Source organism: Lutjanus erythropterus, chromosome 12 (genome assembly GCF_056507025.1).
Source record: "Lutjanus erythropterus isolate fLutEry1 chromosome 12, fLutEry1.hap2, whole genome shotgun sequence".
Classification (NCBI taxonomy): Eukaryota; Metazoa; Chordata; class Actinopteri; order Lutjaniformes; family Lutjanidae; genus Lutjanus; species Lutjanus erythropterus.
The window spans coordinates 28,662,011-28,770,341 of NC_139328.1; the positions used below are offsets into that span (position 1 = coordinate 28,662,011).

The following is a 108,331-nucleotide window of genomic DNA, read 5'->3' on the forward strand; positions in this document are numbered from 1 at the left end:
GTCACTTGGGCAGCTAGAAGATTTGGGAGTCCCCGTCCCATTGCCTTTGGCCATTATAATCAATGATGCTGCATTGAGGCACTGCACAATGAACAAGAGTCTGTACAATCTGACACAGCCACTTTGGTTCCCAAGGAAGACCTGCTATTTTTGTTTGTTTCAGTTGAGAACCAATTTTCAGGGGCTAGACCAGCGCTGGGTTCCATGTTGGTGAAAAAGGCCTGTCAGAAGGCCCTTTACCACCAAATTAGCTTTGGTTCTTGAACAACAGAGATCAATGAACAAGAACCTGTAGCATGTGACACTCCCACTTTGGTTCCCAAGGAAAACCTGAATTTTGTTTGGTTCCAGTTGGGAACCAATCATTGGGTTCTGAATGGACTTACTTTTGGTGGAAATTATCCGAATATATATATATTTTTTTTTTTAAAAAAAGGATTCTTGAATCAGAATGGGGACAGTTCCTTGTTGGTGGAAAAGGTCTATAAGGGCCCTTTTACACCAAATAAGCTCTGGTTCTTGAACTTGTTCTATTCAAACAGTTGCCTATTTTCATATCCAACCGACATGCTGCAACATTAGCATTCATTAGGGTTGTTTCTGACTGCCTGAATGTTCTGTATTCACAGTCACTCTCCTTTTAACTCTGTTAAGTCAACTCCTGAGTCCAACATCTGGTTCTTCAGTTGCTAAATGTTTAACTGTTTGTTACCTTTGTCATTCTGCTGTTTGGTGCTGATTAGGGAGCACACAGCAGCTTTTTGTTAACCTGGAGATACGGTTGATGACAGCAGTCAGAGTAAACAAAGACAGCACAGTTCTAGGCAGTAAAACCAAAACAACAAGATAAAAGACACTAAAAGACTTCGTAGAGCTGAGAGGAGAGCTGCTTTTTAATTCTTGGTGGGTTTGTCACTACGAGCAACATCTCACAAAGTCAACTAACTCTGCAACTTACTCTGTTCAGCAGAAGTTACGATGTCTTTCCATTTAGTCCACTGCAGTGGAAAGTAACAGCATGAAAAGCAAGTATTATCAATAATCCTCAATCCGGATCTACTACATTATGAAAAAAAAAATGCAGGTTCAAGGGGAAAAAAAATTTAATTCTTTAGGATATTTAAGGATACATTTATTTTCTCCAGTACATATCTTGCTAGATGTTTGGCTTTTTGGATAGGCCTGGAGTTTGTGAACCTGCAAAACACACACACACACTCACAGACACGAGTGCCAAACTATCCAAACAAGAAGAGATATATGTCCTTCCACTGTGTTTTTTACAGGTCTCCTGGCTGCCGAATGTAGGTGTGTTCCCAGCTAATATCAACAGTTGAGCCGGTGAACACATCACAGAGGAACAGGAGTAAATGGTGTGTGATAGCATGTAGCATTCTCCGACCGCTGCTGAGGAATGTGAGTGAGGAATTTACTGCACCTAACGGGGATGCTTCTGGTCCATGTGTTTTTCAGCTTTGAAACTGTTGAAACTCAACCGCCCCGCTGATACTGCTGACTTATGAACAGAGATGAGAGTTATGGAGTCCTTTAACATGTTTAATGGTTGAACAAGTGTTGCTCAGATGTTAGCCATGACCTTCAAAAGATTCATCAGCAAGGCAAGAAAAATGCATTTTATCACGGATGTTTGCTTAAAGATTATTACGTTTGGATTGTGCATGGCGAAGTCGTTACTAGTGGTCCAAACAGTTTTATAAAAGAGTGCTTGGATGCCAAGAGGAAACACATAGGTGGATGCTAATTAGATGAACCACCGAGTCTTCAGATACATTGGCCCAGTCCCTGCATGTTGTCATATAGTTACACTGTAAAAAAATATCTAAAAAGTTGAAAACATTCATAATTTCAAGGTAGATGTTTTCTCTAGATTTTTTAGTTTTGAATCAGACTGAAACTCTTAAGTTTTTAATTAAATTAAATAAAATGTTGCGGACCTATAATCTTTTGTTGAGATAATCTACTTTTCTCATAACGAAAAATAAACTTGAATCCTTGAATTTTAGAAACCCCTGCAAAAAATGGATTTAAAAAATTGTTCAGAGTGAGCTGCGAATCTGATTTGTCATTATTTAGTGCTTGAAAGTTAATCATTTGCAATTGAAATTGAATTATTAACCACTACTCACTTTTACTTCAGTGAATTTACTCAACATTTTTTGAAATACACTGTAAAAAAAAGAAGTTGAAACAACTCAAAATTTCACTGCAGCATATTGCAATAGATTTTTCAGTTTTAAGTCTTGGTCAAGCTTTTAGTTTTTAAATAAACTAACACAAAAAAGGCTTTGCCAACCTTTAATCTTTAGCTGAAATAATTTACTTTTGGGTGCCTGAAAATTAAATGTTTTTATTTGAAAATATTAAATAATTAACTATTATTCATTTTCACTTCCAGGAGTTTACTCAATGATTTTTGAAATACAATTATTTGGTTTTCTAAAACTTAAACATTCAAATTTATCTAAGGAGGAAAAGTAAATTATGTCAACAGAACATTATCAGTTGGTAAACCTTCTGTCTGAGGTGGGCTCATGACGAAAAAAAATCTTTTGAAATCTATTGCCTTGAAATTTTGAGTTTCCTCAACTTTTTAATTTTTAGAGTGTAATGTCAGACCCAGTTTTTATAATTATTCACAGTCCCAGTTGCTCCAAAACGCAGACAGACAGACAAATATGAGCATTATGCTTGGATTGTTCCTGCTCACTCTGCAGACGGTGCAAAAGATGCACAATTGTGATACTTGGATGCACACGCCAACACACTTTCTGACTTAAAAATCTGTCAGCTACATGTTCAGCACTGGCTGAGTGAGGATTATATATGCGAGGATCAGTTTCATTTTCCAGTGTTTTTGTTGACTTCATTATGAGCCAATTTGTACTGAAATCCTTTTCAACTCAGCAGGATTCACCGCCTAACACGAGGCACAGTTTGGTGGTTTTGCTGGTTATTATCAACCGTGTAATTACACCCATAAATTTCCCCTGGTAAAACATGTATTATTTGCTGACACGATTTTTGGTGAAACCACAACAGATTCGTGTGCCTCATGTAGAAAATATGAGAGCGTGTCGAACTGCTTAGCACAGGCTGACAAAATCTCACTTGTAAATCTAGTGACCGCATTTGCTGATATTCTTACATGTGCAATATTATTCATGTGTTGTGGTGCTACCAGGGCTGCTGCTGCTGCTGCTCTGCAAGCTTTTACTCACAAAGCTCTCCAAAGAAGTGATTGGACGGTGCGCGAGCCAATGGGCGGTGGAGCAGCAGGTTATTTGAACTCTCCTCACACAGCTCAACTAAACCAGACAACATCCTCTCTGACTTTTCAAACATTATTCTCTCACAGGAGTCTGTCATCCTCAGGCCGGCCCAGTCACTGCTGCAGAAAGGAACGCTTTTTAACCCTTTTTTAAAATCGCCTGTATCCAGGATGGGAACCTGCTGCTTCTGTTTACATATGGAAGTCTGCTGATGCACCTGTTGATTGAGGGAAAACTCTCTGCTTTTTACGATGGACAAAGTTGCAGTGATGAAGTCTGACACGCTGCTTCATTTGGAGGAGAACAGGAGAGCAGAGGAGAGGAGGAGGTTGGACTGTGCAGACTTACCTCAGAGTGCTTTAACAGACGGGCAGAACACAGACCTGCTACGATGCCAGGACGCCACTGAAAACAGCTCCTCTATCAAGTACAGGAGATATGGGTACGCCCTTTTTGTCTGAGCTGGAAGTATTGTTTTTATGGCATGATGAACAGTTAAACAGGTTGTCCTAATGTGATTCTTAATGCAGTTAGACTTAAAAAGCAGTGTTTCAAAGCCCAATAAAGTCTAAATCGGCATCATATTATGCTAAAATGTTTTTGTTCTGCTTTTACATATATACAGTTCTAGAAATAAAGATGCTTACTAGAATCCTAAAGGGTTCTTCAGATTGTTCCTGTAGGAAAATCCTTTTATAAAAGGTTATACCGAAGATCATCTGTCAAAGGTCAGACCTACCTATGAGAGGTTCTACAGAGAACCCTTTTATGGTGTGATGGTTCCAGCCTTAACTTTTCCACCTTCTGGGTGCCAAAACAAAAACCCACCTAGGGGGTTTTACCAAGAACTTTTTTTATGTCTCAAGGTTTTTATCAAAACCAATTCAGGGGGTTCTACAGCAAACCTTTTAATATTCCAAAAGATTTACCCTTTTTATAATTAATGTAATGTAAAAGGAACCCTTGACAAAAGAGTTCTTCGAGGAATTCAACAATCATTGAGGAACTCTTTCTTTCAAAAGAGGTTCTTTGGATGAAAGGGGTTCTTAAATTGAAACCTCACTCTTACAAAGAGTCCTTCACTAACCATTTCTTTAAAAACAGGTTTGTCTGAAACAAATTGTTTGGCGTATAACTTAGTTTAAATGAATAAAGAACCTTTTTTGAACCCTTATTTATAAGAGTGTTGAATATTACTTTTCAGTTCTTTAAACGTGGAAGTTACAGATAGAAATAATTCAGCATCATGTTTCGTGTGTAAAAGTTCTACAGGGGATTGTAGGTCGTTCTTTGTGAGATTTATTTGGCACCCTCTGATTCCTCCAGGTCTCGTCTGGGTGGGGTCAAAGTTCGCCACAAGAGACAGGTGCTGCAGGACATGGCCCGACCACTCAAACATTGGCTGTACAAACACCGGGACAACCCCTACCCCACCAAAACAGAGAAGGTCCTGCTGGCCCTGGGCTCACACATGACACTAGTGCAGGTGAGAGACGAGCAGCGATGGTGGACTGAAGAGAAACAGGCTGCAGGGATGTTGTGGATGTTGAGTTTTGTGAGTTAAAATGAAGCCAGTGGTTTGTCCTATAACAAGGTGCGTCTCTGCAGGTTTCAAACTGGTTTGCGAATGCTCGGCGGAGGCTGAAGAACACCGTGAGACAGCCTGACCTGAGCTGGGCGCTGAGGATCAAACTGTACAATAAATATATCCAGGGGAACGCCGAGCGACTGAGCGTGTGCAGTGATGACACTGACTCAGATGGTACGGGCTGCAAGATTTGTGTTTATTACTCTGTTTATAGATAGAATTGTAAAAAAAAAAAAAAAAAAGACTGGATTTAGATCTAAAACTACTTTCATTATCAAATATTGTGCTGATCATTTTCTCAATTAATTGATTAACTTTAAATGATGTTGCACCAAACTAACTTAAATTTAAGTAAGATTAAATTCTAGGGTTTTTTTTAAACCTCACTTTAGTTTTTAATCTAAACCTAGATTTAATTTATTTGTGTTGCCCCCAAACTTTAAAGCTTTTAAAATGTGATCCAGGATTAAATGGCAAAATAATCAAGTTCCTTAATTTAAAAGCCTTAATTTAAAACTTTTTACCTAGCCAGCAAACAATGCAACATTTTGATAAGGAATACAGGCCAAGTGGAATATTAATGGTTCCCGTCTCGTTTATACTTACAAGGTTCTGGCAGCACACAAATTTATTATTAATTTTTTAATTTGGGTAAACAAGCATATTGATTAAACTCTATGTAATTTACACAATTAATTACATTGTAATTACATACCTAAACCCAAACAGAGATTTGTTTTTAATTGTGCAACAGAGCTCTGCTTAATTTTAAATCTAAATTTAGTCATTTTCAATCTAGACTCTGATTAAAACTTATTTTAGATTAAATTGATCTTTGTTGGTGCAATTTAGGCTTAGTCTGTGAAATGTGAAAAAGTGAAAAATGCTCAGCATAACTTCCCAGAGAGAGAAAAGTGGCATCTTCAAATTGCTTCTTTTGTCCAACCAACAGTCCAAAACCCAAAAGAAAAACAGCAAATCCTCACATTTAAGAAGCTGGATCCAACAAATGTTTTCTATTTTTGCCTGAAAATTTATTGAAATGATTAATCGTTTATGAAAATAGTTGGCAACTAATTTTCTTTTGATGGACCAATCAATTAATCAAGTAATCATTGCAGCTCTAGTTGTATTCATCATAGATGGAAACATCTATGAATCATATGAATCAGATCAACATGAAATAAGTCCCCGTTTTGTTTCCTTTGCCACAGATGAAGAGTGTCCTTCACAAACTCCCATCAGCCAATCAGACTTTGGCAGGTCATCTTCCCACAAGAGTGTGCTCCAGAAACAGGGCAGCGTCCTCGCCATGGCAGACTGCGCCAACAGTGACGACAGCGTGTCGCCTCCATCCAAGTACAAGAGCAGTTTGCTGAATCGGTACCTGAACGACACCCTGCGGCACATGATGGTGGCGAAGGCCGATGGCGTCACCTCGGCCCGCAAGAGGAGGAGCCACTCTGAGTCATTCAGCTCCAACGAATGTGACCGTGATGTCGTCTCCCCGGCGTCGTCCTACGAAACTGAGGCCAATTTTGTCTACCACATGGGTGAGAGACATCAGTTTTTTGTCAGTGTGCATGACGGTGTCACAATTTAGAGCAAGAAGATGAGTGGAAAAATGTGCTTTAAAGGGACAATTCACCTCAAAAAAAAGAAAAAAATCCTTTTATGTGTAATGCTATTTATCCATCTAGATAATTTTGGTGGGACTCACTGAGTTCTGGAGATATGAGCCGTATCTGCACTGTAAAAACAAAAAAGTTGAGAAAACTCAAAATTACATCTTATAGCAATAGACTTTTTAGTTTTGAGTCCAAGTCAAACTTTTTAAGTTTTGAAAAAGTTTTATCAACTATCTTTTGAAATAACTTACTTTTATGTTTCAGATAAGATAAAGAGATAAGAATTTTTTACGTTTAGAAATCCTCAAAAAACTTGTATTTCAAAAATGATTGAGTGAACTGGTTGAAATTAAAGTGAATAACAGTTAATATTTTAATATTTTCAATTAAAGCCATTTAATTTTCATGCACCAAAATAATGACAAATCAGGTTCACAGTTCAGTGTGATCAACTTAAAACAATACATTTTTTGAGTTTCTAAAACTCTAAGATTCGAATTTATCTAAAGAAGAAAAGTAAAGTATCTCAACCAAAGATAATAGGTTTGCAAAACTTTTTTAAGTTCAATTTGCAACATAAAAGTTTGAGTTAGGCTCAAAATAAAAAATTGCAGTTAGTTGCCTTAAAGTTGTTTAGAGTTGTTTTAACTTTATTTATTTGTCTTACAGTGTGTCTTCTTTCTAATATAATGGGACTAGATGGCACTCAGCTAATCCATAAACCTTGTTGTGAGCAGTTTTGTGCTTCTTTCTATTAGAAAGAAAGTAGTTCTGCTAAAAACTACTGCAGAAAGAAAGTAGTTCCAGTAGATTCCACCATAGAAAGAGAGTAGCTTGTATATTGCAGAGAAGGCAAACATGTCTAAAGCTGATGCGTCCAAAACTCTGCAGCTCACACCAAAACTGTCTAACTGAACAAATATCACTTCAGGTATAAGGAAAAGTATCTGATTTTGATTTTGGGGTGAAGTGTCCCTTTGCTGTCAATGTGTGTGAATATAATCAGGAAGAGTGCAACAATGGAAACCCTCTTATTGTACACAAAATCATGACAAGTTAAGCAATCAAAAACAGCACAGAGGGCAGACTGGGAGGAAAACAGATGACAGCACCCCCTGTCCACAGAAATCATTAAAGCATCTTCCTTGTTAATTGTAGATTTATGTTGAATGTGAGGTGAAATGACACTTTAACTACCCTGCTTCCCCTCGGTTCATTTTTAACACACCACAGTGTACAGTAAAATGAGAACAGACCGAACAGAAACTTCCACATGGCTCCTCAGAGCTCCCTGACATTAATAAATCTCTGGCATTCCACTGAAAGTCAGAAGCTCTGCGAGATTCAATTATAAAGTTACAGCAAAACTGAGAGGGAGTTTGACACCTGGGTGCCCTTTCAGGACCTATAGGGAGCACAGCACACTGACAACCCTCAAATCCGCTAAGGTACAGGAGCCAAAGCCTTTACAAACATTACTAATAAAGACTCATGCAGACGTTGAAATCCCTCATTTTAAAATTGGATGGAGCTCGCGCTGGCTGCCGCTGCGCACCGCAAATATCATTTCCATATACGAGAATGTGCCATTTGTTCCGCTTCAGCTTCTTGCCATGGTGGAAATGTCCAGTCCAGTCTCAAGGACAATTACAGAATGTCTGAGACTTTATTCTTCCCAGGGTGAGAAGTGGAAACCTCAGCCAAATGCAGAAATGGAGCAGTCTGTCAGTAAAGCACCAAAGACGTCTCGTGGAGCGGCTGTCAGAGCTGCCACTCAGCTGTGAGACAACGCAGAGCGATATCTCTAATATCCATTTGGCTTTTCCCATCAGTGTTTGAGGGTGCAGCTTTGCTTCCTTTGACTCATGTGTGCTTTGGCAGTCTGCTTCTCCCAAGTGTTACTTTCCTACTCAAAATCAAACTAAATTGACATTATATCATAAGAGGTGTGAAAAGATTTTTGTAACCAATTCTACCTTTTTTATTTAGCATATTTGACAAGTTTCACCCTAAAATGAAACAAGACATGCCTGAAGTTCCTTTTGTATTATTTTAGAACCACTTTCCTGGCAAACATTATATCCTTGTCCCAGTCTAAAGGTTATTTAATGGATATTTTTATAGTCTGTGACAAAGCTTGATCTGTATCCGGGAAACTCAGTTAACCTCAAATTTGACTACAGATTGGTAATTTATAATAATTAGGATAATTAATTATTTTGACAAGCTTGTACTATATACAGTGTTTAAGAAATAGTGAACCAATGAAATGGCATGTTGTATAAAATATACCGTCTTGCTTAAACTGTTAAACAAATAGCCTATGGTAAAGTTTTACAAACATTAGTCTTTATGTGAATTAAACAATAATACAAATATTCTCATTCAACTCATTTATTTTAGGGAATAGTTTTACATTTATACACATATTCGCCTCCTTGTCGAGAATTAGCTGAAAAGACAGATACCGCTATGAAGCTACAACTTGACATATGCATACAACTTTACTATTACCTCATCCATGAAGGTGATTTCTGCCTGAGACGTTAGATTATCATTAGCTATGGTGCATGTTTTAAAGTTAAGTTTAACTCCTGTGGTCCTATGCTACTTCACAATGTCATCAAACTTTTGTTTTTGTTTCAACATGAGAGAGACTCCTGGTGGTAGAATTGACATATTCTATGTTTAAGAACAAGAAAATATATTTTCACAGTTACAAGTCACAGTAGTAGTAGTAGCAGTACTAGCTAAGATGTAACTGAACATTTTTTTCAACATAATATTTGATCAACTGTTCTCTGTGATTTTAGTTTGTATGTAACACTGGCTAATGTTAACTAGCTAAATAATCTAACTTGTGAGAATATTGTTCTTTACAAAATAAGTTTCTAAACCATTTCAAATTAATGTTAATGTGCTAAAATTACAAAAAATTACTAGTTTTGTGCCATGTTTGTTTGGACATGGCATCAGTACTTTCTGGACTATTTCTCAGCTGGGTGCAGTAACTTGCCTCTTTCCGATTTTGTTACGTTTGGCCAGAGCCAGACTGCCTCCTGTTTTCAGTCTTTATGCCAAGCTAAGCTAACAGTCATTTAGTGTACAGACATAAGATATCAATCTTCTCATCCAGCTCAGGGACAGAAAGCAAATAAGCATATTTCCCAAAATGTTTAACTATTCCTTCAGACATGTTATTACTCTCTAACTTCAAATGATATTTCTTTTGGAGTATTTGGGGGGTTCTTGATGTCATCACACTCTATGTGGGCAGCACTGTTGAAATGTTTGTGCAAACTTTTAATGTATCCCTGCTGGTCATATTAAGGGCGTTTGCAACCCAGTACTGCTCCACTGTGGAGGTGAAGTGGAAAGTCAAGCTGCCAGATTCATGACAGGCACTAACACCATTAACACATTTAAATACTCCGCCCGGGAGACGGCTAAAACAGTCACTAAAGCTCATGTGATGGACTAATAATTGATGCCACTATACAGTGTCTTAAAAGACACTTTAGACGTATCAGATTGAATCCCACAGGTAGTAAAAGTCTAATAGAATCGTATATGTTAGTGATGTTACTATTTACTGCACAGAAATGTGAGGATTGGTTACACTATAGTGTATGGCACTCAAATCAACTTCTATATTTCCCTTTAAAAGGCTGGAGAGCCATAAATGTGACCAGCATCATGCTTTATTGCACACAGAGCGGCGAAAACATATCTGGACAAATGCCTTGCTGTGTTTTCCACCCATTTTTTTTGTTTCAAATAAAAACATGCATGCTGAGAGGGGAGTCTCCTGTTCGCAAATACATATATCCACATTGAGGAAATAAGGTGTTGCAATATTTTCTCAGTACACAGTCGTTTTTACGGCGTGGATCCCAATAACACACCTGTGAGATGACTGAAAATCACTGACCATGGCTCAGCTTGTTAGGGGGTTTAAACTGGGAGAACATCCAAGACTTAAATCAGCTCATGCAGACATTATTTCCTTTTGAGCGGGTTACATGACACTGGATTTATAGTAGTAATAGAAAAATAAAAAACATAATGTACACAACATTGGCTAAGATTCATACACAATCAAATATATTTATTCACGTTTTGGCCAAGAGTTAGATGAGAAGATCAATACATCTTTCATGTATGTCCATTAATATGGAGGTCGAGTCAGGAGATGTTAGCTTAGCTTAGCATAAAGAGAGGAAGCAAGGGGACACAGCTAGCCTGACCCAGTCCAAAGGTGTCAAATAGCATCATACTTGCACAGATTAAAATAAAAATAGATATAGTAAAAGGTTTAGTGAGCTTCAGAGGTGCTGGTATGTGAATATTGTTTAAACAGAGACAAGCTTTCTGTGTTTATGCTGAGCTAAGCTAGCTGGATGCTTGCCATAGCTTCATAATTAGCCATAAAGCCATGAAAGCGGTTTCAATGTTGTCATTTAACTCTCAGCAAGAAAGTTAACATGCATATTTCTCAAAATATTGTCCTGTTGGTCTTTTTATAAATAAGTAAGTTTAGACGTAAGCTGTAACAGTTGTTTTTACACAGTTTGTACAGATTTTTAGAAAATGAGAAATAAAATTTAGTGAGTTTTAGAGGTGCTGGAAAGTGAATATTGTTCAAACAGAGATGAGCTGACTGTTTCCATTTGTTTTCCATGTTAATGCTAAGTTAAGCTAACCGGTCTTTTGCTATAGCCTGATAGTTTGCAGACATAGTAGTATTGATTTTCTCATCTGACACTTCACAAGAAAGTTAACATGTGCATTTCTCAAAATGTTGAACTGCTGCTTATTTGGGAATAAATATGGTTAGAGGTAAGCTCTAACATGAAATTATAACTTTACTGCACCACTGTAGCTACAAAGTCATATCAAAAAAGCAGTCAGCAGCTTCATTTTCCTATTAAAACTTTGTTGTAACTGACCCCTGCTGTAAATTTGAGACTCACCAGAGGTAGAACAATGTTTTTTCTTGGTAATAAATACAACAGAGGTACTGAAGTACTTTCTTGGCAAAGCAGGTTATGGCTAAAGAGAGAAATGCTCAGGGACGTTCAGTAGCAAAAAAGCATAAAACGGGAAAAAATGATTTACTATCAATAAGTAGTTGCTCTTGGCTCCAGCCTGGCTAAAGAAATCAGAGACGGGGATGTTTCGGGCTGTTAGCATTGAAAGACTGTGTTTCACAGTGGGTCTGTAATTTCCCTGTCTTGCTCTCTGAAGAAGAATTTTGACCAGCTTCTATCTGGTCCAACGAACAAAGGCAATATTCCAAAACTGAAATGGAAAATATGTTCTACATATAATGCACGCTTACGCACAGACCACAGACATAAAATGCACAAGCAATTTAATATTTCTCCAAAGTCCTCCTGCCTCTGAAATAGCCAGAGATACTGTAGTTTAATTTAAGGACATTGTGAGATAAAGTCTGACCTTTGCTTCTTCCACAGATGTAGCAAGGTTCTTATGTATTTATACATAAGATACTCCTATAATCCTATGCATTGGTAAAATTTAATCAAGTGGTAAGGCTTTAGTCAAAAAAGATGGAGATGTGCAGGGATGTTTTTTGGAAAAGGAATGACACACAACTTTACAGGTGCTAGCAGAACTAAAAATCTAAAAACACAGCTTCAGTCCTCATGACACGGCGCAGATATCAGATTTTTCCCTCTCAAAAGCTCAAGAGAAACTGCGTTGCATTTGTTTTGGCCGGAGTGGCTGAGCAGAGGCAGACTGGTGCACTTCACCGAGTCAAACCTTTCTGGCACTGTAAAACACTTCCACAGAGACGTACTGGACAAGTACTAATTGTATACACAAATGCACTAATATTCAGAGATGCACTCACTTGCATTTGGAAGCATTTTCACATGTACAAACACACACTCACACACACCCATGAATACACACATAAATACTGATACATATGCTGCAAATTATGAGGGGCCGTACACGCCATAATTCATTCTGGCTCTCTCAGATACATACATTCTGCTTTGACATGCATATATTGTCAAACTCACATGCATTCTCACTCCTTTTACATGCATATATTTTTAGTTTGACATATAAACATTTTCCTTGCATATGCATACAATTATTTTCACTCACACATATACATGCTCCTTTCATACATATACATATATACATACATACAGATGAATTTTCACACTCACTACATTTTATTCCCCACATGTATAAACATATGCTATATTCTCTCATGCATATGTTATATACCTGACATTTAAATATAAATATACTCATGTACATATCATATGTCAGTGAAAGTATTGGATGGCAAAAAAGATGAGACCTCATACTTGCATGTGAGTGTCAAGTATATACATATGTGACAATATATATGTGAATAGATTTATTTTAAATGTACCATAAGGAGAATAAGGTATATGTTTATACATGTGAGAATGAAAATATATGTAACATATGGAAGGGAGTAGAATGTATGTGAGAATAAAGAAGACGTGTGTGGAGGTGTAAATATACGTAAGTGAGACTGAAAATACATGTATTTGTTGAAAAGTAAAGCGTTTGTGTGTAGAAATACCTGCACGTGAAAGGAGAAAGGGGGGCCAGAATAAATTGTGGCCTGTATGGCCCCTTACAGCAAATTAAAAACTCCCATATATTAATACTATGCATCACTAACATGCTGTCATAAAGCCTAATGCAACAATGATTGTGCCGTGAATATTTTCTGTTTGCAATTTCACTGCTTTCAAGTAAACTGATTGTTTATGTGAGTCTTTTTCTTCTCTCTTGCAGATACAATGGACTATTCTTCAACTAAATGTGACAGGTAAGTGTAATGATTCATTACTTGACCTGAAATCAAATCAGCTGTTTGCACTTTTCAACTTTCATCAGCCTGAAAAGTAATACCATTTATAATCCTTCTTGGAAGCTGTCCTTGAAATGGAACCATCACCTCTAATTTATCCATATTATTCTTGCTGCATATCAAGACAAGATGTCCAAACAAAAGCACAATTTCTGTTTTGAATTTCTAAAATTGCTCTTCAGTTGTTTTTTTAAGAAAGAGGTGAGATGGTATTTAATAATCCACTTCATATACAACTGTTTTTATGAATGTATTCTCAGGGACCAGCAGCAGGGCAGAGGCCAGCAGAGACGAGTTGATCAGGGCTGGAGGGAGATCCACGCCGCCGTGGCTCTGACCAACTTGGCGCAAGGACAGAGCTGCACAGCGGGCCAGAGTGGTGCAACCGTGCCCAGCGCTGGCACGGGGCAGAGCTGCACTCGAGAGCCCTTCTCGGTTACGAGGACCACTATCATAGACAGGTTGTGTGTGACAGGACCCACCTCTGCTCTGAGGCAGAGCTGCACCGCAGGGCCCACTCTCACCAGCCGCATCATCCAGAAGTCCTCTCATATCTCTGAGGTCCAGACTGTTAACGTCGCTCTGGCAAACAGTGTGTAGGCATTTAATTTGAGCATCTGGTCTCAGCACATCATTCCATATGGGAAAACCAGATGCTTAAGTGCCTTGCAATATATGTACAGCCTCTGTTATTTTGTAATGCTGATAAACTTTGACGTTTTCAATCACTTTTACATTGTAAAATGGAAAAACTGACGTTACGCAGTTTAATATTTTCTACTGTTTTTGCCATGTTTCTAATGTCTTCCTATTGCCATCTGTTGCAGTAAGTTATATTAACTTCCATGAGACTGGATTATTATCCAATGCTAAAGTTTGACAGCAGCTATTTGAATAAACCCAATGTGAAATCTTTTGACCAGTCGTTTCCTTTAAATCACAGCTCTGCAGTGGCTGAAGATGCATAGCTATGTTTTTACTGAACTGTATTTAGTGGTAGTTTTCATGTGTGCAGTTGTGGGTCTCACAGTTTCATTATATCCTTTCAAATTGCTTTTTAAAAGGTTGTAATATGGGCAGGAGGGTGGCATCCTGGGGAGACAGTTCTTCAAGCAGAGGACTGTGGTTAAAGTTCTTCTGAAGGGCATCCATCAGGCTAAAGGATTCACAGTGATAGACATGGGCAAGCTTGCTTATGCATTACGTTGGTATCCATGCCAGTAGATGTCCATGAAATACGACGTACGAGGCTGAGAACTCACAGAGAACACATTGCCATTTCCTAATGCAAAGATAAATTGGCTATAATCAATAATCAGATCGAAAAGTGTGTATGACAAAGGAGTGACCCCTTGTGATAAACCACAGAGAATTATTGCTGTCTTCAAATGGAACTCATGAGCTTGTGGTTATGACATGGGAACATCATGAGATATGCTTGGCGTTCAAGTGATTAAGTCACGTGCTAGGCAACAGCACCATAGACGCTACAATTGAAAATGTCTACAGCCACTGAGGCGAACAATTTAACAAGCTAGCAAGCGATATATCAACCTACCATCCACAACATGCTTTTTAGCATTTTTTTTAAATGTAGGCCAATTGCTTTGGTTGTTTGGGTATTGTTTGGTTCACCCTTACCTCTGTTACAGTGTCATTGTTGGTCCCAAGTGTTTTCACAGAAAAAAAATGGTCTAGAAATTACCGTGGGCTAACGTGTGTGTACATACGTGTAGAAAGGCTAACAAAGATTTACAGGGATCTGTTGGCAGAATATGGCAGAAATCTAATTTAATACTCATTAGCAGTTTTCATCAGTGTCTTATGACATGAAAATAAGAATAGTTGTCTTTATCGTTACCTTAGAATGAGCCATTTCATGACTGGCTCTGCATGTGGCCTTGCATATTTTTTGCAAGTTTTGTGGCCACTGTAGTTACTCCTCCGTGCCTGGAAGGGGAGGGTGAGGTCAGGGGTATTCAATTGGTAGCAAACTACATGCTGTAGTATATATATGTATATATATATATATATATATATATATATATATATATATATATATATATATATATATATATATATATATGTATATATATATATATATATATACCACTAACTCCTACACTTTGGACCATCAAAAAAATTATTTGGAGTGGCCGAAAAGTCAGCAGGTACATCTCTTTGGAAGAGTTCTTGATTGAATCATGAACATATTGTAAAGAAACGTTGCTGACAAATTCTATGCATTGTCTGTCTGAGGGGCAAAATCTTCTTTTTTTTTTGCACATCTTCATAAGTGAGACGCACAACTGTCATCTGTTTTTGATGTTAAAACATAACATAAATGCCAAATGAGATCTCCGGAATTTCCTGACCTCAATATGGGGTCAACTGCCAAAAACGTTATGTTATTGGAAATACAGAGAACACGATAAGCCTCGAGCAGGGGAATGTCTGGTACTCTGCCTCGTAGGAGAGACTTGTGGGGAGCGTCCTGTTCCATCTGGGGACGTCCTGACACCAAACATAAGCTTGTAATCACACTCTGTCCTCTGGGACCATTTTCACAAAACATGATTAACAGGATTTTTCCACTTGTGTCCTGGTTTTGGTCTGGGTTTTTTTTTTGCCATTTTGTGCAAAGAATGTTTTCAGTCTTGCATGTATGACAGGCTAGTCATCAACAAAGTATTATGGAAAGAGCACCTCACTCCTGTTTCCACTGTAAACCTGTTTTTGATTAGGCCGACTTCCACACAACATGCAAACTAAATGGCAGCTCTCAAATGGCAATTAAACAATAATTAGTCTTGAGTGACAGCATCTTCGGGTTGTCATTTATTTCAGTTTGAAACAATACAAACGTTACTGGACCATAACCCTCGCAAATGCCATTTAATGTTAAGGCAGATATTAGTTTAACATATTGCTGAATATGATTCAAATAGGTGCACAGCAAAAGCAACAGGAAAAAGTACAGGGATACAGGGGAGAGATGATTATAAACAAGAAAAAGAAATTCAAACAAACAGCAACAATACATCAAACAGCAGTCTTAGGAATGCTCTCATACTGCAATGTGTGAGAAATGCCTTCAATAAGTCAGTGGGACATATGACACCACACAGAAACTGCAAAATAAATGGGGAGAAAACAAGCGTACAGGGTCAAGCTGAGGCTACATGACATGTTGCCAGAGCAGACAGAGAAAAAAAAAGCCTGAACTCAGGAGCATATTTTATCGCAGGAGCTCTTAATACTGTAAACCTTAGTCTTGTAGCCGTGGAAGTTATGGTCCAAACAAGACAGACATGCAAAGAAAAAAAAAAAGACAGGTTTGGTTGCAGAAAATCCAAAAAGACAAAGCTGATTATTTGTCTCGGATTTTTCCATTACAAGTTCACTTGACAGCCTCTATACATACATACACAGAATCTGATGATAACAATAGGAGAAATTAACCGGTGTCAGTAACAGGGGTCTGTTGTGAAATGTCTTGCTTGGCTTTCACAGTGTTCTGGTGCATAATGAGGCCAACACACACGCCACATAACACAACTCAGTCGCACTTTATTTTAAAGTACACTAATAAGACGTAACAAGCTGTACTTTGTATCACATTGGACGAAAACTAAAATTAATTTATCCTTCATCAGACAGTCTGAGAGCCTCGTTAGACTTAGAGAGTAATCAGGGACACAACAGGACTGCACTGTGAACTAAAGTGTATTATTTCCCAGGTAATTAGGTAATTACAACAGAACTGCACTGCAAACTAAAGGTTACAAAATATAAAAATAAAAACTAAAATAATGCACTTTCATTTACAGTACAGTTCTAGCCAAATGTTGTTCTGGAAATAAAACTTTGATTGGGGTGGGCGGGGCACATTTGGTATTGTTTAGCATAAGTAAAATTTTAATAATGATTAATCAATTGATTGATCATTAATGTCAAGTGCTTACAATTTGCAACCATAGTTTACAGTGCAGTCCTGTTGTAATGTGTCAATAATTACTCTCTAATAAAGTCTAATAGGGGTCTAATAAAGAAACTTTGTAGTTTTTGTCAGATGTAAAACAAAGTGGGGCTTGTTACATCTTATTAGTGAGTTGTAAAATAAAGTGCGACCCACACGTCTTCCACCTCTACCCTCAATCCAAGTGATGTGTTATGTATGAAATAAAGCTCACAAATATACGCCTTGTGGAACATCTTGTACTTTAACTTCGCAGCTACATAGAAGTCGACATTTACAGCTCACAAAGCAGAAGCAGGGAAGTATTTTTATTTTCCTGGAAGTGCATAATTGAGGAGACATCTGTATCGATTATAATGAATCACTTGGAGTAAAATTTGACAAGCTATGTACTGTAACCTACAAATTTCTTCATGTTATAGGCACTACGCTATTAACCTGATGCCTTAATGTACAACAGAATCACTGTTGCCAATAAGATAAATTCAAACCAGACGTGTACTCCTATGACGTACACTTGGCATGGTTATGTCAATTTAAAACACTATATACTGCCTTCGACAAGAGGCTATTTTTGCATGATCCTTTCATTCATGTTTCTTAACAGAAAGAAGTGACAGATGATGGTTGAAAAGGAAGTGTGCAAACAGCAAAGTCCTTTTGACCGACAGAACTACTCCAACAAAGTTTTTTTTTTAAAAGTACTCATCCAGTTTCACCTCTCCCTTCTCTTTCTCTCTTTTCCTCTCTGTTTCTGGTCCGTAGTCTTTCCTATCAGGTTGGTGCATTTTTTCTTTTTGGTTCTGTCCAGTTTCAGGGTATGGAACAGTATCCTCCACACGCCCCCCTGCCACCGCCCTGCTCCTGCTCCCCGAGACGGAGCTTCTGGCCCTGGTTTTCACTCTCCCAGAGCCCCGGAGTCTGGAGGATCTTCTCCACAAGCTCCTCAAAGGCACACTGGACGCCATCTTTGGTCTTTGCACTGGCCTCTGTACAAAGGAAAGAGGGTTACTAAGTTTTATGAGATTAAAAAAAAAATGGTGGAGCACTTTCCAAACTGTGAGGGAAAAAAACCTACACGTCAGCTTTAAATCCAAGACAGAGCAAAACATCTTTCTTTTTTATAATACAGTAAAACTCATGACAGACATTTAAAAATATCCATGTGTTGACAAACATGACATATAAAGTATGAAATGACTTCATTTAAGAAGCAGAAGACATCCAGCGGGATGAAGACATCCTCACGATGGATTAAATCCACGACATCTTCTTGCCCAACCCTTTTCAAAACCCCTTAATTTAGCCGTTCTAAAATGGAAACTCCACAGAAAAGTTAACCTAATTTCCCTGAGACGGGCAGATTGGAGATGAGAATCAAGAACACGTGCAGACATGGATGCGATAAAATGAAAGCCCGCTAGATTTTAATCATAATGCAGTTCTTCTGGAGCGGCTGCATCTTTCAGTGCAGCTCTGACAGAAATCTGCCAAAGCAGTATAAACAACCCAACAAACCCAAACTGAATGCATGACTTAGTAAGTCATGTCTTGACTTGTTCCAAATACGCAATTACAATTCTGACTTTTCAATACAGTATGGTACATTTTAAAGGCTCTAAGTTACAATTTATGGCTCCATTAGTTTAAATGACCATGTCTGACCACGTCTGATTTGACTCGAACATGGATACTCACCAATAAAAAGCATAGAGTGTTTCCTCGCAAATTTCAGACCCTCATTTCTATCCACTTCATGGTCGTCCTGAAAACCAAACAGACATCCTATGTAATTTTCTCTATGTGTGATACACATGTTAAAGGATTAAGTGTTTTGACATGTTGAACTACACAAGTGTAACAACATCAATGGCTAGAAAACACTTTTGAATACATCTCGTGTTTTTGATTAAAGCTACTCCAAGGAACTTTCATATTGTGTTGGTTTTGGAGGCTCCTGTGGACAAAAGTCTTTCCACCAATAATAACCACATAAAATAACATCAAAAATTAAATTATCTAAATGAAAATCTCCCCCTGCTTCTTTTAACAGCTTATCTTATCTCATGACTCACTGTAAAGGTGGCTGAGAAAATATTAAAACAAGCTTGTTTCATCTGATTTCACCAAGAATTTGACCTGGTGGCAGCCATTAAGAACAACCAGACACACATAGCTGATCCTCTCGTGGATGGTCTTTACTTATACAGGTCATACGAGCGATGGCACTTGGCACACCTCCAGTTTGGAGAAATAGTGGCGTACCAGTGTAGGAAGCTAAGCAATGTACTAAAAGTTTTTTTAGCCACAAGTTCCACCTAAAAAAACAATATGTGTAAGGTATATTTAGAATATTTTAACCGCTTTACCTTGCCATCAGCAGCCTTTTCCAACAGAAAACTACTGTTATATGAGCCAAATATCATTTCCATGAATCCAAACGAGTCACACAATAACACAAACAAACTAACACATCAGACCAGCAACTCCCATGTTCTGCAAGGTAAAATTCTTTAATTTATAAATGGAGTCTGGTGGCCTTGGAGAGAGCAATATTTGGCTCATACAACAGCAATTTCCTGTCAAAAAAGGCTGCATGATGGCACATTAAAGACAAGAAAATATTCTAAATATAGCGCGCACACTTAAACCGATATTGATTCTTTTTAGGTGCCTAAAATACATTTTGCTTCTGACCCTGGTCACAGCAGTACGTTGCATGGATTCCCACACAAGTTCTGCTGTTGCTTCTCAAAACTGGGGGTGTGGCGAGCGACATCTACTGGTACAAACTGTCAGAACTGTAACAAGCTACAGACTTACCTTATCAATTTTGTTCCCAACAAGCATTTTTACAATGTCATTGCGAGTTGTGTAGGTTTCCAGTTCATTCAGCCAGTTTTCAAGCTTCGTGAAAGTGTCACGCTTTGTGACATCATAAACTGTCAAAACCATGCAAACAGACAAAGTTTTAAGAGTAGATATGTTATAAGTATAATAACATATATTTGATTGCTGTTTATTTGATTCTGAAAGAACCGTGTGTAAATAAAGTGCTAAAAAAGCAGAGAGCTGATGGGATATTTTTTCCAAGAAAGTGAAAATGATCTTTGGGTCTGTTATTGAATGTGTCATGTGGCCTTATAAGCATCGCTATTTACCCAGTATGACTCCCTGTGCACCTCGGTAGTAACTAGGCGTCAGAGTGCGAAACCTTTCCTGTCCAGCTGTGTCCTGCAAAAGTAAAGACATGTAAGATCAATGGCAGCAAAAGACTCCATGATACCACAACTTTTACAACCAACAAGAACACTCACCGAGTCCCAGCATCCACACTCACTGATTCTGACTTTGACATGTGTTCCAGATAAGTCTGTAAGGTCACAGGTCCAAGGACTGTCCTACTGTGAAATACTTACAGACTTAATTTGCATTTTCTGCTTTTAAATAATTGATTCTATTGTTATTATCAGTTTGTTATATTATCACTTGTAATATTTTATGTATGTTATTTTTGTGTTGTCAATAAGTTTGTGAAATTTTAACCTTATTTAAGTGGAAGCTTCAAATAAGCCCTCTGTTTTTTAGCCTCTCACTGTACTGTATATCATTTGTTATTTTTCCAGTGTTTTCCCTACATACTAACTTTTTGCATCCTTATCCTTCTATTGTTAAAATAATGATCAGGGAAGTCATTAAAAAAATAACCACAGAAACAGAACACTGAAAGAGCTAGCAAAGGTTTACAAGTATTTGCATACTTCTTACTTTTTATACTGTACATGCGATATTATTCTATTTTATTATTCTTTTTTCATTAATTAGATAGAAGAGCATTATAACATACATGCAGTTATTTTATTTAAAACATAAGGTACACTCAGTAGTGTTCAACTACATGCATTATGAGCCTTGAACCTGCCTCAGATATTACATGTGACTTCACAATGCTGTATTTTGAGTATTTAAGCCCTTGCATCCTCCCAAACAAACACTTATTTGTTCAGAAGACAAAGAATTAAGTCTATGAGGGTTCAGCGTTCAGGGCTTAGGTCATGGCCTCACTGTGTATGGTGCGTTTTCATTGGGCAGTGGGACTTTAATCTGTTGTTCAGTTTTTCTTTCTGTGATTCTGGCTGTGCAATGTTGCCATCTTGTGGAGGAACCCTGTAGTTTATCCTGTTTTTCATGACAACACAAATAAACTGCAGACAATGGCTTCATGACTTCAGTCTTACCCATATGGCGAGCTTTGCTCTGTTCCCATCTATTGCGAGTGTCTTTACTTTGAAATCCACACCTGGTCAGTCATGAGAGGGACAGAAAGAGAGGAAAGAGAAAGTGCTTTAAAATGTTTATTTTAAATAAATTAAGTTTCCATAGGTACGTGTGTATATGTATATTTGAATGTGTTTGTATGTGTAAAACCTATTGTTGCTGACTGCTCTGGATCAAATGTATCGTCTGTGAACCTCAGGAGGAGACTGTTAGGAGGAAATAAAGATAATATGCAAATAAGCAGGACACACAGGACAATAGGCTTTTGTGAGTTGAGTAAAGGCTCTGAGAGCCTTTCCCTCTGTCAGTTAGACAAACATTACAACAACTTCACAGTTTTATGTTGAAAACTGACTGAGGCTGAGCAACATCATCTCTTATTAGCAAACAAAACACCAGTAAAAAGTTTGACGGCAGCCTGTATAACTTTGACGTTATTTGTCATCCAGCTGTCATCTTGTTAACAGTAAGTATCTGCCCGGAACTGGTAAAGAAAGGGGACAACAACATCACTGGCTAGCTGTAGCAACAGCTGCTAATAAACTTACATAACAAGAGGAATATCAACATTCACAACAGGCTAGCTAATGAGCTCGCTACAGACAGGAGACAGACCTGGACTTCCCGACTCCACTTTCTCCAATTATCAACAGTTTCAGAGTCGTCAGCACGTCTTCATCCATATTCCTCTGGGAGTAGCTTTCACCTCCACTTAACGACGCTTTTAGCGAAAATTTCACTTGTTTTTAGGGCAGCAGGAGGCTAGCTGCGGCTCCGATGACAGACAGCCTGCTGAACGTAACTTCCGCCCAACATGCGACGCATGACGTCACCGAGTTTCACGAGGTTCAAGAAAATAAAATAGAAATAAAATAAAATCTTACTTTACTTAAAAGTGATATTAACCTATATTACAACTCCCTTGTCAAATGAAAAATAAAAAACAACAAAGGACCCCAACACTATTTAAAGCATAAAATGTTCGACTAATGTTACTCCTTATTTATCTTTATTTATTTATTTTATCTATTTATTTTTTCCTCATCCTATGCATTTTTTGGCTTTGACTGAATGCCAATGCCATTCATCGAATGTCATTTGTTTATTCACCTTTTTATTTCAGAACTGAATTCCCTGGGATCTTTCCTCTTTGGTCCTCTTTTTATTCCTGAAAATGTATTCCTGAAAAAGATTTTTTTTTTTTTTTTTTTTTTTTTTTTTTTATTAAAAACATTTTTTGTTTGTCCTTTTATTTGCCTATTTGTATATTTATTTGGTTGTATCATTGTTTTATTGTAGTTAAGAGATTTGGAAAAAAAATAAAAATAAAATATAGATATAAATAGATATTATTAGATATAAAATTCATTATATATTAATTTATTATGGTGGACTTTTTGCACCTCTCTCCCCCTTTTTGTACCTGGGGTTTTAATGTGTGTGCATTAACGTGACTGACTGTCTTTAAATAAAATTAAACTAAATGCAAAATTAGCAAAATAATACAAACAGTGATTCAGCAGTTCAGAGTTTAAAGAATTGAGTGTAAAAGTGTTGAGTGATGAAACTCTTAAAGTTTTACAGTATGAAAAACTGTGTTTGTCAGGTGGTTACATTGAATTTGTAAACAGTAAGTTCTGTGGCCTTTTGCAAAAATGCAGATTTTTCATATGTCTGCTATCTTGCCAACTGACATTTCAATACTTTATTATGTCAAAAAATTGGCCTGACTTTCATGATACATATCTTTTTAAACAAAGTTACAAGAGCAGTTTTCACACATTCTCACGTATTCTTCATAGTGGGAATGATTCCACATTGGTTATTCTGTATTTTTCATATTCCATCCTCTTCCTTTTAAACATTGTACACCTCTTTTCATGTGAAAACACATAAACACATTTTTTTTTATTGCAAATTTCTTTTTGTAATACTTGTTTTTATATTTTTCCTTACTAAAAAATGTGAATTGTGACTGCACTAAAATACCAAGGCAAATTTCTTGCATGAGGAAATTTACTTGGCAATAAACTAATTTCTGATCCTTAGTCCTGTGCTAATGTTGGCCCAATGTTTTATGTTTACCTGGAAGCACAAGTGTAGGGAGGAGAAGTCTGTCATAGACAATCGGTGTGAATTGAAAGGCAGAAAACCTTTGCACGGTCTAAATAAAGATCCCCATTATAATACGTCTTTGTTCCGAGCCTTTGCAACATTTCATCAATCTTCAAGGACCCCAAATTTTAATGTTACTTCAACCATGAGGAGGAATCACCTGGGGGCAAGTCAGTGACAGGAAGTATTGAAATGGAAGCAGTGAGCCATACTACACCTACTGTTCTTCAATAGGCTCTTTGACTGAGGCTTTCCTCAAACCTCATCTGCTTCTCTTCATTACAGAGAGGGACAACCCTGTTATTATGCAAATCTCATCTAATAAAGGAGCTGAAAAGAGGCTGCAGCACAATAAATACAGCTGGTCATGAATACTCACAGCTCGCTCTAACGTCAGTCTGAAATTTCTGATAAAAGGAGCTGCTCTTTTATATTCCCCAAAGTCGTTTTTGTACAAAATGCCAGCCAGGATGGCCAGATTCCGCACAGATTGTATAGAGAGACCCCTGCGCGCCTGTTTTCAGATGATGGGTCATTTTATTGGAGCTCATCCCTGGTGGTTCTTGATTGGCCCCCTTGTTCTCTCTGCAAGTCTGGGGAGCGGATTTTATCTTCTCAACGACAGAATGTCAAACAGCATCGAAGAGCAGTTCACACCTGTCGACGGACAAGCCAAGATGGAGAGGAGATACATCCAAGAAACTTTTCCAGGAAACAATTCCATGTTTTCCCGGTTAAGACTGAGCACAGATGGAAATTATGCAACTCTCATAGCTGCAAGTGACAGGAATATTCTGAATGTGGAGGCACTTCAGGATATCATAGAATTAGACTTAAAAGTGAGGAGTATGGTAGTGCACTTTGAAAACCAGACGTTTGAATATGTGGATGTTTGCGCTGAGGTGATGGGATCCTGCACCTCTAATGATATTTTAGATATAATTGAATACAACGGCAAAAATATAGACATGGTCAATTTGACATTTCCGTGGTATTACTCTGATTCTAGGAGCTTTTCTTTATATTTAAGTCTGGGGAGTGTGGAATTGCATGAGGAGAGCTCGGCTGTTGAAAGTGCTAAAGCCATACAGCTCCATTACTATTTACGTGAGGACAACAAAACGAAAACTGATCTTTGGTTGGAAAGCTTCATTCATTTGGTGGCAAATGTATCATCAGCTTCCATTCAGGTGAGCAGAACTTTAACACAATCCACCAGGGGTGGATCTAGACATCCTGGGACCTGAGGCAAACACAGGCCTGCTTATTATATTGGTTACTTAACAAAATAAATGAGTAATTTGACACAAAACGATACTTTAAAATGGTTGCTTTTCTAGAGTCTATGATCAGACCTACATCCATAGCAACAGTCTGTTCTCCATGGTCTGCTATTCAGACATAACAGGCCTTAGAATGCTATAAATGACAAATCAGAATTAAGTATTTAACAAAGCTGTGTAATAAAAAGAACCTTATTTATGGTGGAGTGCAGAGGATAAAATGGTCTGGTGGTAGCCCAGTGGATACTTCTGTATCTCTTGCCAGACAGCAGCAGCAGGGTGAACAGGCTGTGGCTGTGGTGGGTATACTTCCTCCTTTTTTCAGCACTGATGGGGTAGCTTTGCTTCATTTTCCAAAAGTCTGTACACAACGCAAAGCTGTTAGTTTACTGTATTTCTGAATAATTTGCGCAAATGTTCAGTGAGATCACAGAATAGTCCATAGTTAGTAGGGAGGCTCTGAAACACTCATGAATTAAGTATTCTGATGCCATTTTAGCATTTGGATTTCTATAAAGCTGTAATTAATTAGTGAAAAGTAAAAAAAAAAAAAAAAAGCCCTTTAGGCTCTTGGTAGTTTGGGGCCCAAAGCAATTGCCGACCTTTGCCTCATGGTAATCCCTCTCAGCAAACCACTGTTTTAATTGATCAGCTTTCATTCGTTTAGTGGCTTCTGTTCATCTTTCCAGGTGTCATACTCCACCTCCATGTCAATGCAGTGGGAGTTTCAGAAATCTCCAGCTTCTGTCATCCATTTATTCTCCATCACCTACACCATTGCCATCGCATTTTCCATCATATCATGTTGGAGGTTGGTGAAACATGCTGCTGATCATGTTATGGGATGGATTTTGGTTGTGTTGGTCTGATTCTGATTTCTGATCTTCTTTTCAGGTTGGATAATGTGAGGACAAAGGTGTGGGTGGCGTCCTGTGGGGTGCTCTCCACAGGTCTAGCAGTGCTGAGTGCCTTTGGTGTGCTGCTGTTGCTGGATCAACCTTTTGTCATGACGGTTGCCTCCTGTCCTTTCATGATCTTAGGTAGGTTCTGTTGAGCAAGTCCACAACTTCTCACTGCCCAATCAAGATCTGAAGTTAGAAAGTAATCAAAATGTTACTGTTAACCAAAAAAGTAACAAGCATTGGCATAACATGGCCCTGACTGCAGTTTTGACAAAAATTACATATTTATATATCGATTTTCCAACAATAGGTTAATATGTCATATAATATTCTTTTAGTATTTTTTAGAAGAGATGTTACAGAATTCTATTGCTGTTGTGCCTGGCAAGACACACGAATCAGTACTAAAGTATAACATGAAAAGTTTATTGTTATAGCAAGATATTTTCACATTATTACTTTGTACAAACTTATCACATACCAAGAAACTTTTGGTGTTATAAAAACATACCTTTTTTCTTGTTATAATGTGAAATGTTTCTTGTTTTAACGAGACGACTTACTGATATAAAATATTTCACATTATTATGCAATAACTTTTATTATTGTATAACACATTGTTACAGTAAGATGTCACATTATAACATGAAAGCTTTTACATTATAACAATAAGTTATCTTGTTATAACATGACACGTTTCCTGCAGGGCCTTTTGGGAATTCTGATCCTAATTTTTCTATTTCTAACTAGGTTAACTTACTTTATGGATCATTTTAAAACACAGAAACACAATGAAAAAACATACACAAATCTGTACAACATAGTTACAGCAAATGGGTGAATAAATAATAAATCAGATTTTTTTTTTATTAAAAATGGTAAATTTACGCGATTTTAAGAGAATTTTCTTGTTATCATGTTATATACTTTGTCATGTTATATCATGTGGCAAATCAACAAGAAGTTATTACATGACGACATGTAATGTTTGTCGTTATAACAAGATATGTAGTATATTGGTATGACAAGAAAGGTTTCTTGTTATAACGCAATAAGTTGTAATAATGTGTAAATACCTTGTTAGAACATGAATAACATCTTATTATAACAATACAAATTACCTGTTGTAACATTATTCTTATCCGTCTTTCTTTTTTTTCTGGTGTGGGACCAAAAAGAGAAAATTGTTGTAAGATGAGTCCATGTTTCGCAATCATGATACACAATATTTTTCTATTCATGGCACATACCTGTTGCTGGCTTAAACAGTCAGGGGACAAGAGATTTGCTGGTGCAGTTAATGAACTTTTTATTCAGCTTTGCACACAAAACAGGTAGTCACATTAACCGCTCTTTTACAATCTGTCCGACTATCTAACAGGTATTGGACTGGATGATATGTTCATCATGATCTCTTGCTGGCAGAGGACACGTGTTCTGGACAGCATCCCTGACCGGCTGGCTGACACCTACAAGGACGCTGCCGTGTCCATCTCCATCACCACCCTGACCGACGCTCTGGCTCTCTTCCTGGGCTACAACTCGCCCTTTGGTTCAGTCCAGTCCTTCTGCCTGTATGCTGGGATTTCTATTTGCTTCTGCTACTTGTACAGCATCACTTTCCTGGGAGCGTGCATGGCTTTGAACGGACAGAGGGAAGCAGAGAACAAGCACTGGTTCACCTGTGCCAAAATCCCAGAAGACTTACCAACCAGGAATTCAAAAGCCTTCAATATCTGCTGTGTTGGAGGGAGCTACGATCGAATCACTGAGCAGGAGGAAACTGAGCCCATGAGTCACTTTTTTGAGCGGTTTTATGGTCCATTTATGACCCACAAATTGATGAAAGCATATGTGTTTGTCATTTACGCAGGCTATCTGGTTGTAAGTATCTATGGTTGCTTTATTTTAAAAGAGGGACTCGATATCAAAAACCTGGCTTTGGATGATTCCTACATCATCGATTACCACAACGATCAAAGACAGCACTTCTCTGAATATAGCTGTAATGTGATGGTAGCGGTGAAGCAGCCTTTGATGTACTGGGATGAGAGTGAACAGAACCATCTGCAGTCATGCATTTCAAATTTTGAAACCTTGAACTTTGTCAATAGCACTTTTGCTTGGTTTGTTTCCTTTCAAAAGTACGCAAATGCAACCAGTCTCAACGTAAGTTCTCAAGAGGCTTTCCAAACACAATTGATCAGTTTCTTACAACTCAACTCCGTGTTCAAACAAGACATAAACTTGACTGCAGACAATGAGATTCAGGCCTCTCGATTTTTCATTCAGACGCTCAACAAAACCACAACGAAGGACATGATGACCAGACTCAGGAGAACAGCAGAGGACTGCCCAGTAGAGCTCCTGGTGTACCACCCTGCCTTTATCTACTTCGACCAGTATACAGTCATTATGAACAATACCATTGAAACCATCCTGGTGGCTGTGATCGTGATGCTAGTTGTCTCACTCATCCTGATACCCCATCCTCTTTGCTCTGTATGGGTAGCTTTTGCAATTTGTTCAGTTATTGTCGGTGTGACAGGCTTCATGGCGCTGTGGGGCGTAAACCTGGACTCCATTTCCATGATCAACCTGGTCATGTGCATCGGTTTTTCCGTAGATTTCTCAGCGCATATTTCTTACGCTTTTGTCTCCAGCCCCAAGAGTGACGCAAACGCGAAAGCTATGGATGCCTTGGCCCGTTTAGGCTATCCAATACTACAAGGAGCACTGTCCACTATTTTAGGAGTGGTGATGCTGTCCATGTCTGGGAGTTATATCTTCAGGACGTTCTTCAAGATCGTGTTTCTTGTGATTACAATTGGGTTGCTACATAGTTTAGTGTTTATTCCAGTGCTTCTGACACTGTTTGGGGTCTGTGGGAAGTGGTGTTAAAGTGGATATGTCCCTTTTGTGCATTTAACAGAAATTTGAATGGTTCACTCTTTTTGTTTAAAGAGACATAATCTAATCTTGCATTCATGAAGTGCAGAATAATAAGAAAAATCGGAAGATTCACATGAACAGATTAGCTTGCTATAATCATCTTAAAAGCAGCGGGGGAGAAATGACGTGCACAGCCAGAATATTTTCACATCTAACTCTGTGAATTAAGGGTTTATTTAAACAAAACAAGAGTTGGTAACTGTTGGAACAGTGGAAAGACGAGCTAAGATAGTTTTGAAGCATTTAAATTTGTTAAGCTTGAATCAGAACAATCCTAGCTAGCTAGCTAACATTGCTAATGGTCATCTAAGATACTGAGGTGATAATCAAAATGCTCAAAAACCCTCAAAGGCAAATACTATTATATTTACCAATCTAACCTTAAAAAGTGAAGTAACTAAAGGACGAGAAATCATTAAAAGGCCAAAGGACCTTCACTATTGCATCAACAAGAAGTATACAGACACGCAGCTCGTAACACAGATACGTCACACTACTTTGTGGAAATAGAAAACTACTGACTAACTTAAAAGGATATATGCTGATTTCTACATTTTCTTTTTAAAATTTCAGTTTGACCTTAATACTTACTTTGTAATTTTTGGTGTATGTCAGTGTCATAATAAAGAACAGAGAGAATGATGCTAAAACTGATCTGTTTTAACATGTCGAAATGTAAATCTTGTGTTTTCGTTGAGTTAAAAAATCTAAATCTTCAGTGCACTCATACTCATGTGCCCACACACCAAAAACATGAGTTATTTTTTTATTTTTTTTTATTTGGGCTTATTTTTATTTATTTCAGCTGCACAGACATTCATTAACCATTGCCATCACATTGTTGAAAGATTTTATCAGTCAACAGCAGAGAGCCATTCAATGTGTTCACAGCATAAAAGCATTACTATACATCTATATACAGTGTTCCCATTCCCAATCATATATACAGCTAAATATGGATAAAAGACAATAAACAGAAGAAAGAGTGTAAAACTGAAGGAAAAAACTGGAGAAAAAAAGGTTAACACTATTAAGTATAACATATGCTGGTGCTAATCTTGACAGGAGTCATACCTTCAATAAAATCAGTGTTTCAAAATGCTAAAATATGGATTACATACACTATTGCTGCTGTAACTATTACTTGAAAACTGAGACATTCAACATTTATCAGAGGCATGACTGCAAGTATCTACCCTCAGTCTGTGTTGAAGAAATGTCATAGAATAAAAGATGCCACTTCACAATTAGACTTGTTACAGCTTAACTTGCCTGTAAGCAATGAAGACTGGCATCTTTCTTCAACTGGACTGTGTTGCAACAGAAAGGTATACAAATACTAGATGTGAGAAATTTCTCTGCTTTGACGTAATAATGAAAAGAGACGGCATAACTGGCCTTGTTGTTTGTCTGAATAATGCAAAGATTAAGAGTCTTTAATCCACTCATTTGCAAGAATTTACAAGAAACTCATATTTAGCAGTTTTTCAGAAGCTGAACTCAGACTTTAAAAATAAATTAGGCCAATTTTACAACTTCAAAATCCTAAAATTTCAAAGCTCTACCACTACATAAACACATCTTACATTTGTCGCATGCTTTTTGAGGCTGAGCAGCAGTTACTGATCCGTCTGTACAAGCAGAATAAATCAAATAAATTACACGAAGAGTGCACAAGTGCATTTTCTATTTGTACACTTTCCCAAAGTGCTGACGTTGTAGCTTAACTTTATACACTTCCTTCTTTAAAAGGAAAAATTCACACTTACAGTACATTCCCCAAAAGGCCTCCGTTAAAAAAATAAGTAACAGGGACAGACACAGAGGGGTACAGCAGGAACAGAATTTGAAAGTTTTGTCTATTTTTCTTCACATTAAAAACAAGAAATCCCATCCAGATGCTGTTTTTATGTTTGAGGTGCATGAATACATTCATGTATGATTTCCTCTTGCAAACTGATAAAGTGACCTGAGCAACACCCTTAACACGTCATTTAACCCTTTAACCTTTCTCACATACAATGAACCTCTGAACTCATGAAAGTTGTGTTTAAGTTTTATAAAACAGAACTACTTATCTGGGAATACTGATGTGATTACACACAGGTGACAGCGTGGAGATATGACACAGTACTTTGTGAATGCAGGCCTCCACTGATTCACTGCTCATGAACTGAATCCACCCCTCCTTCCGTGACCCCTGAGCTCTTAAAAAGAAAAAAAAAATATCAGACTACCCTCCCACGTTGCTACCCACTGATTGTCGCTGTCCTCGCTGGTTTTCATCTGGTCTCAAGGGTCTTGCCTTCCAGGACCAGCTGGATCTCTTTGGCATCCAGCGTCTCGTACATGAGCAGAGCGTCTGCCAGGTTTTTGTGCTCTTTGGCGTGAGACTTCAGCAGGGCTTTGGCACGCTCGTAAGACTCCTGGAGACAACAATAGAAAAGACAGTAAAGAGGGTTTTTGGGGGTTGCTGAAAGAGATGCACTGATTGCAAATTTGTTAGCTGATTTCAATTACTGATTTTTTTTTTTTTTAAGTGTGGCCTGCTGATTTTGATTATAACTGCCAGAATACACAAACATTTTTCTAACTTTTCTTTAATGGAAAATTAAATCGCAAATTCATGATAAACCACTGCCAATTAAACAAAGTTTACATTTTCTCCAAAAGTGCTCCAGGTCCCTGGCAGGCCTTATTCTCTTTTCTTTCCACAGTAAATCGATCAGCTGTTAGTAACTGTCATTATCCTGCAAACAAAAGCCTACTTCTCTAAAAATACACACTCTGGACTTTGAGTTCAGTGACTGCCTGCCAGACTCCATTAACATATTGCTCAATATAACTGTTAACTGATGTTACTGCCTGGTGCACATGACGTAAAATCTGACTGGCACAGAATTGGATTTCTGTTTTCAACTGTTTTCAGCTTGACCAGCCATGATCAGTACATCTATAGTAGCTCAGTTGTTTTATATACAGATGTTATATCTTAAAAAAAGATAACACTGACCTTCAGTAACACCCTGACTTCATGTTCCACAGCTGCTTGTGTCTCTGGGCTCTGGGCCGTCATGTCAGTATAGGTCATCACACCCAACTGAGAGAGAGGAAGGGGAGACAAATACACAAAATATGCATAAATGTACATAAAATTATAGCAAAACTGTATGCATGTTCATTATAAATACTATTGATAGCTTTCCCTTTTTACCTTTTCACACATTCCAAATCTGGTCACCATCATCTTAGCGATCTTTGTGGCGCTATCAAAGTCACTTGATGCACCTGGAGAAGAAGGGACAACAAATACAATAAAACACTTCTTCTCGTGGGAGAGAATCAAGATTTTTCTACTGACCTACAGGGCCTGTCAGGAATTCTTTCTTACCGGTTGTGATGTACTCATGTCCGAATATGATCTCCTCCGCTACACGGCCGCCCATGCTGACGTCCATCTGGGCCAGAAGCTGTGAGCGAGTCTCACTCCAGCGATCGTTCTCTGGGAGCATGGACACCTGAGAAGAGACAATGAAGAATATGGAGAGGAGGGATGAGAAGATGATCACAGTTTAAAGTAATGACAGTTTGGACCAGACCTAGTGTCAAAGCTTAGTTTACAAGCTCTAGGGTTTCTTACATGTCCCAGACTGGGGCCTCGGGGCATGATAGTGGCCTTGTTGATTGGCATGGCGTCTTTGGTGTAGTAAGCCACTATTGCATGGCCTGATTCATGGTACGCTGTGATGAGCTTGTTCTTCTTGTCTATTTCTGCACTCCTTCTCTCAGGGCCTTGAAAACAAGAGAAGAGGGGATCAATTCAGTGATTTCATCAAGAACGGGGGCTGAAAGTTCAACAAAAACAATAAAAAAAGATGAGATGATGAGAGTGATCCTCATCATAATAAGTAAGTTTTGCTGTACCAGATGAAAACACACAACCAGGAAGAGGTTTCATACACAGATTCACTAACCAGTAAAGCTTCCTTGTTACTCACCCATGAGGATTTTGTCTTTAGCAAACTCCAGCTCCTTCAGGGTCACCATGTCTTTGCCATCAACTGCTGCCTTAAGGGCAGCCTGGTTCACCAGATTTTCCAGGTCAGCGCCAGAGAAGCCAACTGTGCCCCGGGCAATAATATTGGCCTCAATAGCTGGAGACATAACACACAACATCAACGGTCAGTCTGAGCCTCAGAGCTACTGTTAAAACTAAGTAAAGAGCAGACATTCAGCCTACGATGGCAGCTTAAAAAATACAGAGGCATACAAACACATTTGGACTAGAATATATAATATAGAAAATATATAAAAACCACAAAATTACACTTGAGAAAAAATACTGGTCAAATTCATTTGATCTCACACCTGGATCAACTTTAATCTTCTTCAGATACCAGTTGAGGATCTCTGTGCGTCCTTTCACGTCTGGTTTGGGGACAGTCACCTGCATGTCAAAACGTCCTGGGCGGATCAGGGCGCTGAAAGTGAGGATCAGTTGGTCAGTAAAATACTGATACTGTATCAGCATACAACTCTGTGTCACAGCATCAAAAAGACTTTGGTGCCATTTTGTTGTTACTGCAAAGGGAAGCTATGACTCTGAGGGTTATAAAGCTTGACATTTGTAAGTGCACACTGTGAGCTCAGATATTTACACAGCTTCAAGCATGAGACACAGAGGTAAACGTACTTATCCAAAGCCTCCGGGAAATTGGTGGCTCCGATGATGATCACGCCTTCATTTGGTTTAAACCTACAAAAACATCACATGATACATGCAAGTAAGTGTCTGCAATGCAGTGACTCATGTTTTCTCTTCAGCTCTTCTTCAGCTCAGTTCTTCAGCTGCAACAATTTATCAATTAATTTATTGGTCAATAGAAAGAAAATTAGTTTCCATCTATTTCGATAATCAATTCATTGTTTTGGCATTTTTCAAGCCAAAATGCTAAAAACATTTGCTGGTTCCAGCTTTTAAATGTTTGGATTTATAGCTCATTTGTTCATTCATTGTCATTTATGACAATAAATTAAGAGTCTTTGAGCTCTGGACTGTTGGTTGGACCTCTGGTTCTCTTCACAGCACTCTTCAGCACTCTAGTTCATACTTTGACTCACTTCATTTATTCTTGTAATAAAAACACCGTACAGTGTATGTATGTACATTGATTTGACATATATTAACAACACATTCCAATATGCTTCGACTTTTTAATAACATCTATTACAAATGCAATATAAACTTATATATATTATGACTGAAGATTTTTTTTTAATCCATATCATCTACTCCAACTGCACAGACAAGCATTACAGACTATTTCCAGGATGACAAACCAAACTTGCTTTGATCTGAATTAAAAAAAACTCCTCACTCACTGCATTCCTAAAAACGTAAAAAAAATGCAACAGATAAGTTGAGAGATTACCCGTCCATCTCAGCAAGTAGTTGGTTGATAGTCTGTCTGGAGTAAGGATGCATGGGAGACTCAATCCTTTTCCCACCAACACTGTCCAGTTCATCAATGAAGATCACACAGGGAGCGTTGGCTTTAGCCTCCCCTACAAATACAAAAATAAACATATGTACAATAATATGCAACACAATAATTATAATCCACCACAGACATGCATCAGTTGTGTTACTTGAAGGCGTCTTTACACACACATGTGGCTTGTGAGGAATGAAACGGGAAAGAAAAGGTAAATTTGTGACGCTGATATTTTCTTAATCATGAAAGATATCCCACTGAAAAGGTTCCTGATGCGGCTGGCTCCCACTCCAACAAACATCTCGTCAAACTCAGACCCAGAGGCGTAGTAGAACGGCACATCTGCCTCTCCTGCCACTGCTCTGGCCAGTAGAGTCTTTCCAGTCCCTGGAGGGCCGACCAGTAGAACACCTGAAGCACGGAGTGGTGAGAAGGAGGAGAGTGAAACAAAACCAGAATACTCATAAGTCAACACACTGCAATGTGAATGATGGCCCCACCTTTTGGCAGCTTTCCTCCCAAAGCTGTGAACTTCTGTGGGTTTTTCAGGAACTCCACCACTTCCTGCAGCTCGTTCTTTGCTTCCTCTACTCCCTTGACGTGCTCAAATGTCACGTTTTTCATCTGGACGGGGTCCACTGCCGAGTCCAGGCCTGATGTGGTTCGGAACCGCACTATCAAAAATGGTTAGATTAAAGTTCGAAATCACACTGCATGGCACGGTTAATGAACCCACACACACACACAAACACACACACACTGCATGTTATTATTAAATATCCACATCTGAATGCATGTTAGCGTTTCAATACAGCAAGTTAGAATTAGTTGTCGGTGTCTGCATCATATCAAGTTATATCAAGCTTAGTTCTTCTCTTTGAACACATGTTCAATATGCATGGATTAGTTAAGCAGGCAAATCCTGAGCCACGTTATTAACATTCATAATTTAATATAGCAAAGTGTAAAAATATTGGAGGTGATTTCATGTATGCCATGAAATTAAAGAGGAGAAAAGGACCCTTTACCCGATATGAAGGGGGTCTTGGAAATACCATAGAGGCCAACAAGAAGCAGCACAAGCAGGATGAGGCGCGTCCTCCTGAGAGAGTCTGAACAGTTGGAGCAGGAAAACTATATATCAGTACCTTTTAATGCCTATTAATGGATTAATTTAGAACATGTATGTATGAAAACATGCCTTGTGTGCGCTGTGTCAATGCTTGGGCTTTCAGGAAACCCTCAGCAAAGCCCCTCTTGAAAGCATCCTGCTGTCCATCAGGGATGTTCTTATTCTTCAACAGGCTGTCCAGACTTTCAACTTCAAACCCCTTGTCACGTGTCAGGAAACCCTGCAGGACAAGGTAAGACTGGTCAGCAGTATTCACACAGCCAGAATTATACTTCACTTTTATCACACTTTTACTCTTACAAGTGTGATTTTAAAAAAAAACTCTAGCAGTGTGTGTGTTTTTTTTTTTAACCTTGGCCTAGCTTTACATATTTTAGGGTCTTAATGACTAATGAGATCAAAAAGGTTCAGTAGATTGCCTCAGCTGGCAGCCACTAAATGAATGGCAATTCTAACCCTAACCCTAACCCTTTTGCTAAAGAGTAAGGTCTTTATTTCTCTCTTTAAAGTAACCAGACTCCATTAACAAAAACAGTAATTTTACATTACAGAACATGTGAGCTGAGAAATTACTATTTTTGTCAATGGAATCTGGAGTCTCTCTGTCTGTACAGATTCTTTTCAGAATGTTATCACACCCACAGAATAGCAATCTGATCCCATAAATGGCAAAAACTTTTGTGTGTGTGCAGAATATCCAATGGGAGAAAAGGCCAACTCAGTTCTAAAGAAAACTGCACTGATGATGTGGTGCACTATGATCTTTAGGGTGAATAATCTGAAAGCTCAACAGGCCCTGCAATTTCCTCAAGAAACTGCAACTCTGGTCAGGTGAAAGTGTTGTTTCTGCTGAGGCTACACTTCCAGCTAAACAGTTTAAAACTGTATCTTAAACATGCTTATCACATAAAGTATGTCAAGGATATACTTAATGTAATAAGCACATTTGACGTTAAGCATTTGAACATCTCTAAAAACATACCTTCATAAAAGATGGTGTGAACCCTTCAGGTTCCACAGAACGCTCGGAGGCTGACTGCAGTCGTCTGGTTTTGCTCCTTAAGGTTTTAAAGCCTCTGCTCTGGACCCAAACTTGAAATATACAGAAAGCATATGAATGTTAAAGCAGATTTCAAAAGCAGCCATGTTTCCACGGGATATAACTTTATCAGATTTGCATTAGTACAGGTAAATGTACAATGCATATGTAAAATTAGGAAACCATAGATAATATTGACAATTAACTGCAATATCTGTCAGTAATGTTCATCTATACTGTTTCTAAATAATATACAATCCAACTCCATCATTTAGTAGTGACACCTGGATACAAGGCTTTGGATCACTAGTAAACTATAACACCACCTGTGCTTCTAATGCATAGTCACCTGGCCAGTATTGTAGTTCTGTGCTGATAGTCTGAAGAGGTGAAGGGTGCTGCCTGGAAAAAACCTGGGCTGACATGGGCGTCGCACCACATAAGAAGCCTGGGAACACAGGACAAGGTATAACTATTAATGCTGAGATACCTTGAGGAAAAAGTAGTAGCAAAGGCTCTAAATGCTCGTAAAGACCTAGAAGCAAGCTGGACAATAAGATGAGAAGCATCAGAATCTCATCACAAAATTCTGCTATTCTGTGCAGTTAAGTGAAACACCATGTTTAAAATTCCTTGCAGATTGTGACGTCCTGATGTGATGTATTCATTCATGAGTGATAATGAGGAGTCAAGGGGGTTCTGAGGTTCCAATCATTTGGAATCAACATTAGAGACGTCAAAGGCCATAACAACGTCGAGTCATTCACCCAAATCTGATGACAAAGATGCACATTCTCACCATGCTTATTGTAGAAAAAGGAGTGTGTAGAAAGATGCGAGGTCCTCCAAGCTGTCTGTCCACCCAATGGAAGTGGCGCCTCCTGTGGACTCAGGCGTGGTAACACATGGCTCACCAGCTCGTCCAGCTGCTGTGCTCCCAGGTCTGATAAGCCAAGCTCACGCAGGTTCCACATAGGCTGCATGCAAAACATTATACTGTTATTTATATTCTTTACAAGGTGACTCTGGAATATGTTTTTGTTAAAGAGGAAAAAGACAACTTTTCAGCCCCCAAGTGTTTCCAAGTGGTATTATTGTTTTGCCACCACGCCAAAGACAACATGTAGTAATCATTACAAATAATAAGATGGAGAACACGTTTTTCTTTTTTTCCCCTACTTTTTATTCTCATTTTAAGAGCTCCCTCATTCAATAATTGGTTCTGCCAGAAAAAACAAACAATATCAAATGAGCCGCATTAGCTTCCATTTCATTTTCAATTAATTATCAGTTGGTGCCTTAGTTAAATTCTTAATAGCGCTTAATCAAGTAATGATTATCATTAACATTCTTACCCCTTACCTCACTCTGCTACTGCTAAGCATGAGCTACAACTCAACCACAGAGGACAAAAACATTTGATGAAGAAATGATCAACACCAGTTTGGAAATAAGAGAGAAAGAGGCATGTTCACTGAAGAAGGGGAGAGTAACATTAGAAGAAAGAGTGTGAATTTGTTCATTAATTTAGTCAATAATGGAGAGATATTTTTCCACTGAAAGATCATGCCTGGTAGCAGATAGGTTTGCATAGTGAAAGCAAGGCTTCTGGGAAAAAGATTTACTTCATAATGACATATCAAAGCAAAAAAAAAAAAAAGTTGTCTATTTCCACATTAAAAACATGGAGCAGGGTTAGGAAGAATGAAGAGTAAGTGCAGCATCACAATGTCTCCGACCTGATGCAGCAATTACAGATTATGTCCCACCAATATATACCTCTGTGCAGTGTAATTCTGAGTCTGAGGCATGCTCTTTGTGTTTTCTCGATGTGCAGGTGACACTGCTGCTGCTTCCCACAGAGGACTTCATAGAGTGGAGGACATTGATGAGGTGGCTCAGAGGTACAGTCACCTGTGATCACATGTAATCACACAAACAGAGGGTAAGAGGCATGTTTTGAACATTAAATAATTACCACTATTATACATATTGCAATTATGGCTTGTTGTTGACAAATGGGCTAGCTAGTACATTAGCTAGCTGGTGTTACAAAGTCAACATGATCTCAATCATACTTACAATCGCTAATTCTAAATTAGAAAGTAGCCACATACAGATGATTAACACTTGTCAGTGGAAAAATTGGTTTGTGAACTGCTGATTTATGACTATATCTAAATCATCAGTCGTCAAACATGTCGCTGACTGACGCAGTTTCCCATCAGTCAGCTAAAAGGACACAGTGAACCTAAGCAGAGCAGCTAGCCAACAGTTAGCTTAGCTCAAACTTCTCTCACAACTCCGCACAGTCTTCCTTTCAGTTTCGTTATAGGTAAACATAAAGATAACAACATAGGCACGATATAGACTAAAGGGAATTTAATGTAATATTTCATTGAAATCATCAAACTACTACGAAAGGTCGTCAGGCTCAGAAGAGAACAAGCTATGGTCAACTTTGCTTGCTAACAGGCTCAGCTGAACCAAAACAACAACAATGCTAATGTTAGCTTGGCCTACCGCTGCTTGCTCTCTTACCTGTGGTTGGACGGTCAACGAAAACATGTTTAATCCTCACTGGCACAAAATAGCCGTTAAGATACTAAAGTTACACCAGTGTTCCTCTGAGTTAAAGGGCCGTGTTACTTTCACTTTATCTCTCTGTGGCAGGCATAGCAAATCAGACTGCGAACTTAAGCGGTGACAGCTGGGAACAAACCGGATATGACCTCTGCGGTGTTGTGACAAATTTTGTATCCCTGCCGAAATTCTTTTCCTGCCTCAGTTCCCTCTTGCTAGCTTCAGTTAATGTAAAATTGAATATAATTCTGCTAAGTTACAGTCATGACACCAGCGTGCTTAAAGTCTTTTCTTATAAAACAGATCCATTGCCAGACTTATATATTAATATTGTTTTATTATGTGACTTGAAGTACAACAACTATTACTCGTCTATAAGAAAAATACACACAGAACTATTAGTTACTTAGCTATTTAAAGGCCAACTAATTTTCTGGCATGTAGAGCTGCAATGATTAATCAATTATTTTGATGTTTCCCTAATTTTTTTATTGGTTTGAACTGACTGCACTTTGTTACCAACTTGATATTGTATTGGACAGACACTGTGTATATAGTAAAATATATAGCAAACAGTCAACATCCCACTTTCCTAAGCAGTCACAGCTGTCCAGTCATTCATCTCTACTTTGAGCATTAAAATCAAAGATTCAATACAATGTGTATTTGCTCCAAGAATGAGTTTATTGCATGTCAAAATATGCTCCATAGATGTATGTTTTACAACAGTATATTTGAAAACATTTCTATTCATCAGTTTTTAAATTTTCACGGCACAGCTGACAAGACACAAGAATAAATATATGGATTGTCCTTAATTTTTTTTTCTTTTTGCAAAAGTGCAATCTTTGACATATTGAAGCCATACAATAATGACACATAAATAACCATATTTGTCATCATGTCTATTTGGTCTACAAAGAACAGCCCCTAAAATACTTCTATGTTTCTTACAATAAATATAAAAGGCTGATGTTCATTGATTTCAGAAAAAAAAGATGTTTAACAAAAAAATGTAAAGAATTCTAAATAAACAGCGAAATATACAATAAATAAAATAATGAAATGAAAATGGGGAAAGTCATCGCTTATGATCCACAGCTACTACAGTTAAAAGTTGTGTATATTGAGTTCTTGGTGATCTGTGCTACATTTCATAAATAAGATTGCTAGCAAATGCTAAGCTAACTGTAACAAACAAAATGTGCCAGCATTTATGATGTATACATCTTCCCTCTCATAAACACCTAAATAGTACCCATGAAGTCAAAATGCTACACTATATTGCAGAATCTCCCTTTAAACACCCTTCTGACCATTCATTTATCTAAGGTAGTCTTTCATTGCTGCTGGGACTTCATTACACTCAGGCTGTGGCGGTGGCTTTAAAACGCCACAAAGCAACAGAAGTGCGACAGTTTCATCCCATGTTCATGTTCTTTGATTGATAGTGACAGTTTTCAGACAATTCAAGGAATTTTCCTGTGAGGGGAAAAGGTGGAACAGAGTTTTAGTCGTCTGCAGTAGGACTTCAAAACAAAAAAAGAGGAATTTGTGACATTTTTTTGCTCAGTATATTTCTCACCTTCTCTTCCGTTGTAAGTAAACCTGGACTAGCCAATGGGCAATCAGAGGCCAGAGTGCAGTCAACACCACTGTGAGTGGACAAAAGTCAAAAGGCCACCAGGACGGTCTCAGGAACTAGAAAAACAGAAACTTGCATTTAAGTGACATTTTCCTGATTGGATGCTTCTTAGTCATATAATTGCATAACAAAAAAACCCAAACCTGTTTCAATTTAAAATAAAAATCAAACAAACATGAGAAAATATTTTTATGAGGACCTTTTGTGCTAAGGGTAGGGAGTCCTCCTGCCTTGGGGAAGATGATCTTGACTGAAAGCATTAACAGAAAGAATGTATAGAAATGTATCAATAAACATGTCAAATTTTAATGGAGACTTGCAAGGTTACATTTCAGTAAACAAGTAAAGGGCAAAAAATCAGCAGCTTGTGTGATGTAAAAAAGAAATGACAACGTCTTGATCACTGAAGGTTATATAATGGTGCTAACAGTCTTTCACCTGTGACAGTGTAAGCGCCTCCAGAGTGTGCAGCCTGTGCAACACAGTGTCCATGTCGTGCTGCAGCCTCAGCAGAGCTGTGGCTATTTGCTCATTGATGTTTCCCCTGGCAGCACTGATGGCACGGCCGCTCTGTGACACACAACAGCAGGGAGCTTCTACACCGGCACACCGCTGAGAGCTGCAGGTCGCCCTTGGAGACTGAGAACCTGAAACGGGCGCCAGAATGTGACAGCTTACACTTTGTGGCAAACTGTGTTTAGATTATCTGCCTTTAAATGCTTTGGAGGATAAAGTTCACATGTTAGGAGGAAGGTAACTCAGGGACAGTTGACTACTACAGTCTCACCTCTCCCTCTTCTTGACAATGAGCTGTTGTGCTGGCTTGTACTAATCCCTTCTTTAAGGTAGGAATCTCCCATGAGTGCTTGATCCTCTCCTCCATTCAGGGTAGTGTTGCTCTCAAACCAAAGATCCTTTTGCCTCACTGAGGCAGCTCCTGATCCAGGTGACCGAACTTTTGATGTAGGCTGCCCCTTGGAAGTTCAAAGAAGAGAGACAAATTAACCATAATTCAGCCAGAGCACTTTCTATTTGTGTTAATTTGTTACTCTTTATAACTCTTTTTACCAAGACATGGCCAGTTTTGTATAGCACATTTCAACAACAACGCAATTTGCATTCTTGACATAAAAAGCCTCAATACAATAAGCAACACAAAAAGATATTTAAAGAGATTTGAAAGGTGTTCACATTATTAAAGGAATAGTTCCAATCTCATATCTGTCCATTAAATATAAAGTTAACTGAACAGACATGAGGGTCAACATTGTCATCGAGCTGTATTTTTTAAAACGTCTCAACTAATCCCTTCATGTGGTGTGTACTTTGAAGGAGGGACGCCACACCTCTTCCATGGCCAGATGCTCCATTGAGTCACAGAATTCCTCATTATCTGAGTCTGTAGATCGATGGTTCTTCTCAGGAACTGAAGAGTGAAAAACACAGCACAACAGCATCAATAAACATGGTTAAAATAGTAAATAATATCATTTTTTAATTTAATTTATTTAATTGTTAGCCTTTGTGTTACATTTATACATACAGTATATATACTAGAATTTGATATCAATATTTTTTTGTCACACAAAAAATTAAATGTATTTGAAAAGGGTTGCTCTAAATCACAAACCCCTGACTCTGCGGTTCCCCTCAGCTACACAGAGTGTTTTAGCATCTTTCAGCTCATTGTTTCGGTTTTCTTACGCACAATTTTTTCTGCTATCTTAACATAAACAGCTCACTACATTCCCAGCACCAAATAGCAGAAGGAAAAACAAAGTTAGTGGCTAGCTAACATAGTGAAGCATACAACTATGAATGAGCCAAATATTTCCCTTGGGAGTTGGTGGAGACCAAAACAGAGCTAAAAGGAGAGTGAATGCTTTTATTTTTGCTGCTGCAACAATAAAATTTTCCTGCAGAGCTAATTTATGTTGCTTGATCTGGAAGAGCATAGTCATTTTCAGAAATAATTTTGACGTATGCCTTTTTGTGTATACTGTTAAACAATAATTTATACACTTTTTGCATTAAAGTGTGATCTTACCATTCAGGTGTCCATTAAAGTGCATATAGGGGTTATACTGCACACTGGGCTCTACTGAACAGGCCAGTTCCTCCTCCTCCATTTCACTATTGAGGGAGCTGTGTGTCCCGTTGGTGAAGGAGGACATGCTGGGCTCCACGCTGCTGCTGGACCCTCTGGTGTCAGACCTCCACCTCGTGTCCTCCGCCATCAGCAGCCTCGGGTCAGGACTCCAGCCTGAGACAATACAAAGGAGACAGAATGAACGAGCATGACAAAAACGTGCAGTTCACTTTTTTCATGTGGCCTTTGTCTGGCCGTATCTCACTCTGGATGTACTTAGTGCAAATTGCTTTTTCTTTATCTCCTTGAAATACTGTTCTCATTTATATGAGTATATTCAGAGGGGAAACATGTCTCATTCAACTGCTTAAAATGGAAACGATGTATGTCTTGCAGCCATAAAATGAACTCAAAGGTGTCACATTATGATGAACATTTTATACCTAAAGAAAAAATGAATGTGTGTTAGTCACTTGTCTCATGCTCTGTGAGTTTATGACCAACTAAAGACCACTGCACAAATACATGAAGGAGCTCTCTTTCATCTTTAAACTAAGGATAGAGAGGCAAGAATTAAGGACAATTAAAAGACACGCACACACATGCACACACACAAGATGCATAGAATGAGAATGTGTACATACTGTAAATAATTAATCTGAACAAAGCATTCTTTGGAACGCATTTTAGGTTAAAAACAGGTCAAGAATATAGAGATTTGTTTTTTCAAAAGGTCTACCTTGGGCACGTACACCTGGGCATTGTAGTTTTTAACAGTTACTCAGGCAAGAGTCAATTGTATATTTGTCAGGGATTGTGTGAATGTGAGTATTTAGCAGCAATAACAATTGACCCTTCTTAAAGCCCGCCCCTTTTTGTTCTGTGGTCCAATAACTAGCTGATGTTAGCAAAGCACAAACTAACTAGCTAGCTAATCATGATCTGATGTAGATTAGCTAGCACGTTAGCTTGTGTTTTGTTAACAAAAGAATCAATTTGACTTTGGGCTCTGGGAAATTATGACCTATTAATCATAAATGAAAACCAGCAGATGAATGGATAATGAAAATGATCATTAGTTACAACCCAAGAGGTGTTGATGTGTTTTTAGACGGTTCAATGAATCTCTGTGGCACAGAGGGACAAGATATATCAGGAACTGATTTGGTCTTTTAATGAGGTTTGTTGAAGTAAAATAAATCATGTACATTATGGCGTAGTGTGTAACCTACAACACAGCAAACTTCACAGCACAAAACAGCTCACAACTACAACTATAGATGGTACCTTTTTCCTCCTCCTCTTCCATCTCCTCGTCTTCATCGTCTGCATTGTCTTCTTCAACCTCATTCTCCTCCTCCTCACTTTTCCAATCAATACTTCCCTCTTTTCTCTCCATTTCACTACTGTCCTTGCTTCCCTCTGCCTCCTCGCTACTGACACTTATGCCATGAACACTGCTGTCTTTGTTTTTCTCCTCGAGGTTTTGTATATCATCCCACAGATCCCCATAGCCTGAACAGTGAGGGAAACACTCTTGATTAACCCTTTATCAAAGTACATGTTGCACAGCGTGAAGCTATATAAAGCAAAGACATATACATAGTCGCAGTTCACAGCTTCTACACACTACATCTATACCACAAAACCAACAACCAGCACACTAACTACAGCACACACACGACAGGTTACACAAGACACATCAAACAATCTAATTTCTTGCAGTATAAGCCAAGGATAATGTACACTAGTCATATTGTAATCCAAAGGAAACAGCAAGGAAAGCAACTTAATTGGGTCACGATAAACTTATACACTGTGGAACCAGTCCATCAACTCTACAACTACTATGACAGAGACTTGCCTTCCAATGTTGGTCTCTGAAATGGTTTGACCAGCTCATCTAGTGATAAAAACACATGTAAGACAGGCTCAGTATTTGGAACAATGTCCTATGTGTGACAAAGAGTTATTAGCAGTACTACATCCCACTTGAGCAGCAGTGGGATGTATTTTTTCTCTTTATGCGTGTCTTCCAGCGTTGAGTTTTTAATGGCACTGCTGATTCTGTACAGTACCTGTATGTTGTGCAAAAGGCCTGGTGAAGGGTCTCCTGTCCACCTCATTTTCTTCAGCTTCTTCTCCTTCTCCATCAACCTCAGTGTAGAAGCTGCCAAGCTTCTGCACCAGGTCGGACACTTCATCTGAGATTGGGATGGTCTCCAAAATCTATACAATACACACAAATAATAAAATCTATGGCCAGATGGATCAGGAGAATATGCACCATTTATAATTGTCTGAATACAAACATTTCTGTAGAAACAGGTGTTGTGAGGCTGTCAACAAGTCACCAGATAAGAAAGTTAAAAGACTTTTTTCACAGCAGCAATATTACTGAAATGAAATGTAGGCTACACACAGGTGTCACCAACGGGGTTGGAAGGGTTACTTAAAAATATATATATACCGATACAATTACTAATTACCTGTTAAAATATATAGTCAGTAACATAATTCAAGTATCACATTATTAAATTAGCTAAAGTTAGCATCTGGTCTGTGTAGCTAAAGTTGCCAGTTGGTCTGTGCACCTACCAGTTTGTCTCTCTTTGTCTACACAGACCAAGGAAATATGTTTTTGTTTTGGACACAACCCCTCTGGTGTTGTAATGCTTCTTAAAAACTGTAGTTTCTGAACTCTCTTTACTACCACTGGATGCTGTTGTTACTGATGTTGGTCAGTTTTGTTTCTCCTCTCAGAGGAACCATGATATTGATGTTTTATATCAATTGTCTCTGTTCCAAATGTAATTTCTTAACCCATTGTCACTGAAGGAAATTTTGTGCTGACCAAACAAAATGTCTTTCCACTCAGACATCATTAGGCTATTAGACAATCTGCATTAGAAACAAATCTACAAATATGTGATGTTTTATAAATATACATACATTTACTGCATGTAGGCACAAACATTTTTCTTATCATTCCAAAACATTAATGTAAATATCTGTGTATTCCAAGTTTATTATTCTGTATGCTGCTTCTATTCAGCTTTAGTTTTCCTTGAAAGGACTTACCAGCTGGATGTCCTCAATATAATTCTTCATGGCTTCCTCTTTTGTCATATTTCCCAAAGAGCTCCATGCATCCCTGGCAACACACAGTCTTAGTTCAGCACTTGAGCACTGAGAGGAAAGTGAACACTGAACAACTGCAGAGTTACAGTGGCATTAAGTGGTGTAGAAATCTCACCAAACTTAATCTATTCTGTATTACTGCAGGATTATCCACAGGATTTACCTGCAGTATTGTTCAGTGATATTGCAAGTCGTGGATTTGGAAGAATGGTATTGCATGACTGTGCCTTTATAGGCCCTGAATGGACAGGGGGTAAGACTTTTATGGAAAGTGTATTCTATCAAGTTAATTTGAAACATACAAATGCACCACCTTTCTGTCTCCTGTGCTGCTATTAGCCATCACTCTGAATTTAATTGAGTAATACAACTATTTTATGTACAGTAAGACAACATATTACAAATATTTCCTTGAGTATATCTTTTAAACTAAAAAGATAAGAAGTGGGTGTGGTTTAAGTCACGTTAAATTGCATTATAATATTTCTACCTTAATTTTCATTGGCAGCACTCGTTCTGCCTACAAACCATGGAAATGATCCTCATACTCTTTATTTCTTACTAAATTAAGTTTTATGAGTTGTCTGAAGCCCACTACCACCTTCCCTTTAACTGCGAGGCTTTGAAAGATCAATGATTGATTAAGGTAGATGCAACATTTTTAACTATGTCGAGGCTATCATGGTTGTGTTTTCCCAAATATGGGATTTGGGTGCCTTGTACTTACCATTTAGCTTTGCCACGAGTGTCCCAGAAGCCTGTTGGTCTGGGGATGTTGCAGGGCCCCAGGGTGGCCTGCTTGTAGTAACTGTAGAACATCAGCATCATGTCATCGGATGGCTGGAAAGGACCTGAGAAATAAAGGGAAAAATAATACAAAGAGAGGAATATATATGCGCAGCACAGCTTAAAAAGCATGAAATGTAATGCAGAGATGCATGTGAGCTACAGGGATGTTATTACACTTGAGAAAAGACTGAATCAGTTTATCAGCTCTTATCCTGACAGCAGCTTTATCAATAGAGGGCTAGCCAAGAGTGACAGCTCTTAAATGCTCTGCATGTAGGTCAGTCACCTAGACTGTTTACACACCAGCAGGCACAGACTTCATACTATAATGCACATGGCTTAACTCCAGTCATTTTCAATCACAGACTGGGATGGAGCAGAATCAGAATAAGTTCCCACCTTCTTCGGGCAAACCCCGGATCACTTTAACTGCAGCAGCAAATTTCGCCTCCAGGCTGTGTTTGTCCTGCTCCTGCGCCATGCTGCTGACTCCCAACAAGGATGACAGCAATGAGTCCTCACATCTTCAACAAGAATATTAAACAGTTAGTGGAAAAATCGAGGCTGTTCAGAAAGTGTTCAACGAGGGAATACATTTTTTTTTCACCACTGCAGCTAATTGTCACCTGTCTCATCTGAGGATGCAGACTGTTTTCTCTGTATTCTAGGATATTTTTTTTGGCTAGAATTGATCTATTTTAATAAGCTCTTGTCGCTTTAGTGCCGACAGATTATATTCTTTAACAAAACTGGTCTGTTCTATGACTCATATTTTAAAAACTCACCGTAAATTCACATTCGCCGGTGCAATAATTATTTCATTAGCCCGGTGTCTGTGTGCAATATGCAGCAGAAAACCAATCTCGACTCCGGTCAAGGATGAGCCAAACAGTCAACGTTCGATGATTAGATATATGTGGGAAATGTAGTTTTTGCTGAATAAAACCGCGGTAGATAGTGGCTTACGACTCAACCTTTCCTCCTTCATATCCCACAAGCCCATCTCAGCGGGTATTTAAACCGCGGTGATGTATGGGAAATGTAGTGTGGTTAGTGAGCGTTCCTTCTTAAAGTATTTCTGTAGGTAACTAACTTTCTGTTGTTATCATTAACAGGACTTGTACCTTTGTGCCTTCTGCTTGCGATTTGTGTCTTTTTTTATGATATGATTTTTCAATCGAAGCATTTTTTGTGTATTTTTGTGTAGTAGGAGGAAAAAGGTTTGAAAAGGAGGAAGAAATATGATGCATAATATGTATGAGATTCCCACATGGATATACAAGATAAAGCTAATAATAATAATAATAATAATAATAATAATAATAATAATAATAATAGAAACCCTATTTTTTAGCATCTTATAAATGCTATTTTATTTTATTCTACTATTACAATCAACTTACATTTATATTACGGATTAACACGTCATCACGGTAAAACATCATTGGTCTAGTGCCCTTCTCCCTCGGCCTGTCAGCCAATCACCGGCCACCGCTTATTACGTAGCTGCCATTTGTCACGGGCTGTTGTGAATCGGAGGCCAGCGGCCCCACAATGCCAGGCGGGGGAGCCCCTCTCTCAGTAACACAGCACAGCATCACCGCCTCGCCTCACTGAAAAGGACAGAGAGGAGAGAAATGCAAAGGGATGTAAGATGGCAGAGCTACAAATGCTATTAGAGGAGGAAATCCCTGCCGGCAAAAGAGCTCTTGTGGAAAGCTACCAGAATCTGTCCCGAGTCGCGGAGTACTGTGAAAACAATTATGTTCAGGTAAGAGATGGCGTGAAACGGCCGTTAAATTCGGTTAATTTATCGGTTATCTCCGTCGTGTCTGCGGTGCTGTAGTAGAAGTAAGTGAAACCACAGGGACAGGAAATGCTGGTCGCAACGAAAGGGATCCTCAAACCGCGAGCTACCCGGAGTGGCCTTTTTTTTCCCCCGGCCGGTACAATGATTCAGCCGCGGCTCGCTGCCGTGTATTTCGTTATTTTCCGGCTTTGGCCGGTCGGCCCGGTTCACCGGAGCTGTGTTCACATTAAAAGGCTATTCTCGATGTGTTGAAAGCTGCTGGGGGCTTTTAGAGGGTGTGTCGTTGTTATGACCAAGTGGTTTGTCACTGACTGCATTCTCTGATAGGTACCTGTGACAGAATATAATCATGGCCCTCATCTTTCACACGTTTATACATTAGTGTTAATTATTATCCTGTTTAAACTTAGACTTAAACCAAACGGCACCATACGTTTGGGCCACATAATAGTATTATAAAGGGAAAAAATCTATAAAGAACAATGTTCCTCGTGCAAAATATAAAACCTGACATTACTAAGTGCTTAGGAATATTTTGTGAATGTTATTAAACCAGAAAAATAATCATGTTAGTGAAATGCAATTAAACGCTTAGTCACTATAAACTCAACTGTAGTATATTGAGTAAAGACACCCACAAGGACTGTTGTAATGATTTCATCAGATATTTACTGAGGATGCACAGTATGGATTTTTTTTCATCTGAAGCTTATTACCAATAATTACTTGATACTCATGTATGATACCAATAAGATGACCTATAATTTGACATTTTTGTGTTTTAGATTCATATAACCCATAGATTATGCACACCTGAGGGTAAACAAGGGTCACATGTAGTGAGCAAAGATGAATAATTTAATAGTTCATAGCGCTGACTGAACCAAACCTGACATCACTATTTCAACAAAAACAAACAGCTTTGACTCTTCAAATGTTTTTTAATTTTCTAGTTAAGTTAATCAAAAAGTTAACAAATATAGTTAAGTGATTAACATGATTAAATGATTGACATCATCCATCAAATCAGATATTTTTATAGCAGATTTTTTTCAGTTAATATACACTGATACTGATATAGACCAGTATAGCTGTGATAAGCCATTATTGACCAGCAATTTATCAGCACCAGTGTTTATTATGCATCCCCAAGTTAACTAAACAGGTGCCATACTTTTGGGCCACAAATGAAATATATGTATTTATATATATATATATATATATACATATATATATATATATATATACACACATATATGTAAAGCAATTTTACTCCAAAATGTAAAATGTCAAATGTAAAAACTATAAGTGCTTTGGAATACTTTATGGATGTTATGTTTAAACCATGATTTGCCATCAGATGCTTAGTCACTATAAAATCACTATGACTGTAGCATTTTAAGTAAAGACTGCCTACTCACTAAGACTGTTATAACGATGCCAATACCACTACTAGGGAGTAAAAACAATCAATATCGATATATCAACTAGTATTACAATAATCTATCAACGAAGATATATAATGGAGGCAGGTTTTTTATCACAATTTAACAATAAACTGCCATCAGGTCTCTGAAACGGCAAACTTTTACTAGTATTTCAACAACTATAAATAACTATTAATTACTACAAAGCATGAGTAGAATTCTAGAAGTATATATGAATAGAATTATATATGTGTGTGTGTGCATATGTGTATATATATGAATGAAAAGAAACACATAACGTGCTGCTTATGAAATTAAAAAGTAAAAAAACAAAATCTAAATCTAATAAAAAAGTTTTCATTGGCACAACATATATGCTGATACAGATAAAGACCGATGTGGTTGTGATAGGCCAATATCAGATCAATAATACTGGTCTTTCCTATTAGCCATTAGTATAGACATCTTTGAGGTTGCTTATTAGTGGATATCATTATGTAGGCCAGGTCCTTAAAGAGAAAAAACACAAGTCATGTAAGACTCTGGATGTTTAGTCATGATGCAGTACCATGAGTGTGCTAACACTGCTGCACAGAGCTTATCCATGGATCATTTGCTTGTAATCAAATGCATGGTGCAGGTTATTGATAGGTGTGGCTCTTAGATTTTGCATATACAGATTGAATGTTAAATCAGTGTCAGGAGTACGAATCAGTAGTCAGAAGCAGTGGTTCACAAACTGGGGAGCTTCAGGTTTTACTTAGCATTTCATTCATTCATTGATGGAAGTGATTGAATTTCTTTTCACCTACAAAATAATGTGAAGTGTGATTCAGTTCTGTGCATGTGTTAAACAGCAACATTTTCCTCCTTCAGATTTGATCCATGGCCCCATTTGTATAAAATATTAAAACAGTTTGTGGGATTTCTAGCCTGAAGAGTTACTCACAATAAACCTCATCAGCCTGTTAGTTTGCAACTGTGAGGGTGCACTCAGCAAATGTATGTGAGAGTGTGAGCTGATATCACTAGGTTGAATGGTCTGGTGTGAACAGCAGTGTGCCTTGACAGACCAGCACACACACCAGAACCCCCGCTGTGCTCCAGCATGGTAATTTTTTGACTGCGGTGCTGAGAAAGCCCACAGTTACGCCGTAATAACACGTCAGATCACTTTGCCCTGCTTGTCACCAGAAATGCAATGTAGGTTACACTGCTTGAATACATGCTTGGATACTGAAAAGCATACACAGCTCTGTGTTGGAATCTGCTCACACCAATGTCATTATGCAGAAAGATATCTGAGGATTTTGTTGGGAGATGTTTTATTGGTATTATTGTCATTAAATGATGAGTTTGGCAGACTGCATCATGTTAAGAGCACCAGATTGATAGTTTGACCCTTCTGTGTCGCTGCTAGGCCAATATTTATGGGATTTAATTCATACACTTGCGCATAAAACCTAGCAAGGATAGGAATTATGGCTCCTGCACCCCATCTGCAAATATTGTTAATATTTTTGCCCATTAATAATTCTTATCAGTCATCATCATCATATCACAACATAACACATCAAGTCACAGTTAGAGGAAATGAAAACCACACGTGAGTTGTTGACAACAGACATTCTCAAATCTGATTTTGATGTTTTATTGGTGCCCTTCACATATCAGCTGATTAAGATTTTGCTGTGCCATACTGCATAAAGTGAGGTTGGAAATGAGCAAAAACAGACAAAGCAGGTATGTACTTGTCTTGGACAATAACCAAAAAAGAAGTGTGGTGAAATTTGCTGCTAGATGGCTTTCAAACACAGCTTCTTAAAACAATATCCATTCTCATTGCCACATCATGTTTACATCATGTTAACTATTTCTACAACTCAACAAGTTATGAGACCATTAATTGTCATACTGTGTCATATTTTTGTATTTTTTAAATTAAATGATGTGACTAATGCCCAAAGATGCTCTCTTGGCACCGTATGATTCAATTCAGTTCCCATTTAGAGTGCTATAATGCAGTTATAAAATGATTATCTTGATGTATCAAAATGTTTGATTTTTATACACAATTTATGTTTTTCTCACTGTGTGATTACTTGCTACTTTTAAAATATAGTGTGTTTGTAATGATCTATAATTAGCTTAGTTAGACACAGTTTACTTTTCCTTTCAACTTCTCAGGAGCCAAATTGTTAAAGGCAATCATAAATTCAAGAATTGGGTTTTGAATTTCCGATTAATGACCTCTCTGAATAGATTCATAATTTTCCAAGGGAGAATCACAACACATCTAAGAATCGATTTTTCCCCACATCCCTAAGAAGGGGTGTAATGATACATCGATCTGGATCGATATATATTGATTCAGTGTTCAACAAGCCAGTATTATCTATACAAAGTGAAAATATCGATCTGTATGTCTGTGCCACAAATGTCTGAAAGAGTTCAATCATAAAATTGTGGAATCATAATCTAGTTACTTTTTGTGAGTTAACATTAATATAAGTGATTGTGTTAACATATAACATATAATATCATCTAATATCAGTCGCAGACTCCTGATTTGAATCGTATTGAAATCATATCATGGCAGACTTTGTGATATTGGCGAATATCATATCATTGTCCAGTGTATCGACATAATATTGTATTGTTGAAACTTGTGATTTACACCCTTATCCCTTAGCCCTATAGCTGGCATCATTCAAATAAGCTTTATCCCATTATCTTCATTGTTGTTGCATCCATTTATGTGTACGTGAATGAGGCTAAGACAATGATAAATACTTTCATGCACAGTGGACCAAGAGGTTTGAACTGCCATTAATTCATAGACTTTTGAGGGTAATGTGTCATAAAATATCTAATTGTGCACACAGAGAGCTCTTTTTTGCTTGACAGACAGTCTCCCATATTGTTTACAAATGCTTACATTCTTTTTTTTTAATGCATATGAGAAGTGGATGCATGCCGCTTTTCATCCTCTTCACTGCTGATTTTCAGAGACCAGTGATGTAGATTAGCTTTCTACTGCAACAACTAGAATATTGCCTGAAATATGGAGATGCATGTAAGCAGCATCTTCTGAATAATGATTTCTTCAGGGACATTAAAAACATTAGCTAGAATCCTGCATGCATATAAACACACTTGACAATCACAACAGGGAATTAAGAGTAAGGAGGCTGTGCAGGCCAAATAGCTTGTGCTCATATTTTGTACAGTAACACTGCATGTAGATGTGGTTTCTGTATTCTGATTGCGGTTCTTAATTTAGGTTAATTCTCACAGTGGCTAACCATTTTCTAAAAATCTCTTTAGTCACATACTGTTGTTAGAAAGGTGAAATAATAACATACTGATCTGTCTTGATGTGGCATAGATCTGCATAATCCTGTGAGGACAACATTTTATAAATGCAGTTTGTGTATTTACATTATCAACTGGAATAGCAAAGATTGCACAGAACACCATAGTGGCGGCAAAGCATGGCCTGATATGTAAATCTACTCTGTGATGCAGGAGAAAAATAGTTTTATTCTTAGATGAGATATTTGAAATGATCCATTTGAAAAACCTGTCATCTACAGAATGATTGGTGGCATGAAAGCAAAACTCAGCTTTGTTAGTACCTTTCTTAAGCTCTTTGAATACTAAAATAGCAACTCTTTGGGTGATATCAAAGCTGTTTTTGGGATACAGATGGGCCTTTGCAGCTTTTGGTTTGCAGACAGGCCTTAAAATATAGGTTCGTAAAATGCTCAGTGTTAGAAATGAACTCTACTTTCTTCATTTTGTTCCACTATGTGGTTTGATATGTAACCACAAAGTGTCAGTCAATACTCTGGTGTGGCACCTTTTTGAATGGAACATTTGTTACCTGCATCAGGTTTTTTATAGGGCTGAAACTAATGATTATTTTCATTGTCAATTCGATTTGATTATTTTGTCAATTCATTGAGTTGTTTGGCCTATAAAATGTCAGAAAAAGTTGAAAAATATTGATCAGTGTAAAGCCAAAGATGATGTCCTCAAGTATCTTGTTAATTGATAATTGATTATTAATGGATTATTGATTTAATTTCCAACTATTTTGATAATGGATTAACAGGTTTGAGCAATTTTTTAAAGAAAAAGTAAAAGATAGAAAAAACATTTTCTGATTTCAGCTTCTTAAATGTAAATATTTCCTGGTTTCTTTACTCCTTTGTGACAGTAAACCAAATATCTGTGGGGTCATGGGTGAAACAAGACATTTGAGGATGTCTTATTGGGCTTTGGGAAACACTGGTTGATATTTTTCATCATATTCTGGTTTTATAGGCCAAATATCTAATCAGTTAATCAAGAAAGGAATTGACTGATTGATCAACAATGAAAATAATTGTTTGTTGCAGCCCTATTCACAACTCAAAAATATTCAATTGAAGGAGAAATCTGTAAAATATTTCTTGTAATTTGCCATAAAATAAACGTATGCAAGGTTAAGGAAACATGTTAAACTGAAATACCCACTTCTCTGAGTAACACTACAGCTGTGCTATCCTCCTTTGAAATATCTATTCCAAGCCAGATGAATTGTTTTAGTTTGCCAGTTAAACATTCAGTAAAGTGACTGAACTCCAACTCCAGAGTGTGTATTTTCAGAGGAGTGAGTTTTTGTTTTCAGGACACTGGACTATACTTTACATCGACACACAACTGACAGATATAAACAGCTGATTAACTGACAGTAGGCCTTAACCTCGATTGGTATTACCAGTTTAGGTTACTGCGCATATCTTGCACTCCTGTAGTGTTCCTGCAGCCTGCCTGAGCTTCCCTGAGTCTGGAGGACAGGTCAGGAGAGAAACACCTCACTTCACGATACATTTCAAAATATTTAATATATAGTCTATGGCTCAAACTCACTGTGTGGACTGCTATACTCATTTTTGCATGTCAAATGGCTACATATTGCTCCTTTAAATTGTACAATTACTATTATGTTATTACTACTTTGATAATTGATTAATTGGTTTGGATAGCATTTAAAGAAAACTTTTCAAATTTCTTTCCTCCTTAATCACAGTAAACTGAATATCTTGGGGATACTGACAATACAAGACATTTCAGGAAGTCATATTGGACTGTGGGAAACACTACTACTGCTACTACTACTACTACTAACACTATTAATCTACAATGAAAATATTCAGTTTACTGTTGAGAATAAATATTTGAGAAGCTGAAATCAGAGAATCTTTCTATTTTTCTGTAAAAAAGTTATTAAAAGTGATTAGTCGAATGCCTATAATTTAAATAGCTGAAAAGTAAAGTAAAACAACTAATTGTTGCATCTCTAGTTTTTTAAGTTAAACAGAGATAGTTTTTCTTTGTTACTAGAAAGGGGTGTTAGATAGAAGCCCATGAATCTACTTAATATTTCTCTGATGTTGACTTGACCCTGCCAAAATCCCCCCGTCAGCTCACATGTCACCCCTCTGACTCATGGCTGTTTCATCTGCGACTCACGAGGTTAATGATATTCTGGTGTCAGACCTGGTGTTCAGTGCGATATGTCACTCAGAAACAGCTTCATCTTAGGGCATTGTTAAGTTTAAGTCTGGTGCTTTAACAAAAAAGAAATTCTGAGCGGAGCCCTGACAAAAAGCCTTTTGTAAACTTAATATGAAACATAATATCTCAAAACAGGAGAGAGTTAGCGAGGGATCCATAATGAATAATGCGTATTAGGGAGATGTAGGCTGTTATTACCATGGGTTTTCTTCCATGCAGGATATTTTCAGACTTTTTTTAATTAGTTTGATACCGTTGGAAGTTGCAACCTCTCTTTAAATCCCAGCTCACACGTTTTCTTCTTCCCTCTCCCTCTCATTATTGCACTCTTGTAAAGATAACAGTGTGTATGCTATCGTCTTTGTCTGTTTTTGTATTTCTTTAAATCTTTGTGACTCATGAGAATAGCAAAATATAACTCTGCGAGGTGATTTAATAGTCTGTGCATGTCCATGGAAACATGTAGAAGTCAGAGTTTTCCAGGCTCAGGTATGAGGATGTATTCCAGTCTCGGTGATCATGCTGAGTTAGCCAGCAGTGTTTCCTCTTCTAATTCTGTGTTTCACAAACTGGCAACGAAAGATCTGCAGGTCCCGTCAGACATCTGCAACAGATATTGGCGGTGCTACAGGTGGTTTGCAAAGTAGCATGTGGGCAGGTGTTGTAAAGTGATGCTGTAGTGCAGGCTCTTAGCCTCCTGCTGCCACACACATGCACCAAATTGTAGTTTGGTAACAGCAGTAAATCATAGCTGATGTCTTTGTGGCGCTAATGCAGCATTTATGGGATTCTAGATTAGAGGTTTAAAAACAGTCAGAAAGTAATCATAATGACTGAACAGCTTAAGTTTCAGCATCAGATCAAACTCAGTGGGTATAAGCCTTTTCAAAGGAATGCTTTGACATTTTGAATGACACACCTATTCGGATTCTCTCTGAGAGTTAAATTGAAAGATCGATGATTAGTTCAGATTAGACACAAGGACAGGAAACAGGGAAACAGATGTATTTCAGCATTAAACTTCCTGTTAGACTGCAGCTTGGTGTTTTGACATTTCTGTTTTAGTACAGATTAAACAGGTAATTTAAGATAGTAAAGGAGCTTTAGAGATGCTGAAACAAACTACATTTTTAAAGAGAGAACCAGCTGAATTAATGCCAAGGTACATTTTAATTTTCTGGCCTATAGCTCCATACTTAATGCAAAGATATGAGAGTGATATTGATCTAAACATGGAACTCTTGGCAAGAAGAAGTATATTTCCTAAAATATCAATTTGCCTGTACATAGGCATCAAGCTATGACTCGAGAGTCATGAGTCAAAATTTCTAGATTAGCCTGTCAGTGTTTTGAATATTCAGAACAATTAATTGAAATATTATCACAATTGCAATATGGCCGAGTGCAATATCCAGATCACAGACGCTGTGTTTCTTTTTTTTTTTTTTTTTGATCAAGGAAAAATGTGTGAGAAAACAGCATTATAATGAAGCACTGAGTGCTGCAGAGATGCCCTGGCCCACAAATCTTGTTCTCCAGATGTGAGAAAATATGTTTGTGTGGTGCACAGTCCAACAGATGTCACATCATCATGGTTTTAATTTTTTTAAATTTTTTTAGTGAATATGAAAATTTCGATTGAAATGACTGAATGATTGAAATGATTTTTACCATATTGTGTAGCCCTACTTGAAGGTACATTATCGTGACTACAAGATGTCATTTCATTGCACAGTTCTGGGTGTTGTACAGTGATGTTAGTCATTCTTAAAGGACTTCGTCTTCTTCCTCCATGAGACTTCATAAGTAGGCCTGACTCAAGTCCTAATCTTTAAGTAGAAAGGGGGACCACTATGCTGAAGTGATTAGCCAGTTAATCTGTTAGTTGATTAGTTAATCAGTAGCTATTTTAATATTTAACCATAAATATTGACTTATATTTAAAGATAACATAGTAAAATAAAATGCATGATATATTTGCAGGTCATAGCTATAAAATGCCTGGTGAAGATGAGTCTTTTTTGCCTTCTGGGCCTTACTTTTCAACTCATGGTAGGCATTTGTCAGTTTTGATGAATTAATGTATGAAACAATAAAATTAATTGAATAATTTATATTCAAAGTAACTTCTAGTTGCAATTCAACTTCTAGTCTCCTTCAAAAGATTGGCATGTGTGACCGTATTGTCCCTGTTTTGTTTCCAAACTATAAATATGTCCATTCAGTCCCATCGCTATTTAAAGGCATCCAGAAACAGATGGTTTGCGCAGCCGGGTGGAGATTTGGGATCCTATGAAATGTCTTGGCATTCCTGCTCACTGGGCTCAACTCCCACCATGCACCTGTCCCATGATGTCCATCTGAGTTATTCGGAAGTTATTGTTGTCCATTTCCAGGCTACTTTGCATCCACAAAGTCATTCCCTCTGAGAATCCTAAACTCTTGTTCACTTCAGGTCTTCATGGGGCTTTGCAGTTTAAATCTGCTGAGAACAAACGATCCTGTCAAATACGGTTCCCTGCCCTCTCACTCACCGCTCACACAGCTGATAGCAGAGTAACAATGAGAGTGCAACATTTCCTCTTGATTTTTCTGGAGCTTCTACCTTACTTCCCCCTGCCAGCTTCTCCATTTTTTCCACCCACACATCCTTCCACTGATTTTTTTTTTCCTGACTTGTGTTTTCTCTCCCCCTCTGTCCTTCTTTCCCCTTTCTGCCAGGCTCAAGACAAGAAGAAGGCCCTGGAGGAGACCAAGGCCTACACCACCCAGTCTCTGGCCAGCGTGGCCTACCAGATCAATGCCTTAGCCAACAATGTGCTGCAGCTGCTGGACATCCAGGCCTCGCAACTACGACGCATGGAGTCCTCCATCAACCACATCTCCCAGGTACACACTACAGCCTTGGAATATACAAATACACATACTATATGCATGAATAAATTAAATTTCTGTAAATGCATACTGGATTAAGAGTCTTTATTTGCCTCATCTAAAGAGAGAACAAAGCTTTTATTTGAAACAGGCCTGTATTAGGCAGACGCCTATTTCTATTTGCTTCTGTTTTAGAAGTTTATAGATCACATTTTTGCAAGATGTTTCCCTGTTTTCTGATCCTCTCCTGTTTTAATTTGCTGTGATGTTAATACAAACTCAAAACAACTTCCACATTTACCTTTTGTCTCAATAAATCCAGGATGATATATGTTTCCTCAGCAGTCACGTCATACTCACCACCAGTTTCTCATTGTCAAAATATTTTGTTACAGATACCTTTGATTTCCATACTGGTTCTGAAACGATACTTTTTTCAATACCAAAGGTATAAAATCCATTTCAACAAAAACAAAAATACATTAAACATTACAAAGCAATTATTCTCTCCAAAAGAGGAAGCTGTTCAAAGACCTGGAAACAGCTGCAGAAACAGTGTTTTTGCTCTGCAGACTTTACTCAAACTGTCAAAAAGAACATTCTTCTTCATCTGAAAAAGAAGAAGAAGGAGGAGAAGAGGAGAATGACTGTGTAGGTGACGTCTGTGTTACTGGGAAATAGCAGAAATGGCAGAGTGAGACTTCTAAAGAGCAGCTAGCCTGGGTTTTACTGTCAACGTAAGCTGTTTTTCTGCTTTGACCTGTCACTCTTTAAGCAACACCACATTTGCTGTCGGAAATGCTCTCTGCCTCGGCTCAAGGTTATCCATCCCTGTGTTTGCAAACAAACATTTAGGTGAACAGGTTAGCTGCACTGGCTAGCTAATAAGCTGCACTCGCAGATTAATGGCTAGCAGTACAAAAATGATCAAAAAAGGATCCCTGCCTCTGTTTCGTTTTTTTCCTGCATGTTTCTACAACATGTAATATTAGATAGCCAATCAGCAGTATTATAAGATCTTGGTAAAAACTTGCTCGCTGATGCTGAAGAGATTTATTCCTTAGGTATTAAAACTTAAGTTAAGTTAAGTGATGCTTCCTGCGCGGTTATTTCAGATTGATAGCTGTCATAATTATTCTCTTACAGGAGGCCTTTCAGTGTAAAACGTGTGCAGAAAGGAGCTTCACTGACGTTCTCTAAATAGACTGCAAAAATGACAAAGTGGAAGCGATTGGAATAAATTAGTGAATGAACACAGCATATCTGTCAAAAAAAAAGAAACCCAGAGCAGCGGTGCAGTGAGTTTGACGTAACTCTGTTGTGCTGATGGAATTGGTGCTGTGGAAATGTATTATCCTGAATTTGACGTGGCCTTTATTAGTGACCTTAATACTGGCAATATTCCGAACTGTTGCTGTCTTCCTGCGGAGGAATATTCGTGTATCAAGGTGTAGTTTAAGGGGTTTCCATCTGAAGATTAAACTTTTCAAGTCCAATTAAGTCCAAACCTGCTGTTAATATTTTGTGTCATAGCATCAAAGTGCACCATGACACATTTGCACGTTATGCAGACAGACAGATATGTCAGGGGCATGGATCATGCTGGAGCTGCCAAACCTCCACAGCCCCTCTTCAGTCCCTCCTGCTTCATCAGCAGTCTTCTCTCTATCTCTCTGTGCGCTTCATGCGGCCACCCTGCCTGTCAGCCAGTGAATGTCCCCCCCCCGTCCCCTCCCTGTGTGCTTCATTAAGCCTGTCAGGGATGAAATGAAATCCTGACGCCAGCTCTTTCGCCTGGTTAGCATTTTCAGCTCCTGCTTTACTCCACAGGCTGCAGGATGGAGTATAGTTAGGTGCAGTCTAATGACAAGCAACGAAAGTCTTTTATTGATCCTTTAAAGATGGTTAGTAGTGCTTCATGGACTGTATTTCTGCTTCTATTACAATAGCGCTGTGGGGCCTTATAACCACACTGATGCATACAGTTGACAGAAAACCAGCACAGTCAGTGTGGTCACTTCACTGTAGGTGGTATGTTTGTCTCTAACAGTCAATCAGTGAGGAGACATACATCATCTAATGTCTGTCCATCATGTTCCAAATAGTTTTTTCACAGCAGCTATTTTGACTTGTCATGGCGGGAAAAGCAAAGGTGTCATTAATAACAACATTCACAATGGCACCATTCTACCTTGTATATGAGAGTATCAGTGAGGCCAAGCCAGTGAGCCAGTATGCACAATACTAGAGCACCTGAACAGGAGCAGCTAACTGAAGTAGAGCCACAACGATCAATCAAATAATCAATTATTAATCAATCATAAAATGAATGATAACTGATTAATAATTTAACTGAGTGTTTTTTTTAGGAGAAATAGTCGAAATTCTCTGATTCTAGCTTCTGTTTCTTACTTAGATTGAAATATTCTCTGGTTTCCTTCTGGTTTTCTGATGAAGTCATCTTAGATTTTGGAAACACTGAACAACATTCTTCACCATTTTTCATTCATTTTATGAACAAAACAACTGATTGATTAATCAAGAAAACGATCAGCAGATTAGTAGATAATGAAAAGTCATCACCAGACAGATTCGAAAAATAGGTCCAGCTTTTTTTTTTTTTTTTTTTTTTACCTATTTTTCAAGTGACATGATTGTGACGGGATTAATTAGTCAATTATTTCAGAAAATGATCGTTAAATTGGCAATGAAAATAATTGATAGTTACAGCCTGCATTCAGCCAAACTGAATGCAGCCATCATTAAAGATATTAACTATAGAAGAGGTCACTCAGTAGAGGGCAGACCTCTGCCAAGCAACCCAAAATTAATGTTTTGATGTAACCAATTCATAATCAGCAACATTTTTGATTAACTGTAATTTAAATGCAGATTTTTTTGAAAGATACTGTAATGGATTACAATTACATTTATTTTGTAAATGGATTACTGTAATGTGACTATTTTTTAATGCAGTTGCAATAACAATCGGTTTAGAAATTCCACCTACTTTGAGGGGGTACTATCTGTAGTGAAACTGTAAAAAGTACCTGATACCAAAAGTGAGTGTAGCCGAGTGATACCATGTAGTGGAAACACAACTATTGTTAACTCAACTGCTGTGTCCAAATCAACCATATAAAACATATAAAACACATATAAAATGAGTTCTGTTCATGTCCTTCAAAGTAGTTGTCACCAAGTAGGCACAAATGGGAAGAACAAGATATAGAGAAAAGTTCATTTACTCTTACATGCATCTCATGCAAGTGTATCCTCAGTGCTTTGATTCATTATTCTAGTCGTGATGTGTGCAAGAAATAAAATTTCAACTTGCTTGGTGTGCCAAGTATTTTCCTGGCTCAGGTTGTGCAAATGCACGACTTGAAAGAGTTAAAATGGGATTAGAGAGAGAAGGTAGCCAAACATTGCTGCCAAATCCGAGTCCCATCTCTGTAGGATTTAAAAGCCCACAGCAGAGGAGGCAAAATTGTACAAGACATGCTACTAGCTAAATGCAAAACAACAGCACGTTTAATCAAAGCAGAGCTGCTGCAAGCCACTTCTCCTCAGTGTGTGTATCACTTAAGTTAAATGTTTGCACCTAAATATGTATATGCATTCAGTTCAATAGTTCAACAATAGTGCTGGAATTCTGTTGCGATCCAAAACATAAAGGAGCTTCCCATGAGTCTCTTTGCTCTTTTCCATTTCCTTGAGTCCTGCCGTTTGCTCTCTGACTCATCTGCTCTTTTGTTCTCTGAAGTTGTCATCAGTGCACCTTAGAATTTCTAATTTCAATATGAAACCTTGAAAAATACAGATATTCAATACCATTTTTGATAACACAAAGAAAAAAGGGACTCAACATTCAGGGTGTAAAATTTTTGGATTTTTAGTTAAATGTGGATATAATGAGGCTATAATATAACAATGGATATAACAAATGAGATGAGTGAAGAAGTGAGAGGAGGCAGGATCATATAGGCACTGTAGCGGTGTGTGTCAACTCACTGTCGAAGGGAAAAAAGTGACAAAAGTGTATCTGGTACTAGAGTGTTGATAGTATGAGAGAAAGAAGGAAAGCATTTAAAATATGCAGGACTGACATTTATCAATATATTGATATTTTTACAACACTAAACGTAATACACGGAAGTTTTAGGACAACCAATCAGAACACAGGGGAGTTTTATAATAGTCATTCACATTATAGGGGGCTTTTGCAACAGCAAATGACAACAGGGATTTTACATCTGCCAATTGTAGCATAGGTGCTTTTTTAAATAAGCAATAGCAGCACTGGGGTTTTCCAAGAGTCAATCACAACACGGGGAAGTTTTACTACAGCCAATTGCATTACAAGGGGGTTTTACAAAAGCCAATCACAACACAAGGGCATTGTTCAACAGATTTTATTACCTCCACGATGAGTTTTTTTTTTTTTCACGGTGGAACATAAAATATTAAATATAGATTTTAAGTAAATTAAGTACATTTTTGATACCACCTTGAAAAACATTTCTTGACATTGAGGGAATAAAATTTTAGATTTTTATTTAAAGCTATAATGAAGTTATAACATGACAATGGATTTAGCAAATGAGATGAGGGATGAAAAGCGGGCAGCACCAAGTGAGAGGAGGCAGGCACTGCAGTGGTGTGTGTCAACGAGCTGCTGAAAAGAAAATAAAGCGAGAAAGTGCATCTGGTACTTAAGTATTGATCGTACAAAAAAAGTGTTGAAAGCATTTCAGATATTCATCTTTGATATTTATTGATATATCAATGTTTTTGGAACTCTAGCGTGTCTCCATTTCATTCTTTTTATTCAGATCATCCAAAGTGCAAAATGTGCCTGGAATCACATCAGAGTGTAAATTCAAAAACTGTTAACAACACAACACAACAACAGTGAGAATTCAATCATAACTCTGGAATATTTTGTCCATGTAGAATTGTCAGTATTTGCAGTCTTGTTACCAACCCATCTATGAGATCATTTATGTATGAAATTACACATCTGCTGAACATGCCTTGGAATCTCAATACAGACTACATCATATTTTCCTCTTGCCAATAACACTTCAACAAGAGTTTAAAAAAATGTACAGCTTCTTCTCCTGCATTGCAGAGACTAATCATTTGCTAAAACACAGATTTATTAGGCTGAAAATACTGTATATCTCCAGCAGCGAAAATCACAGCTGGAGCATCTGCTCTCAGAAGCACACTGCAGAGGCTGACCAGACAGCCAGATGTTTATTAGAGTAAAGAGATTACGAAAGAAAATGAGATTGAGATAGAGCGCAGGAAGGGCAGACAGAGGTCTGTCGTCAGTGATTAGGTAACAGTTATTATGTGTAGATGTTACAAAAAGATTACCTCAGGAAGATAACTTCCTTTTGAGCAATGGGCGTGTAAAGGAAACACTGAAATGAAGCTGGCATTTACAGCTGTGGGCCATTCTTGTTGCACTGCTGCTTCAATTTTGATGCTTCTTTAATGGTATTATTTTATATACAAATGATGAACAGTGGCGGCATTTGTTGTAGGGCTGAGCAATAATGCTATGAGACTAGATATTTATAGATTTTGGATATTGGTATTTGGTGATGTGGTATAGGTGTTGTCTTTTCCTGATTATAATGGCTGCATTACAGTAAAGTGATGTATTATTCTGAACTTTGAACCAGACTGTTGTAGCTGTTCTGTTATTTGGATTTACTCAAGGAGGGTCAGCTTTGGAAGGGAGGCATGCCAGAAGAGTTTGGAAACCACTGTTCGATGATATCATCATGTTTGCTTTATTTGAAAATATACAGTATTTTATTTCGAAAGAAAATGCATTTATCAAGTTACACATTGCAGAACAGCCTAAAAATATCAAGAGATTATTTATAAGTCATCGAGCTCTACTTTATTTTTTGGTAAAGGTGGTTTAAATCTAAAGATTTTCTTAGCATGTATCCCATCACCACTTTACTTTCTTCTTCCATTTCTTTTTGATTGTGACAGCCCACCAGAATCAAATTCTAATTTTACATGCATCTCTGTCTGTGCCTTTCTGTCCCTCTGTTGTTCTCACTTTCTCTAATCTACACTCCCAACTGTACTTGCCTATAACTGGCAGGAAATAGGCGGGCCCTTTTTTCTTGCTTCCCAGCTGAAGCTGGGTGCGTCGCTTCAGTTTCCTCTCCTAAAAAAAGAGCCCTGCGTGTTTTCTATATATATCTCTCACACGCGGCACGCCGACTTCATGTTAGACACAGGGAGAGGTTTTCACAGAAGGAGGAAGCGGCAGTTGCTGGTCAACTTCGCAACACCTATCAGACTCTCAATCTCTCAGATGGACTCTTCTTCGCTTGCGCCAGAGAGGTGGTGCCGGCGGTGGAGCTGTCGGGTTGACTGGATGAGATGTCTGAGTGGTGATTGATGCGTGACCCCGTTGCTGTGTGGGTCTCGCTCACACGCGAGCACACATCTACTTACAGAACATGCACTCACTCACAATCAAGTATGCACCAATGTAAAGAGAGGTACAGTAATTACTGATGTCTCACACAAACCTTAAAAACACCTCGTGTCAGAGATGAAGTCGCACGTCTTCCCTCCTGCTTTCGCTCAGATACTCCTCCCTTCATCCCTCACTCTCTCCAACTTCATCTATCATTCATAAATTGAAGGCCAGTCCGTAAAACGCCTGCTGTGAATGGGTGCTGTGAGCGATGATGACTGTAATCGCAGAGGGGATGGAGGTCACTGGTATTTCCAATCACTCCTGGTGCGAGGGCTTAAAAGGGGAGCTTCGTTAAATGGGCCCCAGGGTGTAGGCCAATAGAGCAGAATAGTGGGTCAGTAGGAGTTCAAAGGCTGAGCCCAGACTGTGTGTCCAAGCAGTGGGAGGTCTGGCGATTTAAAAACCACAGAGGAATAAATGAGGCGAAGGAAAAAAACAACAAAAAAACATTATGATCTTTTTTATGTAACATATGTATATAATTTTATATGAATATATTAAATAATTAGATCTGCATTGTGCTGTTTTTTCTGTTAATTTGATGTCACACAACTTAGCCTAAAAGGGTCAAGATATGATAAAATTCTTGACTGAATTTTAGGGTATAGCAGGTATTAAATATAGATTTGTTGTGCTCAGGCAAACCAAATTTTGCTTGTGCACAGCAATTGTTGCTGAAAATTCTCTAATGAAAGCTGGCATGTAATAATAACAAAGCCAGGATATATATATGTATATATTGCAATATTAAAACACATAAAATGGCAACTAGAAAATATGTAAATCTGATATGTCCAACATTGCTTCTTAAGAGAAATATCATTACTCCTTTCAACTTAGACTGCTTCAGTTTCCCTTCTTTAAGAAAATAAAAGTAGCCAGCTAAGACCAAAGCATATACAGAAAACTGGCATTTATTGTCTTTGGAAATATTTTCATTATGTATGTTTAATTGCTAAACAGAAACAATGCAGCAGTCAGTAGCAGTCCGATTATATAATAAACTAAAAATAATAAAATAAGGTAATTAACCATGTAATATCATGGCAGATATCGTCAGCATTTGGTATGATATTGCAACATTTTTTGTTTTGTCATTTTTCAGTATTTCAATGCATTGTTACATCCTGAGTCTCAAAGTAAATATACTTAAAAAAATTTAGAGTAAAAAGGCTGAATTAAATAATTAATACAGTAATACTAATAAATAGTAAATATAAATAAATACATATTTATACAAATAGGGATGCACACTATAGTAAAAAAAAAAGGCATATTGCCATTAATTTGACTGAAATTGCACTTGGCGATATGTTATACCATTTGTTGAAATTATATTTTTTTGCATCACAGTTTGTTTTCTTTTATATAGAGAACAAGATTTTTAGACCAGGGCCTCTCTGCAGCACTACAGTACTTCATTATGATGCTGTTGTCTCTCATATTGCGATTTGGTCCTTGTTCTGCAGTCTGGATATTGCACTTGGCCATATTGTGATATCAGTAGTATTGCAATTAATAGTGCAGCCTTAATAATAAATATTCTCAAATAAAAAACAATAAGGACATGAAACTATAAAAAAGGATGAGGCCTCAAACAGAGCCCTGAGTTACCCCACATGCGATACATCAAACATGACCATGCTGTTCCTGCTGTAAACATGTAAAACACTTTAAGATTTCAAAAAAATGAAACCCTGTGCTGTGCTGTTGTAGTGCTAAGCTGGTGTTATGAAACTGAGCACTTCTTGAAGGTGTTTTACATTAAAAGCCCTCAAGGGAAGGGAGGGAGGTGATTATGCCCCCTGAGCTCCTGAGATGCTTTTAACGTGAAACAGATGGGGGAAATGTCAGGTTTGCATTAAAAGCAAATTACTGTAACAGGCACCAGGGAGGCCTTTTAGTAAAATATGATCCAATCTCTTTATGGGGGAAATTAGAAATCATGCTTGTCTCTAATAATAACCTGTCTAACATAAAGGCAAGTCTTGAGTCAAAGTGAATATATTTTGAATATTTTAAGTATATGCAATAAGAGAAGTAAACCCTGAAAGTCTGTTGTACCCTCCACTCATGTCCTCCTTCATTTCTCCCTCTTGCAGACGGTGGATATTCACAAGGAGAAGGTGGCGCGTCGAGAGATCGGCATCCTGACAACAAATAAAAACACCTCTCGCACCCACAAGATCATCGCCCCAGGCAACATGGAGCGGCCGGTGCGCTACATTCGAAAGCCCATCGACTACACGCTGCTGGATGATGTGGGACATGGCGTCAAAGTAAGACAGATTTTGGTCATTACATCAAAATTATTTCATCATAGTTTGTTTCAGTGTAAACAAAACAGACTTAAGTGGCTGCAAACAGACTTCTCAGCACATTTATTTACTCATACCAAGAGTTTCCTAGTTCCTGTTCACTTTTCAGCTACTGGCTTTCAAAAAACACTTCTACACTATTCAAGCTGCACAGACAGACTGTTGCAGCTAAACCCCAAAGTCATTACCTTGATATGTTGTCTTGATTTCCAGTGTTAATCAATTTTGTTAGACAGGAAAACATGTACTCCGTCGAGTTCACACCTGGCACCTTCATGTGAAGTGACCGCCTGCTTTCATAATTCACTTGCACACATCCACTCACACTGCAGGCCGATCAATACCCTGGCCTTTTAGTTAATTAAGTACAGAAACACGAAACGTAACACACACACTCGTCCAAGAATCAGATGCTAAGTTGGTAGCTGACTGTGGCTTAAAAGTTTTTGCTTGTCAGAGGTTTTGTTCATGCTCAGTAACAACTCACTTAGCAAGAAGTTAATTGAAAAGTATGTGTTTGCGTGTTTGTGTGCGTGTGTAGCATTCAGAGTGTGAGCAAGAGAGAGACAGCTTGGCCAAGTACTGCTCAAACCATCACATCCCCTACTGAATTGTGGGAAAATATTCTTTCAACCCCTTTTTCCGGCTCATTCTTGAATTTTTTATTCCCTCTCCACATGATCCATCCGCCGTCTCCTCTGCCCTCCTCTTCTTTTTCCTCTTATATGAAACACTCTGTATGTTTTTGCGTGTGCACACAGTTACGCGCATTGATTGCTGGTGTCACACATTTCTGCAGTGTGTTTGAGTCGGCCTCTTCATCCCCGTCTGTCTCTGTTGAGATAGTGGCTGTCCGCTGATTTTCAAACATTCGTTGATTCAAATTCAAAAGCCAGTGTTTCCTCCTCTGAGAGCTGGCTCACACTGAGACAGATTTGGCATGGCCCCCTATGCAAATGAAGCATCATTCACAGATGCTGTGAATGATGGATCTCTGCAGAAATCAGTGCAGATCAGTGTAGACGCTAGAAAATGTGTGACCGTTTTTTTCCTTTTCAAATATACCTGCATAGAAAACAGCAGTCTGTGCTGCCAGCACTTGAAAGCATGACTCAGACATCTTTAAAATGACTCATTTTGGGAGTCAACATTTGGAGAGCACCTTTAATTTAGTTGTTTTAATCAGGGTTAGATCATTATTTTAGTGAGGAAGAAAACTTCTGGGGATTGCAGACTCCATGCCTTCTGGCTCATTTTGAATTCTCTGTGATTTCTCTGTCTGGCTTTGTGTGTATGAGTGTGTGTGTGTGTGTGTGTGTGTGTGTGTGTGTGTGTGTGGCTGTATTCTCGTTCATGGATGTGCATTTGTCTGGCTCGGTGCAGACAGAAGTACATATCTCATTCCATATTTTTCCCCCAGAACACTTTCTCTCTCACACATGTCTGTGAATAATTCAGAAGGACTGATATCATTTCATACTCACCACTGCAACAGACACTAGAAAGACATATACAGTATTCTGAGAAGTAAATTTAAGGGTTAGTTGGAGCTATTTGATAGAAGGAACTTACAGTTAGTGTAGTAACTACAGTAGATTGCAGCCAGCATGTCCCCAGTTAAGAGAGGAGAACCAGCACAGAAGGTTGGCAATGAACTGCTGTGGGCGGGGTCAGCAACAAAAAGTATTGTAGCCAAAAAATTCAAACAATATCAGTTTAAATATACGCTATTTCTAAAATATTTTCACTGCTTTACTTTGCCATCAGACAGCCTTTTCCAAACCAAACTCTATGGATGAAGTCAGTAATTTTACTTTGCAGAACACAGGAGCTGCTGGTCTACTGCTGCTCTGTCCGTCTGTTTTGTGTTATTGTGCAGCTTTGGTGAATCCAAACCAAACACCAAAGTCACACAATAGCACAAACAAACTAACAGATCGAGGCAGTGGTTGACTAGCAACTCCAGTGTTCTGTAAAATTACTGATTTTGCCTACGGAGAGTGATATTTGTCTTATATAATGTCTGTTTCCCATCAGAAAAGGTTGCCTGATGGCAAAGCAAAGCAGTGAAAATCTTCTAAATATAGCAGGCACTTCAACGGCTATTGATTTTTTTTTTTTTTTAGGTGAACCTTTTATGAGTGGCTAAAGTACATTTTGTTGCTGAATCTGTCTGCAGCAGCAGCAGAAGTTGCTTAACTTACATGCTGGTATTGGTCTCAGCTTCTCCAAACCAGGGGCTTGTTAATCACCATCTACTGCTAATACACTGATTATCAATACAACCCAAATAATCCGAACTGTTCCTTTAATGCAATGTGTAGGCGTGCTTGTGTGTGTACTTGCATTACATGGTGTGTTCATACTGGGAAATTGCAGCTTATTGGCACACCATCCTTACAGCCTGTTTGCTCTTGGCTTCAGTGGATTCCCTCAAGCGTTCAGGGCGTGATCATCACACCCCTGCCTTTCACCGACATACACATGCCTTTCATCATTAACCAGGGGAACTCACCCATGCCTAGATGGGAAGTCAGACTTGAGCATGGAAAGACCCATTCACACATTTACGGATGACTGTGTCACCCCTCCACCATAACAGCCTTTATTGGCATTGCTGGCAGTTACCAGGGTGACATAGTTTGAGCTACATTACAGCCACTCCGAAGGTCTGAACACCTCACTGCTGTTATTTACGACCTGGCCGTGCTTTACTGCCCAGTTTTTTTTTTCTTAGTGCAACACTTAAAACGTCAGCACAGCCACATGTAGTCCAGGCACTGCTCATTATTTCTAGTGTGTCTAGCGATTTAAGTGATTCTCATTCTGATTACAGTGTGTAACACCAGTCTAGACGCTGAGACACACAGAATAGACTCATACATACAAACGGTGTTAAGGAGCAGTTTCAGCATGTATATTTGATCTGAAGTTACAGTAGTGGATTCACTTTTTTCTGCTTCTTTTTCAAACTTTTGATTACAAAGTAGAACAAAAGGAAGTTGTTTCTTCCTTTCTGTTGTGTAAAACCTAGACTGGGTTGTTTGGTGTGGGTTTCATCTCTGGCAGGCAGGTGTCTGAGGGTTTGTTGTAACAGATAAGAATCATTGTAATGCACCTAACGTACCTGCGTGTTGGCTACCTTGCCACACACCTGTGGTCCCCACACAGGCAGTGTTTCTGCTGTGGTGCTACTTGTGCCAGTCCTATCTTTCTACATTGAGCTTGCATAAGAGTTTTGAAATAAAGAAAAGAGTCGTAACCAGAAAGCAGAGAGAGAGGAATAAAATGAGAGTGCACTGGAAAAATACTGCTCTTCACTCGATTTTTACATATGTGGCATATTACGCAGATACAGACATTGAAACTGAAAGGTGTCATTTTGCTGGTGTAATGCTGATATGGGTGTAAACATTTTCACTGTCAATTTTCGTTGAGAACCAAGCTGAAAAAATAGACAAGACACTGAATCTCTAAATGAACCTGTTGATATATGTGCTGAAATGAAAAGGTCCTATTCAGATTCTGTTAATGTTACTAAAACATATCACTTTACTTCATTAGGAGAATAGTTTGGCTTCTAATGTTAACAATATAAACTTACACTATAAATCGGGGGTCAGCAACCCGTGGCTCTGGAGCCACATGCACCTCTTTTGCCCGTCTGCAGTGTTTCCCTGTGGCTTTGACAAAAATTATATGGAAATAAATAATAGTTATTTTTTTATGTTTTCATTTATCATTGTTGTGAGCCCTAAGTGATTCTCACATTCTCCAGTCGTAAAAAATGTCCAACCTAAAATATGCGTCACAGTTCGGCGGATTTTCTACTATATTTTGCCAGTGGCTAGTCCTGTAATCCAGGGAATAGACCCACTAATCAAACAGAGACTTTCAGCTACTTGTTTTTTCACCATGTGGACAATTTAAAGCACCTGCATCTGTTTGGGTGTAAGCAGCTCATTTTTACACAAGCAACTTTCCTTGTCTTATTCTCAAAGATGTCCCAGTCCCTTTCTCTACTGCCTTCTTGATGCTCTGTCAACGTAATATACTGTGTATAAATGTATAGAGAAATGTATTAATGAAGAATAGATTTAGCATTCATGCACAATGCCTAAACTCACTTTCTTAACCATTAACCAATGAGCATATCCTGTTTTCTGTCTTCCCTTTTTGTCTGCTTGCACTCAGTGGCTTAAGGCCAAGGTAAGAGATGGTTGTCTTTCTCTTCTTTTTGTCATAAAACCCCAACCAGTCAAGGTATCCATGCTACCATTAAAACAAATTGTTTTTTATCTGTAAGACCATATACAAGACATTTAAATTTTGATGACATGGAATTAAGGTAAAAAGCTGATTTATTATGGAGCAACAAAGCAGCATCATTACACATTATAATATTTTCATCTCCTGTTGTCTCTCATGTTCACATGGTCACTAGCTGTGACATAACTATTAACAACAAACACGTATAACAAACATGATGTGAAATTCTTTGAATGATAAATACAATATAGATACAACTTAATATATACGTTACTGTAAATATTATACAATGGTAATGGGAGATATGAAACATTGTTACACACATATTCCTATGTCCTGTATATCTTCATCCATGAACCAGTCCATAAGTGACATCCCATTTTACAGTTGTGTCCAGTCCAGTTTTCCCTCAAAGGCAGCCAGTCACCGTCTTGCTGCTTTCCATTATCTCTCTCCCCTCACGTCTCTCTTTGTGTCCTACTATGTTTTTATTTGTTTTAATTCATCAGTGGACAGAAAATCTTTGTGCCAGTGTTTCTCCAAAAATGATACTCCATTGAAACTAAAGCTGCGACGCTCATTCAAGTTTTGCTTCGTCATTCAAGTTTAATTGACTCCTCAGTCTTAATATCCATTGGCTGGGGAAACACTGGTGTCAGCATATCAGATTATACAAAAGCAATGTTTTAACTTGTCTTTGCTCCTCTAGCAACATGGGAACAATGCGGCAGGACGAGGGGGGACACTTTCCAGGACCAACCCACCCACACAGAAACCCCCAAGCCCCCCTATGGCTGGTCGTGGTACCCTGGGGTAAGAACTCACAGTTGTACTTTTATATATAGATACTATTTATTTGAGACTGTTCATACCCTAACCCTGTCATTACCTGCCTAACCTTAACCCTAACCTTCTTTGGACATGTTTGTCTGTATCCAGGCGTAACACTCCCTACAAGACCCTGGAGCCAGTGAAGCCTCCAGTGGTGCCCAATGACTACATGACAAGTCCAGCACGACTGGGCAGTCAGCACAGCCCTGCACGCACAGCCTCACTCAACCAGAGGCCCAGGACACACAGGTACCCTCGACCTCCCCTCCTTCTACCTTCTTCCTTTAATTTCTAAGAAATTAATGTGTTCTTCGTGACATCAAACTACAGATGAGTCAGTCTGAATGCGTTGCAGAAACTAATTTGGAGACTAGTTTGGTTACACATTATGATTCACATGAAGCCAAAATTCAACAAAATCCTCTAGCTAAAATAATATTGCTGAGAGTGGTCACCTTGATATTAAATAAACAGTGTAGTACTTTTCTGCCCTCCAAATTTTGAACAGTGCAGCAGGACAAAAACATGGTCCTGTTTGCCAAGATGAATAAAAAGGACCTCAAACTAAAGTCAGCTCTCGATCATCACAGCCATAGTTTCATTACAGAGCATCCATCCAGTATACCTGCTTATCCACAATAGGGCTGTGCGATGTGACCAAAGTGTCATGTGCCGATATATTTTCTGTAAAATCACTGAATAAATAGTTTATGTAAGATGACCACATGGAAATTTCCATCTGTGTCACCCTCACTCTCCTCCATGTTTGTTTGTCTTGCCTTCATGCAGATTCCCTACCTGCATCCATCCTGTGTGGAAAAAATATAAAGAGTCGTTCAAATGATGAAAAATATTGTTTCAATTCAATGCAATAATTTGTTCATGTTCAAATTTACAACACAGTGTCTAAAGGCAAAGTGTAATTCGTCTGAGCTTTTGAGATTTGGATGTGGTTCTCTTCCTTTTGCATCCAAAACAAGCCTCAGTTCTCATGTTGTTTTTGTCACACTGTGTAACTGCAAATGTTACTGTGGTCTCCCAGATCTGTGCCCAGAGTCCATGTGTGAATGTGCCAGACAGCATATTCACCATGAATCTGTTGCCACAGTGACGAGAATATTGTTATGTCGGAATGACATATGAGAGACTAATGATAGGATGTCAAACGCTGTCATGTAATTAAGTTTGTCTCACCCATCCTCTAATGATCACCACAATGTCTCTCTGTCTGTCCGTCTGTGCAGTGGTAGCAGTGGTGGCAGTGGTGGCAGGGAGAACAGTGGAAGCAGTGGTGTTGGTATCCCTCTAGCGGTCCCCACCCCCTCCCCTCCCAGTATGGGGCAAGGTGAGTCTCAGCACCCGTGACCTTACTGCTCATCGCAGGTGTCCACAGTGTGGACTCACTGCTGTGTACACTAATGGCTCCTCACTGTACCTCCCTGTGTGTTACTTGTTCCTTCTGGCGCTCTTGTCCTGAGCATCAACATTATCACAATGGCTCAAACTGACATTTATTAGGTCAAACAGACTGGATTAGATAAACAATTTAAGTTACATTTACAAAATGTCACCTAATATTGAAGACATATATGTAAATCTGAGACAGAATTTAGCTTTATTCAGGCCTTGTTTTAGTGTCTTAGCTTATATATTAACCTAGAACAAAACATTACAGAAACAGTGAAATTGTAAAGCTATAGTCTATAATCAGATTTTTAATTTTTTGCTCAAATTTACATTAAATATACATTAAAGAAACTGCAGTGCAGGTAAATGCAAGAAGGGACGGAAGACAATTAGAACAGTGGACCCTGAGAAACAAGAAATATTAAGACTAACATGATGGTGGTTTTGTATAAAAGGCACTGTATTGTGCTGTTTTTTTTTGTAGCTGTAGTGTTACTAAAGTAATCTGAATTTAAATGTCCTTATTAAACCAACAGCAGATTACCACTAGGCTATTACTAAACTAGTGCTAATGATTTAAAGGGATATTCAGTATATTAACTATAATAGATGACAGGTGGCACACACTTAGGAGAAGCAGAGAGGAGAATCAGTACGGAAGCTAAGCAAGGAACTGCTGTGGACAGGGTCACCAGTAAAACATATTTTAGCCACTTAAAAAAGGTGTACCTAAAAAATCAACGTCAGTTTAAATGTACTCTATATTTAGAATATTTTCACTGCTTTACAGTGGTGACCTCCTCAGCCTCCGTGCCCCAGGGCCCCGGCTTGGGCCCCATACCCATGTCGCAGTTCGGCACCATCTCTCGCCAGATTTCCCGCCACAACTCCTCCACCACCTCCTCGGCCTCCATGGTGTCGGCCACCGGCACTTACCGCCGTGCGCCCTCCGTCTCCTCCCAGCAGCCCCACATCAACGGCGGTCCTGCCTACCCACAGAACTCAGGTTTCATACATTTATTCATCAATAATGTATGCATGTTACAAATGGTGTGGTTCACTAGGTGGTGGGTGTGTAGATATAGTCTAATCTATTTGGATGCATATACACTCTTAGAAATAAGGGTTCCAAAAGGGTTCTCCCTGAAGGACTAAAGTTCTACCCAGAACCATTTACTTTTGTTCTCGGTAGAAGAACCCAGCCCAGGTGGCTTCTAGATAAAACCCTTGAAATGTAAAGGGGTTCTCAGTAGAACCCTGTGGGTGGGCTTTAGATGAAACCATAGGAATATTAAAAGCTTCTCAGTAGAACTCCCTGGGTGGGTTCTAAATAAAACACGTGGAATATAGAAGGGTTGTGGTTCCATTAAAGGTACCTTTAGAATCTCTAATAGGGTGATCTAGGACCCTTTCACATCTTTGTAAAAGGTTCTACCAGAAACCGAAAAGGGTTTTCCTATGGGGATAAGCCGAAGAACCCTTTATGGTTCTAGTTAGCACCTTTATTTTTAAGAGTGTACATTTTGGCCACTCCCAGATATATATGAAGCACGGAGTCATCTTGTGTTTTTGAGTTTTTGGTTCTTCATAGTTATATTAAACTGTCGTCTGGGTCTAAAGATATGAACGGGCTAGCCTATTCAGCGGCTAATGAAAATGAATGATGAACCATAATTACTGAAGTCAGGGTTGATGAAGCCTTCCCACCTCAGCAGTGTGTGCAGAGTGTTTCATTACCATTTCTGATTGAGTTATGACATTATCACTTTAGTCAGCCGGAGAAGACTTCTTGTTCAGGAGAGACAGGCCTGCAGGAGGCATCTCAGGGAAGAAAGCACATGAACAAGTGCGAGACAAGGGGAAACCCAGGACATATGCATATTTTCTGTCAGAAGAGGAGAATTTATTTTGGCAGGCATCACTCTGAGCCATTCTCCTCTAATGGCTCCTCTCTCAAAGGACAAGCATCTTCCTTGGCACAGAAGGAGGAGGCGGCTGTCTGTCTTGTCTGAGGAGGAGAGAGACAATGATGCAGAGCTGCATCAACCAGGGACTTAAACTGGGACATTGTATGATCCTCTGCGATGTCTGCTCATTGAAATGTAATTAAAGTGAAAGATCGGTTTGGATTTCTGCTGAATGTAATAGAGGTTTGACAGCGCGAAAAAATAAAATCTAGTTTCCGGTACAGGAGGGAGCTCATTGATCTCACAGGGTGTAGCTGTGGATGGATGCAGCGAGAGCAGGGTGGAATAATAAGACATTACTGCCCGGTGAGATTACAGACGCCCCTCCATTACATGTGATTTATGAGTCAGACCTGGCTTGAGTGTGTGTGACATCATGTCTTTGAGTGAGGACAGCTGTGTCTCTCTTCTCGCTTGTCCATTCATGTATCAATGTAGCAAAAGGCCTCATTTCAGGGGCAGAAGATGGAGATGAATGTTGGGCGGTTCAGTAAAGAGTGTTTGAACTAAATGTTGTGCCTGATCCAGAAATACACATGCTACTTAAGCATTTAATTAAAACAGTAGTTAGGTCAGATACAGATGCTTCAGCTCTACCTGTAAATGCTTTTATTTATGATTATCTTTTGTTTTTGTTTTTTTTTACTATTCTAATAATTGATTAATCGATTCAAAATTCTCAGATTTTAGCTACTTAAATGTGAAAATTTCCTGGTTTCTTTAGTTCTCTGACAGTAACTGAATATCTTTGGGTTGTGTAGAGGGCTGCAACTAACAGTTAATTGTCAGTGAATCTGCAGATTATTTTCACGATTAATCAATTAATCATTTAGCCTATAAAATGTAAAAAAAAAAAAAAAAAAAGTGCCTCATGTACCTCCATAAATGGCAAAGAAATGCAGCAAGTCCTTGCATTTAAGAAGCCAGAAACAGCAAATGTTGAAACATTTGCTGAAACAATTAGTTGATTAGTTGGCAACTAATTTTCTTTTTGATCAGCTGATCAATTAATCAACTAATCATCGCAGCTCTACTTTTATTTGAGAACACATCTTTAGGGCTGCACCTAACATTTACTTTCATTGTCAGTTAATCTCTTGATTATTTTTTCAATTCATCAGTTGAGTTGTTTGCTCTATGCAATGTCAGAAAAATGGTGGAAAAGTTGACATCCTCAAATGTCTTGTTATGTCCACAGCTCAAAGATATTCAGTTTACTGTCATAAAGGAAGAAAACAGAAATTTCACATTTAAGTAGCTGGAATCTCATCTCCTCCAACTCCTTTTTGCATAAAAAATTACTCAAACTGATTAATTAATTATCAGAATAGTATCAAAATAATTAACAATCTACCCAGAATCGATTAATCGTCGCAGCTCTACACATCTCTGCTGTCTTATTCCTTCCACTGAGCTACGGAGCTGTCATCTCGCCACTGACATGTTGTTTGGGTCTGTGTGGCTCTGCAGCTCTGTCACTGTAGCGGAAACCTATAGCGAGCTACAGCCTTTGCTTTTGACTTAAAACAGATGCTGATGAGGTAGATTCTCACACTGAGATGAGATGAACGCCTCTTTAGCCCAGCTTGAAAACCGCAGCACAAAAGAAGACTGATTGGAAATGTGTAAATGAGTTGCTCAGCAATGCTTCCTGCGCTGTTTCATGCATTCACAAGCTTTTATGTTTTCTTTTTTTTTCCTCCCTTCTCTTTCTTACCTCTGGACTTTATCTCCTCTGCCACACCTTTCTGCTCTTCTCTTGTCTCCCCATCCACCACGTCCGTTGCTCTCCGTCTCTCTGCCGCTTTGTCCGCCTCTCTGGGTGTTGCCGCTCCAGTGTCTGTGGCTCCTCCGCCTCCTCCTCCAATGGTCCAGCTGACCCCACAGATCCCTCTGACCGGCTTTGTGGCCAGAATGCAGGAGAGCAGTAAGTAGAAATTCCATACAAGCATGTGCATACACTTACTTAAGCATATAAGTGAGCATGGCGCTGCACAGTTAAATGAATATAATCGCAAGCACAATTAAATGAACATGATTGCCTGAAATATCGAAGATGAATGTGTGCTCTGCTCATAGAAAACTCTGCTGCAGATCAAATCAAGCACTTCTTAAATTAACAGTCATCATGGTGCAATCAGGATGTTTTGGCTGGTTTTGAAAGATTTTCATACATATAGCAGTGTTTAACACAGTCGAAATACGTATGAGCACAGACTTGCAAAGAGAGAGAGACGAAGAACACACAAAAAACACAAAAACCCATAGGCACTTCAATAATGCATGTGAAGGTCTCTTTATATCTTATCAAAATGATTATATCTATGTGAGAAAATGTTGATTTTAAATAGAACCAGTGATTATATCCCAAGCCTCTATAGTGGATGCACTTGTGTTATGAATTACAGCCAATGATAATGAACTGTGTCCTTAAAATCAACCATTTTATATATAGGGGTTCAGGGGAGATTTATTTTCCCATAACCATCTTTAAGAAAAAATAGTTTGATTTCAGGATCTTTTCAAGCCACCTTAAACTAGAAATTTGGCTTCACTTTTAAGAAGCCGAAGATGCTCTGTAACCATTCTGAAGCATCCCAGAGAGAGCTGGCATGCACACAGCAGTCTCTGCAAAAAAATTCCTGGATGTTGCAGTTGCAGTCCAGAATAGAAGAGTAATAATATACAAGACAAAGAGCAAATGTCTGGAGCAGAGGGTGGAGAGCCAGCCCCTCTAAACTGATCATCATCCATTGTTTGGAAGTATTCCGGATTTAGGCGAATGATGATTAGCAAGAATGAATCATACAACCAACACAACTAACTTGTTCAACCACCTGGGGCCTGGACTCTGTTCACTATATCCAGGGTATCTTTTGGTTATCTGGCTTCACTAACAAAAGCAATACCGCTAAGTATTCACATGATGGTGGTTATCAACTTGTACTGGCAGCACAGTGGTATATTTTACAAATGAAGAGAAAACTATATCAGACAAATATGAATTGATTATAACATCAGTATTATCCAGAGTAAAAGCAACACTGTTGCAGCTGCCAAATACGGGACAGACAGCTGGCAAAATGGCCAACTGTGTGAATAATAATAGTAATAATAATACTTTTATTTGGTAGATCACTTTTCAGAAGTTAAAATGATCATAGAAAACACCAAACTAAAATTATATATCACACAGCATTAATCACTAATTTAGAACAGTTCCTTGTGTAAATTTGTAGGCTCTTAATATCATGACAGCCCCATCATTAGGGCATGGGTAGATGTGACGGTAACTATATTTGTGTATTCCTTTAGGTCATTGTGTTCCTTAGATGAATTCTTATGGCGTGACACAATTTTAGCCTTATTCTTTCAGTTGCAACCCCAGCAGTGTCAGATGAACCAGTGATGTCCATCGCCATTGAATACGATTTTTGATTGGTCTGTAGGTGGGGCTTTTATACATGTTGATCCCTTATCTCTAACATAACTTGCTCTTGAATAGGTTGGTCATTCAACAGAAGTTAAACTGGTAATCCTGAAGGTTTCTCACTAACCCCAAATCCTGCTTTGTAGTACAGTATGTAGAAGCAAAGAGGAGTACCAGCAGAGAAGCTAAGCAATGCACTGCTTTGGACACAGTCAGCAATAAAAGGTATTTTAGCAACTTAAAAAAGGTCCACAAATTATTTTCGCTGCATAGCTGTTTCTCCAAACCAAACTCCGTAGGTCAAACCAGTAATTTTACCTCACAGAACACGAGAGTTGCTGATCTGCTGTTGCCTCCATCTGTTACTATGTTAGTGTTATTGTGTGACTTTGTTGTTGTAAGAGGTTTGCTCGGATTCACCGAAGCCACACATACAAACAAACACAAACAAACTAACAGATCGAGGCAGAGGCAGACCAACAACTCCTGTGTTTTGCCAGGTACATTTACTGATTTTGCCTGTGGAGTTTGGTTGGTTTGAAGAGAGCAATATTTCACTTATATCACAGAAGTTTCCCATCAGAAAAGGTTGTCTGATGGCAAACTACAGCAATGAAAATATTCTAAATATAGTGCACACTTAAAGTGATATTGATGTTTTTTTTTAAGTGAACCTTTTTTAAATGGCTAAAATACCTTTCATTGCTGACCTTGTGCACAGCAGTACATTGCTTTTCTGTGTTGGTTCTACTCTCTGCTTCTTTTAACTGGGGGTGTGCCAGCCACCACCTACTGTAGGTAATACACTGACTATTGATGCAATCCCACAGTAAATAACTTGAACTATCCCATTTAAATACGAAAGTCCAATAAAAATATTTTTTCCTTAAAATCAATGAACAATGATTGTCATTTTGGCCGTAATCGTGCAGCCCTTCCCTATTACCCACATTATGTCTGTGAAGACCCTCAGTCCACTTCATGTTCATTTTATATTCACATATGCACATTCACTTGTGCACATACCTGCAGTGCATTACCACAAACCTCAAAATGTCATCAAATCTGTTTATTTATCAGATTTTCGGTCGCTGAATGTAAGCTTGCATACACAAAGACCCCTTTCATCACGTCCCTTATCAAAGCTCTGGAATCGTCCACACACTGCCTCACTTCCACACTCTCCTCCGCGGCTTGCTACAGTCGGCACACCTTTTCTCGCACTGTGTTCTGGGTTGATGGGGAGCCCACACCCCTCGGACATCTGTCTGTTGCCATGGTGACGGATCGCTGAAAGTGTGCGTCCTGTGCTTTCTGTCCACTGAGGAGAGAAAATGTGACCTGATGCCATGCCCTGATTCACCACGCGCCTGTCTGGAGAGATGCGGCTGCGTAGCGATCCAGCTGTCTGTAGTTGTCTGGTCAAATGTAGCGCAGGCCGCCATCACGCTGAAGTGAAGCACACTGGACACCAGCCATACAGTCAGATAAAAAATGAATGATGCTTTTTAAACTTTAAACCTTTTACCGTTGTTCTTTTAAACAGCATGTTTCTCTAAAGTCTTTCTCAGTCGAGTCCGTTTCCAGCAGCAGAAACAGGGATTAGTATGTAAATTAGAGAAGAACTGGGTAGTTAGTATGATCAGCAATAGCTGCCCTGACTGAACAGACAAAGAAAAGTCCCACAGTACCACAGTCAAAAACAGGTCACAACACTGAACACATTTGTTTAACAAGTGAAAAATCTTAACAATGAGCCAAGAAATAAGCACTGTATAACACTTACAAATGAGCACCCAGAGAAATGTTTTTAATAGTGTTTCACTTTTTCTGCCTGTCTAAACTGCACTTTACTTTTACAGGGCTTCTGTGGGTCCTTAAAAAGTTGAAACTACAATAATCTGAATTTTAGCTCCTAAAATATCTTAAGTACAATTGTGACAGGTCTTAAAAATTGATTGGATTATGGGGTTAACATTTCATGAAGTTCAGTCTTGCTTAAATTTGTTTTTGGGGAAAAATTTGTCTTGATCACACTGGGAGCCCACCCAGCCAGCTTCACGCTCCAAATTCAAGTGTGGAAAGGACAAGGTCTCACATTACACGGTTTGGATTGTCAGATTTCATCAAGAGTTAATTAATATTAACTATTGAATAATAGACCAATTGACTTACTGTGTATATGCCTCTGTGCCAGTGACAGCCCTGGACAGAGGATTAATATTTTTGGGTTGTCCATCCATCCGACTGTCCCAATCTTGTCTCTAGTCTCAATGTCTACAAACTTCCACTTGGAGTCAAGGATGAACTGATTAGAACTGAACTGAATTACAGGGCAGTAATTCCAGCTTGCTAGTATGGCTGTAGGTCTTAAATTACATTCATAATGGTCTTAAAAGGGTCTTTAAAAGTCTTAAATTTAACTTGTGGAAACCTGCAGAAACCCTGGTTATATATAACAGTGAAATGTTGATATTCAGTCAAATATCCTTGTTATCCTTGTCCTTGTGCATGACCTGCTTAAACTCTGACTAAATGCAATGTTTGCTGTGTTTGCACAGACTGTAAAGGGGTAATGGATTCTACTAATGAACCCAAGACAACTATTGTTATCTAGTGAAGCATTTTCAGCTCTTAGTGCCTCAACAGATTTAAAGTCACTTGTCAGACCAGAGTAGGTAAGGTAACGTAAGCAGATCGGAGAGGATGCATTAAATTCAGTCCTCTGGTGCAATACTGCACTTTGTTTAATTCAAGAGCAGCTTATGAATTAGTTAGATAAGAGGTGCAGTTTGTCTATAATCACTGAACCTGTGTGTGTATTAGCCCGCAGGGAGACTCGTTCCAAGAGGACGCCTGTATCACAAGCACAAATGTGGTTAAGAGACTAGAAGACTGTGTCAGCAGGACTGAGCCAAGCTTTTAAAAATCACACTGATCCACCCATTTTGCCACCTCGTACTTGTGCGAACACGCAAATAAAAAATGATGGGTCTTTTTCAGATACAGAATCACCAAGACTGTAACTGTAAATACACACACAAAGACTGACTCAAGAGAACATTCAGGGTGTGTACTTTTCAAGTGCCTATGTGTAAAATTCCACTGCTAATGTCTCAGCAAGAAAACTAAGATAAAAATCTTTGAACATCTTATGAGGAGGCCAAAGTAAAAATATATAGGCTTTAAAAATAACGCACAGTCTCTGAGAGCTCAGCAAACTGCATGAAATACATTTGAATTAAAGAAAGAAAGTAGTGTAAACACAAAGTCATGTTGTTATTGTGCATCACTAGAAAGGCTCTGCTGCAGTAAATGTAACAGGGCCTTAATTTGTATTGTTTGTAACACGTGTCTTTTTTGTTTCATGTCAAAAAGCTCTGTAAATAAATAATTCAATAATTTTCTCTGTTATCTTTAAGTTGTTTTTTTTTTATAAAAGTATTCAGACAAATGTTCTTCAACTTAGCCATTTATAGCCTGTTGTTTTCCTTGTTCATAATTTTGACACACAACAAACAATTTACTCAGACAATTATATCTGTATTTTCACATTTGATGTTTAGTTTTATTGCAAAATTGGCCAAAAATCACAGTGGCATTAAAGTCTTGAATTTAATTTGCTGATACATGTAGACACCCTGCTGATACTAATTAAGTGTTTGTTCCATTCAGGTCAGACAGAGTCTGTGTTTACCCTCCTATTTCTTATCAATACGGCTGCTATGAAAAATGTTTATTAACTGAATAAATGAAATATGAGTGTTAGACTTGAGTAGTAGTAGTAGTAGTAGGAGTAGGAGTAGTAGAAGATGCTGTTGGATGACTGCCTTACTGAAGAGTAAAAAGGACCCTAAGCTGCCCTCTAGTGAACATTTAAGTCACTGCACATCTACTGAAGCATTTACTGTCTGCAAAGGTTTTCACAGTAACAAGGTTCTTACAGGTTCCTGTAGGCCTGGATCAGGAACGCTCAGCATTTTTCTGCCATGACCTCAGCAGAAGGCAAAAAAATGTCCACAATGTTTTTAATGAATCAGTAACAATGGTGAATTTTAGTGAAATAAATGTCATCATGAGAGCATCAGCAAACTTTTGTTTATTTTCTCTAAAATTAAATCATGTTCATTCAACCTAGTTTTTACAACATATTTTTCCCATGGTCATCCACGCCCCCCTGCAGTGGCAATTATTTCTTCCTGTCTCATTGTCCTTCTGCACGGTGACACTTGTTGTTGCCAAAAATGGTTATAGAATCAAATATTGCTACAGATTATCTGGACTCTGACCCAGTCCAGCCAAACAAGAAATAAATTATAAAAGAGGTTTTGAAATTTGAAATGGAATGTGTCCACACACTTGCGCGCAGTGACAGATCAGATCTGGAGAGCAAACACATTATCTGTTCACTCCCTCTCTCGTGCTTTTTTCCCCTCATTTGATTTGTCTCTTTCTGCCCTCGTTCAGTAACGGACAGTCCCGCCCCGCCTCCTCCGCCTCCACCGGAGGACATTGGTGTGTTTGAGGAGCCCTCTCCTCCTCCTCCTCCCCCACCCGTGGACTACGAGGAAGAGGAGGCCGCAGTGGTTCATTACAGCGATCCATACTCCGACGGAGACCCCCACTGGGCCCCCAAGGCTTACTTAGAGAAAGGTCAGTGACAGGAAATACAATCATGTGGTGGTCAATGGGGATGGGAATTGAAAAAGATTTTATTGATACCAGTGCCATTATTGATTCCGCTTGTCGGTCTGATTCTTTATCAATTCCATTATGAATTCCTGATCGATTTTAGCTGAGCTAGCTGAGAGCTAGCTGTAGCAACAGTCTGTCTGTCATCATCTAAAATGGATTAAATGAGAGAAGATTTCTACAGCATTTATTTATCATTTAGGTTTTCTTTGTCAAGGAAAAAACCTGATAGCCCTGCCTGCAAGGCATGAATGTTAATGTAGGATATTTTCCTGTGTAATGGACGTGCTGCTTGGTGAAGCAGTGGAACTCATGTAAAATGTTGAACATGTCATCCCTGGAATTTAAAGATGTTCCAGCACATTGCTGGTGTTTCCATACTTGAAATGATAATTACAGCCAGCACGGTTGCCACACTCTGGACCCTCTGTCAGAACTGTTTCTTGATGTGTCTGCATGAGTTTGATGTCACTGTTTTGTGATGTACACCTGTCAGGAGAACGTGTCAGTATCAGTACAAGCAACTGCTAAGCTCAGAGGCATCGGACAATTTGGAACTGGCTCATTTTTAATTCTCATCCCTTACAGTCAACTATTCCTCAACTTAAAAGGACAGTCGGATTATTTGTTGCAGGGTTGTAAGAGTAACAGCACGGAAGCTAAGCAATGAGCTGCTGTAAATGTGGTCAGCAACAAAACGTATTTTAGCTCCTTGAAAAAGGTACACCTAAAAAACATAAATAGCATAAATTGTAAGCTATATTTAGAATATTTTCACTGCTCTACTTCAATGTCAGACAGTCTTCTGATGAGAAACCGTCGTTATATAAGCCATAATATCATTCTACAAACCAACCAAATCAGTAATTTCACCTCGTAGAACACAGGAGTTGCTGGACTACTGCTGCCGCAAACTTTAGTGTTTATTTGCATTATTGTGTGTCTTTGGTGTTTTAAAGGGTTAGTTTGAATTCACTGATGTAACACAATAACACAAACAAACTAACAGATAGAGGCAGTGGTGGACCAGCAACTCTTGAGTTCTGCAAGGTAAAGTGACTGATTTCAGATGTGGAATTTGGTTTGGAGAGTGAAACATTCATCTGCATTTTTTTTGTAATCATAACTTTTTTGTTATTTTTCCAGTTGTGGCCATCTATGACTACACCAAGGACAAGGAGGACGAGCTGTCCTTCATGGAGGGAGCTATCATCTACATAATCAAGAAAAACGATGATGGCTGGTTCGAAGGCGTCTGTAACGGCGTCACCGGACTCTTCCCAGGAAACTACGTCGAGTCCATCATGCACTACGCTGACTAAGAAAAAAGAAGGAAAAAAAACCACACCCAAAACAGCACTGCAGTTTTGAACCAGAGGTAAAAAAAACAAAAACCGTGAACATGTACAGACGTATGCAGTCCAGAGATTGCAGTTCATAGAGCTCCCATTTTGAATGAAGTGCCATGGTGAATTTACGAAATGGTTTTTCTTTTTGGGGGGCTTGTGCTTGCACGGTTTTGTTGTGCTCCAAAACAAAAAAAACGAAAAAAAAGAAAAGAAAAAAGAAAAAAATCTTCGCACAAAGAAGGAAGGTGCTGAAGCTTTGGAAGACCGTGGGTCTGTTAGTTTACACTGTGGACGAACGGGAGGAGATTAAGGCCTTTTTTGCTACTTGGTAGCACTTTTCAAACTTTACCGTCACATTTTGCCTCACGAGAAATTACATACAATCAGGACAGTTTAAAGAATGCTACGTAGGTCTAGATTTAGTGTTAATTTGTGTACGTGCAGCCGATATTTCCAGTATTCTCAGTAATATGCAGTAGATCTAGACAGTGAAGTATTACTGAATAGACGAGGCAGAGCAGCACTCTTACGATAAATGCTGCACAGACACTCCTGCCCCTTTATTTGCACTGTAGACCAGCAGACCAACCCTTCCCTCCTTTTAAAAACATCCATCTTACCTTATCAAAAACAAAAAGCAAAGGACAAACAAACATCAACAAGTGCATTAGGACACGACTGAATGTTCAACCGTCGATGTCCAAATCACAAGATGTTTTACGAGGGAACAAAAGCAACCTGGAGTTGTGTATTTACTATGCTCTGTGTCGGTGGGGATGCTGTTAAACAAGGGTGAGCCGAGTGTATAGAACGCATTACAAAAAAAAAAAAAAAAAAAGACAACAGTTTCTTCTTTCTGGTGGAGTTTACTTTCCGTTCTCTAACTTGTATATAAACTGTAACGTGAGAAGCTGCCAGTACAGTACTTTTCGTCAGTTTGTGTGTTTCACCTGTGAGTTTCCATCAGCGTCAGTGGAGGTGATGCCAAGACTCGTTTTTGAACATTTTATTTGTTTTATTTTTACTTGAATATTAATTTTATTCATCGCTCACAGTGCCATTTTATCTTTCAGGCAAAGTGGCCGTGTACAAACATTTATTTTTCTATGTTCAGTCACGACTTTATCGTTTCGATCACTATATTTGGTGATGCTGTCCAGCTACTGTAGCAGAGCTGCTTCCAGATGTGAAGCAGAGGAAGGACTAACCCGTATGTTTTCATGTCGTTTTTGTTTCCATTGTGTTGGAATAGCTGCACTGATTAGTTGTCAACAACTGTGATGATTCATGATTACCGTCACTGCTTTGATTTTTTTTTTTTTTTTACACAATCCAGAAGTACCGACTAACTTTTACTCTCGTCGTCGTCTGTTCTTTCAGTGGTTGCTGGTGTGTGGTGCTTTACACTGGTGCTCAAAAACCATAATCACCAACCCAAACAACCTCAAAACTAGACCACTCAATATACTGCAGTGATGTAACAAGGGATTGTTAGTCTCATTACTTTGTTCAAGAGGGTGAACATTAGGGGTGTACCGATCCATCGATCTGGATCAATATATCGATTCAGTGATAAACGATACAATATCAAACATTTACTCATATCATCATCTTTAAGGAGCGCCTTCATTTTGAAATTCCCAAAACACTTCTGCTTGCCTAAAAGTCAATTTTTATTTAACCCTGCACACATTTTTTTAAATTTAAAATTGTTTGTCAAATAACAATAAAAGCCAAAGTTAATTATCATGTTTTTATAGGGCTGCAAGATCTATATCATCTCAGAAAATACTGAAAAGTTTTTCAATCTGATGTTGTTAAATGTCTTGTTTTATCTAAACCCAAAGATATTCAGTTTAATATGATAATACACAGAGACAAGCGGGACATCTCCATATTTTAGAGGCTGAAAACAGCATTTCCTGTCATTTTTGCCTGAAAAACAACTTAAATGATTAATTGAATATCTGAATAGTCTACCAGCCAAGTGAGCTGCTAGATTTACTTGCCCAGCATATCCTTTTACTTGCCCTGGGCAAGTGGGCAGTTGTTGAACCTTGATTGTTCGTATATCATTAATTGCTTTAATTGTTAAGCCGTATTTTATGTATGTTAGTGGAGTAAATTTAAAGCAAACTTAATTACTTATAATTATTCACAACTATTTATGTTTAGTTTTTTTCTTTTATGGCCAAAAGCAGAAAAGAAAAGGGTCGCAGCTTCTTCTGTAACTGATTGTGTTACATGGGCAAAATACTGTCTCACATCAATCACAGGTGCCTGAATTTAATCAAAATCTTATCATGACAAACTTAATGATATTATCAAATATTGTATCGTTGTCCAAAGAATCAATATAATATCTTATCATGATGAAACCTGTGATTTACACCCCTAGTTGTACATCCATCAGATTTGATTGTAATCGTCTTCAATCACCTCATGTTAGTGAATGTAGGCGACTCAGCAGTAATGTACTAAAGCTAGATTCAGTCTGCCTTTACAGTATGCTTTTGTCTATCTACACACAGATACAGATAAAACACAGATAAAAAGTTTGTGCTACATATGAATGACACCTGCTAACTGCAGTGGGGGAATGAATTGCAGTCCCGAGGTCTTAAAAACTGCTGACTTCTGTGCTGATTTCTTCTACTTTTGCAAAATAAGATGCCTGCTCTCTTCTGAAGTGATTGTCGGTGCCAGTAAAACCCACTGTCAGATATCATTGAAACTACTGTTAACCTCATCATCCATGTTTGTAACAAGCCACATAAACAAACATAATCATATGTACATGGGGAATAACAGACATCGAAGGTGAACTTTTATTTTGAAATGGAGGGAATTTAATCCAGATGTTACATTTTCAAACAAACAAAGGCTCGGTCTAATGAACAGTATTCATTCAGCTCTGTGCATGAAAGTATCTGTACGTCATTACAGTGAATGATCTGCCACTACATCCCATTCTTGATTGTATTTTTTCCATCATGAGGTAATTTTTTGTGAGAAAACAACTTTTTCTACCTAACGTATTTCTAGCTTTGCATTCAACTTGTTTTCTGTGTCAGAGACTGCTGAGGAAGGCTCGCTCGCAGTTTGTATGTAAAGGATTAATTTATACTTTTTTCATAGAGAAATCATGAGACAACCACTGACGTGCAGAACTTTGTAATGTTTACCACTTAACGTCTAGCATTTCAGGGCATCACAGGTCAAGGCGCCTTTCTTTGATGTGTGTTTTCTTAATGATGAAACGTTGGGGGGGAAAAAAAAAACAGTAACTTAAGTGTTCATGGGAACAGAATCCAATATTTGTCTTCTCCTCTCAGTTTGTACATAGGATGTGTTCATTGAAATTTATGTACAGTCTTTTTGTAATAAACAGCTCATTGAAACAATGAACAGGTGTGTGCGTGTTTTGTGTGTCGTAAAGCTGTTGGAACGGGTGTGAAGAATTTGTAAGCTGCAGACATTTTGCCCAGAACAAAACACAAATAAATATCATTACACATCTAAGAATAAATAAAAGCTTTTAAGATATGCTCTTATGCATCATCACTACTACATGTGAGTGCATCATTGAAACATCATATTGGCTCAGGGTTAGACATTTGTCCCTCCATGTGTGCAGAGGGGAGGCTGAATCTGCAAAAATACAGGGTAGATGAAGTCCAACCTGATAAGGAGCCAAAATATGTCTCAAACTTGTGTCTGTCCAGACGGAGGAGGAGGAGGGATGAAGTCAGGTGGCGGCTCGTGTGGATAGTCTTCAACACGATTGGTGGATGTGTCTGTAAAGACAATCAAATGAGAATTAAACCCAGAAATGTGGCTTGTAAGATTTAAATATGCAGTAAGTTAACTCCTACCAGTATGTACAAAAGTAACATTCTGGTCTTACAGGTTTACTATGCAGGATTCTTCTAACCCTTTACAAGTGTGTGGTGGTGTGTGTATCTGCAGCGGCCCTGCCCTCTGCCTGTACTTCCTTATTTTGCTGAGTTCTAAATGTTTCTGGGCGGTGGCATGCAGCAGCGTGCAGGGTGTGAGATTAGGACTCTATAAAAACGGCCAGGTTACGTCACCGTCTCTGTTCCTCTCCTCTGCTCGCTGCCTGTGTCATGGATGTACAGAGAGGCCTGGTTGACTGAGGGCAGGGCATTATCAGAAACTAATGTTTTATTTGAACTTACAAACATGTCAGACTTTCTCCACAGATAATTCTAACTTCAACTTGTTGCTATTTCATTCAACTCATTTAAGATTTTTATGAAATTTATGAATACCGCCTTTGGAGGCCTGCTGTTAGCTGATTCAGTGATTGGAGGAGGGCATTTTGGGTGGAGATGATGCAGTCTGCACTTATAAGAAACACGTTTTTCTTTTTTTTTTTCTTTTTTTTTTACTGTAACTTCTTCATGCAATGTGTTAAACTCCTACTTTACAAAAGTAAACGTCACCCATGAATCAAATTTTACTCATATGGAAAAGAAGAAGTAAGAACTTAAGAAGAAGTAAGAATTTCCCATAACCTTTATATATGAGACATTTTACATGTCTTTGTGAGGTTTTTATACAAAGTGATATTGTTTGTATCTACTAAGAATAGTGTTGTGGATTTACTGTCATATATAGCAACTTATGTGTTCCCAAATTATTCATATTGCACACATTTACTATGGATTTTGTGTCTGGTTTGACTGTCATATACTGCTACTTTCAGATAATCAATATTAAATGTTATTTGATATTAAATGCTATTTCTTACAGACCCTGTTCCAATGTGTAGACTTACCTTTGTGTGCAGCAACATGCAGAGTTTGCAAAGTGGAGGTTTTCTTCACTGCAGCCTGGTAGTTCTGATACAGAAGAGTCCCATACTGAACACACAGAGAGAACACACACACACACACATGACTCTATCAGTGGTGAAATGTTTATATTTACTATTTTTGTCAAATAAATTCACAAATCGGAGGCTAAATTAGATTAGATATCTACTTTAGCTGCCCATGTTGAAGTGATTTGTGTTACAGAAATCAGATTAAATCTGACCTTGGCTATTCTGATGGAGTTTGCCCAAAGCAGCAGTGTGTGTTCATCTTCACAGCACAGGAACTTGATGTAGTGCGACTCTTTCTGGATCCGAGGATGCTGGGAAAAGAGGACAGGCAGAGAGAAGAGTGATGTTTAGGGACATTGTGTCTCTAGGGTCCAGCTTCAGAAACGCTGCATCCTACACTTCCCATAATTCAACTCAGTAGTGACGAGAAAACTGAACTCGGTGTATAAAATTGGTGGATCGCCTGTTTAAATTGAAACACTGTGCCTTTGCTGTTTGTGACACAGAAGAGCCAGCAGAGGGCAGTACACACCAAGCTGTTACTGCACTGTGGACGCTGTAACACTGGTGTAACTTTTAAAACAGGACAAAAAGTTCACTGATGGGAAATGTGTCTGTCTCCTGATTAATTTCATTCAATGATAAAAACAGACAAAAACTGAAAATCCTTGAGGCAATGAAAAAAACAGCACACACAAAACATAACACCATATTTACTTGTTGCTTTGTCCTGGTTCTCACGCTCAAGAAGCACTTGTTTGATGTTCTGACTGCAGGCTGTTAAAAATACACACTGTACTCAAAGATCAAAATGGGCAAAGCAAGTTGAGGTTTGTGGGTTTCTCTTCAATCATCTCACTGCCCCTTAACATAACTTACTTGTCATTGCCAACATCACTAAGACTTCTTGTGACTGCTGACAACTTGATGTGCTGCAGTGTTAAGATCGTAGCTGTGTGGCGTTACGCTGTCATCATAGTCAGCCTTCCATTCGGTGTATGCTCATGTTTGATGTAAACAAAGTCTTGTGAAGTGGATTAAGTGTCATTTAACAGAGCATCATCATCAAAACCACAGTTTTAACTCCTGACCCTTCCCCCCTAACCTTAACTTCAACTTTAGTCTGACCCTAACCAAGTCTTAACCCTAAAACAGCCTTTTAAGCAGCACTTCATATTGGTTCTGAGGAGAATGGGGGAAGAGCATCTCTTCCTGTAAAGTGTGTCAGGATCTGCATCAATTAATCTGATGATTAATTGCCAACTATTTTGGTAATCGATTAATCGGTTTGAGTAATTTTTATGAAAAACGTCAAAATTCTCATTTCAGCTTCTCAAATGTGAATATTTTCTGGGTTCTTTACTTTTTTTTTCTTTACTTCTTTTTGCCATTTTCTGACATTTTATAGACAAACAACTACTAACTGATTACTCAGGAAAATAACTGACCGATTTATTAATTGTAAAAAATAATCATTAGTTGCAGCCTCAGGTGTGTCCTTGGTGGCTTGTAAGCGACTGTTCTCACTGCCGTTCTTGCAGCTACTTTGCATTTAGGATTTCCGAGACAAACGGTAGGAAGTGAGATCTGTGATTGTCTGGTATCACAAGACTTGCGAAAAGGAGACAAAAACACACACAGATACACACAAACCAGCAGCAGCAGCAGCAGCAGCAGCAGCGCTGCACTCTGGTCAGGCCGACCTCTGGTCTACATTAAAATGTGTTAAATGACAAAGGGCAACTAAAAGTGTCACAACGGTTTCATGCCCTCTCGAACGCTCTCTCTCAAAGTTCTTTTTAACTTTCTATAAAAGTACTTGTTGACTATCAGTTTCTTTACAACCTGCTTTGGGCTGCATTTACAAACAACTCTGAGAAGACCCTCAAGTGCTCAAAACAGCTTTGACAGTATTGTAGACCATTTTTCAGAAAGAAAAATCTTGTTTCAATAATTCCTTCATGTGTTTACAATTATGACCTTTGAAAAAAAAAAAAGTTGTCTGCCTTAACTTTTCTCTACTCTCCAGGACCATTTTTTTTTCCAGGGACGCAGGTGCTAATTTTGTAATGCAGCCATTTAGTTATTCAAACTGATGCAGATTATGAAATAAAAATGAGGAAAAATTCTTGAAGTTGCTTTGCAACACAGAGAGAAAACATGTACCATCCACTCAGCTGATACACTGTGGTGCCTTTACCTCATGAAACCTTTGGTGATCACATTTGTCGAGCTCACCTTTAGTATGAAGCAGAAGTTGGTGGGAGCTCTGTATTTCTGTTTGTAGTCGATGGTGGTGTAGATGTTGACTTTTTCAAAACGGACAAAGCAGGCCAGATCACTGCAAGACTGCAGGGCAGAGACAAAAACAAAGACAGGTCGAAATCTCGTAATGTGGAACCAATTCATTGTTAAGTACAAGTCTGGACTAACTGAGGTGCTTATATAGTATATTATAATAAGTCTCCGATCCTGTAAATGTGTAGTTCACAAAAAAGCAGAATAACTGACATATTGGAATCACATGAAAATAAGTTTGTATAAAACATACAGTAATTATCACATGGTGATAAATTTTTTAATATTTTTAACATTAAAAAGAACAGTTTTTTAGTGACTTTTAAGAGGTAACATAAATTAGAGTAGCTGAACGCTGACTGTTCATTATTTTGTCTTGAAGCTCTGGTTGTTTTTAGCGTGTTGTGTGGAAGAAACACATTTTCTCAATCTCATTGTATGGTGGGTATTAAATATGAGGATACTTCAAAGGCAGCATTTCAATGTGAGGCCATTGTCTTTATTTCATATTCAAAGGTCAACAATCGAGCCCCACGTCAAAGAAAAGATGTTGTTTTTCTCTCTAAAGCATTTCAGCGTTCCTTTCATTTTTTTATTTAAAGCAGAGACACATCATGTTCACACATTAAACCACACTGACAAAGATGCTGTTGTTTGCTGGCACTACAAAGCGAAGCTTCCTGGAAGTGGAGGTGACCCACAGAGAGGGACTGTTGTTCTGACTTTCTGTTCTGACGTCTGTAAGGTTTTGTTCCTGACTTGCACCGTTTTACACCACTTTTCTTCTTCCATCTCCCATCTTTTCTCCAGCTCTGCCCGCCTGATCATCACAGCTGCACTTATTTATTCCTCATAGATGACAGTAGCTTTTGTTTCAATTTCAAATTGCTGTCGAACATCACTGATGCTTTTCTGTCTGCTTTTTGGCCATTTCTCTTTCCCCCTGTTTAATGAACCATCCTTTCCAGATCTTCGTCCATGTGTCCTTGGCCTCACATGATTCCTGCAGCTCTCTTATGTTTGCCATTTGCACATCTGCCTCACACAGTTTCCCCTCGATCTATTTCTCCCTCTTGGATGATTTTTTTTTGGAGTTAGCCGAAATGGGCGGCGTTTTTCTGCTCTGTCTCAGTGACAGTACGACATGTTTCTCTTTAACAGCGGCGTGGCCTCAATTCGCACTGTCCATCTTCATTTCAGCGGCTCTTCCTCATGCCTTTCTGCTTTCTGCTACGCTTGAGTGCTCAGATGTAAGACATCATAGACTTCACACAGGGAAAAAACTCTCTTGGGAAATGTCTCTTCATTTAAGGAATGCTGCCGTACTTCTCTTATCCATCTCTTTCTTTTAATTTTCTCCTCAACAAGACAGTTGGTAAAAGTTTGTATTAAAAAAAAAACTTGACATGTGTCAACACATACGTGCAGACATGTCTTTAAAACAATAGTTTGACATATTGGGAAAGATACTTGCTGTTTTTCTTTCCAATAGTTAGATGTGAAGGGTGATACCACCCCTGTCTGTCCAATATGGTACAAAAGGTTAACACACACATACATGTGCACACAGCTCTACTTGTATGACACTGAAGTACAGTGACAGCAACTTTGCAGCTGGTTAGCTTAGCACAAAGACAGGAAACAGGAAACAGGGAATCGTTCAGCCCGGCACCTTCTAAATGTAAAAATATGCCTACTAATACCTTTAAAGCTCAATATGTTATTTGCAGTGTTGAGCAACAACACATTGCTCAGTAACTAGTTACTGTAATAATATCACTTAACCCATTAACAAGTAGTGTAAGGGGTTAAGCCAAAAAGCTAAAAAAAAAACAACTCCATCACTTTGATGCATTATAAATAGAGAAAATACCCACAAAAGTAACGTCACACTGCCACAGAGAAAGACATTTGCTTGCTACTTGAACAGAGGATACGTGATGATGGATTCGACGCCACAGCTGACATCTGGACAGCTCACAAGAAAAGCTTCACAGTTCACTGGATCAACTTTTTCAACTTTGGAGCACAATATGGTCACCAACAACAAAACAACAAAATTAATGGAGTAATATAATAAATAATGTAACTAATTACTTTTCATACCCAGAAAAGGAAAGCAATAAAGGAGGAATAAATAAAAGAGTTATGTGCCTAACAGCGTACGGGAGGAAACGGACAATATTTCAGGGCTTCCAGCACGGCCAGTGGATATCCAGATAATGGAAAATGGATATCTGAGCCAAGACTTCCTCTTCCGGGCGCCAGTCTTTGTTCATGGTCCAGTTAGCAAACTTAGCATGCAAGAATGGACATTTTGGGTATCTGCATATGAATGCAGATTAATTAAAAATCCAGTAAAAGCTAAATCTTTACCAAATGGACAAAAGATGGGCTGCAGATGGAGACCAGAATGCTTTCATATGCAGATATCTGTTTACAGAGAATAGCTTGGCATAAAAATACCACTTATCATTTTGACATTTTGCTTTTTTGAACAAAATAAACAAACAAATAAGCTGTTTCCCGGGCTTTATGCTAAGCTAACCCAACCAACTGCAGGCTGCAGCCTCATATTTGGTGTGCAGACATGAGAGTGGCAGCGTTTCAATCTTCTCATCTAAGTCTCAGCAAGAAAACAATCCACGTCAAAGAGTCAAATGGAATATGAACTTAGTTAAAAAGTGACATTTATATGTAGTTTGTGTAAATGTACAACACCTGATCTGATCTTGTTAACATGATCAAAACATTACCAAAAATAACATCTGGTAAAATTCTTAATTATTCACACTTTTGCATACTTGCCAATGATTTGAGCGGTTTGTGTGGGTGGTAAAATGCAGACTGAAATACCTGACAGCTACTACAAGCTAAGACAGTGAATAAGATGCTGATAAAGTGGGTCTTTTTTCCTGTGCATTGTGCCAAACCTCAAGACATATAACCATAACTGAGTATTTACCACTTTCACTGTCATGCCCACCAGAATTTTCTCCAGGCTGATGTGTGGGTCGTGGTTTCACCCACACAGGTGGCTAAAAGTAATCTCTCACCTACTAGTTGTCTCTAGAGCAACAATACATTGTTGTCATCAGTGCACCATGAACTTGCACACTTACGCTGTTTTCATTGTTAAGAACTTATTTGGTCTCAAACCTTTGTTTTTCCTTTGGGTACATAGTAGATGCCGGAGGCCCTGAGCACAAAGTAGCGTGCTTTCCAAACCTTTTTCCCATCTTCCTTTAGGTACAGTGTGCCTTCAAGATCAGGAACGATCAGAGCAGAACCTCCGAAATGCTCCTGCAGGGTCAGAGGACAAAGATTAATTCAAAACAGAAATTACTATGAGAGAGAGAAAAAAACATAGACGGTCTCTTCAGTTTCTAAAACAATGCACTTTTTATTGAGTCAGCCCAAACTGTTTATAGAGCACAACAAATGTTGACCAAAGTGCTTTTCCAAACCACTGAAGGGCCTGTCCATCCTCATTGCCCTCCAAGAGCATCTGGGACTGTATAGTGTTAGTTTTGTAAATAAAAAAACCTTCAGGGCAATTTGTAGCTGCAGAGTTAAGTCCTGTATTTATTGTGTTAAATAAGACTGTGGCAGCGTTTGAAGTTAATACCAGAAAAAATGTTTGTATCTGCTTTGACACACGTTTTTTTTTAGTATTTCGACAGACCAGGACACTTTTTTTAATTTATGCTCTGCTCTCCTGTTCCCATTCCTTACTGCAGGAGTGGTATTAAAATGAGAACTGAGCTTTGATTTTAGGTTTTCTAACTTTATAAGGGCCAGTTGAGTCAAGAATATTAAGCTCAAATTTCAATTCACAGACTCCATGACACCTCCGCTTTAAACTGGTTCTCCACCAAGTTTAAATATAGGAGCTTCTTAGTGTCCATTCACAATTTGAAATTAGAAGAGTTCCAAACTCTCTCTGGAGTCCCACAAGGGTCGATAGCTGGCCCACTACTTTTTAAAATCTAATAACACAATCCTACTTAATAATATCTTTAAGAAACAGAACATATTCTATCATTTATATGCAGATGACAGACAGCTACATATTTCTCTTCATCCCAACAACTTCAGCGCAGTTGGCAGCCTGATAAAATGAATTACTGACATACAGTAGATAATTGGGTCAATAATTTCATCACACACTCTAAAAGCCAGTGAGCAAGTTAGTAACCTGGGTATCATACCTGATGCTGACCGTAACCTTAAAAATTGCATGTCAGATATTATAAGATCATCATTCTAGCAGCTGAGAAATATATCAGAATTAAAGAGATTCATATACTCAAATCAATTCTGAGAAACTGGTTCATGCATTACATCATACTGCGGTGGTTCTCAAACTTTTTCTAGCTCGCCTCACTTTCAAAGCTGAGAAAAGTTCATTCCCCACATCCAAAATTTTTTAAATTAATCATTAACAATAACTGGGGGAGAAGGTTGGCCTGATGGACAATGCCAGTGTGTCCCTTCAGAGTTACCATGGATTTATTACCTAAATTCCAGTTTTAACATATGGGAGGGAAAATTAAAAAAAGCTGTTGCTGCTGTTCTTTGTACTACATCTCCATGTCCCATTTATTATTTTCTTTTTTCTTCTTCCTTTGCAGCACAATTAAGACAAAGACCCTGATAAACTCAGCAACAACATCATTGTCCATCGCGATGTTTCTTTGGGACATCATCATATGCCAACCCTACGGGGGAGGCAACTAATAAAAAAAAAAATAATTCCAAGTTGAATTTTAGTGTTTAGGTTTAGGAGGGAGGTACAAACCATAATGATTATCTTTAATGATCCAATAAAACTTTGGACATTGGAGACCAGAAAGATGAAAGTTAGAGTTCTGCATGTGTAGCTTGTGAACTTGTGTAATGATGAACAGCAACTTCCAGTAATAAGGTAAAGTGTGAGCGTCTTACGGTAACTGACCTTGAGTAAGAGTTGTTTGGCTTGATCGTTAATCCCGCCCAAACACTCTTTCTTCTTCTTCCACATGTAAAATAACTTCACAGTGAGAAAAGCACAGTCCAATTAGTGACTAGGCATTACACCACACAATCAAACTCTGGCGAGAAGAAAATGCATGCAGAGTTACTCGCTCATACTCACCTGAGGGTCTGTGAACATCACATACTTCTGAGGTCTTGACACAAAATAGATTTTATTTTCGGTGTGGCGAGTCCACGCAGACAGCGGCTCCACCAGATATTCGTGGTCCTCAAAGCCTCTTTCTGAAATGATGAGAACCCTGCCTTTGACAGAGCACACGTGTGCAACAGTGCTACATGCCTGTGCGTGATTGAGTGCAGGTACATCATGTGTGTGTGCTCTTCTTACCAATCTGCAGCTCAGGGTTGGTTTCACACAGGCTCCACTCGATGCTGCAGTCGCAGTGTGTCTTCTCAAACAGTTTGTCCAGAACCTCTCGGACCGTCTGTCTCTCGTCCACCATCAGTGTCTTGGAGCCGCCATCATTCATCAGCACCTTCACTATCAGCTAAGACAGGCAGCGAGTTCAGTTACTTCAACTGTAGAGCTGCACAGTCAAGAAAGACACACAAAAACAGCTGATTTACCTTCCTCACTTTGGCTTCTTTCAGCTTCTCCAGGGCCAATTTAATCTTGTCTGCCTTTGTCTGGGGTTGGCCCTGAAAGCACAAAATATGGACAATTAATATTTTGTCATGAAATTACAACCTGACCTTCACTGAGAGACAGATTTTACCATCTGTGGCGCTCCAGAGGGTCCAGCTGTGTTTGGGGGACGCGCAGCCTCTGGCTCAGACTCTTGAGTCCTGGCTGGTGTTGCAGTTTGATTATCTGAACCACTGCTGGTATTCTGGGTTGATTTTGATCCGAGGGCAGCCACCAGAGCATCCAGGTCATTTTCCTCCAGTTCGTTAAGAGACTCTGAGGAGAAAAGGGGCACAGTTGTCACCTAGAGATTATGGAGGCAACCTTAGAGTGTTCACATGGTTCAATCCCTGGACCGGCATGTCAAATCTGTTTGGGCAAAATGAAACGGCTATTGATTCTCCATCATTAACAATGTGGAGGTACCAGTGAGCAAGGCCTTTAGCTGTAGTGAAGGTGCAGCTGAAGACTGTGGTTGTTCTGGGACAGTCTCATTAAAGCTTGACTAAAAAAATAAGATCTAAAAAATGTTATTATGAAGACACTTCAAAGAAGGAAAACATTATTTCTGAAGAACTATGAGTTAACAGAGACTGTATTATGTTAGTTCTGGTCCCGTCTTTGTTTTTCTTGCGGCTGCAGACAGCAGAGGTGCTGATGCAGCGGACTGTGAGCTGTAGTTTACCTGGTTAACACAACCATCTTTCTGGCAGTCGCAGTTCCTCCTGCCTGTTGCTGCTATTCACTCCTCCTCCACTGGATGTTTGTTTTACTAACCAACCACAAGAAAATCACATAATACAGCCTCTATGCTTGAACTGTCCTTAACAATTAACTTTCCCATTACTCAGCACTCAGATAAACAAGGCTGCTTGTTGTGCTGGCTCTCTGCACATGTTGTGTGCACAAATGGACCAAAACGTGGGATCAAATTGTATTTTGTGTGCACACAATAGCATCTTGAATGCTGTTTCAGCGCCATTTCATGTGATTTTGGACAATAGGACAATAAAGTGCAAACACATCTTTTTCACCAGTCAGCTCATTTTTGGAGTTGCTGCAAAAAATGTGTTTATCTACATCCTGTATGAATAATATCTATGTAGCTGATGTATGGATATCAGCATTTTTTTTGCTCCCTAATGGCTCCAAAAATCCAGCACATGGGTCAGACTTCTTCAGATGACAGCATCATCATCTAAATGAACACTCACCATTCAGGTCTGTGAAGCCAATGGAGAAGGTGTTCTCTCTCTGTGAGGCAGAAACCACATCTGGTGTGTCCGCCCCAGGTGCTAAACTCTGCAACCAAGAAACGTGAAGTGGTTAATGAACAACATCTCACTGTCTTGTCCACACCTATAAATGACAGCTGTATATTGTGAAAAATTAAATGATTGAAAATACATTTTACACAGGGGTCCTGTCATTGACAGAAGCCACAGTTTATGAAGTCAGATAACACTTGTAATTGAAGACCAGCCTCAAAAATCAAAGTGAGCCATATGTGTCCTTGAACTCCACTGAACCGAACTGAAATTATGTTACACTAGTCTGTTATTTATCAGTGATTTTGTTTCCCCGCACTTTATCAGGCTCTGTTTTCAAGCTGTAACAATAATAGAGAACACATTGCATTCAGCTTACTGTATGCATACACAATAAATCATATGTCAGGTCATTAAACAAAAATGATTCGTCAAAACTGTGATGCACAGTCTCGCTTTCTGTTTTGGAACAAGCTGTGTAAATCAGTGAATTTGTGTCCCTATTAAAGAAAGTGAATATCACAAAGAAAATGGCTGATATCCAGACTGTAATTTTGTAATCATTAACAGAAGTCTCCACAGGCTCAATCATATTCTATAAACAAGCCGGGCAGACTGCCAGCCTGTACACAAAACGATGCCTGCCAGCGCGCAGCTCAACCCCGATGACTGTGTCTGAAAACACATGTCGTCATGCTGGAGCTGCTGCCTAAATGACACCTCCGAGCTCCTCCAGTCGGGGATGAAAAACACTCCTTTTCGTCGTCTGGCTCCAAGGCAGAGAATGGACCCAATCAAGGCAATAAGTGGAATTACTTTAAATCCTTTTGTTTCTCAGACTCAGGGAGGATCATTGCTTTAATCAAAATGCTTTTCTTGCTAACTCTGGTAATAGTCTGTGGAGTGGTGTTTGTCACTGTGATGGCTTTCCAACAGGACGCATGCCAAAGTGACATATAGAGCCTTTTTCTGGCACGCCTGACGTCATGTTTAAAGATTGATCCCATTCTCAGGGCTGCACTCATTTAGCTTACAAGGAGAATTTTGAAATGGACAGTAATGATTTGGGCCTCAGGCTGAAGTTGCATCAGTTAGAAGCGTGTAATGTTTTTCTTGGCGGGCTGCAGTCATATGATGAGCAGCTTATGTGTGCTTAAGGGAATCTGCAGCGATCGCCCACGGTCTGATCCAGATGCGATGATTTCACATCTCAGTGTCGCCTTTACATATTTCTGTCTGATGCTCAGTTTCAAAACAAAGACTGCCATGTGTAATCAGATAATGTCCAGATTAGGGAGGTAAACACTGAGTGATTTGTCTGATTCACTTCTTGTAACCTGTTACTACTTCAAAAGCACTGATGGGAACATTCAGAGTGTAAAGAGGGTGAGAGCTTCAGCTCATCTGGTCATGTTTTGAGAAAGAATGCAACTAATGTTTGATATCACAGTGCTGTTTCTCACAATTCCAGATGAAATGCATGATGGGATGTACAGCACACTGATCAGTCACAACATTAAAACCACAGACAAGTGAACTGAATAATATTGATTATCTTGTACCGGTCACGAGTTGGGATAATTAGGCAGCAAGTGAGCAGCCGGTTCTTGAATTTGATGTGTTGGTAGTAGAGATGTTCCAATATCATTTTTTTCCTCTTCATACCTAAACTTTACGTCTCATCAGTGTTGTTGTCAAGACCACCTAAATCGAAACCAAGTCAGGACTAAGACTAGACTGTACTGAGACTGAGACAAGACCAAGACTTTGAGGGGTTGAGGCCAAGTCAATACCAAGAACAAGGCAAGTGAGAGAGTAGTACCGCGGTGTGTTGGGGCTCATGTTGGAGTTGACATCAGTGTAGGGCAGGGTTCTCTTTGCTGTAACAATAAACTTACTTGTTACTGAATTAAACTACTGTAGGTCTGTGAGCACGGAAACAGCTTCATCTGTGTAAGTCCACTTTAATGTCCGAATCAAAGGAGGACAACTTAACACCAACAACGAAAGAGGCACATTACTTCTTACAGATCACTCCGCCAGCTTTAATCATCACTTTCATTACATGCATATAAGGTGTGTGTCATATTATAGTTCCAGATCTAAATTAAAGAATGTAAAATGTAGTTGCCATCAACTGAATTATGTTGATTCAAAATAATGAATGGAGGAAAATAAGGTAATCTACTGAATACATCTTCACAAAAATAAATCTCATGTAACATAACCTTATACATATTAGTTACACAACTTTATGTGACTTTTCTCATCATTATATATCACAAAAAAAAAAAAACTTAAATAGCTCCACAGTCTACACACTGTTGTGTTTTCATTTGATTGCTGTTTTGCAGATGAAGTCTTTGTGGTTTAAGTAATGTTTTTCTTTTTTACACAATATTTGACTGATATCTCGTGTAAGGGATGCTGCTAGGGAATAGCAAGTTCCAGTTTTGGTTGATAAATCACAGGTCAGTGTGTGGACTTGCACGCCACATTTTAGACAGTATCAGATGTATTTCCCATTTCTAGTTGGGGGCAGGAAAAAATGGCAAACATAAGGATCTGAAAGTCTGGTCAAAAATCTCCAAAATAACAGGTCTTGTGAGTTGTTCCCAGTATGCAGTGGTTAGTGCCTACCAAAAGTGATTCATGGAAGGACAACCAGTGAACCAGTGACAGGGTCATGGGCCCCCAAGACTCACTGATGTGCATGGGGAGCCAAGGCTACAGTATGTGATTTGATTCCAAAGAAAAGCTACTGTAGTGCAAGTTGCTGGAAAAATGTCATGCTGGCTGTGATAGAGGTTTGTGAGAACACAAAGATACATACACACCACATTTATGTTGTTTCTAATGTGTTTCATGGTGACTGTGATGAAGGCTACAAGCCAAAGCACACTGGTCTAACAATAAAGTTCTTTGTACTACAAGTGATGCTGGAGTTTTAAATCTTTAGCCCCTTTTGCTTCTCCCTTCACTTTGCATTTGATGAAGTTGTCCTAGAGACCCCTACTCTTTTCCTCTACTATTAGCAGAGGGTCAACAATTTTGGTTTTGATTGAAATGTCTTAAAAACCATGAACTTTCTAACTTACATCAACAGGAACATTTAGGCTCATAGTTACATCCATTTCAGACGATGTAACTGTTACTGCCCATATACTTGCGTGCGTCCTTTACATTGGAATGGTTGTGAAGCAATACATCCACTAGAGATCAGTGTTCAGAGTCAAAAGTTAGCCCAAAAAAGAGTCAGAAATCTCTGATAATAACAAACATGGCGACAGCAGTGCTCGATATAGCCATTAAATACATCACGAAATGTGGAAATCTTCCCACACAGCAATGGATGACAAGTTTTCCAATACTTTAAGATATTTATGACTTCTTCGTCATGTCCTGTGGTCGTGCCTGGCTTGTTATGATATTGGCTACGCTGCTCTGTGACCACCGCGGGTACTGCCCCATTTTTTCCGTATCCGCTCAGAAAACGTGCACAGATATTAAATGAACCTAGAGTACTGAATGCATATCTAATGTTTAGCATAAATGAGCCTTCAGAATAAACTGTAATGATCTTAGTGATCCCTTCACTTTCCAACCATCAGGTCAAAATTTTAATCTGTCCATTACTTTTGATTTGGTTTAGTTTAAATACCCATTAAACTAATGACATTCCCATCAGCCTCAGCTCATCTTTGTGTGTAATGCTAATCAGCAAATGTTTGCATGCTGGTAGGCTAGACTATTGAATCTTATGAAGATTACACCTGCTAAACATCAGCATGTTATCATTGTCATTGTCAGCATGTTAGATTGTTGACATTAGCATTTAGCTCACAGCATGGCTGTACAACTCACCTGAGAGAGGTGGTCCATCTCTCCAAGCAGGGTGCTGAACATGGCATCGATGTCGTCCATCTGAGAAATGTTTAACAAAACACGTTTAGCAGCAGTAAAGGGATTAGAGACTGGATTATTGGAGGCTAAAACAGTAGCATCAGGAACTGAAAAAACTGTGTAATTTCAGTTCAGTTTGAATTCAGTTCTTGAATAGTTTCACGTGCAGAAAGCAGAAAAGTTGGCAAATCCATTGAAAAGCCTGCATGAGGCCTCCACCAGACATTTTTGTGGTATGGAGATACAAACAGTCTCGGACACATGCTCGCCCTCATACACAGTTTAGATTTGTCTGTCATAGCTGTAAAAGCAGAAACAATATACAAAGAGTGCTTAATCTGTCACCACAAAAGAAACTGAAATGTGATCTCTATTTCTAAATATGTTCAAAGTCACTAGCATGACTCCACAAAGCTGTTTTTGTCCCGGTCCACCAAGCATATTAACTTCATCTACCGTGGAGTGAGGTGGTTAACTCTGTCACAGGCGAAGAAACCAAACAACACTCAGTGATCATGATTTAAAACCTCCTCTGCATCATTTGGATCCACATCCCGCCCACAGTACATACAGTTCAGGAATAATGTCAAACAAACTGCAACTTTAAATTTAATTTGCTGAAATGAGGAGATGACGAGCAGCGTGGTGGTTTCCTTGAAATTGTCTTGACGTAAAGACTCTTCTACTAAAAAGTGAACTGTGGATGATAGCTCAAGCCAAAGTGCATCACATTCTTTGCATCAATGACTGACCATTTATGAAAAAAGGGGGCTTCATTGAGATCAAAGATTTTCATCAGGCAAAACTTTGTGGAACTTATCGTCTGGGTTTGTCCATATGGAGGCGGCACTTTGCCAGCTATGAGGGTCAGAAATACAGCTTGCATGTGGAGCGGCTTTAAAAGCAAACTAAAGAATGAGCCATCTGCTTCTTGCCAACTCTTTGAGACTGTTGCTATATGCGGCTGTCATTAACAATAGACATTAATACGCCGTGAAGCCACAGCGGCACGTAGAAACTAGAAACAGTACATATAGACAGAGGAAACAACAAATGTAGAGGCAGTACTGAGAGTTTAATACAGAAAGGTTTTCTGATCCTTATCTGCATCTCTTCACTTCACATCAAGTGACATGAACAAGGTTGACACAGTGCAGTCTGACAACCAGCAACATATTGGGAAACACACACGAACCTCTGTCTAAACTAATAACAAAATATAGACAACAGACTGCCTACATAAACTATCCTGACATTTTAAAAGATACGATAATGTTTTTGCAGTGTGAATGATCTTTGCACATTATATCTTTATATTTTCTGTACATCATTTCACATACATCATTCATTCTTGAAAGTTTAGATTTTTACTCTTCAATTATGCTGAAAAAAAAAATATTTTAAAAGGTCAAACTCTTGGCTGTAAACCTTGTAATGGGTCAACCCATGGCACAGATTAAGTTTAGAAAGTAAAAAAAATTAAAGCAAAACAAAACATTTCATAAATTACATATATTTCACACAGAACATCCTAAAAGAATTTTCACATTTTCACCGAAAAGCTGGAGTTAAAGTGTTGGTGTCTTAGTATTTTTAAGTGTTTTGTAAATCATGATTAGACAGAATTCTCAAGAACTGTTGAATTATAAACTGTTGTTGTATGGCAACAATAACCATCTTAATATGAGCAGACACTTCATGCATACTGTGTCTGTTTCTTCGTGTGCTAACAACTTCTCACCTCTGGCATTAATTATATTTTATGAAATCACATTTTGTAGTGTTCATGCTTTGTTTTCGTTCTTTTCTGTATCTCATTAAGCTGCTGTATGATGTTTTGAAGCTAAATTCAACCTTAATTCCGTCATTCATGAACCATGCTGCACTTCACATATCTTGATGTTCAGTTTTCTTTCTGCTCAGTGGATGCTGGGAAAGACTCCAGCCTTTAAATTAACCTATAAACACAATACTGACATTTTATACCTTTTAAAGTTATATGACGATCAGTTGGAGTCGAGTCTGGCCAGCTAGGACTGGCCCCCGAAAGTCAATTAGAATCAGTCAGAGACGCCTCAGCCAAGAGATTCTTTAAATCAAGCAGTGTTTTTTTTTTTGTTTTTTTTTTGTCAGTCTACATTACAATAACAGGATAAAACAGATAGAAGCTCACAAAAATTCACAGGGACAACACTGGAATGTAGAATTATAGATAAGGGGAATTGTAACTATATTCTAATATTATCTAATGTACTGAGACGGTGAAAAAAGTGGTTGTTAAATTAGTCACGGTTCTTGCTTATCAGCTACTTCATTGCACATGTCAATGCAAGAGCATGACAGGCTGTAAAATTTTAAAACCGAGTCTCACAAATCACCTCAAAACTATGAGTGATGGAAGTGGAGAAGAGTGAAAGAGTGCAGGCGCAGTCAGACACTTCAGTGAACCCAGCGCTCCATGGAATTTTAGACCTGAACTATGAGCAATGAAACGGACACTTTTACTTTCTCTGACTGTGTGGAAATTAGCGGCTGACTTTTTTTTTTTAATTGGAACAGGAAAGGCCCGGGAGCGGGCAGGAGGGGAATCATATAACAAAAGGTCTGTGGGTCTGTATATATAAAAAATGTGTGTAATGACGTGTGTGGACTGTGGATTAAGGGGAGTGGGATGGGTTGGGAGTCATTTTTCCAGGATTGGGACTGGACAGGACTTTTTATTTTTTTACTCTATCATAGGATTGGGTTGGAACAGAGTATTTTCATGAGAGTGGGATGACACAGAAGTGAAAATCCACTTCTGTGTCATCCTCTAGTGGAAATCTGATATTTTCACATCACAGATGATGAACAAAGGCATTAAAACATGAGTCTTACCTGTAAACCATAAGCCACTCATGTTGTACATCTCCTCTTAGCTCTCATTGGATCAAAAGGCAAAGGCAGGGAAATATCTGCCTCTTTATCTGCTAAATGTTACATTATGTTCACCAGCTAGCTGCTCACTGTATCTGCCAAAAACAACAGCTGATTGCATTTTATCATATTTTCTCAATGGATAGGGCACCCTAAAGGACACTTTATCATGTCTTGCCCACTAGATGGGCATCCTAGAGGGCACTTTACCACATTTAGTCAACTGGAAGGGGATCCTACAAGGGTTTTTACCATGTTTTGTTCACTGGAAAGGCACACTAGATGGCACTTTTTCCATGTTTTATTTACCATAGGGGCATTGAACTTGCTAAGACAATCTCTCCTCTTTAACTGGATCACATTGTATCTGAGAAAGTGTATAAATTCTTAGAAGTGAAAATCGAGGAGGTGAGTCTAAATATGTGACGAGCACAGCAGACATCTGTTTGGCTTTGTTTAGCTTCACGCTCATATATTCGATACATTAAATCTGCAGCTCAAGGCATTCAAAGTGCATATACAGCCCTGTATACAGTAACTCATGTGTTGTTTGAGACTTACATAAATTTAGAGTCTCTGTCACACTTTTTTATTGCTCTCTGTACCACTTGTTCTTCTTCATTCTATATATATACACACACACATGCAGCCAAATGTGCATATACACACACAAAAAAAGAAAGAGCAGTGGTATACAGTCCTGGCTGTGCTGTTCAGTCTCATTCTGTGTTTATGCCGAACAGTAAACAGACCATCCATTAAACTGTAATGAGGTAGAAGGGAAAGACTGGAGAGGATGGTAGTGAGCTAAGTATTGTTTCCATATGAAAGTGAAATTTTTGGATCAAGAAAGTGAACTTCACCTTTGTGGCCTCTTAGGACTTCTGCCTCACACATGTGAGAGTCAAGCTTCACTTCTGTATCTGTGACTTCTTTCTCACAATAAAACACACATCCAGAGGTGTACCCACTGACAATATTAATTACTGGTACTTGTATTTACGGTGCCGGACATGTGCTCATCAGAGCATGCATTACCAAACCACATATGTTTATGAATTCCGCGCTCTCATCAGGCATGTCAGATTTGTTGCTGCCGTCTCCTGCTGTGGTCTCACACATCAACATGACGAGGAACCGCCGGGAGACAGACAGGCAGGCTAACAGGCCGACAAGCCAAAGCCTGAGTACAAAAGGCGATTTATTGAGACTTATATGCATGAAGGGAATCAGAAAGCATTGCCTGCTGACAGTAAACCAACATGTTTTCTCTTTTCTTGTGGTCGAGAGCTTCTTACTGTTTTCTAATTAGTTGCACAACCATCCATTGGCTGCTCTAGGAGGACATGTGTTTGTCCTAAACAAAGCTGATGTGGCTGCTCAAGTATTTAACTCTTCAAGAGACTAACAGAAGGAAGAAATATATATATTTCTGCACTATAGGTCCAGATGTGACATTAGCACGTTTGCATTTTATTGTTTTACTATACAGTTGCCATAACAGACACATATAACTCACAAACCTCTTTAACAGAACATTCACTATCATATACTATCAGATAAAATTTGTTCTTCTTACCTTGTCTCTGTCTTTCACACATGTGAGCTCAGAAAACACTCAGGGGTTAGTCTTTAGGTAACCACTGATGCATGTGACGTTGCTCTGCCTCTAGAAGTATCAGCTGAAGTTCCTGAGAAATCAGGAAGTAGATAATCTCTGGTCAAGTAGAGTGAGGTTAGCTCTTCTAATTATGTTGCATGTCTGCAGTGCTGTGCTGCTGCTAAGGACCTTATTATACACTCCCATTTTTCATGAGCTCAAGTAAAATATTTCTTTTGTGCACGCAGAAAGTTTGTTCTCTACGATTGTGTTCACAAATTTGTTAAAATCTGTGTGAGCACTTCTTCTTTGCTAATATAATCCATCCATCAGACAGGTGAGGCCTCTAGAGATGCAGGATGATGACACAGGCGTATCTTGGACTGGTCACAATCAAATGTGCTGTCTGATCTTGTAGGAAAGATATTTAGTAGGTAGTGAATAATTGCTGTTTCACATAGGGCTAGAGATACCTTTTTTTCATAGGAGGTAAAAGTCATGACCCTCACTACTCTGCCTCTGACTGGCTAATACTCATGCCTTTCTTGGGTTGATTAAT

The 108,331-nt window shown here is 38.6% G+C and overlaps 7 protein-coding genes across 13 annotated transcripts; 3 read left to right on the forward strand and 4 right to left on the reverse strand.

Moving 5' to 3' along the window:
- The first annotated feature begins 3,343 nt into the window (after nt 1–3,343).
- LOC146318152 (homeobox protein Mohawk-like) lies at nt 3,344–14,311 on the forward strand. The gene is made up of 6 exons (XM_084732484.1): nt 3,344–3,732; nt 4,617–4,776; nt 4,899–5,052; nt 6,093–6,431; nt 13,320–13,353; nt 13,656–14,311. The coding sequence occupies exons 1-6, from the start codon at nt 3,542–3,544 to the stop codon at nt 13,993–13,995; spliced, it is 1,218 nt and encodes a 405-aa protein (XP_084588610.1). The 5' UTR covers nt 3,344–3,541; the 3' UTR covers nt 13,996–14,311.
- Nucleotides 14,312–17,593: 3,282 nt separating this feature from the next.
- Nucleotides 17,594–22,464, reverse strand: LOC146318153 (ras-related protein Rab-18-like). Its single transcript, XM_084732937.1, has 7 exons — nt 22,268–22,464; nt 21,803–21,858; nt 21,613–21,674; nt 20,536–20,608; nt 20,198–20,316; nt 19,073–19,139; nt 17,594–18,363 (listed from the first exon to the last, which is right to left on the reverse strand). Exons 1-7 carry the CDS (start codon nt 22,333–22,335, stop codon nt 18,188–18,190), a joined length of 621 nt encoding a protein of 206 aa, XP_084589063.1. The 5' UTR covers nt 22,336–22,464; the 3' UTR covers nt 17,594–18,187.
- Nucleotides 22,465–24,172: 1,708 nt separating this feature from the next.
- On the forward strand, nt 24,173–29,001 carry ptchd3b (patched domain containing 3b). The gene is made up of 4 exons (XM_084732506.1): nt 24,173–24,957; nt 25,740–25,861; nt 25,945–26,090; nt 27,334–29,001. The coding sequence occupies exons 1-4, from the start codon at nt 24,226–24,228 to the stop codon at nt 28,851–28,853; spliced, it is 2,520 nt and encodes an 839-aa protein (XP_084588632.1). The 5' UTR covers nt 24,173–24,225; the 3' UTR covers nt 28,854–29,001.
- A 2,051-nt stretch (nt 29,002–31,052) lies between these two features.
- Nucleotides 31,053–39,298, reverse strand: yme1l1b (YME1-like 1b). 2 transcript variants are annotated; one of them, XM_084732662.1, is made up of 18 exons: nt 39,112–39,298; nt 38,350–38,484; nt 37,370–37,547; nt 36,920–37,018; nt 36,514–36,623; nt 35,601–35,751; nt 35,428–35,511; nt 34,900–35,052; nt 34,658–34,810; nt 34,337–34,469; nt 33,598–33,660; nt 33,273–33,385; nt 32,903–33,058; nt 32,545–32,696; nt 32,296–32,422; nt 32,119–32,192; nt 31,918–32,004; nt 31,053–31,330 (listed from the first exon to the last, which is right to left on the reverse strand). In XM_084732662.1, exons 1-18 carry the CDS (start codon nt 39,136–39,138, stop codon nt 31,187–31,189), a joined length of 2,139 nt encoding a protein of 712 aa, XP_084588788.1. In that variant the 5' UTR covers nt 39,139–39,298; the 3' UTR covers nt 31,053–31,186. The 2 variants fall into 2 exon arrangements, with proteins under 2 accessions (XP_084588788.1, XP_084588787.1); XM_084732661.1 differs by having other exon boundaries at nt 34,900–35,073.
- Nucleotides 39,299–39,816: 518 nt separating this feature from the next.
- LOC146318156 (acyl-CoA-binding domain-containing protein 5A-like) lies at nt 39,817–48,351 on the reverse strand. Of its 3 annotated transcripts, none has more exons than XM_084731719.1 (13): nt 48,221–48,351; nt 47,217–47,341; nt 46,756–46,879; nt 45,969–46,041; nt 44,966–45,116; nt 44,175–44,402; nt 42,846–43,061; nt 42,145–42,224; nt 41,586–41,772; nt 41,237–41,445; nt 40,998–41,048; nt 40,739–40,854; nt 39,817–40,635 (listed from the first exon to the last, which is right to left on the reverse strand). In XM_084731719.1, the coding sequence occupies exons 2-13, from the start codon at nt 47,296–47,298 to the stop codon at nt 40,623–40,625; spliced, it is 1,530 nt and encodes a 509-aa protein (XP_084587845.1). In that variant the 5' UTR covers nt 47,299–47,341; nt 48,221–48,351; the 3' UTR covers nt 39,817–40,622. The 3 variants fall into 3 exon arrangements, with proteins under 3 accessions (XP_084587845.1, XP_084587847.1, XP_084587846.1); XM_084731721.1 differs by lacking the exon at nt 48,221–48,351 and adding an exon at nt 47,603–47,725; XM_084731720.1 differs by lacking the exons at nt 44,175–44,402; nt 48,221–48,351 and adding an exon at nt 47,603–47,701.
- Nucleotides 48,352–48,446: 95 nt separating this feature from the next.
- LOC146318157 (abl interactor 1-like) lies at nt 48,447–86,578 on the forward strand. Of its 4 annotated transcripts, XM_084731722.1 has the most exons (11): nt 48,447–48,588; nt 58,341–58,508; nt 67,116–67,292; nt 71,526–71,540; nt 72,310–72,413; nt 72,540–72,680; nt 73,676–73,776; nt 74,629–74,844; nt 77,643–77,732; nt 83,703–83,888; nt 85,074–86,578. In XM_084731722.1, exons 1-11 carry the CDS (start codon nt 48,472–48,474, stop codon nt 85,247–85,249), a joined length of 1,491 nt encoding a protein of 496 aa, XP_084587848.1. In that variant the 5' UTR covers nt 48,447–48,471; the 3' UTR covers nt 85,250–86,578. The 4 variants fall into 4 exon arrangements, with proteins under 4 accessions (XP_084587848.1, XP_084587850.1, XP_084587849.1 ...); XM_084731724.1 differs by lacking the exon at nt 77,643–77,732; XM_084731723.1 differs by lacking the exon at nt 71,526–71,540.
- A 1,503-nt stretch (nt 86,579–88,081) lies between these two features.
- On the reverse strand, nt 88,082–107,823 carry LOC146318158 (amyloid beta A4 precursor protein-binding family B member 1-interacting protein-like). The gene is made up of 13 exons (XM_084731727.1): nt 107,752–107,823; nt 103,218–103,277; nt 99,300–99,387; nt 98,177–98,361; nt 98,028–98,099; nt 97,789–97,948; nt 97,561–97,682; nt 97,381–97,455; nt 95,583–95,726; nt 92,364–92,474; nt 90,338–90,436; nt 90,078–90,162; nt 88,082–89,073 (listed from the first exon to the last, which is right to left on the reverse strand). The coding sequence occupies exons 2-13, from the start codon at nt 103,275–103,277 to the stop codon at nt 88,982–88,984; spliced, it is 1,293 nt and encodes a 430-aa protein (XP_084587853.1). The 5' UTR covers nt 107,752–107,823; the 3' UTR covers nt 88,082–88,981.
- Nucleotides 107,824–108,331: the final 508 nt, after the last annotated feature.

Bases quoted from the DNA above. Each gene is read 5' to 3' on its own strand.
- LOC146318157 (XM_084731722.1), top strand. From the start codon at position 48,472: ATGGCAGAGCTACAAATGCTATTAGAGGAGGAAATCCCTGCCGGCAAA. The intron at 74,845-77,642 runs GTTTCATACATT...TTGCCGCTCCAG, and splicing joins TGCCTACCCACAGAACTCAG to TGTCTGTGGCTCCTCCGCCT. The intron at 77,733-83,702 runs GTAAGTAGAAAT...GCCCTCGTTCAG, and splicing joins GGCCAGAATGCAGGAGAGCA to TAACGGACAGTCCCGCCCCG.
- LOC146318153 (XM_084732937.1), bottom strand. From the start codon at position 22,335: ATGGATGAAGACGTGCTGACGACTCTGAAACTGTTGATAATTGGAGAA. The intron at 21,859-22,267 runs GTCTGTCTCCTG...TCCTCCTAACAG, and splicing joins AGTGGAGTCGGGAAGTCCAG to TCTCCTCCTGAGGTTCACAG. The intron at 20,609-21,612 runs GTAAGACTGAAG...TTACTTTTGCAG, and splicing joins GAGCAAAGCTCGCCATATGG to GACACAGCTGGACAGGAAAG.
- yme1l1b (XM_084732661.1), bottom strand. From the start codon at position 39,138: ATGTTTTCGTTGACCGTCCAACCACAG. The intron at 38,485-39,111 runs GTAAGAGAGCAA...ATGTGATCACAG, and splicing joins CGTTGACCGTCCAACCACAG to GTGACTGTACCTCTGAGCCA. The intron at 34,470-34,657 runs GTGGGATATCTT...TTGTATTTGTAG, and splicing joins CCGCATCAGGAACCTTTTCA to GGGAGGCTAAAGCCAACGCT.
- LOC146318152 (XM_084732484.1), top strand. From the start codon at position 3,542: ATGGACAAAGTTGCAGTGATGAAGTCTGACACGCTGCTTCATTTGGAG. The intron at 3,733-4,616 runs GTACGCCCTTTT...TGATTCCTCCAG, and splicing joins ATCAAGTACAGGAGATATGG to GTCTCGTCTGGGTGGGGTCA. The intron at 13,354-13,655 runs GTAAGTGTAATG...ATGTATTCTCAG, and splicing joins TCTTCAACTAAATGTGACAG to GGACCAGCAGCAGGGCAGAG.
- ptchd3b (XM_084732506.1), top strand. From the start codon at position 24,226: ATGCCAGCCAGGATGGCCAGATTCCGCACAGATTGTATAGAGAGACCC. The intron at 24,958-25,739 runs GTGAGCAGAACT...TCATCTTTCCAG, and splicing joins TATCATCAGCTTCCATTCAG to GTGTCATACTCCACCTCCAT. The intron at 26,091-27,333 runs GTAGGTTCTGTT...ACTATCTAACAG, and splicing joins CTGTCCTTTCATGATCTTAG to GTATTGGACTGGATGATATG.
- LOC146318156 (XM_084731719.1), bottom strand. From the start codon at position 47,298: ATGGCGCAGGAGCAGGACAAACACAGCCTGGAGGCGAAATTTGCTGCT. The intron at 41,446-41,585 runs GTGAGACTGTAG...CGCCCGTTTCAG, and splicing joins ATTGTCAAGAAGAGGGAGAG to GTTCTCAGTCTCCAAGGGCG. The intron at 41,049-41,236 runs GTGAAAGACTGT...TAATGCTTTCAG, and splicing joins AGGCGCTTACACTGTCACAG to TCAAGATCATCTTCCCCAAG.
- LOC146318158 (XM_084731727.1), bottom strand. From the start codon at position 103,277: ATGGACGACATCGATGCCATGTTCAGCACCCTGCTTGGAGAGATGGAC. The intron at 98,100-98,176 runs GTAAAATCTGTC...TTGTGCTTTCAG, and splicing joins CCTCTGGAGCGCCACAGATG to GGCCAACCCCAGACAAAGGC. The intron at 95,727-97,380 runs GTCAGTTACCGT...CTGACCCTGCAG, and splicing joins CCAAACAACTCTTACTCAAG to GAGCATTTCGGAGGTTCTGC.